Below are 112,420 nucleotides of genomic sequence, written 5' to 3'. Positions count from 1 at the left end.
TGGGCAACAGAGCAAGACTCCATCTCAAAACAAAACAAAAACACCCAAAGTGGCTGCAACACCATTTTATATTCCCAACAGTAGTGTCTAAGGGATCCAATTTTTCCACATCTTATTAACACTTTCCTTCCTTCTTTCCTTCCTTCCTTTCCTCCTTCCTTCCTTCCCTCCTTCCCTCCTTCTTTCCTTCCATCCTTCCCTCCTTCCCTCCTTTCTTCCTTTCTTTCCTTCTTTCTTCTTTTCTTTATTTCATTCTTTGTCTTTCTTTCTCTCTCTCTCTCTCTTTTTCTTTCTTTTTTATTTCTTTGAGACAGAGCCTCCCTCTGTTGCCCAGGCTGGAGTGCAGTGACATGACCTCGACTCACTGCAACCTCCACCTCCCAAGTTCAAACAATTCTTCTCTGGAGTAGTTGGGACTACAGGCGCCTGCCACTACACCAGGCTAATTTTTGTATTTCTAGTAGAGATGGGGTTTCACCATGTTGGCTAGGCTGCTCTTGAACTCCTGACCTCAGGTGATCTGCCCACCTCAGCCTCCCAAAGTGCTGGGATTACAGGCATGAGCCGCACCCAGCCCTTACTCTCTCTTTTTCTTTCTTTTCTCTCTCTCTATCTTTCTTTTTTCAGAGACGGGGGTCTCACTGTGTTTCCCAGGCTGGCCTCAAACTCCTGTGTCCAAGTGATTCTCCTGCCTCAGTCTCTCAAGTAGCTGGGATTACAGGTGCAAACCTCCACACCCGGCTCAATATCTGACCTTCTGATTTTAGTCAAAACATGGGTGGGGGCCAGGCGCAGTGGCTCACACCTGTGATTTCCAGCACTTTGGGTGGCCGAGGCAGGTGAATTGCTTGAGGCCAGGAGTTCGAGACCAGCCTGTCCAACATAGTGAAATCCCGTCTCTACTAAAAATACAAAAATTAGTTGGGCGTGGTGGCTGGCATGTGCCTCTAATCCCAGTTTCTTGGGAGGCTTAGGCATGAGAATTGCTTGAACCCAGGAGGCAGAGGTTGCAGGGAGCCAAGATCACGGCATTGCATTCCTGCCTGGGCAACAGCGCAAGACTCTGTCTCAAAAAAAAAAAAAAAAGTGTGGGCCAGGCACGGTGGCTCACACCTGTAATCCCAGCGGTTTGGGAGGCCAAGGCGGGCAGGTCACCTGAGGTCGGGAGTTCGAGACCAGCCTGACCAACATGGAGAAACACTATCTCTACTGAAAACACGAAATATTTCAGCCAGGCATGGTGGCACATGCCTGTAATTCCAACTACTTGGGAGGCTGAGGCGGGAGAATCACTTGTACCCAGGAGGTGGAGGTTGCAGTGAGCCGAGATCGTGTCATTGCACTCCAGCCTGGGCAATAAGAGCGAAATTCCGTCTCAAAACAAAAAAAAAATTGATGTAATCAAATTTATCTATTTTTTTGTTGTTACTCAGGCCTGCTAAATTGGCAAACCTTTAAATAGCTGTACATATCAACTTGGGCAAGAATGAGAAGCAATAGGAACTAAATTTACTGCTAGCAAGAGTTTAATATTGTATCACTACTTTGTTATTATTATTATCATTATTTTACCTTTCCCAATTCTCTTTATGTATCATTACTTTAGAAAGCAGTTTGGGCTGGGACAGGTGTGGTGGCTCACGCCTCTAATTCCAGCACTTTGGGAGGCCGAGGCGGGTGCGTCACCTGAGGTCAGGAGTTTGAGACCAGCCTAGCCAACATGTTGAAACCCCATATCTGCTAAAAATACAAAATTAGCCGGGCATGGTGGCACATGTCTGTAGTTCCAGCTACTCGGGAGGCTGAGGCAGGAGAATCGCTTGAACCCAGGAGGCGGAGGCTGCAGTGAGCCGAGATCGCGCCATTGCACTCCAGCCTCGGTGATAGAGGGAAACTCCGTCTCAAAAAAAGAAAGCAGTTTGGGCTGGGCACAGTAGCTCATGCCTATAATCCCAGCACTTTGGGAGGCCAAGGCAGGAGAATCACTTGAGCCCAGGAGTTTGAGACCAGCGCTGGCAACAGAGTGGGACCCATGTCTCTACAAATTTTTTATTTTTTTTAGTTAGCTGGGCATGGTGATGTGTGCCTGTAATGCCAGCTATTCAGGAGGCTGAGGGCAGGATCCCTTGAGTTATGATTGAGGTACTACTGCACTGCAGCCTGAGTGACAGAGCAAGATCCTATCTCAAAAAAAAAAAATATGAAAGCAATGTGGCTTTATCCAGGAAAGTTGAATGTATGTGTGGCTCCAATTCTTTACCTCCTCATCCCATCCCCAATTCCATGCTTTTTGCTAAGTGGTCTTTGCAGTTCCTTCTACTAAAGGAGAGGTATAAGTTTCACTTTAACTTTTTTTTTTTTTTTGAGATGGAGTTTCGCTCTTGTTGCCCAGGCTGGAGTGCAATGGTGTGATCTTGGCTCACTGCAACCTCCGCCTCCCAGGTTCAAGCGATTCTCCTGCCTCAGCCTCCCAAGTAGCTGGGATTACAGGCATGCACCACTACGCCGGCTAATTTTTGCATTATTAGTAGAGACGGGGTTTCTCTACGTTGCTTAGGCTGGTCTCAAACTCTTGACCTCAGATGATCCGCCCACCTCGGCCTCCCAAAGTGCTGGGATTACAGGCGTGAGCCACTGCACCTGGCCAACGTTTTTTTTTTTTTTTTTTTTGAGATGGAGTCTCACTCTGTCACCCAGGCTGGAGTGCAGTGGGCTCAATCTTGGCTCACTGCAACCTCCACCTCCTGGGCTCAAGTGATTCTCCAGCCTCAGCCTCCTGAGTAGCTGGGATTACAGGTATGCACCACTACACCTGGCTAATTTTTGTATTTTTTTTTTTTTTTTGAGATGGAGTCTCGCTCTGTCGCCGAGGCTGGAGTGCAGTGGTGCGATCTCGGCTCACTGCAACCTCTGCCTCCCAGGTTCATGCCATTCTCCTGCCTCAGCCTCCCGAGTAGCTAGGACTACAGGCGCCTGCCACCACGCCTGGCTAATTTTTTGTATTTTTAGTAGAGACAGGGTTTCACCGTGTTAGCCAGCATGGTCTCGATCTCCTGACCTCGTGATCCGCCCGCCTCGGCCTCCCAAAATGCTGGGATTACAGGCATGAGCCACTGAGCCTGGCTGTCAATTTTTGTATTTTTAGTTGAGGCGGGGTTTTACCATGTTGAACAGGCTGGTCTCGAACTCCTGACCTCAGGTAATTGTCCTAGCTTGGCCTCCCAAAGTGCTGGGATTACAGGCATGAGCCACCGTGCCCAGCCCATGCTAACTTTAGGTTCAGTCATCTGACTTGAATTGGCCAACAGAATAAGGAATATCAGCTCTGAGCCTCGGTCTTAAGAGCACTTGTCTGTTGTCACTTGCCCTCTAGTATATCTGCTTTTGCTAGGTAAGAGCTTTTTCTGGGTAACTGTTGTAATCCTGGCCTGGCCTCCAAAGTAGACAGGCAGCGATATCTTAGTACAAACCTCAGGGAGAAGCCTAGCTCAGCTAGATCTGTAACTTGAAACAGAACCAAACCCAGCCTGGACCTACTGACCCCCAGCCCATTCACAGGTATGTCCAATCAATATGGGCAGAAGGATAAATGTATATGCCTTCTGTTTTACCATACTAGGTAGGGGAAGCATTCCCCATTCAGACACAGTATCCATCCCCATAATACATTCGGGTAAAGGGGACACAGCTGTTTCACATAAAATCTTTTCAAACATACCAATTTCCATCCAAATTTTCACCTTAGTCTTACGAGTCTTTCGCACTCTTATATCCTCCTAACTTTACTGTAGTCCCCTTAGACCTTCATCAACAGGTCTTGGAACGACAGTGCATGGGGCTCCTGTGTCAAGGAGTCCCAGAAATATCACTTCTCTACCTCTGACTATTTTACTCACTCGTGCATATGTCTTTGAGTCCTCTACTGGAGGTCAGGCCGAGAGACCCAAACCCTCTCATCAGTTCTTCTTTTGATTAAATTGCAGGACCATCATCCCAGATGATTAGAGGTCAGGTTTGATTGTTTTTCTTTTTTCTTTTTCTTTTTATTTTATTTTTTTTTTTTGTGAGACAGAGTCTCGCTCTGTCACCCAGGCTGGAGTGCAGTGGCGCAATCTCCACTCACTGCAAGCTCCGCCTCCCGGGTTCATGCCATTCTCCTGCCTCAGCCTCCAGAGTAGATGGGACTACAGGCGCCCGCCACCACGCCCGGTTAATTTTTTGTATTTTTGGTAGAGACGGGGTTTCACCGTGTTAGCCAGGATGGTCTCGATCTCCTGACCTCGTGATCTGCCCGCCTTGGCCTCCCAAAGTGCTGAGATTACAGTTGTGAGCCACCGCGCCCGGCCTGGTCAAGTTTCTTGAATTCCTAATAACTAGGGTAAACACCTCAGGTTTGTTTAAGGCCCTTCAATGCTGAGTGACTAGTAGGAGTCTCATCAGTACAGCAACTTCTGAGAGTGCTGCATTAAGGCCTCTGGTTTTGGCCCCATCAGTGTCTGCTTTATTGGTCCAATTTCTTGGGGGTTTTTTTGTTTTATTTTCTTTTGTTTTGTGTTTGTAGAGACAGGGTCTTGCTCTGTCACCCAGGCTGGAATGCACTGGTACAACCACAGCTCACTATATCCTCAAACTACTGGGCTCAATTGATCCTCCCACCTCAGCCTGGTGAGTAGCCGGGACTACAGGTGCTCACCACACGTGGCTAAGTTTTTAATTCTTATTTTTTGTAGAGATGAGGTCTCACTGGGTTGCCAGGCTGGTCTCAAACTCCTGGGCTCAAGTGATCCTCCTGCCTCGGCCCTGCAAAGTGCTGGGATTACAGGAGTGAGTCACTGTGACCAGCCTATTCATCCCATTTCTTTCTTTCTTTCTTTTTTTTTTTTTTTTTTTTTGAGAAGGCGTCTCGCTCTGTCACCCAGGCTGGAGTACAGTGGCGCGATCTCGCCTCATTGCAACCTCTGCCTCGTGGGCTCAAGTGATCTTCTTGCCTTGGCTCTGCAAAGTGCTGGGATTACAGGAGTGCGTCACTGTGACCAGCCTGTTTATCCCGTTTCTTTTCTTCTTTTCTTTTTTTTTTTTGAGGAGTCTCACTCTGTCAGCTAGACTGAAGTGCAGTGGCGTGATCTCACCTCATTGCAATCTCTGCCTGCCGGGTTCAAGTGATTCTCCCGCCTCAGCCTCCTGAGGAGCTGGGATCACAGGCGTGCGCCGCCACGCCCAGCTAAATTTTGTATTTTTAGTAAACACGTGGCTTTGCCATGTTGGCCAGGCTGGTCTTGAACTCCTGACCTCAGATAATCCACCCGCCTTGGCCTCCCAAAGTGCTAGGATTACAGGCATGAGCCATTGTGCCCGGCTACTCATCCCATTTCTTAATAACAGTTTGGGAATTAATGTACTGATGGGATGAGTATTTCCATACTCTTCCCATTTTCTTTCCCCTTTGTTTTACCCATGCTCATACAAATCGTTCCAACCTTCTTTGCTATTTTTTGTTTTTGCATAATTTTTTCCTTTTTTTTTTTTTTTTTTTGAGACGGAGTCTTGCTCTGTCACCAGGCTGGAGTGCAGTGGCTCAATCTCGGCTCACTGCAACCTCCGCCTCCCGGGTTCAAGCGATTCTCCTACCTCAGCCTCCTGAGTAGCTGGGACTACAGGCGCGCACCACCACGCCCAGCTAATTTTTGTATTTTTAGTAGAGACAGAGTTTCACCTTGTTGGCGAGGATGGTCTTGATCTCTTGACCTCGTGATCCACCTGCCTCGGCCTCCCAAAGTGCTGGGATTACAGGCATGAGGAACTGCACCAGGCCAATTTTTCCCTTTGGAAGCAATTCTGGCTACCAGCTGTAACTCAGGCTGACTGGAATCCCAGTTTGGCTTAGTGACAAGATTTGTCCCAGTGTGTTCCTTTGGTAGGGCCCCTGAGGCTAGAGGCTAGAGTTCCCCTGGGCCAAGATTCAAGCTTGGCTCACTGTCAGGATTCACCACAACAATTTCTTTTCACTTTAACTTTTACCTGTTGGAGACTGGCCTGACCAACATGGTGAAATCCCATCTCTACTAAAAATACAAAAAACTAGCTGGGTGTAGTGGTGCACGCCTGTAACCCCAGTACTTGGGAGGCTGAGGCAGGAGAATCGCTTGAACCTGGGAGGCAGAGGTTGCAGTGAGCCAAGATCGTGGCACTGTACTCTAGCCTGGGCAACAGAGCAAGGTTCTGTCTGAAATACATAAATAAATAAATAAATAAATGAATAAATAAATAAATAAATTTTTATTTTTTTTTATTATTATTATTTATTTTTTGAGTCTCACTCTGTCGCCCAGGCTGGAGTACAGTGGCATGATCTCAGCTCACTGCAACTTCCACCTCCCAGGTTCAAGTGAGTTTTCTGCCTCAGCCTCCCAAGTAGCTGGAATTACAGGCGTGTGACACCACGCCCAGCTAATTTTTGTATTTTTAGTAGAGACAGGGTTTCACCATGTTGGCCAGGCTGGTCTCAAACTCCTGACATCAAGTGATCTGCCCGCCTTGGCCTCCTAAAGTGCTGGTATTACAGGTGTGAGCCATCTCACCCAGCCATTTTTATTTTTATTTTTTTTCGAGATCACCCAGGCTGGGGTGCAGTGTCATGATCTTGGCTCACAGCAACCTCCGCCTCCAGATTCAAGCGACACTCCTGCCTCAGCCTCCCGAGTAGCTGGGGTTACAAGTGTGCACCACCACGCTGGGCTAATTTTTGTATTTTCAGTAGAGATGAGGTTTCACCATGTTGGTGAGGCTGGTCTTGAACTCCTGACCTCAGGTGATCCACCTGGCTCAGCCTCTCAAAGTGCTGGGATTACAGGTGTGAGCCACCGTACCCAGCCTGACTAGTCTTAAAAAAAAAAACAAAAAACTTACAGAGCTTTACAGTCTCAACACACAAATGGTAGTTAACCTCAGAGTATAGCTTACAGTTCAAGTGAAGTACAGTTTATAAATATTTTCTCATGTAATTGAGTGCTGTGTAAATCTAAAGTACTCTGAAAGGTATTTACCTCCAAACTGGAACTCACTTTAGTTTTCACTACTCTTTTTTTCTTTTTTTCAGAGACAGGGTCTTACTCTTGTTGCCCAGGCTGGAGTGCAGTGGCAGGATCTTGGCTCATTGCAACCTCTGCCTCCCAGGTTCAAATGATTCTCCTGCCTCAGCCTCCAGAGTAGTTGGAATTACAGGCACGTGCCACCACGCCCAGCTAATGTTTGTATTTTTTTTTTTTTTAATTTTTTTTTTAAAAAGAGTTTCACTGTTACACAGATTGGAGTACAGTGGCGCCATCTTGGGGCACCGCAACCTCTGCTTCCCAGGTTCAAGTGATTCTCCTCCTGCCTCAGCCTCCCAAATAGCTGAGATTACAGTCACGTGCCACCAGGCCCAGGTAATGTTTGTATTTTTAGTAGAGGTAGGGTTTCTCCATGTTGGCCAGGCCGGTCTCAAACACTTGACCTCAAGTGATCTGCCTGCCTTGGCTTCCCAAAGAGCTGGGATTACAGGTGTAAGCCAATGCACCTGGCCTATTTTTCACTGTTCTTTTGGAAGATGTAAGTGACATAAGAGGCAGAGTAGGACTGCTGAGGTGGCTCACGCCTGTAATCTCAGCACTTTGGGAGGCCGAGGCAGGCGGATCACCTGAGGTCAGGAGTTGGAGAGCAGCCTGGCCAACATGGCCAAACGCCGTCTCTACTAAAGATACAAAAATTAGCTGGGCGTGGTGGCAGGCACATGTAATTCCAGCTACTCGGAAAGCTGAGGAAGAAGAAGAATCGCTTGAACCCGGGAGGCAGAGGTTGCAGTGAGCTGAGATCATGCCACTGCACTCCAGCCTGGGAGACAGAGCAAGACTCCGTCTCAAAAAAAATAAAAAGAGGCAGAGTATTCTGACCTATAGAACTGTAAGAAAAAAAAAGGAAAAAACATGTTTTTTAAAAAAGGCATAATAAAAATACATCGCTAAGAGTTAAGAATAATGATCATCTCTCTTATCCTGACAAAGACTGATGTGGCCGGGAGTGGTGGCTCACGCCTGTAATCCCAGCACTTTGGGAGGCCGAGGCAGGCGGATCACAAGGTCAGGAGTCTGAGACCAGCCTGACCAACATAGTGAAACCCCATTTCAACTAAAAATACAAAAATTAGCTGGGCATGGTGGGCGCGCACCTGTAATCCCAGCTACTCAGGAGACTGAGGCAAGACAACTGCTTGAACCCGGGAGGCGGAGGTTGCAGTGAGCTGAGATCCTGCCACTGCACTCTAGGCTGGGAGACAGAGGGAGACTCCAACTCAAAAAAAAAAAGAAAAGACTGATGTGGCAGATACTTAAAACATGGTCTTTCTGCCCCCCCACCCGCCCCACCACCGATAGAGGGCAACAACTCTGAGTAAATAAAAGGAGTCACTTTTATTGACATAATGAGATAAGAATTGACCAGGAGCTGTGTGTGATAGTTGTGTGGACCGCACTGAAAGAACCTACAGAGCCTTACATAGCTTGAGGGCTAAGTATGATTGCAGGCCTGGTGGGGCTCACACCTGCAATTCCAGCACTTTTGCAGGCCAAGAGGGGAGGATCCCTTGAGTCCAGGAGTTCGAGACCAACCTAGGCAACATAGTGAGAGCCTGTCCCTACAAAAAATAGAAAAAAAAAAAATTAGCCTGTGATCCCAGCTACTAGGGAGGCTGAGATGGGAGGATCTATTAGACCCAAAAGGTTGAGATAGCAGTGAGCCATGATCGTGCCACTACACTCCAGCCTAAACAACATAGCAAAATGTCTCAAAACAAAACAAAAGTATGACTGTAGGACTACTGAAAGGCTGAGGAAGGACAAGACTTAAGAAATGAGATCTGGGGCCAGGCGTGGTGGCTCACACCTATAAATGCAGCACTTTGAGAGGCAGAGGCAGGCAGATCATGAAGTCAGGAGTTCGAGACCAGCATGGCCAATATGATGAAACCCTGTCTCTACTAAAAATAGAAAAATTAGCCAGGTGTGGTGGTATGCACCTGTAGTCCCAGCTACTCGGGAGGCTGAGGGAGAAGAATGGCTTGAACCCAGAAGGCGGAGGTTGCAGTGGACCGAGATCACACCACTGCATTCCAGCCTGGGCGACAGAGCAAGATTCCATCTCAAAAAAAAAAAAAAAAAAAAAAATGCTGCTCAATGAGCCAAGGAGAACTACTTTTGTGGCCAGGAATACTTACCCCTTTGTCTCTGATAAGAGCACATTCACACCCGTGTTCCAAGTACATCTGTTCTGCAGATCCCTGGCCCTAATTGAATCTCAAATTCTCACCCTTGGTTCTTTGTCCTTAGCTCTTGTGACTACACCAGCGTATCAGAGGATATATAAACACCCTTTCTACTCCCTTTCTACTCCACATCCACCTTATCCTAAATGGATTAATATATCCCATCTTTTTTTTACTGTGCTTTGTGCCATGTATTTAAGTGATTTAATATGATTCTAGTATCTTAATTTGATCTGTGAGCTTTTCTGTTTCTTAATAGTTTGCTTGGTGGTATCATTGGAGGTAGTGCTACCATTGCATTGAAGTAATTTCCCACGTGCTTAACCCTTTAAAATTCTCAAGGACACCTTATTCGAGGACCACAGAGTTTACACCAACTACCCACAAGCCAGGAATAGCTTAAGGAGAGACTCACCACCAGCAGCTTCTTTTCAATCAAGTTTCACTTCAACCTCACACCCAGGAACCATTCAAATTCCTACATTTCAGTATCCTTAGTCGAACTAACTTCCTGTGCCGGAAGCTTTTGTCTGTCCCAGTGACTTCTTTCTTTAACAAATTCCCTTCATCTCCTTCTTGAGTCAAAGCCCATGGGGGCCCCAGGAGGCATGCAATATTTACCAAGGGTCCTCCCCCGTTTTCCTGCCTCTGTCTGGCAGTTGTTTGCCTTTACTTTTAGGTTTGTAGTCACAGCCTGTTTTTTCTTCCTTAGACACACCAGGTTTTCTGAATGGTAGGTAGGATTATTTAGAGTAGAATTAACCTTGTCCTTTACCCCAAGAACTGAGCTTGAAATTCACTAATCAAGGCCTGTATTCCTCCCACTTCTGAGCTTTGAATTTATATTATGAAATTCAGAAAACCCAGGCCAATTCAATCCATGCTTCTCTCCTTCAGGTACAAACTGAAATGGAAATGGAAGCTGAAAAATCAAGAAAATGAATTTTAAAAACTAAAATATGGTAAAGTTACTAAAATATAATGTTGGAAGTAACACACACTTCCTTTTGGGAAAAGAACAAAGAAAGCAAAATTTTCTAGGGGAAAGGAAGAGATGAAAAAAGGAGAGCCTGACTCGTGAATTTATAATTTCCTTTTTGCTTAATCTCCTATTATTATATTTGTTTATATTTTTGGTGATCCGGTGACCTAAAAACGATAAGCTGAAAAGCCTTAAATTAGGTTGGCACATCTCCAAGTTCTTATTGGCAACTTTTCAAGCTTCTTCTTAAGGTGGCTTATGTATAGTGAATTTTGCTTTAATGTTTATTTGCTGATCTTTCACCTTCTTAGGCATTAAGTTTTTGGACCATAAAGACAACACAGAGCTTACATTTTTTAACTTTTAATCACTTGGCTAATAGTAGTCAGTGATTAGTTCTCATTTAGCCATGAGGTGAGCAGGAACATAAAGAATGGCATTTTTTAATTTTTAAAAACATATCGGCCGGGCGCGGTGGCTCACGCCTATAATCCCAGCACTTTGGGAGGCCAAGGAGGGTGGATCATGAGGTCAGGAGTTCAAGACCAGCCTGGCCAAGATGGCGAAACCCTGTCTCTACTAAAAAATACAGAAAATTAGCCGGACATGGTGGCAGGTGCCTGTAATCCCAGCTACTTGGGAGTCTGAGGCAGGAGAATTGCTTGAACCCAGGAGGCGCAGGTTGCAGTGAGCCCAGATGGCACTACTGCACTCCAGCCTGGGCGACAGAGCGAGACTCTATCTAAAAAAAAAAAAAAATAGCTATTGGCCGCGCGTGGTGGCTCATGCCAGTAATCCCAGCACTTTGGCAGGCCGATGCGGGCAGATCACCTGACGTCAGGAGTTCACGACCAGCTTGACCAACATGGAGAAACCCCATTTCTACTAAAAATACAAAGTTAGCCAGGCATGATGGTGCATGCCTGTAATCCCAGCTACTTGGGAGGCTGAGGCAGGAGAATCACTTGAAACCGGGAGGCAGAGGTTGCAGTGAGCCGAGAATGCGCCATTACACTCCAGCCTGGGCAACAACAGCAAAATTCCGTTTCAAAAAAAAAAAAAACTCTACACCTTAACATTTATTTAAATTAATGTCAAGATGTTAATAGCAGGCCGGGTGCGGTGGCTCAGGCCTGTAATCTGAGCACTTTGAGAGGCCGAGGCAGGTGGATCACCTGAGGTCGGGAGTTCAAGACCAGCCTGGTCAACATGGTGCAACCCCATCTCTACCAAAAAATACAAAAATAAGCCGGGCATGGTGGTGGGCGCCTGTAATCCCAGCTACTTGGGAGGCCGAGCCAGGAGAATCACTTGAACCTGCGAGGCGGAGGTGGCAGTGAGCTGAGATCGCGCCACTGCACTCCAGCCTGGGTGACAGAGCAAGACTCCGTCTCAAAAAAATTAAGAAAAAAATTTTTTTTAAATGTTAATAGTTATATATAGTGCTCAAAAATCAAAACAAAAATAAAAACAACTAAAATTGTGATACATCTGTAATATTTATTACATAATAATTAAAATGAATGAGCCAGATCCAATTTTAGTGTGTAGAAAGTTATCTATGATAGGCCGGGCACGGTGGCTCATGCCTGTAATCTCAGCTCTTTGGGAGGCTGAGGCAGGTGCATCACTTGAGGGGAGTTCAAGACCAGCCTGTCCAAAATGGTGAAACCCCAACTCTACTAAAAATACAAAAATTAGCCAGGTGTGGTGCCTGTAATCCTAGCCACTTGGGAGGCTGAGGCAGGAGAATCGCTTGAGCCCAGGAGGCGGAGGTTGCAGTGAGTGGAGATCGTGCCACTGCACTCCAGCCTGGGCGACATCTCAAAAAAAAAAAAAATAATAATACAAATGTTTGTTGGGCGTAGTGGTTTGCACCTGTAGTCTGAGCTATTTGGGAGGCTGAGGCAGGAGAATTCCTTGAATCCGGGAAGTCAAGGCTGCAATGAGCTGAGATGGCACCACTGAACCCCAGTTTGGGCAGCAGAGCCAGACCTTGTCTTTTTTTTTTTTTTTTTTTTTTTTTGAGACAGAGTTTGCTCTTGTTGCTTAAACTGGAGTACAACGGTGCAATCTTGGCTCACTGCAATCTCTGCCTCCCAGGTTCAAGCGATTCTTCTGCCTCAGCCTCCCGAGTAGCTGGGATTACAGGCGCCCACCACTACACCAGGCTAATTTCTTGTACTTTTAGTAGACACGGGGTTTCACCATGTTGGCCAGGTTGGTCTCGAACTCCTGACCTCAGGTGATCCACCAGCCTTGGCCTCCCAAAGTGCTGGGATTACAGGCATGAGCCACCCTGCCTGGCCAAGACCCTGTCTTTAAAAAAAAAAAAAGAAACCCGGGCACAGTGGTGCATGCCTGTAATCCCAACACTTTGGGACGCCGAGGGATCACCTGAGGTCAGAAGTTCAAGACCAGCCTGGCCAACATGGTGAAACCTTGTGTCTACTAAAAATACAAAAATTAGCCGGACGTGGTGGCATGCACCTGTAATCCCAGCTACTCAGGAGGCTGAGGCAGGAGAATTGGCTTGAACTGGGGATGCGAAGGTTACGGTAAGATGAGATCGCACGCTGCATTCCAGCCACCTGGGTGACAGGGGAAAACTTCGTCTCAAAAAAAAAAAGGACGGGCATGGTGGTTCACGCCTGTTAATCCCAGCACTTTGGGAGGCCGAGGCAGGCAGATCACCTGAGGTCGGGAGTTTGAGACCAACCCGACCAACATGGAGAAACCCCGTGTCTACTAAAAATACAATATTATCTGGGTGTGGTGATGCATGCCTATAATCCCAGCTTTCCAGAGGCTGAGTCAGGAGAATCGCTTGAACGTGGGAGGCGGAGGTTGGAGTGAGCCAAGATTGCGACATTGCACTGGGCAACAAACTCCGTCTCAAAAAAAAACCCAGAAAATATAATAGTGTTATAATTTACAAAACCACCTATTAACATCTACATTATATGTACTAAAATATCTTTGGCTGAAAATCTGTAAGAATATATGCTGAATTATTTAGTGTTTATATCTGAATAGGTGTAATTACTAGATCAACTTCATTATGTATTTTTCTATTGCTTAAATAATTTGCTTTTAAGAGGAAATTTATTTTAAACTTGCAACCAAAAGCCATGATTCTTTAAAAAAAGGAAAACTGGGGCCGGGAGCAGTGGCTCACGCCTGTAATCCCAGCACTTTGGGAGGCCGAGGTGGGCAGATCACCAGGTCAAGAGATAGAGTCCATCCTGGCCAACATGGTGAAACCCTGCCTCTACTAAAAATACAAAAATTAGCTGGGCATGGTGGCACGTGCCTGTAGTCTCAGCTACTTGGGAGGCTGAGGCAGGAGAATCGCTGGAACTCGGGAGGCAGAGGTTGCAGTGAGCCAAGATCGTGCCACTGTACTCTAGCCTGGTGACAGAGCGAGACTCATCTCAAAAAAAAAAAAAAGAAAAGAAAAGAAAAGAAATCAGGCCGGGTGCAGTGGCTCACGCCTGTAATGCCAACACTTTGGGAGGCCGAGGCTGGAGGATCACAAGGTCAGGAGTTCAAGACCAGCCTAACCAACATGGTGAAACCCTGTCGCTACTAAAAATACAAAAATTAGCCAGGCATGGTGGCACACATCTGTAATCCCAGCTACTCCAAAGGCTGAAGCAGGAGAATCACTTGAACCTGGGAGGCAGAGGTTGCAGTGAGCCAAGATCATGCCACTGCACTCCAGCCTGGGTGACAGAGTGAGACTGTGTCTCAGGAAAAGAAAAAAGAAGAAAAGAAGAAAATTTTCTTTTTTCTTCTTCTTCTTTTTTTTTTTTTTCCTGAGCTGAAGTCTCATTGTCCACCAGGCTGGAGTGCGGTGGTGCAATTTCAGCTCACTGCCATTTCCACTTCCAGAGTTTATGTGATTCTCCTGCCTCTGCCTCCTAAGTAGCTGAGATTACAGGTGTGAGCTACCATAACCGGCTAATTTTTATATTTTTAGCAGAGATGGCGTTTCACCATATTTGGCCAGGATGGTCTTGAACTCCTGACCTCAAGTGATCCGCCTGCCTCAGTCTCCCAAAGTGCTGGGATTGCAGGTGTGAGCCACTGCGCACAGCCTTTCTTTGGTTTCTTGGTGACTGTGGGTTTTACTACCTTCTGCCCTAGGTCTTCAACTCAGCTTGAATATTGACCTATTGGATGTAGGAAACAAGTCGTATTTCCATTAATGGTTAATTTCCAAAAGCAAATTAAACAGTGAAAACCAGACACCAATCTCCTTTTTTTCTCTCATCTCTTACTTCCTTTCTTCAGTCCCCAGCTTGATGCTTTCAACATAAGAGATGCTTCAAGCCTATGTGCATCTCAAAATCTTCCCTCTCGCAGATCCCAGACCTCAAGTCAGGCATCTTTCCTCAGCCTCTCAGTAATCCTGCAGTCATACTTAACATCCCCCAAACGGGGGGAGGCCCTGTAGATTCCATCAGTGCTGCCCACACAGCCATCACACACGTGTTAACTCCCACCAAGTCCCTGAACAATTCCTATGCTCATTAGGTAAGTAAAACTGGTTCCATTATCTACTCAAGATTATCCTTTTGGCAGGTGGAGGGTGGTATCTACCACATCAGATTTCTCATCAGGATAACAGAAATATAAACTATCCCCATGCTTTGTAGCTGAACTTAATCCGAAGCAAAGAGAAGCCAGATATTTTTTCCAAAATTTCTAGGCTCTGAATTACTATTTAATATTTCCTCAAATTTATTGGAGCTTCATTATCTGCCCTTTGTAAGAACCAATAATTTTATTAAAATGTTAGTGACACACCATCTTAAAAAAAAAAAAAGGCCAAGCGCAGTGACTCACACCTGTAATCCCAGCACTTTGAGAGGCAGAGGCAGGCAGATCACTTGACGTCAGGAATCTCACTCTGTTGCCCAGGCTGGAGTGCAGTGGTGCGATCTTAGCTCACTGCAACCTCCTGCAACAAATTTTTTTATTTTTAGTAGAGATGGTGTTTCGCCATGTTAGCCACGCTGGTCTCGAACTCCTGACCTCTCATGATCCACCCAGTTCAGCCTCCCAAAGTGCTGGGATTATAGGCCTGAGCCACCTCGCCCAGCCACTTACTCAATTCTATCAATGTTTTGAGGCAGGGGACTCACTGTTGCCCAGGCTGGAGTGAGCCCTCCAGGGCTCAAGCAATCTTCCTGCTTCAGCCTCCCAAGTAGCTGGGACTACAGGCATGAGCCACCACATTCAGCTTTTTCTATCTATTTCTAAGATAGCAGTGTTCTCAGCTAATTTACTCCCCCACCCCAACCAAAAACGTAACAAAGATTTATGTTTAAGCTGTATTTTTACTGATTGAAACACTAGGAGAAATCAGGCCAAAGTCAACTGAAGGAAAAATGGTCGTTTTATTCATTAGTACTTAAATCAGCCGAAGTAGTACTGATGCCATTATAATGCAGTAAACACAAGACCTCTTTCCACAAATATTAGCCATAACCAACAAAATACGAGCTATAGTAAAACAGAGCCAAAAAGGGCTGAGGAAATCAATGAAGTATGTAACAGCTTAACCCTTCACCCTTCACCTCAATAGAGTTTTTATTTTATTTTGACATGGAGTCTGGCTCTGTCATCCAGGCTGGATTGCTGTGGCACCATCTTGGCTCAGCCTCCCATGTAGCTGGGATTACAGGTGCCTGCCACCATGCCCAGCTAATTTTTGTATTTTAGTAGAGACGGGGTTTCACCATGTTGGCCAGACTGGTCTTGAATTCCTAACCTGAGGTGATCTGCCTACCTTGGCCTCCCAAAGTGCTGCGATTACAGGTGTGAGCCACCACACCCGGCCTCAATAGAGTTTTTAAAAAAATAAACAAAGCCTCCCAATCCCAAACAATAGGAATATATCTCCATCACATCAACTTCTTATTCTTTTTTTTTTTTTTTTTTTTTTTTTTGAGACAGAGTCTTGCTCTGTTGCCCAGACTGGAGTGCAGTGGCAAGATCTCAGCTCACTGCAAGCTCCGCCTCCCGAGTTCACACCATTCTCCTGCCTCAGTCTCCCGAGTAGCTGGGACTACAGGCACCCGCCACCATGCCCAGCTAATTTTTTTGTATTTTTTAGTAGAGACGGGGTTTCACCGTGTTAGCCAGGATGGTCTTGATCTCCTGACCTTGTGATCTGCCCGCCTTGGCCTCCCAAAGTGCTGGGATTACAGGCGTGAGCCACCATGCCCAGCTTATTTCTCATTCTTGAGGTTAGATTCTAAACCCTAAAGATACCCAAACTAGTATTACATCTACTTATCTATAGCCAGAGACAGCTTCTATCAAGTTGTCTTTAGCAGCCAAGGTTATTAAAATATCTTTTCTCAGGGAAGATCCAGTAGGAAAAAAGAAAGAAACCTCTCTGATTAGGCTCCAACCATACTCCACCCTCCATGAGACTGACTGGATAGGCATAATGGAAACCAGAACACGTGGTTTCCAAACAAGAAAAATCCTATGAGGGATGGGAGGAGGGGAGAGGAAGGATTCAGCCAGTGTCCAGACTGAAATTGAGTAATATCAATTTCATTCATCTTCACACGTCTTCAGGTTGCATGTTCATGGAGTAGTTTAGGAATAAATCCACGGTTTGTGGAGTACTAAAATACCTAGCGGTCTGCTGTATTACATTAAGGCCTTCCCCAGCAGCTTCCAAGGCAGCCTCCAAGTCACTGGCAGGAGAATTTGGCTGGAACTGCATGCAGGACTGCAGAGATTCCTCTCCACAGTTATAGAAGGGACTGTTCCAGGCCTGATTGTTCCAGGATTGGGTGCACCAGGTCTGAGTGTTCCAGGAGTGGTTGCTCCAGGACTGGATGTTCTGGGTCTGGTTGCTCCAGGATGAATTGCTCCAGGTCTGGTTGCTCCACATTGGAAGGTTCCCAGTCAGGTTCACCAGGCATCCCTGTTGGTAGGAAGAGTAGAGGCTGGGGTAGGTAGGTGCTGAGGCTTTCTGAAAGAGAAGGAGGGATTAACAGAAAGGGTACAAGGACCACCAGAACTGTCTGTGACTGGAGTTGTGTGTTTCAGGGATGGACAAGATTGAAAGATCACTGAAAGGAAAGAACAGAATGAAGTTTCCTGTTACCTGAGTCACACCATTGCTATTCTTCCGCCAGTTGTTTTTCTGCCACCTCTTAGATTTCATTCTCTGGTTCTGGAACCAGGTCTTCACCTGCAGGAAAAAATGACAGAAATTGTAAAATATTAGTAATACAGAGGTACTTTGAATCAAAGAATATTACTAACTTTTATTCCTGGCCAGGCGCCATGTCTCACGCCTGTAATCCCAACACTTCGGGAAGCCAAGGTGGGTGAACTGCTTAAGCCCGGGAGTTCGCACCAGCCTCGCCAAAATGGTGAAACCCTGTCTTTACAAAAATTAAAAAAATTAGCCAGGCATACGCAGTGGCTCACGCCTGTAATCCTAGCACTTTGGGAGGCCGAGGCGGGCGGATCATGAGGTCAGGAGATCAAGACCATCCTGGCTAACATGGTGAAACTCCGTCTCTACTAAAGATACAAAAAAAAAAAAAAAAAAAAAAATTAGCTGGGCGTGGCGGCACGCGCCTGTAGTCCCAGCTACTCGGGAGGCTGAGGCAGGAGAATCTCTTGAACCCGGGAGGCGGAGCTTGCAGTGAGCCGAGATTGTGCCACTGCACTCCAGCCTGGGCGACAGAGCGAGACTCCATCTCAAAAAAATAAAATAAAGTAAAAAATTAGCCCGGCATAATGGTATGTGCCTATGGTCCCAGTTACTCAGGCGTGGAGATGGAAGGATCACTTGCACCTGGGAGGTGGAGGTTGCAGTGAGCCAAGATTGCACAATTGCATTCCAGCCTGGGCAACAGAGAAAGACTGTTTTAAAAAAAAGAAAAAGAAAAAAGAGAAATGAACATTTTCCATAGAAAATAAGGGCTAAAAACAAAAGAAGCTGGAGGCTGCTGGCAGAAAGAAAAAAAGGAAAAAGAAGAGATAGTTTTTATTTTAATGAGAACCAGTGTAAGTTAGGAATTCTCCTAACCTGGAAAGTGGAGTTATGTAATTCTTTTTTTCTTTTTTTTTTGAGATGGAGTCTTGCCCTTTCGCCCAGGCTGGAGTGCAGTGGCAAGATCTCGGCTCACTGCAACCTCCACCTCATGGGTTCAAGCAATTCTCCTGCCTTAGCCTCCCAAGTAGCTTGGATTACAGGCAACCACCACCACGCCCAGCAATTTTTTGTATTTTTAGTAGAGACGGGGGTTTCACCATGTTGGCGAGGCTGGTCTTAAACTCCTGACCTCAGGTGATCTGCCTGCCTTGGCCTCCCAAAGTGCTGGGATTACAGGTGTGAGCCACTGCGTGTGGCCCATAATTCTTTTTGATTAAGGAAACATTGGAAAGATTTTCACAATATTGGTCTATGCAAGGAAAGAAAGTGGTTAAATTATCACATTCACGTAATAGATATTTAATGAAAGAAAGAGGTGAAGAACCTTCCAATGTGGAGCAACCAGACCTGGAGCAATTCATCCTGGAGCAACCAGACCCAGAACATCCAGTCCTGGAGCAACCATTCCTGGAACACTCAGACCTGGAACACTCAAACACCCAATCCTGGAACAATCAGGCCTAGAACAGTCCCTTCTATAACTGTGGAGAGGAATCTCTGCAGTCCTGCATGCAGTTCCAGCCAAATTCTCCTGCCAGTGACTCGGAGGCTGCCTTGGAAGCTGCTGGGGAAGACCTTAATGTAATACAGCAGACTGCTAGGTATTTTAGTACTCCGCAACAATGGATTTATTCCTAAACTACTCCACGAACACGCAACCTGAAGACGTGTGAAGATGAGTAAAATTGATATCATTCAGTTTCAGTCTGGACACTGGCTGAATCCTTCCTCTCCCCTCCTCCCATCCCTCATAGGATTTTTCTTGTATGGAAACTACGTGTTCTGGTTTCCATTATGCCTATCCAGTCAATTTGACGGAGGGTGGGGTATGGCTGGAGCCTAATTAGAGAGATTTCTTTCTTTTTTCCTATTGGATCTTCCCTGAGAAAAGACATTTTAATAACCTTGGCTGCTAAGGACAACATTGATAGAAGCTATCTCTGGCTATAGATAAGTAGATCTAATACTAGTTTGGATATCCTTAGGGTTTAGAATCTAACCCAAGTATAAGAAATAAAGTACAAATTGGTGTGATGAAGACATATTCCTATTGTTTGGAATTGGGAGGCTTTGTTTATTTTTTTAAAAACTCTATTGAGGCCGGGCACGGTGGCTCACGCCTGTCATCCCAGCACTTTGGTAGGCCAAGGTAGGCAGATCACCTCAGGTTAGGAGTTCAAGACCAGTCTGGCCAACATGGTGAAACCCCGTCTCTACTGAAATACAAAAATTAGCTGGGCGTGGTGGCAGGCACCTGTAATCCCAGCTACTCGGGAGGCTGAGGCAGTGAGCCGAGATTGAGTCACAGTGAATCCAGCCTGGATGACAGAGCCAGACTCTGTCTCAAAATAAAATAAAATAAAAACTCTATTGAGGTGAAGGGTGAAGGGTTAAGCCGTAACATACCTCATCTTCATACTTAAATTATTTGCAAGAGGGAGTGTACTGACACATACCACACACATCTATGTGCATCCATAGAGATCTTAGCTATGCAAATTAGTCCAATTTTTGTTCACCTTATTGCAACAACAAAACAAGCCTACCTGTTTGTAGCTGAGGTTCAGGATGTTGGAGAGTTCTTGCGTCTGCTGGAGGCTGAGATATTTCTGTCTCTGAAATCTATCATTGAGTACACACAGCTGGGTGGAAGAGAACACAGTTCTAGTCTTCTGTTTCTTGACCAGGACCTTGTCTTCCTTTTTTGTGGCACTCTTCTCTGCAGCAGTGGGTTGTTTGCCTTTGGGACTGGTGGAAGAATCAGGGCTGTCCTGAATAAGCAGATCCATGGAGGAAGGAAGAGGAGAGACTGTTGGGAACAAATAAAAGGATGCTTTTCTTTAAAACTTTTTTCAAATATTAAAATATCCTGTTAAAAAAATTGTTTTCAAAGTACTTTGATAATCCCCACAACCCCAGATCTAAGTAATAAGCACCTTCTTATTTATTTATTTATTTAGAGACAGAGTCTTGCTCTGACGCCCAGGCTGGAGTGCAGTAGGGTGATCTCCGCTCACGGCAACCTCCGCTTCCCACATTCAAGGATTCTCGGCGGGGGCGGTGCCTCACGCCTGTAATCCCAGCACTTTGGGAGGCCAAGGCAGGTGGATCACCTGAAGTCAGGAGTTCGAGATCAGCCTGACCAACATGGAGAAACCCCGTCTCTACTAAAAATACAAAATTAGCTGGGCGTGGTGACACATGCCTGTAGTCCCAGCTACTTGGGAGGCTGAGGCACGAGAATCACTTGAACCTGGGAGGTGGAGGTTGCGGAGAGCCAAGTTCACACCATTGCACTACAGCCTGGGCAACAACAGCAAAACTGTCTCAGAAAAAAAAAAAAAAGATTCTTGTGCCTCAGCTTCCTGAGTAGGTGTGATTACAGGCACCTGTTACCATGCCTGGCTAATTTTTTGTATTTTTAGTAGAGACAGTGTTTCACCATGTTGGGTAGGCTGGTCCTGAACTCCTGACCTCAAGTGATCTAGCCGCCTTGGCGTCCAAAAGTGCTGGGATTACAGGCGTGAGACACTGCGCCCCGGCCATAAGCACCTTCTTTTTTTTTTTTTTTGAGACAAAGTCTCACTCTGTTGCCCAAGCTGGAGTGCAGTGGCACAATCTCAGCTGGTGGCCACCTCCACCTCCCGGGTTCAAGCGATTCTCCTGCCTCAGCCTCCCAAGTAGCTGGGACTACAGGCTCACGCCACCATGTCCGGCTGATTTGCTTGTATTTTTAGTAAAGACAGGGTTTCACTATGTTGGCCTGGCTAGTCTTGAACTCCTGACCTCGTGATCTGCCCGCCTAGGCCTCCCGAAGTGCTGGGATTACAGGCGTGAGCCACTGCGCTCGGCCCATGATAAGCATCTTCTTTTTTTTTTTTTTTTTTTGAAACAGAGTCTTGCTCTGTCGCCCAGACTGGAGTGCAGTGGTGCAAGCTCAGCTCACTGCAACCTCCGCCTCCCAGGTTCAAGCAATTCTTCTGCCTCAGCCTCCCAAGTAGCTGGGAGTATAGGCGCACGCCACCACGCCTGGCTACTTTTTGTGTTTTAGTAGAGATGGGGGTTTCACTGTGTTGCCCAGGCTGGTCTCGAACTCCTGAACTCTGGCAATCCGCTTGCCTCAGCCTCCCAAAGTGCTAGGATTACAAGTGTTAGCCACCACACCCAGCCAATAAGCACCTTCTTAACCGACCCTGGACACTTCGGCAAGCTTTGTACCGTATTAATCCAAGAAGTCTTATCAGTATTTTGCACATAATGGAACAAGTTGGGAGAGATCTGTAACGGTGGGGCCAATATCATTGCTAAGCGGGGATACCACTTTTTACTTCAAATTGATGCTCAGAAGCCCACACACTGGCTATTAATAAGTCAGAACAGAGATCCACCAATTCCCCCCTATTGCATCTCACCCTAAATCACTTTCTGTTTATGATCTTCATCGCCACCTAAGTGATTTTTTAAATGACATGAATCTGGGGACCCTATATAATCAGCATCTCAGCTGGGCATGGTGGCTCACACCTGTAATCCCAGCACTTTGGAGGGCGGAAGCGGGCAGATCACTTGAGGTCAGGAGTTCAAGACCAGTGTGGCCAACATGGTGAATTCCCATCTCTACTACAAATTACAAAAATTAGCTGGGAGTGGTGGTATGAGCCTGTAATCCCAGCTACTAGGAAGGCTGAGGCAGGTGAATCAATTGAACCAGGGAGACGAGGGTTGCAGTGAGCCGATGTCGCACCACTGTACTCCAGCCTGGGCAGCAGAATGAGACTGTGTCTTTTTTTTTTGAGACAGAGTTTCCCTCTGTCCCCCAGGCTGGAGTGCAATGGCGCAATCCTAGCTCACTGCAACCACCGCCTCCTGGGTTCAAGTGATTCTCCTGCCTCAGCCTCCCGAGTAGCTGGGATTACAGGCACCCACCACCATGCCCAGCTAACTTTTTTGTATTTTTAATAGAGACGGGTTTTTACCAGGTTACCCAGGCTGGTCTCGAACTCCTGACCTCAGGTGATCCACCCGCCTCGGCCTCCCAAAGTGCTGGGATTACAGGCGTGAGCCACCACGCCCGGACCGAGACTGTGTCTTAAAATATAAAAAATAAAGCCAGCAACTCACTGCCCAGCTCTCAATGCTAGAACCAGCAGGATATGTGAATTTTGATAGGCTTCTGTTTCAATCCAGGATTTCCCTTTACTAGCTCTCTGACCTCATCTCCAAAATTATTCCTTCATTTATTAAAATGAGGTAACCAATTAAAATGGTCTAGCATAGGGCCTGGCATATACTGATTTTGTAACTAAAGTTGGTTCATTTTTAAATTTTTGAAAACTAATGAAAAATTGATTTTCTAAAGAGTGGTAGTGGCTTTATGAGTATCCTGAGTATCCCCCACCCCTTGCAGCTACCAGTCAGAAGCATGAGTACTAGCACAGGTTTTGAAGCCAAACTGGACTTCTAGCTACGTTCTGTTTGACTGTCAGTAGATTAAACTTTCTGGAATTATCTTTACCATAAAGTTGGGTCAACACTTCCCAGGACTGATGAGAAGTAAACATACAAGGTGCTCCCAAACTCAGAGCTGCCCACTAACATCCAGAAACCCAGAGAATGGAGAAGAGACAGCCATTACTGACATAGAAAGAAGGTAATTACATAAATTATATATTAATTACAGAAATCTCACCATGATTTGCCATGCCATTTTTGGCAAAACAAAAAAAATCATGCTTATCCCTGAGCTATGATGTTAGGTCTTCTTGTTAATTAGCAATAAATCTGCTACAGCTGTGTGTCCAGTGCTATGTGAAGATGTACGCATCACCTTCATTTAACTATAATGATACATTTTTTTTTTTGAGATGGAGTCTCGCTCTGTCACCCAGGCTGGAGTGCAGTGGCGCAATCTCGGCTCATTGCAAGCTCCGCCTCCCAGGTTCACACACCATTCTCCTGCCTCAGCCTCCAGAGTAGCTGGGACTACAGGTGCCCTCCACCACGCCCGGCTAATTTTTTGTATTTTTAGTACAGACGGGGTTTCACCGTGTTAGCCAAGAAGGTCTCGATCTCCTGACCTCGTGATCCGCCCGCCTTGGCCTCCCAAAGTGCTGGGATTACAGGCGTGAGCCACCGCGCCTGGCCAATGATACATTTTTGTTTCCACCATGCCTAAGCCCATAGGTTCTCAAATTTACTGCATACTGTTCAACTGCCGAATTCTGTGTCCTTCAACTCAGTGCACACTCCTGAGACCTGGGACATAGTTCAAAGGGCAGGTGCCACCAAGTTACAATTGAAAGGTGGGTTTTTTCAGAGGATTAGTTGATATTAGCACTTGCTTATAGTAATGGGGTATTATTGCTCAAGAGTGAAATGATCCCTTAACCCTCTCTCCTTCCCTTTTCTCTTAAGGAACTTGGCCTTTCTTTCAAGGATAAATTTCTTTCTTACCAGTCTCTGTGTGAGGTATCTCAGCAGAAGACATTTGTAAGGATGGATGGTTTTCTTCAGGCCCACAAACCACAGGTATAGGTGACCAGTCTTTACAGTCAGATGCTTCGGGGGCAAGGCAGGCTTTATGGACAAGCTGGATACACACTCATGTCATTCTTGGGGAAGAGTGGGAAAAATTTAAGAGCTGGACTGGAAAAAAGGCTAAGATGGCTTTAAGACTTTTTTCTGGAAGATCTTAGAGAAATATGACCTCCAGAAGCGAAAGTATCAAGAAGTTGTGATGAAATGAGTCGCCTCCACAATAACAGGAGGAAACTAGCTCAGTCCAGAAAAACGCTAAAGTCCTGGAGTCTCTAGATTTATAATGAAGGCTCTATCACCCTTAGACCCACCTCTCCTGGGGGGGACACCCCCACCCTTGTGAATTCTCAGTTAATCCCATCTGCCACCTTCTGCCAGTCTCACCAAGGCCATTGTAATGCAAAAGTAGCTGCAGAGTAACCCAGACTAGGTGGGGAACTAGAAAACCAGGCAACAGAACCTGAAGACAAACCCAGCAATAAATACTTCGAGGTTCACCACGTTTCCAACTTTTAAATCAGGAATGGTGATACTGTCATGTCTTTCAACATTACCCCATGCCCATCTTGTGTGTTTGGGTTTGTTTGTTTGTTTTTTGAGGTGAGAGGGAGGTATGTTTTCCAAAGGAATAAAGTTTTTAGAGTTGGGTTCCAGCACTAACATTTACGGACACAAATAGTCTAAAGTGGCCGGGTGCTGTGGTTCATGCCTGTAATCCCAGCACTTTGGGAGGCTAAGGCGGGCGGATCACGAGGTCAGGAGATGGAGACCATCCTGTCTAACACGATGAAACCCCGTCTCTACTAAAAATACAAAAAATTAGCTGGGTGTGGTAGCACGGACCTGTAGTCCCAGCTACTAAGGAGGTTGAGGCAGGAAAATCACTTGAACCCGGGAGGCAGAGGTTGCAGTGAGCTGAGATCGCGCCACTGCACTCTAGTCTGTGCGACGGAGTGAAACTCCATCTCAAAAAAAAATAAAAAAAATCTAAAGTTTTCCATTTTCCTTTCTATTCCCAAACCTAACATTCAAGAAACCTGGCCAGGTGCAAAGGTTCACGCCTGTAATCCCAGCACTTTGGGAGGCCGAGGTGAGCGAATAACTCTGAGATCAGGAGTTCGAGATCAGCCTGGCCAACATGGTGAAACCCCGTCTCTACTAAAACATACAAAAAAATTAACCGGGCTGCAGTGGCACACGCCTGTAATCCCAGCTACTCGGGGGGTGGGGGGGCGGTCGAGGCAGGAAAGTCGCTTGAACCCAGGAGGCAGAGGTTGCAGTGAGCCGAGATTGTGCCACTGCACTCCAGTCTGGGTGACAGTAAGACTCTGTCTCGAAAAATAAATAAATAAATAAACGTAAGATTTATTTCTCTTTTCCAGTTTCCCAAACAGAAAAGTAAACTCTTAGCAAATCCCGATTACGTAATTTTTGAAGACACAACTCTGACTCATCCTCCTCTGCACTCTGCTCCTGGGTCTGCATCGGGAGCAGCTGGCTTTGCTCCCACACAAGCTGACTTTTGTTCACAATGCAAAGACTCCAACTGTTGAGAGTAGAAGTATTGCTGGGTGTGAAGCAAGGAGATGAAATGCGGCATATCTTTTTTCTTCTCAGACCTCCATTCTGGAGAAGAGTCAGAATGGGGGCGTCGGGGAGGAGGTAAGTGGAACTAGATACATCATGCTTCAGGCAGGTAGTCCATGTCTAGGATGATTTTTTTAAAAAAGGGAAAAACTGGCCCTCCTGTCTTTCTTAATCAGCACAGTTTGTTAAGTGGGGGCTGTCAAGGCCACCAAGACTCACCAAGGCTGAGCTTGCCCGCAGCTGTCCAAAGGGCAGGTACCAGAAGCTTTGTTCTTTTCTGAAGGGGAATTTGCATAAAAGTCTGAGCTGAATTCCCCCATCGCCCGCTCCCTGTCCCATTGTGTCTTGTGTCTAGGGTAAGAGCCTCCGGAGTGAAAGACCAAAGGGAAGGGGGTTGGTGGCTGGAAGGCCAACTTACTATGTTCTTTGCCAAGGAAAGCAATTTGAATAAAGTTGAGGTTTAGGAAGCTGTCTGACTTCAGATTTGTTGGAACAGGCTGGCATAAGGATGTGTTAAAATGAGCTAACAGTTTAGTAGAGTAGATCAAAATAGACCAAAAAAAATTATAATGTTGTGTGATAAGTACTGAAAAAAGTGCACTGGATGCTAAGAGAGTACAAATAATGGAGGATGGAGTCGGGAAGGGATGGACAGGGAAGACTGGACGATCTTCAGTGATCTAAGAAGGAAAAATGTGGAGAGAAGGGAATTCCAGAAAATTAACAGTTTGGGTAAAGGCATGAGAGAAAATGATGGGTTCCAATACTGTTGTCTAACAGGACTCAAAGGCAGGGGTGCAACAGGAGAGAGTTGTGGGAGACAACACGGCAACTAACACTTAGTGAGCAGATTACTATCAGAGCCGTGTGAACCAGAACGACTCCATCTTAAATAGGAGCTGGGTAAAATGAGGCTGAAACCTACTGGGCTGCATTCCCAGATGGTTAAGGTGTTCTAAGTCATAGGATGAGACAGGAGGTCAGCACAAAATACAGGTCATAAAGACCTTGCTGATAAAACAGGTTGCAGTAAAGGAGCCAGCCAAAACCTACCAAAACCAAAATGGCGGCGAAAGTGACCTGTGGTCATCCTCATTACTACACTCCCATCAGCGCCATGACAGTTTAGGAATGCCAAGGCAACCTGGGGAAGTTACCCTATATGGTCCGAAAAGGGGAGGAATGAATAATCCACCCATTGTTTAGCATATCATCAAGTAATAACCATAAAAATGGGCAACCAGGCGACCAGGCTCATGCCTGTAATCCCAGCACTTGGGGAGGCCAAGGCCGGTGGATCACCTGAGGTCAGGAGTTCGAGACCAGCCTGACCAATATAATGGAACCCTGTCTCTACTAAAAATAGAAAAATTAGTCGGGCGTGGTGGCGTACACTTGTAATCCCACCTACTTGGGAGGCTGAAGCACGAGAATCGCTTGAACGTGGGAGGCAGAGGTTGCAGTCAGCCGAGATCGCACCCCTGCACTCCAGCCTGGGCAACAAGAGCAAAACTCCATCTCAAAAAAAAAAAAAGAGGAACCAGGTCAGGCACGGTGGCCCATGCCTGTAATCCCAGCACTTTGGGAGGCCGAGGTGGTGTATCACCTGAGGTCAGGAGTTCAAGACCAGCCTGACCAACATGGAGAAAACTGTCTCTACTAAAAATACAAAATTAGCCAGGCACGGTGGTGCATGCTTGTAATCCCAACTACTTGGGAGGCTGAAGCAGGAGAATTGCTTGAACCCGGGAGGCAGAGGTTGGAGTGAGCCGAGATCACACCATTGCACCCCAGCCTAGGCAACAAGAGTGAAACTCAGTCTTAAAAAAAAAAAAAAAAAAAAGGGCAACCAGCAGCCCTCTGGGCTGCTCTGTCTATGGAGTAGACTTTCTTTTATTCCTTTACTTTCTTAATAAAGTTGCTTTCACTTTGCCTTGCGGACTTGCCCTGAATTTTTTCTTGTACTCAAGAACCCTTCTGGGGTCTGGATCGGGACCCTTTTCCTGTAACATTAATATGCATGAGGCACTGTCTTGTCCATATTGTAGCCATCTTAATTATATCTAGCCCAAGGCCTGATACCTGTGTATGTATATATTCGATCATCTTGGTTTATATAGAGATGGAGTATCAAATCGGTCATTGGAAATTAGAGTCCAGAGACCTGAGAAGTAAGTAGGTGACCACAGGTAGAAAAGGACTGTAAGCTTTAAATTAAATCTCTTCTAATTAGTCTATATTCTCCTGATATTTCTTTTTTCTTTTTTTTTTTTTTGAGACGGAGACTTGCTCTGTTGCCCAGGCTAGAGTGCAGTGGCACGATCTCAGCTTACTGCAACCTCCACCTCCCAGGTTCAAGTGATTCTCCTGCCTCAGCCTCCAGAGCAGCTGGGACTATAGGCACGCACCACCACGCCCGGCTAATTTTTGTATTTTTAGTAGAGACGGGGTTTCACCATATTGGCCAGGATGGTCTTGATCTCTTGACCTTGTGATCCGCCAGCCTCGGCCTCCCAAAATGCTAGGATTACAGGCATGAGCCACTGCATCCAGCCAGTCCAAAATCTTGAAGCCATCTTTGTCAACTATGCCTTCAAAATATGTCTAGAATTCAATGGCATCTTTCTTGTAATTTTATTTCTTTCATATGCTTCTGTTTTCCACCGTTGAGTGAGTTTTTGATCATCACATGAACAAGGGCTTGGTGAACCAGCAGAATGTCAAAAAATGATTATACTTTTTAAAAACGTGCATTTCTTTATTTCTTTCATTACTGCTTGTGTCACAGGACTGCTGGGGTGGAGATTACCTGTTTCTCTTGCCAAAAGGGTAGGTTCACATTTGGCATGTGTGCCCACTGAAGCTGCAGTTGACCTTCCCTAAGTGCTATAATGAAGAATCAAGTGGAGGATAGGGAGGGGGACACTGCATTAAGGAGGTCATATTAGAGCTAGGTAGATTTCTGGAGGAAGAACCAGAGAGACAACATTGGTGGCAAAAGCCCTGATTCTGGAGATTTCCTGCCTTCTTCCTGGATCAATGAAGGGCCAACTTCATGGTGCTGTGGGAGAACCCAAGGAGGCAAAGACAGAGTGTAAAGTACAGGGCCAGAGGAAGGATTCTATGATTCAGCAGTTTGACTTGTGACTCTGAATGAGAGAAAGCCAAAGGAAGATTTTGAGCTAAGGAGTATCTTGATACGACCGTCTTTAAAAAACAACAAAAAAATCATTCTGATCAATACATTGGGACTAGGTTATAGGAAGGCATGGGTGCCAACAGAGATGACAGTTGGGAGACTTCTTGAATAATTCAAGTGATAGGATTTGGATAGGGCAATAGGTAGCCTTGGAGATGATTAGAAAAGGTCAAGTGCAGCTTGGATTGACATACATGCCAAATGTGAACCTACCCTTTGGCCAGGCAACACAGGTAAGTAATATACATTCTATCTATCTATCTATCTATCTATCTATCTATCTGATTTATCTACCTGCTATCACTAGAATATAAGCTCTGTGAGGGCAATTACTTTCATTTTTCGCCTGTTTAATTTATTGTCTTGTCTGCAACCCTAGAAGAGTATGAATGGTTCATTCACCAGCATCCTCAGCACCACCTGGGAGCTTGTTAGAGATGCTGATTGATGGGCTTCACCACTGAATAGGAATCTTTGGTGGTTGGGATCAGGAATCTGTTTTAAAGTTCTCCCTGTGATTTTTTTTTCATGACAGCCTACCATTGAAACCAGGTGATTTTTCTGAATGCTATTGTTTAAGAACTACTCTTCGAGAGAGAATCAGGCAAAAAGTAGGAAACCATTATTTGGCCGGGTGCGGTGGCTCAGGCCTGTAATCCCAGCACTTTGGGAGGCCGAGGTTGGCAGATCACCAGAGGTCAGGAGTTGGAGACGAGCCTGGCCAACATGGTGAAACCCCGTCTCTACTAAAAATACAAAAATTAGCCGGGTGTGGTGGCGGGTGCCTGTAATCCCAGATACTCAGGAGGCTGAAGCAGGAGAATTGCTTGAACATGGGAGGCGGAGGTTGCAGTGAGCCGAGATCGCACCATTGCACTCCAGCCTGGGCTACAGAGCAAGACTCAGTCTCAAAAAAAAAAAAAAAAAGAAAATCATTATTTGTTGATGAAGGAATGGGCATAAATGAGAACCAGGGTTTTGTAAACAAATAGAGGGTAGGAGTCATTTCCTTACATTTAAATATTGAACTGCACATCAATGTGATATACAAAATAACTCTTAAAAATAACAGTGGTCATTGCCTCAGGTCCCCTACACTGACAATTCAATGAGCCTTGAACAATGAGTCTTTAATTTACAACTAACAGTCTTCCTTCCTCTGGGAGGTAGAGTTACTCTCCGATTACCAATGATGGAAAGATGGACACCACAACTACTGAAACTACTTAGTTTAGTTAGAGATTACAAATGGAATTATACAGCATATTCTTCACTATTTTGCCTATTTTACCTATAAAAACACAAAAAGAACCTTTTTATTATGAAAAATTTTAGCTAGCTGCGGTACTTCACGCACTCCCAGCATTTTGGGAGACTAAAGCAAGAGGACTGCTTTGAGCCCAGGCATTTGAGACCAGTCTGGGCAACAAATAAAAACTCTGTCTCAAAATAAATAAATAATTAATTAATTAAATTTAAAAAACTTAATTAGCTGGGTGAGGTGGCACATGCCTGTGGTCCCAGCTACTTGGGAGGCTGAGGTGGGAGGATCCTTTGAGCCCAGAAGGTCAAGGCTTCAGTGAGCCCTGATTGCATCACTGCACTCTGATTGCATCACTGCACTCTGATTGCATCACTGCACTCCAGCTTCAGGGACAGCCTGACCTTGTCTCAAAAAAAAGAAAAAAAATAAGGCTGTTCGGGCGTGGTGGTACATGCCTGTAATCCCAGCTACTCGGGAGGCTGAGGCAGAGAACTGCTTGAACCTGGGAGGTGGGGGTTGCAGTGAGCTGAGATCACACCACTGCACTCCAGCCTGAGTGACAGTGAGACTCCATCTCAAAAAAAAAGAAAGAAAGAAAAGAAAAATTTCAAACTTACATAGTGAACAATACAATAAATCTTCACATATGTATCTATGATCCCGTTTAATTAACTTGCTCATGGCTGTTTCATCAATGACCTTACCATGAGAAGAAATTTTGAAGTGGAATAAAAGATTCAACTAACAGAAAATTATGTGAGGCACCATTGACTCCTTTTTCCACGATGAGCGTCACTTATTGGGCTGGGCATCACCCGAGATCCACTGAATAAGAATCTTGTAGGTGGGCCCAGAAATCTGTCCTTTACGAATCTCTGCTTTTTGTTTGTTTGTTTGTATGTTTACTCTTCTTTTTTCCCTCCCCATGATATAGAGCTTGAAAGAATCTCTGATTTTTGTATATACTAAATTAGAAAAGCATTGCTCAAACTATGGTGCTTGGCAGCCTGAAAAAAAAATTACCAATTTAACAAATTAATGAATCATTTCCAATAGCTAAAACATTAACATTCAGAAAATTGGAGAGTTACAAGAACTTTTTTTTTTTTTGAGACGAAGTTTCGTTCTTGTTGCCCAGGCTGGAGTGCCATGGCATGATCTCGGATCACTGCAACCTCCCTCTCCTGGATTCAAGCGATTCTCCTGCCTCAGCGTCCTGAGTAGCTGGGACTACTGGCGCCTGCCACAACCCCCGGTTAATTTTTGTATTTTTAGTAGTGATGGGGTTTTGCCACGTTGGCCAGGCTGGTTTCAAATGCCTGACCTTGTGATCCGCCCGCCTCAGCCTCCCGAAATGCTGTACAGGCGTGAGCCACCGCACCTGGCTCTTTTTAATTATTATTTTTTCTTTCCTATGGTGCTGGAAAAAAAAATTTCTGACTCATAGTTCAGCTTTGGATTTCTCAGATTGTACTCTAACTAAAGGCTTTTAATATTCAAGGACTGGATTACTACGTATACCAAATTCTAAGGTCTACTGGAGAGTTCAAAAGACTAAACCATCAAACCGCATTGTCAAAAATAGTCCTGACCGTTTTTTGGTTCCTGAAAAATATGAGGAAAAAAAAATAGTCCTGACCTTGAACAATATTGTTGCCAGGGTATTTATGACTTCCTCTTTCCTACCCTACCCTCGGGATCTTCGACCCAATGTAAAAAGGGATTTCTTTTTAACTCCTAGTAAGTCTAGCCTGCAGGGAGAGGAGAAATACCTAAGAATGCCTTCCAAAGTTTAACAAACAAAAATAGAACCTTGCTCTGGAATAGTATAATATTATTGGCCCAGAAGAGAATCGCCTTCTCAATTTCTCAGTAGGTGTTAGAGAAGGAGGAAGAACATGTGGGCAGAGTTGAGGAAGGTGAAGTGATGATGATGTTGGGGAGAGAGAAGTCCAGCACCTATGACAATTCTCTTATCTTGATCTTAGCTGTTGCTCCAGTTAGCTGACGTGGGATAAAATAAAGCTGTTGACCCTAATAATACAGCAACCAAATAGTGAATTATCTACGTAGTGAATTATCCCAATTGATTGTTCAGGGTCGGTTACAGATCAAACTCCTTGTTCTACTCTTCCCCACCCCCCCCACTATGGCACTTCACTAGTATTAAAAGCTTTTTACAAAAATAAATAAATATTATACTTAAAATTTTGCAGGACATCAGAGTATTTCAGTTATTGCAAAGGGGTTGGAGGAAGAAGGAGCAAGAGGTCCCAGCCTCCAGGAGTAAATAAGTTTAATTATGTGAAAGAAAGAGTTCAAACTTATGGCACATAGTGTGATGTTGAAAAGGAAATTCAGGCTGGGTACGGTGGCTCATGCCTGTAATCCCAGCACTTTGGGAGGCTGAGGCTGGTGGATCACGAGGTCAGGAGATCAAGACCATCCTGGCTAATATGGTGAAACCCCGTTTCTACTAAAAATACAAAAAAATTAGCCAGTTGTGGTGGCAGGCGCCTGTAGTCCCAGCTACTTGGGAGGCTGAGGCAGGAGAATGGCGCGAACCCGGGAGGCAGAGCTTGCAGTGAGCCGAGATTGCGCCACTGCACTCCAGCCTGGGCAACAGAGCAAGACTCCATCTCAAAAAAAAAAAAAAAAGAAAAAGAAAAAGCATTTGTGGTTTCTTTTGTTTGTTTGGTTTTGGGTTTTTTTGTTTTTTGAGACTGAGACTTGCTTTTGTCACCCAGGCTGGAGTGCAATGGCATGATCTTGGCTGACTGCAACCTCCGACTCCCGGGTTCCAGAGATTCTCCCCACTCAGCCTATCGAGTAGCTGGGATTACAGGCGCCCACCACCATGTCCAGCTAATTTTTTTTATTTTCAGTAGAGACAGGGTTTCACCATGTTGGCCAGGATGGTCTTGAACTCGACTTGTGATCCGCCCACCTTGGCCTCCCAAAGTGCCAGGATTACAGGCATGAGCCACCGCGCCTAGCCAAAAGAGCATTTAAGGGTACTAGTTTTTTTTTCCTTTTTTCGAGTTGAGAAACAACTTCCATATGGTGAACAAGTCTCAAGTAAATATATATATTTTTGAGACAGCCTCACTCATCCCAGGCTCCAGTACAGTGGCCGGATCTCGGCTCACTGCAGCCTCTGCCTCCTGCGTTTCAAGTGATTCTCCATCCTCAGACTCCCAAGTAGCTGGGATTACAGGCGTGCGCCAATACGCTGGGCTAATTTTAGTAGAGATGGGGTTTAGCCACGTGGGCGAGGCTGGTCTTGAACCTCTTATCTCTAGTGATCCGCCTGCCTCAGCCTCACAAAGTGCTGAGGCCACAAGTGAGCCACTGCCCACGCTGGCCTCAAGTAAACATCTTTTTTTTAATTTTTCTTTGAGAGGGAGTCTGGCTCCGTTGCTCAGGCTGGAGTGCAGTGGCGCTGTGTCCGGAATTGGTGGATTCTTTGTCTCACTGACTTCAAGAATGAGGCCGCGGACCCTCCCAGTGAGTGTTACAACTCTTAAGGCGGCGCCATCTGGAGTTTGTTCCTTCTGACGTTCGGATGTGTTTGGAGTTTCTTCCTTCTGGTTGGTTCGTGGTCTCGCTGGCTCAGGAGTGAAGCTGCAGACCTTCGCGGTGAGTGTTACAGCGCATAACAGCAGCGTGGACCCAAAAACTGAGCAGCAGTAAGATTTATTACAAAGAGACAAAGAAAAAAGCCCCCACACTGTGGAGACGGACCCAAGCCCGTTGCCACTGCTGCCTCGGGCAGCCTGCTTTTATTCTCTTATCTGGCCCCACCCACATCCTGCTGATTGTGTGGCCCAGTGGTCTGTTTTGACAGAGCGCTGATTGGTGCCTTTACCATCCCTGAGCTAGACACAAAGGTTCTCCATGTCCCCACCACAGTAGCTAGATACAGAGTGTCGATTGGTGCATTCACAAACCCTGAGCTAGACACAGGGTGCTGATTGGTGTATTTACAAACCTTGAGCTAGATACAGAGTGCCGATTGGTGTATTTACAATCCCTGAGCTAGACATAAAGGTTCTCCAAGGCCCCACCAGAGTAGCTAGATTCAGAGTGTGGATTGGTGCATTCACAAACCCTGAGCTGGACACAGGGTGCTGATTGGTGTGTTTACAAACCTTGAGCTAGATACAGAGTGCCGATTGGTGTATTTACAATCCTTTAGCTAGACATAAAGGTTCTCCAAGTTCCAACTAGACTCAGGAGCCCAGCCGGCTTCACACAGTGGATCTCCCACTGGGGCTGCAGGTGGAGCTGCCTGCCAGTCCCGCGCCATGCACCCACACTCCTCAGCCCTTGGGTGGTGGATGGGACTGGGCGCCGCGGAGCAGGGGGCGGCGCTTGTCGGGGAGGCTGGGGCTGCACAGGAGCCCACGGAGACGGAGCAGGGAGGCTCAGGCATGGCGGGCTGCAGGTCCCTGCCCCACGGGAAGGCAGCTAAGGCCTTGTGAGAAATCGAGCCCAGCCCCGGTGGGCCGGCACTGCTGAGGGAGCCAGCACACCTTCCGCAGCCGCGGACCCAGGTGCTAAGCCCCTTATTGGCAGGGGCGGCCGACCAGCCGCTCCGAGTGCGGGGCCCGCCGAGCCCACACCCACCCCGAACTCGTGTTGGCCCGCAAGCACCGCGCGCAGCCGGTTCCCGCCCGCGCCTCTCCCTCCACACCTCCCGCATGCTGAGGGAGCCGGCTCCGGCCTCGGCCAGCCCAGGAAGGGGCCCCCACAGTGCAGCGGCGGGCTCAAGGGCTCCTCAAGTGCCGCCAGAGTGGGAGCCCAGGCAGAGGAAGTACCGAGACTGAGCAAGGGCTGTGAGGACTGCCAGCACGCTGTCACCTCTCAGCGCGATCTCTGCTTACTGCAACTTCCGCCTCCCGGGTTCACGCCATTCTCCTGTCTCAGCCTTCTGAGTAGCTGGAACTACAGGCGCCTGCCACCACGCCAGTTAATTTTTTGTATTTTTATTAGAGACGAGTTTCACCTTGTTTGTCTGGCTGGTCTCAAACTCCTGACCTCAGATGATCCACCCTCCTCAGCCTGGCAAAGTGCTGGGATTACAGGCGTGAGCTACCGCGCCTGGCCAATTTTTGTATTTTTAGTAGAGACAGGGTTTCAGTGTGTTGGCCAGGCTGGTCTTGAACTCCTGACCTTGTGATCCACCCGCCTCAGCCTCTCAAAGTGCAGGGATTACAAGCATGAGCCACTGCGCCCGGCCAATTTCTCTCTTTTTTTTTTTTTGAGACCCAGCTAATGTTTGTATTTGTAGTAGAGACGGGGTTTCTCCATGTTGGCCAGGATGGTCTCGATCTCCTGACCTCGTGATCCATTGGCCTCAGCCTCCTAAAGTGCTGAGATTACAGGCATGGGCCACCACACCCGGCCTCAGTAGTAATCTTGATGGAATTCTGTTATCAATATTGATTAATATTGATTAATCAGTTTTTTTTTTTTTTTTTTTTTGAGACAGAGTCTTGCTTTGTTGCCTAAGCTGGAGTGCAGTGGTGTGAACTTGGCTCACTGCAACCTCCGCTTCCTGGGTTCAAGCGATTCTCCTGCCTCAGCCTTGATTTTTTGTGTGTGTTTTTGTTGTTGTTGTTTCTTTTTAAAATATTTATTTATTTATTTTTGAGAGAGAGTTTTGCTCTTGTTGCCCAGGCTAGGGTGCAGTGGCGCGATCTCGGCTCACTGCAACCTCCGCCTCCAGGTTCAAGCTATTCTCCTGCCTTAGCCTCCCAAGTAGCTGGGATTACAGGCATGCGCCACCACGCCTGGCTAATTTTGTATTTTTAGTAGAGATGGGGTTTCTCCTTGTTGGTCAGGCTGGCTTGAACTCCCAACCTCAGGTGATCCACCCTCCTCGGCCTCCCAAAGTGCTGGGATTATAGGTGTGAGCCACGATGCCCAGCCTGTTGTTTCTTTTTTTTTTGGAGATGTCACTCTGAGGCCCAGGCTGGAGTGCAGTGGTGCCATTTCGGGTCACTGCAACCTCCACCTTCCAAGTTCAAATGATTCTTCTGTCTCTGCCTCCCTAGTAGCTGGGATTACAGGCACGAACCACAATGTCTGGCTAATTTTTTGTATTTTTAGTAGAGATGGGGTTTCACCATGTTGGCCAGGCTGATCTTGAACTCTTGGGCTCAAGTGTTCCTCCTGCTTTGCCCTCCCAAAGTGTTGGGATTACAGGCATGAGCCACTGTGCCTGGCCTAAAAACTTGTTCTTATATTTTTATTATTTATTTTTTGAGACGGAGTTTCACTCTTGTTGCCCAGGCTGGAGTGCAGTGACGTGATCTTGGCTCACTGCAACCTCCACCTCCAGGGTTCAAGTGATTCTCCTGCCTTAGCCTCCCAAGTAGCTGGGATTACAGGCACCCGCCAGCATGCCTGGCTAATTTTTTTGTATTTTTAGTAGAGATGTAGTTTCCCTATGTTTGGCAGGCTGGCCTTGAACTCCTGACCTCAGTTGATCCGCCCCCCCCTTGGCCTCCCAAAGTGCTGAGATTACAGGCATAAACCACAGCACCCGGCCTCTTTTTTTTGTTTTTGAGAAAGGGCCTTGCTCTGTCATCCAGGCTGGGGTGCAACTTTTTTTTTTTTTTTTTTTTTTTTTTTTTTTGCGGAGTTGAGGTCTTGCTAGGTTTTCCAGGCTGGTCTGGAACTCCTGGCTTCAAGCTGAGGCAGACGTTAAAATAATAATAATAATAAGTACTGCATTTATTCACTCCAAGAAAAGTAAGAGCTAAGGCCCGGAATGTGGTAAGGCAAGGGTTAAAAAGAAAAGAAGAACAAGTTTTCCTATGTAAGCAACTCACTTCAAGGACAGTTATAAGATAATGCTGTCTGAAAAGCCAAGGCCAAAGGAATGGGCTTCAGACACCCCTACCTTCTAGAGTAAGGTTGAGGAAAAAAAAGAAAGACAAATTCTTTTTTTTTTTTTTTTTTTGAGACAGAGTCTTGCTGTGTTGCCCAGGCTGGAGTGCAGTGGCAGGATCTCAGCTTACTGCAACCTCCGACTCCCTGGTTCAAGTGATTCTTCTGCCTCAGCCTCCTGAGTAGCTGGGATTACAGGCAGGTGCCACCATGCCCAGCTAATTTTTGTATTTTTATTAGCAACAGGGTTTCACCATGTTGGCCAGGATGGTCTCAGTCTCCTGACCTCGTGATCCGCCCACCTTGGCCTCTGAAAGTGCTGGGATTATCGCCCTGAGCCACCCAGCCTGGCCCAATTTCCATATTAATACACTCATTTTACTTGAGAAAGATATTTCACTATGTTTTTATTTTTTTCTGGTAAAATGTTAGCAAGAGTACAAATATACACCCACAGTATATACTTTAACCATCTAAAAATATTTAAAACTGGCTGGGCAGGGTGGCTCATGCCTGTAATCCCAGCAGTTTGGGAGGCCTAGGTGGGTAGATCTCTTGACATTAGGAGTTGAAGACCAGCCTGGCCAACATGGTGAAACCCTGTCTCTACTAAAAATACAAAAATTCACTAGGCATGATGGTGGGTGCCTGTAGTCCTAACTACTCAGGAGACTGAGGCAGGAGAATTGCTTGAACCCAGGGCTGGGCACAGTGGCTGACACCTGTGATCTCAGCACTTTGGGAGGCTGAGGTGGGCAGATTACCTGAGGTCCGGAGTTTGACACCAGCCTGGCCAACATGGTGAAACCCTGTCTGTACTAAAAATACAAAACTTAGCCAGGCATGGTGGCTGCTACCTGTAGTCCCAGCAACCTGGGAGGCTGAAGCAAGAGGATTCCTTGAACCCAGGAGGCAGAGGTTGCTGTGAGCCAAGATCACACCATTGCACTCCAGCCTGGGCAACAAGAGCGAAACTCTGTCTCAAAACAAAAAACAAAAAACAAAAAAACAATAAGGCCGGGTGCGGTGGCTCAAGCCTGTAATCCCAGCACTTTTGGAGGCCAAGGCAGGCAGATCACGAGCTCAGGAGTTCAAGACCAGCCTGACCAACATAGTGAAGCCCCTTCTCTACCAAAAATACAAAAATTAGCTGGGCATGATGGCATGTGCTTGTAATCTCAGCTACTCGGGAGGCTGGTGCAAGAGAATTGCTTGAACCCAGGAGCTGGAGGTTATAGTGAGCTGAGATGGCGCCACTGCACTCCAGCTTGGCCAACTAAGTGAGACTTCATCTCTAAATAAATAAATAGAATTTAAAACAAAAATGTAAAACAGTTTTTTTGCTGGATGTGGTGACTCACACTTGTAATCTCACCACTTTGGGAGGCTGAGGCGGGTGGATCACCTGAGGTCAGGAATTTCAGACCAGACTGGCCAACATGGTGAAACTCCACCTCTACTAAAAATACAAAAATTAGCTGGACGTGATGCCCCACACCTGTATTCCCAGCAACTCCAGAGGCTGAGACGTGATAATCTCTTGAACTTGGGAGGTGGAGGTTGCAGTGAGCCAGGATCGCACCATTGCACTCTAGCCTGGGCAACAAGAGCGAAACTCCATCTCAAAAAAAAAAAAAATTGTACTCTCTCTCCTAAGCCCAGGAGGTTGAGGCTGCAGTGACCTGTGATCATGCTGTTGCACTCCAACCTAGGTAACAGAGCAAGACCTTGTGTCAACAAAATTTAAAAATATTGTTCAGCTTTGGCCAGACATGGTGGCTCACGCCTGTAGTCCTAGCACTTTGGGAGGCTGAGGCGGGTGGATCACCTGAGGTCAGGAGTTCAAGACCAGCCTGGCCAACATTGTGAAACCCTGTCTCTACTAAAAATACAAAAATTAGCCGAGTGGCATGTGCCTGTAATCCCAGCTCTTGGGAGGCTGAGGCTGGAGAATCACTTGAATCCGGGAGGCGGATGTTGCAGTGAGCCGAGATTGCGCCACTGCACTACAGCCTGGGTGACAGAGCGAGACTCCATATCAAAAAGAAAAAAAATTATTCAGCTTTAAAAAACAAGATCTTGCCATTCACAGCAATATGGAGGATATCATGCTAATTGAAATAAGCCAGACAGAAAAAAAATATTACATGAACTCTCTTATATATGGGATATAGGAACAGTCAAATACATACATTAGCCTCCTGAGTAGCTGGGACTACAGGTGTATGCCACCATACTCGCCTAATTTTTTTTTCTTTGTACCCAGAACTTTCTTGGCATCAGTGAGTTTTAAAATTTTTGACAGAGCTTAGGTCTCATTAAGTCGGCCAGGCTACTATTCATCTCTTCACAGACGTTTAGATTGTTTCCATATCTTGGCTATTGTGAATAATGCTGCAATGAATATGGGATGCAGTTATTTTTACAAGGTGCTGGTTTCATTTCCTTTGGATATATACCCAGAAGTGGAATTGCTGGATCATGGGGTAGTTCTGTTTTAATTTTTTGAGGAATCTCCATACTGCTTTCCATAATGGCTGCACCAATTTACATTTCCACCAGTGTAAACACTTTCTCTTTTCTCCACTTCAGCACCAACACTTGATTTGGGTGGCTGGGAAGTCCAAGATCAAGGCCCCAGCAAATGCACTGTCTGGGGAGGGCATGCTTCCTGGTTCACAGGTATCTGTATTCTTGCTGCGTCCTCACAAGGAAAAATCCAGGAGAGAGCTGCCTGTTGTCTCTCTTTTTTTTTTTTTTTTTTTTTTTTTGAGATGGAGTTTTGCTATGTCACCCAGGCTGGAGTGCAATGGCGCAATCTCGACTCACTGCAACCTCCGCCTCCCAGGTTCAAGCCATTCTCCTTCCTCAGCCTCCCAGGTAATTGGGACTACAGGCATGTGCCAGCATGCCTGGCTAATTTTTTTGTATTTTTAGTAGAGATGGGTTTCACAATGCTGGCCAGGCAGGTCTCAAATTCCTGACCTCAAGTGATCTGCCCGCCTCGGCCTCCCAAAGTGCTAGGATTACAGACATGAGCCACTGCACCCAGCTTGGTGTCTCTTTTTTTTTTCTGAGACAAAGTCTTGCTCTGTAGCCCAGGCTGGAGCACAGTGGCACGATCTCAGCTCACTGCAACCTCCGCCTCCTGGGTTCAAGAGAATCTCCTGCCTCAGCCTCCAGAGTACCTGGGATTACAGGCATGTGGCACTGCACCCGGCTAATTTTTTGTATTTTTAGTAGAAACGGGGTCTTTCACCATGTTGGCCAGGCTGGTCTTGAACTCCTGACCTCAGGTAATCCGCCTGCTTTGGCCTCTCAAAGTGTTAGGATTACAGGCTTGAGCCACTGAGCCTGGCCCTGGTGTCTCTTTTATAAGTACACTAATCTTATTTATGAGACACCACTCTTATTACCTAATCACATTCCAAAGGCTCTATATCCTAGTACCAGCACATTGGGGTTTAGAATTTCAACATATTAATATTGAGGGAGTAGAAGCATTCAATTCATAACAATAATTTTTTTTTAATTTTGTTTTTTTTTTTGAAAGGGAGTCTCGCTCTATCACACAGGCTGGAGTGCAGTGGTATAATCTTGGCTGACTGCAACCTCTGCCTCCCGGATTCATGCAATTTTCAGGCCTCATTCTCCCAAGTAGCTGGAATTACAGGCATGCATCACCATGCCCCTCTAATTTTTGTATTTTTAGTAGAGGTGGGGTTTTGCCATGTTGGGCAGGCTGGCCTTGAACTCCTAGCCTCAAGTAATCTGCCTGCCTTGGTCTCCCAAAGAAACTATATATATATATTTATATAATATATTTATATATTTTAAAATATATATTTATATAATATATATTTATATATTTTTTAAATATATATTTATATATATTTTTGAGATGGAATCTTGCTCTCTGGCCCAGGCTGGAGTGCAGTGGCACGATCTCGGCTCACTGCAACCTCCACCTCCCGGGTTCAAGCAATTCTCCTGCCTCAGCCTCCGGAGTAGCTGGAATTACAGGCTCATGCCACCATGCCCGGCTAGTTTTTGTCTTTTCAGTAGAGACGGGGTTTCACCATGTTGGCCAGGCTGGTCTCGAACTCCTGACCTCATGATCCACCCGCCTCAGCCTCCCGAAGTGCTGGGATTACAGGCATGAGCCACTGTGCCCAGCCCACAGTAACAATATTCTTAATGCAGTATTTGAGGAAGAGGGGCCATGGACTGCATAATATTGCAAATTAAGAGAAATTTTCAGCCTGGGACCATGGTCCACGCCTGTAATCCCAGCACTTTTGGGACGGTGAGGTGGGTGGATCATTTCAGATCAGGAGATTGAGACCAGCCTGGCCAACATGGTGAAACCCTGCCTCTACTAAAAATACAAACATTAGCCAGGTTTGGTGGCAGATGCTTGTAGCCTCAGCTACACGGGAGGCTGAGGCAGAATAGCTTAAACCCAGGAGGTAGAGGTTGCAGTGATCCAGGATCGCACCACTGCACTCCAGACCAGGGGACAAGGTGAGACTGTCTCAAAAAAAAAAGAAAGAAATTTTCTTAGCAGGCTATGTAAAAGGAAACCATCCTGTGAAGAAAATATTTTCTTTTTTTTTTTTGAGACGGAGTCTCGCTCTGTCACCCAGGCTCTGGAGTGCAGTGGCACAAACTCGGCTCACTGCAAGCTCCGCTTCCTGGGTTCACACCATTCTCCTGCCTCAGCCTCCCGAGTAGCTGGGACTACAGGTGCCCGCCACCACGCCCGGCTAATTTTTTTGAATTTTTAGTAGAGACGGGGTTTCATTGTGTTAGCCAGGATAGTCTCGATCTCCTGACCTCGTGATCCACCTGCCTCGGCCTCCCAAAGTGCTGGGATTACAGGTGTGAGCCACCGTGCTCGGCCTTTTTTTTTTAGACAGAGTTTTGCTCTTGTTGCCCAGGCTGGAATGCAATGGCGTGATCTCTGCTCACCGCAACCTCTGCCTCCCAGGTTTAAGCGATTCTCCTACCTCAGCCTCCTGAGTAGCTGGGATTACAGGCATGCACCACCACGCCCGGCTGATTTTGTATTTTTAGCAGAGACGGGGTTTCTTCATGTTGGTCAGGCTGGTCTGGAACTCCTGACCTCAGGTGATCAGCCCGCCTCGGCCTCCCAAAGTGCTGGGATTACAGGCGTGAGCCACCGCCCCCAGCCTTCGAAAATATTTTCATGACATAGAATGCTGTCACCTAGTCATTCAAAAGAAACTAGACATTAGGCTGGGCTTGGTGGGTCACACCTGTAATCCCGGCACTTTGGGAGGCAGGTGGATCACGAGGTCAGGAATTCAAGACCAGCCTGATCTAGAGGGAGAAACCCTGTCTGTACTAAAAATACAAATATTAGCCAGGCGTGGTGGCAGGGGCCTGTAATCCCAGCTACTCGGGAGGCTTAGGCAGAAGAATCGCTTGAACCTGGGGAGCAGAGGTTTCAGTGTGCCGAAATCACGCCACTGCACTCCAGCCTGGGAGACAGAGTGAGACTCCATCTCAGAAAAAAACAAACAAACAAAAAAACAAAAAAAAACTTAGATTCCCCACAAAATAATGAAATGTTCAAACGCTATTGAATCATACACTTTAAATGGGTGACCTGTATGTATTTGAAATTATATCTCAATAAAGCTCTTTTTAAAAGTTAGATTTCAGGCAGGGTGTGGTGGCTCATGCCTATAAACCCAGCACTTTGGGAGGCCAAGTCGAAAGGATTGCTTGAGCCCGGGAGTTCAAGATCAGCCTAGGCAACATGGTGAGAATTTGTCTCTATGAAAAAAAAAAAAAAAAATTAACCCGGCATAGTGGCTTGTGCCCATGGTACCAGCTACTGAGGAGGCTGAGGTGGGAGGATCGCTTTAGTCCAGGAATTTGAGGCTGGAGTGAGCTGTGTTTGTGCCACTGCACTCCAGTCTGGACAACAGAGCAAGACTTTGTCTTAAAAACAAACAAATAAAAACAAACGAAAAGGCTGGGTGCAGGGGCTCATGCCTGTAATCCCAGCACTTTGGGAGATCGAGGAGGGCGGAACACCTGAGGTCAGCAGTTCGAGACCAGCCTGGCCAACATGGTGAAGCCCCATCTCTACTAAAAATACAAAATTAGCCGGGCATGGTGGAAGGCGCCTGTAATCCCAGCTACTTGGGAGGCTGAGGCAGGAGAATTGCTTGAACCTGGGAGGCGGAGGATGCAGTGAGCCGAGATCGCACCATTGCACTCCAGTCTAGGCAACAAGAGCAAAACTCCATCTCAGAAAAAAAAAAACAAAACAAAAAACTAATTTTTAGGTAAAAAGTAAAGTGCAAAGGAATGAGATCTAACATTCATATACATTTTAAAGCATGCAATACAGTATCATATATTGCTTTAGGATGCATGCAGGCATGGTAAAATATTAAGTGTGTGGAAATGCGAAATGCAAAATGCAAGATAATTTTATTCTCATGGGAAGAGGGATGTTGTCAGGGAAGTACAAATAGAAGGCTTCGGCCAGGGGTGGTGGCTCTCACTTGTAATCCCAGCACTTTGGGAGGCCAAGGCAGGCAGATCACCTGAGGTTAGGAGTTCAAGACCAACCTGGCCAACATGGCAAACCCCATTTCTACTAAAAATGCAAAACTTAGCTGAGCATGGTGCCGGGTGCCTGTAATCCCAGCTACTCAGAGGCTGAGGCAGGGAGAATTGCTTGCACCCGGGAGTTAGAGGTTGTGGTGAGCTGAGATTGCACCATTGCACTGCAGCCTGAGTGACAGAGCAAGACTGTCTCAAAAAAAAAAAAAAAGAGGCTTCAACTATTTTAGCAATAATAATTCCTGTCTCCAAAAAAAAAATCACCTTTCCAGGAGCATAATCAGGTTTGTTGAGAAATGCCATGTTTGGAGGGGATGTTTATTTTATTTTATTGATTTATTTTGATAAAGTTTCTTTCTTGTTGTTCACGCTGGAGTGCAATGGCATGATTTCAACTCACTGCAACCTCCGCCTCCCAGGTTCAAGCAATTCTCCTGCCTCAGACTCCCAAGTAGCTGGGATTACAAGTATGCGCTACCACACCCAGCTAATTTTGTATTTTTAGTAGAGATGGGGCTTCACCATGTTGGTCAGGATGGTCTCGAACCCCTGACCTCAAGTTATCTTCCTGCCTCAGCCTCTCAAAATGATGGGATTACAGGCGTGAGCCACCGCGCCAGGCCTGGAAGGGATGTTTAGAGATATATTGACAAGTTGTAGAATGCTCTGAACTCAGTAGCTTCTACAGTGGATTTCCCTTTCAGTCTCACGACATTTCGAGAGGTTGGTAATTTATTTATTGACTTTTTTCTGAAATAAAATCAATGTCCATTATAAAAACTTTAAAACCACAGTAGTGTAAAAATAGGATATATAGGAACTTCTTTGTGCTCCTTCATTTAGTTCTACTCCATGGAATTAATGATTGTTAATATTTTCTTGTTTATCCTTTCAGAACTCCATTTATTGGTGAGAATGGTGTCATATAAAATGTCTCAGCCAGAGTCAGGAAGCTGAGGCAGGAGAATTGCTTGTACTCGGGAGGTGGCAGTTGCAGTAAGTTGAGATCTAGCCACTGTACTCCAGCCTGTGCAGCACAGTGAGACTCTGTTTCAAAAAAGAAAAAAGAAAAAACATCTTAGGCACAATGGCTCATGCGAGGAATCACAGCACTTCTGGAGGCCACGGTGGGAGGATCCTTTGAGGACAGGAGTTCGAGACCAGCCTTGGCAACTCATAGAGCTTCCATCTGTAAAAAAAAGGTAAAGAAAAGCTTCACAACATGGTCTATATATTTAATATACATCAAAATATGTTAAATCTGGAAAACAATTTTTATTGAAGGACAAAGTAATCTTTCTAAAATACATTTTAACATTTCGTAGGGGTAAGAAAGTTGTGGAGGCAGAAATGGTGCAGGAACATTAGAAACACCATCACATCAGCTGGGCATGGTAATGTACACTTGCAATCCCAGCTACTCGGGAGGCTGAGGTAGGAGGATCCCTGTAACCCGGGAGTTTTGAGATCAGTGTAGGCAGCACAGTGAGACCCCTGTCTAAAACAAACAAAAAACAGCCGGGCGTCGTGGCTCATGCCTGTAATCCCAGCACTTTGGGAGGCCGAGGCGGGCGGATCATCTGAGGTTAGGAGTTAGAGAGCAGCCTGACCAACATGATGAAACCCTGTCTCTACTAAAAATACAAAATTGGCTGGGCGCGGTGGCTCATGCCTGTAATCCCAGCACTTTGGGAGGCTGAGGCGGGCCAATCATGAAGTCAGGAAATTGAGACCATCCTGGCTAACATGGTGAAACCCTGTCTCTATTAAAAATACAAAAAAAAAAAAAAAAAAAAAAAATTAGCCAGGCGTGGTGGCAGGTGCCTATAGTCCCAGCTACTCGGAAACTGAGGCAGGAGAATTGCTTCAACCCTGGAGGCGGAAGTTGCAGTGAGCCGAGATTGCACCATTGCACACTAGCCTGGGCGACAGAGCGAAACTCTGTCTCAAACAACAACAAAAACCAAAAAACTATCACAGTGGAATTTTAACAGAGGACACTAAGAGCATCCAAACACTACTTATGAAACAAATTGATAGAGCCTAGACTATGTCTCAAGTTATAACTGAAAATACATAGCTTATGAAACTAAGACATGAGAGTACAAATTCAGGCTCAGACAGCCAAGAACTGTTATTTATTGATGAAATCACGTGTTTTCCTAGCAATTCAGCTTCCTTATTTATAATTTAGAGTAATAATTGCGGGAAGTGCAGTCTCATGCACGTAGTCTTTCAATTCTGACTTGGCCTTATAAGAATAGACCGTGGGCCTGGAATACCTCTTTACCAAGAGATAAAAGACCCCGGCCGGGTGCAGTGGCTCACATCTGTAATCCCAACACTTTGTGGGCCAGGCAGATCACTTGAGGCCAGGAGTACAGACCAGTCTGGCCAACATAGTAAAACATCATCTACACTAAAAATACAAAAATTAGCCTGATGGAGTGGTACACATCTGTAGTCCCAGCTACTCAGGAGGCTGAGGCACGAGAATTGCTTGAACCTGGGAGATGGAGGTTGTAGTGAGCCGAGATTGCACCACTGTACTCCAGCGTGGGTGACAGAGCAAGACCCTGTCTCAAATTTAAAAAAAAAAGAGGCCGGGTGCAGTGGCTCATGCCTCTAATCCCAGCACTTTGGGAGGCCCAGCCAGGCAGATCGCCTGAGATCAGGGTTTAAGACCAGCCTGGTCAGCGTGGTGAAACCCCGTCTCTACTAAAAGTACAAAAATTAGCTGGGCATGGTGGCAGGTGCTTGTAATCCCAGATACTCAGGAAGCTGAGGCAGGAGAATCACTTGAACCTGGGAGATGGAGGTTGCAGTGAGCTGAGATTGTGCCATTTCACTCCAGTTGGGCAACAGAGCAAGACTCTATCTCAAAAAAAAAAAGAGAAAAGAAAAAAGAGCCCATGTAACCTGTGCTGGCTTATTGTCTTCTGTGAGACTGTCTTTCGCTGTGGCAAGCCCAGTGCGCCAGAGGGGTAAGCATAGCCAATTTCCCTGCACTGGCTGCCAGGAAGCTGATCTTGCTCTGTAAGTAAAGCATTGCTCCACCCATGGCTTGACTGCATTGTTTTGCACAACTCTGATACCGAGGTGCATTGAGCGGAGACATTTGGAGTTCTATTCTTGTTGGTTGGCACAGTGATGATCTTTGCAATCCTCCATGTGGTGGGAGTCATTCCCTCGGTGTTGGTAACCAGTGTTCAGTGTTCTGCTCTCCTGGGACTGATAACTGAGTGCACCATATTTTGCTTAATGATCAAGTGAGGCCAGGCGTGGTGGCTCACACCTGGAATCCCAGCACTTTGGGAGGCCGAGGCAGGCGGATCATCTGAGATTAGGAGTTTGAGACCAACCTGGCCAACATGGTGAAATCCGGTTTTTACTAAAAATACAAAAATTAGCTGGGCATAGTGGTGCGTGCCTGTAACCCCAGCTACTTGGGAGGCTGAGGCAGGAGAATCGCTTGAACCCAGGAGGTAGAGGTTGCAGTGAGCAGAGATCACGCCATTGCACTCCAGCCTGGGTGACAGAGTGAGACTCTGTCTCAAAAAACAAAAAACAATGATCAAGTGAGATAATATTTAAACATTTCTACATAAATATAGATAAATAATATATTAAAATTCTGTATACAGTCCAGTGATGTTAAAAATGTTGATATTGGGCTGGGTGCAGAGGCTCACACCTGTAATTCCAGCACTTTGGGAGGCTGAGGCAGGTGGATCACCTGAGGCAGGGAGTTCTTGACCTGCCTGACCAACACGGAGAAACCCTGTCTCTACTAAAAACACAGAATTAGCCGGGTGTGGTGGCGCATGCCTGTAATCCCAGCTACTAGGGAGGCTGAGGCAGGAGAATCGCTTGAACCCTGGAGGCAGAGGTTGCATTGAGCTGAGATCTGTCATTGCACTGCAGCCTGGGGCATCAAGGACGAAACTCTGTCTCAAAAAAAAAAAAAAGAAAGAAAGAAAAACAACAACAACAAAAAACAAACAAAAAAACTTGATATTGTCCTTAATTCCTTCCAAAAATCACATGAGCTTCTGCCAATAACTAGAGAGGAAAGACAATCATCAGATATATTTAGCATCGAAGGAACAAATAGGACAAAATTATCAATTGTGTACTGCAATCAATAAAAAGCTAATGTCTGTATTTGTACATTTGGTAATATGATTACATGTTAGATGGTGGCATGTATATGTGAGTGTGTGCCTGTGTGTGTTTTGAGTAGAGTGAAAAATAAGACAGTAAGTGGTTTTTCTCCCACTGGCTGGAACAAGAAAAAGTTTATAGGCATACCCAGCAACAATGGAAACACAAACCAACTCCGGAAGTCAATATATTCCTTCTACTTCCTTTTATTTTACAAGAAACACTTTCTTACTTAGTTTGTTTTTCCTTATGCTTTCTCTTGGACATTTCTTTATTATATTTCTTCCTTTTTTTTTTTTCTTTTTTTTGAGATGGAGTTTTGCTCTTGTTGCCCAGGCTGGAGTGCAATGGCGCGATCTTGGCTCACTGCAACCTCCGCCTCCCAGGTTCAAGCAATTCTCCTGCCTCAGCCTCCCAAGGAGCTGGGATTACAGGCATGCACCACCACGCCCGGCTAATTTTGTATTTTTAGTAGAGATGGGGTTTCTCCATGTTGAGGCTGGTCTCAGACTCCTGACCTCAGGTGACCCGCCCGCCTCAGCCTCCCAAAGTGCTGGGATTACAGGCGTGAGCCACCGCGCCCGGCCATTTCTTCCTCTTTTTACAAAACCATTGACTTATCTGCAAAAAATGAGTTGTGGGAGGTGATTAATACAGGAATAAGGATATTGGTCTATATGAGTAACAGTACTATACAAGTGACTTTGTCTATCAATGAAGAAATGTCTATTAATGTCATACCTGTTTATGTGTCATGCCAAATTCAAATGAGAGTAATAGACTCTCTTGTATTGTGGGGCACCTGTTTAACTTAAACTTTGCCCAGAAAGCGTCCATGAGGGATTTACTGACTAATCTTCCCTTGGGACATTGTTTCTTTTCTCTTTTCCCTTTTTTTTCCTGTTCATCTTCCAGCTCCTTTTCATTTTCCTCTTCTTTTTCTCGCTCTCTCTTTCCACCTGCTTCTCCTCCTCCTTCTCTCCATTTCTGCTTTCCCTTTTGTTCATTTTCACTGTAATTTCCATTTGATTGTTCTGGATTTTGATCCCAAGGCATAGCTGGTTGTTTCTGTATAAAAAGATCTGTGGAATAAGATCAAGCTGCAGCTAAATTTGACTTTCAGATCATAGTCAAAAATCTTTCATGTGAGAATATATTTGATTTTCCTAAGTTAGCAATGTTGTATATTGGTGGAAAACATAGAGCAAAGAAAAAGTAAACTTACTAAAACTTAGTGAAGATTTTCATAAAAAGAACAGAAAATTAAAAACAATTTCCCAGGCCAGGCATGGTGGCTCATGCAAGTAATCCCAGCACTTTGGGAGGCCGAGGTGGATGGATTGCCTGAGGTCAGGAGTTCAAGACCAGCCTGGCCATGATGGTGAAACCCCATCTCTACTAAAAAGACAAAATTAGCCAGGTGTGGTGGTGGGCACCTGTAATTCCAGCTACTTGGGAGGCTGAGGCAGAGAATGGCTTAAACCCGGGAGGCAGAGGTTGCAGAGCCGATATCACACCATTGCACTCCAGCCTAGGTGACAGAGCGAGACTCCATCTCAAAAATAAATAAATAAAAATAAAAATACAAAAATTAGTCAGGTGTGGTGGTGAGTGCCTGTAATCCCAGCTATTCGGGGGGCTGAGGCAGGAGAATCGCTTGAACCTGGGAGGAAGAGGTTGCAGTGAGCTGACATTGTGCCATTGCACTCCAGCCTGGGCAACAGGAGCAAAACTCTGTCTCAAAAAATAAATACATAAATAAATAATAATAATAATAGTTTCCCTCTGGGCACAGTGGCTCCTGCCTGTAATCCAAGCACTTTAGAGGCCAAGGCAGGTGGATTGCTTGAGTTCAGGAGTTTGAGACCAACCTTGGTAATATAGCAAGACCTCATCTCTACTAAAATAAAAAAATTAGCTGGGTGTTGTGGCATTCACTTGTGGTCCCAGCTACATGGAACCACATGAGATGGGAGGTTTTTATGAGCTCAGGAGGTTGAGGTTGCAGTGAGCTATGATCACACCACTGCACTCCAGTCTGGGTGCCCGAGTGAGACCATATCTCCAAAAAGGAAAGAAAGAAAAAGGAAAGAAAGATAAAGAAAAGGAAGGAAAAGAGCTATCTGTTGAAATTAATAAATTTCCTTGTGATGTTAGTCAAAAATACATGACATTGGAATCAATAAATCATGAGATGCAACAAATTTTGTTGCGGGAAGTCAGGGACCCCGTATGGAAGGACTGGCTGGAACCACAGAAGAGGAACATAAATTGTGAAGATTTCATGGACATTTATCAGTTCCCAAATAATATTCTTATAATTTCTTACACCTATCTTACTTTAATCTCTAATCCTGTTATCTTTGTAAGCTGAGGATGTATGTCACCTCAGGACCACTATTGTGTTAACTGTACAAATTGATTGTAAAACGTGTGTTTGAACAATATGAAATCAGTGCACCTTGAAAAAGAACAGAATAACAGCGATTTTCAGGGAACAAGGGAAGAAAATCATAAGGTCTGACTGCCTGTGGGGTCTGGCAAAATAGAGCCATATTTTTCTTCTTGCAGAGAGCCTATAAACAGACATGCAAGTAGGGAAGATATCACTAAATTCTTTTCCTAGCAAGGAATATTAATAATACCCCGGGGAAGGAATGCATTCCTTGGGGGAGGTCTATAAACGGCCGCTCTGGGAGTGTCTGTCTTATGCGGCTGAAATAAGGACTGAAATAAGGACTGAAATACAGCCTGGTCTCCTGCAGTACCCTCAGGCTTACTAGGATTGGGAAACTCCACCCTGGTAAATTTGTGGTCAGACTGGTTCTCTGCTCTCGAACCCTGTTTTCCTTCATTTAAGATGTTTATTAAGACAATACGTGCACAGCTGAACATAGACCCTTATCAGTAGTTCCAATTTTGCCCTTGTCCTATTTCCTCAAAAGCACGTAATCTTTGTTCTGCCTTTTGCCCTTTGAAGCGTGTGATCTTTGTGACCTACTCCCTGTTCGTACGCCCCCTCCCTTTTTGAAATCCTTAATAAAAACTTGCTGGTTTTGCGACTCAGGTGGGCGTCACGGTCCTACCCATATGTGATGTCACCCCCGGAGGCCCAGCTGTAAAATTCCTCTCTTTGTACTCTTTCTCTTTATTTCTCAGCTGGCTGACACTTATGGAAAATAGAAGGAACCTACGTTGAAATACTGGGGGCTGGTTCCCCCAATAAAATTTACAACAAACTCCATAGTAAAATGATAAGCAACAAAGCCAAAAGTTGGTTCTTTGATGAGATTAATAAAATCATCTGAAAAGACTGACCAAGTAAAAAGAATGCACATGTAAATAATATTACCATGAAGGAAATATAAGTTTATTGTACTTTAATGGACATATTTCTTTTTCTTTTTTTGAGATGGAGTCTCGCTCTGTTGCTCAGGCTGGAGTGCAGTGGCACAATCTCGGCTCACTGAAATCTCCCCCTCCTGGGTTCAAGTGATTCTCCTGCCTCAGCCTCCTGAGTCGCTGGGATTACAGGCATGTGCCACCATGCCTACCTAATTTTTGTATTTTCAGTAGAGACAGAGTTTCACCATGTTGGCCAGGCTGGTCTTGAACTCCTGACTTCATGATCCACCTGCCTTGGGCTCCCAAAGTGCTGGGATTACAGGCATGAGCCACCGCATCCTGCCTAAATATACTTTTAAAATACTCAACACAAAGGCCAGGCTGAGATGAACATTTTAGTACCTACTTTTTGGTGAACATATGTGTGCATTTCTGTTGAGTATATACCTAGGAGTGGAATTCTTGGATCATGGGGTAGGCATATGTTCTAATAAATATTGCCAAACAATTTATCGATTTGTACCCCATTAACAAATGTGTGAGAGTTCTGAATGTTCCACATTCCCCAGGTTTGGCATTCACTTCCTTTTTTCTCCATACCCCAACTCCCATCTTTGTTTTAGTCATTCTAGTGGGCACAAACTGGTATCTCATGTAGTTTTAATGTGAAGTTCCCTGATCAACAATTCAGTTGCACACCTTTTGACATGTTTATTGTTGACTGAGATATCTTCATTTGAGAAATGCAGTATAGACCCTTTTAATGGCCCTTGTTTGCTATTGACTTGTCAATACTGTACTGAAGGCCATGCTGTCGTGGTAAGGCTCCAGGTAATTCCAAGGTAAGCCTTATGCTTGGGCTGGGGGAGAACAATCTCTCCAAAACACGTTTGTGCTGTCTGCAGGGGCCTTACCCCGGATGGCACCAATGGGGCAGCCGGGGATGATCTTTATTACTCCAAAGCCGAAAACCCTAGAGAGTCTTTTCCAGGAGGTGGAGAGAACGACCGCGGGGCTTTTCATCCAAAAAGATCTCCTGAGTCCGAAATAACCTTTTTTTTTTTTTTTTTTTTTGAGACGGATTCTTGATCTGTTACCCAGGCTGGAGTGCAATGGCGGAGTTCGGCTCACTGTAACCTCCGCCTCCTGGATTCAAGCGATTCTCCTGTCTCAGCCTCCCAAGTAGTTGGGACTATAGGAGCCCACCACCAAGCCCGCTAATTTTGGTATTTTTAGTAAAGACTGGGTTTCGCCATATTGGCCAACTCGAACTCCTGACCTCAAGTTATCCGCCCTCCTCGGCCTCCAAAAGTGCTAGGATTACAGGTGTGAGCCACCGTGCGCGGCCCGAAATAACTCTTTACAGGATCTCGCCCTGGGCCTTCCCAGCCCTGCCGGCCCGCCCGCGGGGATAGCCCGGGCACTACCTTCCTGCTGCAGGCGGTGACGGGCTCGGGTATCTTTGAAAATAGATACGTTCACACCCTCCTAACGGCGGCGCCAAGGGTGGTGGGGCCCCAAACTGTTTCCCCGTAAAGAGCTCCCCCGCCCGGTGGCAGGAAGACGCCTGAGGGGGCGCTCGGAGGGATCCCCAGCAGCCGCCAGGGCTGGACCGTGCGGTGCGCAGGTGAGAAGCCGGGAGGGGCCGGACAACCCCGACCGCGAGCGGGACCCCTGCTCGGACCCCAGGTGGGTGCTTGTCTTGCTTACAGGGAGCGCCCGATGAACCGAGTCACGTTTTGCGACCACATTAACGGACCATTCAAAGTCGAATCCCAGGCTTTTTGAGGCAGTTAGTGGGTCCCAACGGCTGCGGGCGGGGCCGGCGGGAGCGCAGCGGCGCGGTCGCTGTCACTGTCACTGCCGGGCACGGCGGCGGCCTGGGGCCAGCGCAGAGGCGCAGCGGCCCGGGAGGTGCGCGGTTGAGCGAAGCCGCGGGGCCCAACCGCAGTCGCGGGGTCTGGGAGGTGGGTGCGCCGCGCCGTCCCTGCGGCCGGGGGTGCGGGAATGAGGACCCGAGCTGGGGTAGAGGTGGCCGAGCTGGAGTAGAGGTGGGCCGGGCTAAGAAAGAAGAGAGCTGCGGCTCTGGGAAACTAGCCTTGGAGCCTTGGAGAAGAGATTTGTGATTTACTGAGCACCTACTATGTCCTGGGCTCCGCTCTAGGTGCCGGGATCCCACAGCAAACGAAGCCACCCCAGCCCTTGCCCTCCTGGACTGTATATTCTAGGGAAGAGACAGACAAGAAGATGTATAGATATGTAACAAAATGCCGTAAATCTTCATGAATAAAAATGTAGTAGGGCTAGGGGAGTGGACTGTAAAGTTGGGAGTGGGGAAGGGGTCGGTCTGAGAGGCCTTTGTGAGGAAGTGTCTTTTGGCAGGAGACCTGAATGAAATGAGGGAGCCTTGGGAGCATGATCCAGGCGGAGGGAACTGGATTCGGGAGGAGGAACTGCCTTGGCCTTGAAAGATACCTACCAGGAGTTCAAGTGCTGTGCGGGTGCATCAGCTTTGTAGATTTGTGCAAGATGAAAATTGGAATTGTCTTAGGAAATTATGGATCATTCATTTATTCAGTGCTGGATTCATTCAGTGATTTATGTCTGAAGTGTGAGAGAATGGGAGTAAGGCCAAGTGCCCTTGGCAAAATACTGTTATTAGTTTTGTCCCAGTTTAATACACAGACTAAATTTAGAATTTCCATTGATTTTTAAGAAGAATTAATCTGAGTTAATTTTACAGATAAGTAAATAGTGCCTCACTTTTTTTTTCTTTTTTTTTTTTTTTTTCCGTGCTCAGCCCTCTATTGGAGATTCTGCCTCCCCTGGGACAGATGTCTTCTTGAGCACACTCCCAAGGTGGGTGGCTGCTCTGGGTGGGTGTGCGCTGGTGGCTCGACAGGGTGTAGGAGAGGGGTCTAGTGTCCTGTCCTCTGAGAGGGGACTTTGGTGAACTTGCGTTTGGGTGGGGATGCACGTGAATTGGTATTGGATCTCAGGACTAAGGGTCCCTTCCTCCTGGGGGCACACAGGTTGCCTTCCTCCTTGGGGAGCAGCCCAGAAATGGCTGTCTTGGGGGCCTTCCCTCAGTGCCTCCAGGTCCTGGAGGCCCATCTCTTCAGAAGGTGGTCTTTCCTTGGAGGGGTCAGAGACTCCAGCCCAGGGCTCTAGGGTCACGGTGGGAACACCTGCCTCAGTCCTGCACTGCACTTCTCTTGGCCTGATTTCTCCACTGGGAGCTGGGACCCGAAGCCCTCAAACGGACGATCCCCTGAGAGAAGGTCGTGGTCAGAGAGCTGGTACAGACCAGTGTGTGCGGGGGGTGGGGGGGGTGACTGGCGGGGGGGCCAGGATGTCGCGAAGGCTGGGGTGGCCTAGTCATCTTTGCCCTTGGCGCCATGTTTGGGACGCAGGTGAACTCCACCTAGTTGAACTTGCCTTTTTTATCAATGGGCGCCTCCCAGTACATCTCATCCACTTCCTCATCTGTGAAGCTGTCACCCATGGTGGTGAGCAGCTCCTGGAGGTGGTCCTCATGAATGAAACCTGAGGATTCCTCACTGAAGCAGGTGAAGGCGTTTTGGATCACATCCTGGGGGTCTGTTCCATTCAGCTTCTCCCCAAACATGGTGAGGGAAGTGGTGAAGTTGATGGGCCCTGGGGCCTCGCTCATCATGCCCTGCAGGTATTCATCCTTGGGGTTCTTCTGCAGTGAAGCCAGCTTGTCGTGCTGTCCCCCTTGTCAGTGAAGCCATCATGGTTCTGGTCAATCATGTTGAAAGCCTCCTTAAACTCCTGGATATGGAACTGGTCGAACATCACGAAGACATTGGATGTGGCCCCCTGTGCTGTGGTCGCTTCTTGGTGGTCTTGGCTTTGGTCCATTTGCTGGACATTTTGGCTTCAGGTGGGTGGGGGCTTCACTGGGTTCTTGGAGCTGGGCTGACCATACTACTTTACTTTTTTTGAAAAGTATATTTATTTGAGTTAAAAGAGTTCTGAGGTTTTTTTTTGGTTTGACTTTATTTGTTTTGTCCAAGTGTGAATGACCTAGAAGATAAGAACTAGCTGATACAGGAACAAAAACAGTGAGGCGCGGGGTGGGGAAGGTAGCAGAGAGAAATGAAAATGAAATAAGGAGGATGTGGAATAGTGGGAGGGACAGTCTGTCCTAATTCTCTTCCTCCTCCTGATAGACTCAGGAAATAATACAGGTGTTCAACATAACGTATCTCAGCAGACCTTCAGAACTATCAATCCAAGTCAGGAGAGCTGGTAGAGGAGGAAACAGACTCGCATTTGGTAACTGGTTAAGCAGAATCATGATTTCCAGCTTCACTGTGGCTCACTGAAGCAGTTTAGGCTGAGGTGATGCTATGAGGAGAGGTGGCTTGTTCTAAGTGTTTTACATTTTATATGGCAAGGTAAACCACTTTAAATCACAGAATTCTATGACAGCAACATCACCTAATCCAATCCCTGCTCATGTCGCAGATTGGGAAACTGCTAGTTGGTGACAGAGAAACGACTCAAAATATAGGAGAGACATTTTTACCTTACCTTCATCTGTCTCTCCCCAGAACCTTTATTTGAAGAAATGCTTCTCAATGGCTACTGAATTAGTAGAATAAGCTTTGTTGAGGATCCCAGAATTGAGTTAATCTAAAACATCATTAGAATTATATAAATTTTCACTTTTCTTCCAGAAGTATTTATTGGAGTGCCCATTGGCGAGGGGGCTAAATCACAGCCTCTTCCCTCAAGGAGCTTAAGTAGATGGAGTAAATGAATAACTAGACAATTACAATTTACAGGAAGCAGTACCTTGAAGAGAAGTTGGAGAGGGAGTCAATTCCTAGGATAGCAGAGAGATGGACAACAGACAGAATGTGAGTATTAAAACTGATGTCAGATATCAAATTGGTTTGTCAGGGTTATGTTGATAATCACAATACCTATCATCTTCCTAAACTTTTCATGTCTTGATAATGTGTAATATAAGTAAGTGGTGGTGGGAGAGACTGTTCCAGCCAATGGACTTGGTACATTCCCAAAATCTTTTTATTCATAAGTAATTACTCTTTGCCATTTGCAGCCTTTTGTGCTTTAATATTATCAAGAACAAGACGAATGATAAAATATTTATGATCAGCATTGTAATTGCAAACAGGCCTCCGTAATAATCATATGCAACTTGTTTTGAGGGAATTTCCTTGGAAAGAACCATGGCTATATAAGCGTGAAGAGTAACAGAGAGTAATATATGAATGTACACAATAATAATAACTTTTTCTAGAGCAGACTATAGAGTGTAACTGAGTCATTGTACTTGCATACTGTGAAAAGATCAAGAAAATGTATTCAGTAACATATGAGCTTTTGGACTGGGCTGGAGGGTAGGATAGGCGGCATCTGGTGGTTAAATTACATAATGCCTAATTTGCCACATGTGCTCACCTCTGGAAAGGCTTTCACTAAGCTTATTTTCTGGGAACTCACCTGCATCTTGAATGCCTTGCATCTCCGACTCCCAGATTTTTTCTGAATATTTTAATGTCACACTTAGAGAAGCAGAGCACACTTAGTCAACACTTTTTTTTTTTTTTTTTTGAGATGGAGTTTCATTCTTGTTGCCCAGGCTAGAGTGCAATGGTGTGATCTCGGCTCACCGCAACCTCCACCTCCTGGGTTCAAACGATTCTTCTGCTTCAGCCTCCTGAGTAGCTGGGATTACAGGCATGAACCACCATGCCTGGCTAATTTTGTATTTTTAGTAGAGATGGGGTTTCTCCATGTTGGTCAGGCTGGTCTCGAACTCCCGACCTCAAGTGATCTGCCTGCCTCAGCCTCCCGAAGTGCTGGGATTACAGGCTTGAGCCAACGAGCCTGGCATAATTTTTTTGAATTTTTGTAGAGACAGGGTTTCGCCACGTTGGCCAGACTGGTCTTGAACTCCTGATCTCTGGTGATCCACCTGCCTCGGCCTCCCAAAATGCTGGGATTACAGGCATGAGCCACTGTGCCTGACCAGACATATTCTTTTATTTAAGTATTTTTTCTCTAACAAAACAATTTACAGGCTAATATGTAGCATTTTTCTGGGAAGATGTAGTAGTTCTTTATGACTCATTTATTCACTGAAATATTTCTCGAGTAGCTATTATACTACAGGCACTGTTGGTGCCTAGGACTGCCCTGATAGAGAAGGAAGTGATAAATTCTAAGAAGAAAAATAAAGCAAGAGAAGGGGATAGAAAATGGTGGAATGGACGGGGAGGATTTTGATTATTCTAAATACAGGGATACCTCAGAGATAGTGTAGGTTTGGTTCCAGACTACTGAGAGAAAGCTAATATCCAATAAAGCGAGTCACAGAAATATTTTGGCTTCCCAGTGCATATAAAAGTTATGTTTACACTATACTGTTGTGTATTTCCTGTACAATAGCATTGTGTCTAAACAAAATGTATATACCTTAATTTAAAAATGCCTTCTTGCTAAAAAATGCTAACAATCATCTGAGCCTTCAGCATGTCATAATCTTTTTGCCTCTGGAGGGTCTTGCCTCAGCATTGATGGCTGCTGACTGATCAGGGTTGTGGTTACTAAAGGCTGGGGTGGCTGTAGCAATTTATTTAAGTAAGACAACAATGAAGTTTGCTGCATCTATTATAGACTCTTATTTTCACGAAGGAGTTCTCTGTAGCATGTGATGCTGTTTGACAGCATTTTACCCACAGTAGAACTTCTTTCATAATTCAAGTCAGTTCTCTCACACCTTGTTACTGCTTTATTAACTAAATTTACGTAATATTCGAAATCCTTTGCCGTCATTTCAACAATATTCACAACACGTTTACTAGGAGTAGGTTCCATGTCAAGAACCACTTCCTTTTTTTTTTTTTTTTTTTTCTGAGACAGAGTCTCACTCTGTCGCCCAGGCTGGAGTGCAGTGGAACGATCTCGGCTCACTGCAACCTCCACCTCCCAGGTTCAAGCAATTCTTCTGCTTCAGCCTCTCGAGTAGCTGGGACTACAGGCACCTGCCACCACACCTGGCTAATTTTTGTATTTTTGGTAGAGATGGAGTTTCACCATATTGGTCAGGTTGGTCTCAAACTCCTGACCTTGTGATCCGCCTGCCTCAGCCTCCCAAAGTGCTGGGATTACAGGTGTGAGCCACTGCACCCAGCCAAGAACCACTTTCTTTGCTTATCCATAAGCAGCAACTCCTCATCCATTCAAGTTTTCTCATGAGATTGCAACAATTCAGTCACATCTTCAGGTTCTACTTCTAATTCTAGTTCTCTTGCTATTTCTACCACATCTGCAGTTACTTCCTCCACTCAAGTCTTGAACCCATCAAAGTCATCCATAAGGGTTGGAATCAGCTTCTTCCAAAGTTCTGTTAATGTTGACATTTTGAGCTCCTCCCATGAATCACGAATGTTCTTTTTTTTTTTTTGAGACAGAGTCTCGCTCTGTCGCCCAGGCTGGAGTGCAGTGGCACGAGATCTCGGCTCACTGCAAGCTCCGCTGCCTGGGTTCACGCCATTCTCCTGCCTCAGCCTCCAGAGTAGCTGGGACTACAGGCGCCCACCACCACGCCCGGCTAATTTTTTGTGTTTTTAGTAGAGATGGGGTTTCACCGTGTTACCCAGGATGGTCTTAATCTCCTGACCTTGTGATCCGCCTGCCTCAGCCTCCCAAGTGCTGGGATTACAGGCGTGAGCCACTGCGCCCGGCACGAATTTTTTTTTTAATTTAGAGATAGGAAATTATTTTTATTTATTTATTGTTGAGACAGAGTCTCACTCCCATCACCCAGGCTGGAGTGCAGTGGCACGATCACAGATTACTGCAACCTCAACTTTCCAGGCTCAGGTGATCCTCCCACCTCAGTCTCCCAAGTAGTTGGGATTACAGGCACCAGCCACTGTGTCCCACCCCTCCCCTGACCTAATTTTTTCTATTTTTAGTAGAGACAGGGTTTCATCATGTTGCCCAGGCTGATCTCAAATTCCTGGGCTTAAGTCCAGCTTGGACTCAAGGAAGCAATCCACCTGCCTCTGCCTCCCAGTGTTGGGATTACAGGCATGAGCCACCATGCCCTGCCATGAACGTTCTTAATGGCATCTAGAATGGTGAATCCTTTCCAGAAGATTTTCAATTTATTTTTCCCAGATCCATCCAAGAAGTCACTATATACGGTGGTTATAAGCCATATGAAAAATATTTCTTAAATAATAAGACTTGAAAGTCAGAATTACTCCTTGATCTGTGGGCTGCCACATGGATGCAGTGTTAACAGGTACGAAAACAAAACATCAGTCTCGTATGTCTCCATCAAAGCTCCTGGGTGAGTACAGGTGTTGCCAACAAGCAGTAATATTTTGAAAAAAAACCTTTTTCTCTGAACAGTAAGTCTCAACATTAGTCTTAAAAAATATTCCGTAGGACTGGGCGTGGTGGCTCACATCTGTAATCCCAGCGCTTTGGGAGGCTGAGGCAGGTGGATCACCTGAGGTCAGGAGTTTGAGACCAGCCTGACAAACATGGTGAAACTCTGTCTCTACTAAAAATACAAAAAAATTAGCTGGGCGTGGTGGTGGGCATCTGTAATCCCAGCTACTCAGCAGGCTGAGGCAGGAGAATCACTTGAACCTGGCAGGTAGAGGTTGCAGTGAGCCGCAATCCTGCCGTTGCACTCCAGCCTGGGTGACAGAGCGAGAGTCCGTCTCAAAAAAAATAAAAAACAATGAGCCAGGCGCGATAGCTCGCGCCTGTAATCCCAGCACTTTGGGTGGCCGAGGCGGGCACATCATCACAAGGTCAGGAGTTCAAGACCAGCCTGGACAATATGGTGAAACCTTGTCTCTACTAAAAAATACAAAAATTAGCTGAGTGTGGTGGCACGTGCCTGTAGTCCCAGCTACTCAGGAGGCTGAGGCAGGAGAATCGCTTGAACCCAGGAGGCAGAGGTTGCAGTGAGCCGAGATCTCACCACTGCATTCCAGCCTGGTTGACAGAGTGAGACTCTGTCTCAAAAAAAAAAAAAAAAAAACAGTAAATTCCCACTTAAAAATGGCAAAGGATCTAAATAGACATTCTCAGAGAAGGCATACAAATAACAAACAGGTATATGAAAAGGTGTTCCACATCACTGATCATCAGAGAAATGCAAATCAAAACTATAATGAGATACCATCTCACTGCGGTTAAAATGGCTTTTATCCAAAAAACAGGTAATAACAAATGGTGTCAAGGATATGAAGGAGGGGGAACCCTCGTATACTCTTGGTGGGAATGTAGATTAATACAGCCACTACAACTATCATATGATCCAGCAATCCCACTTCTAGGTATGTACCCAAAAGAAGGAAAATCAGTATATTGAAGAGATATCAGGACTCCCATTTTTATTGCAGCACTATTCACAACAGTCAAGATTTGGAATCAACCTAAGTGTCCATCAACAGTTGAATGGGTAAGGAAAATGTGGTACATATACACAATGGAATACTATTCAACCATAAAAAAGAATGAGATCCTATCATTGGCAACAATGTGGATGAAACTGGAGGCCATTGTGTTAAGTGAAATAAGCCAGGCACAGAAAGACAAACTTTACATGTTCTTATGCATTTGTGGGAGCTAAACATTAAAACAATTGAACTTATGGAGATAAGAGTATATAATGATTTTTTGTTTTGTTTTATTTGTTTTTTTGAGAAGGTCTCGCTGTGTCACCCAGGCTGGAGTACAATGGCGCCATCTCAGCTCACTGCAACTTCCACCTCCCGTGTTCAAGCGATTCTCCTGACTCAGCCTCCCGAGTAGCTGGGATTACAGGTGCCCGCCACCATGCCCAGCTAATTTTTGTATTTTTAGTAGAGACAGGGTTTCACCATGTTGGTCAGGCTGGTTTCGAACTCCTGACCTCAGGTGATCCACCCGCCTTGGCCTCCCAAAGTGCTAAGATTATAGGTGTGAGCCACCGTGCCCAGCCTATGATGATTACTAAAGTCTGAGATGAGTAATGGAGGTGGGAGGAGTGGGGATGGCTCATGGGTACAAAAATACAGTTAAGCCTGGCCAACATGGTGAAATCCCGTCTCTACTAAAAATACAAAAATTAGCCAGGCTTGGTGGGGACGCCTGTAGTCCCATCTAGTAGGAATGTTGAGGCATGAGAATTGCTTGAACCTGGGAGGTGGAGGTTGCAGTGAGCCAAGGTTGCATCACGCGCTCCAGCCTAGGCGACAGAGTGAGACTCTGTCTCAAATATACATATATATGTATATAGGCTGGGCATGGTGGCTTACACCTGTAATCTCAGTACTTTGGGAGGCTAAGGCGGGCAGATCACCTATATATAGAATATAGTTAAGTAGAGTGAATAAGAGCTATCATTTGATTGCACAACCGGGTGACTACAGTCAACAGTTTATTGTACATTTAAAAATAATTTGGCCAGGCATGGTGGCTCCTGCCTGTAATCCCAGCACTTTGGGAGGCCAAGACGGGCAAATTACCTGAGGTCAGAAGTTTGAGACCAGCCTGACCAACATGGTGAAACTCCATCTCTACTAAAAATACAAAATTAGCTGGGCATGGTGGCGCATCCCTGTAATCCTAGCTACTTGGGAGGCTGAGGCAGGAGAATCGCTTGAAGCCAGGAGACAGAGGTTGCCGTGAGCCCAGATCGCGCCATTGCACTCCAGCCTGGGTAACAAGAGGGAAAGTCTGTCTCAAAAAAAAAAATAGAAAATTGAAAAGTATAATTGGAAAATTTGTAACACAAAGAAATCATAAATGCTTGATGTGATAGATACCCCATTTACCCTCATGTGATTATTACACATTGTACACTGGTATCAAAATATTTCTTGTGTCCTGTAAATATATACACCTAGTATATACCCATAACAATTTTTTTTTTTTTTGAGAGACGGAATTTCGCTCTTGTCGCCTAGGCTGGATGGAGTGCAGTGGCCCAATCTTGGCTCAATGCCACCTCCGCCTCCCAGGTTCGAGCGATTTTTCTGCCTCAGCTTCCTGAGTAGCTGGGATTACAGGCACCCGCCACCACGCCCAGGTAATTTTTTTGTATTTTTAGTAAAGACTGGGTTTTGCCATGTTGGGCAGGCTGGTATCCAACTCCTGACCTCAGTAGATCCTCCCGCCCCCGCCTCCCAAAGTGCTGGCATTACAGGTGTGAGCCACCACGCCCAGTCAAAAATTAATTTTTTTAATAGATGGGGTCTTGCTCCATTGCCCAGGCTGGTATTGAACTCCTGGGCTCGAGCAGTCCTCCCACCTCAGCCTCACAAAGTGTTGGGATTACAGGTATATGCCACGATGCCCAGCCAAAAAGTTAAAAATTAAAAAAAAAAAAAATTCAGTAAACCATGCTATAAAGAGATATGCTGTCATCCAGGCTAAGTTCTTCCATTTATAGGGCGTAAGCACAGCAGATTTACATAATGAAGCTAATACCCCTGAAAAGAGAGTCAGCCTGTCTTTTGAAGCTTTGAAACCAGTCATTGACTTCTCCTCTCTGGCATAGGCCAGGCACGATTGCTCACGCTTGTAATCCCAGCACTTTGGGAGGCCGAGGTGGGTGGATCACAAGGTGAGGAGTTTGAGACCAGCCTGGCCAACATTGTCAAACCCCGTCTCTGCTAAAAATTCAAAAATTAGCCTGGCTTGGTGTTGCATGCCTGTAGTCCCAGCTACTGGGAGGCTGAGGCAGGAGAATCGCTTGAGCCCGGGAGGCAGAGGTTGCAGTGAGCCAAGATCGCGCAATTGCACTCCAGCATGGGTGGCAAAAGTGAAACTCTGTCTCAAAAAAAAAAAAAAAAAAAAAACCACAGAAGTCCTAGATGGCATCTTCTTCCAATATAAGGCTGTTTCATCTACACTGAAAATCTGTTGTATAGTGTTGCCACTTTTATCAATTATCTTAGCTAGATCTGGATAACTAGTTTTAGCTTCTATATCAGCACTTGCTGCTTCACCTACCTTGTACTTTTAGGTTATAGGGACAGCTTATTTCCTTAAACCTCATGAACCAACTTCTGCTACCTCTAACTTTTCTTCTACAGCTTCCTCACCTTTCTCAGCCTTCATAAAATGAAAGAAAGTTGGCTGGGCCCAGTAGCTTATGCCTGTAATCCCAGCACTTTGGGAGGCTGAGGCGGGTGGATCACCTGAGGCCAGGAGTTCTAGATCAGCCTGGCCAACATAGTGAAACCCTGTCTCCACTAAAAAATATAAAAATTAGCTGGGCGTGGTGGCAGGCGCCTGTAGTTCCAGCTACTTGGGAGGCTGAGGCAGGAGAATAGCTTGAACCCAGGAGGCGGAGGTTGCAGTGAGCCGAGATCATGCCACTGCACTCACTCCAGCCTAGGCGACAGAGCAAGACCCCATCTCAAAGAAAAAAGAAAAAAATTAAAGAAAGTTAGGGCCTTGCTCTGGATTAGGCTTTGGCTTAAGAAAATGTTTAGTGGTCTATCTAGACCACTAAAACTTTCTCCATATCAGCAATACATCTGTTTCACTTTCTTTTCTTTTTTTTTTTTTTTTCAAGACAGAGTCTTGGTCTGTCGCCCAGGCTGGAGTGCAGTGGTGCAATCTTGGCTCACTGCAGCCTCTGCCCACTGGGTTCCAGCGATTCTCCTGCCTCAGCCTTCTGGGTAGCTGGGATTAGCTGGGTACAGGTGCACGCCACCATGCCTGGCTAATTTTTGTAATTTTGGTAGAGACGGGGTCGCCATGTTGGCCAGGCTGGTCTCGAACTCCTGACCTCAGATGATCCACCCACCTCGGCCTCCCAAAGTGTTGGGATTACAGGCTTGAGCTACCATGCTCGGCCCCTGTTTCACTTTCTTATCATTTGTGTGTTCACTGGAGTAGCACTTTTAATTTTCCTCAAGAACTTTTCCTTTGTATTTACAGCTTGGCTAACTCTTTGGTGCAACGGGCCTTGCTTTTGCCTTCTCTTGGCTTTTGACATGCCTTTATTACTAAACTTAATCATTTCTAGCTTTTGATTTAAAGTGAGATATGTTTGACTCTTTCACTTGAATTCTTAGATGCCATTTAGGGTTTTTAATTGGCCTAATTTTCAATATTATTGTCTCAGGAAATAGGGAGGCCTGAGAAGAGAGACAAGGAGAGAGAAACGGGGAATGGCCAGTTAGTGGAGCAGTCAGAATGCATACAATATTTATTGATTAGATTTATTGTCTTTTTTTTTTTTTTCATTTTTTTTTTTGAGACAGAGTCTCACTCTGCCGCCCAGGCTGGAGTGCAGTGGCACGACCTCGGCTCGCTGTAACCTCTGCCTCCCAGGTTCAAGAGATTCTCCTGCTTCAGCCTCCCGAATAGCTAGGACTACAGGCATGTGCCACCATGCCCGGCTAATATTTTGTATTTTTAGTAGAGATGGGGTTCCACCATGTTAGCCAGGATGGTCTCGATCTCCTGACCTCGTGATCCGCCTGCCTCGGCCTCCCAAAGTGCTGGGATTACAGGTGGGAGCCACCGTGCCCGGCCCACATTCACTGTCTTATATAGGTATGGTTCATGCCAAAACAATGACAATAGTAATATCAAAGATCACTGATCACAGATCACCATAACATATAATAATAACGAAATGTTTGAAATATTTCAAGAATTACCAGAATGTGGCACAGAGACTCAAAGTGAGCTCATGCTGTTGGAAAAATGAGGCCAATAGACTTGTTTAACACAGGATTGCCACAAACCTTCAATTTGTAAAAAAGCGCAATAGGAGCAAAATGCAATGAAGCAAAATGCAATAAAGCGAGATATGCCTGTAGTGTGGTCAGGGAAGGCCTCTTTACGGTAAATTTGAGCAGAAACCAGAATGACATAAAGAGCCGGCCGTGAGGAGATCTGGAGAAAGAGTGTTTCAGATAGAGGAAAAGGCATATGAAAATACCCTAGAGTATGAAGGCTTATCCGATTAGAGCCTGGGTCGGCTGACTCTTTTTGTGCAGATAGAGGCTTTGTGGGCCATAGCGGCTCAGTCACCACTACAGTTACTCAGTTCCAACGTCACAGCATTTAAGCGGCCATGTTCATTACATAAACAAGTGAGCATGTCTGTGTTACAGTAAAAGAGACTTAACAGTAAAAGCTCAGCCGGACGCAGTGGCTCATGCCTATAATCCCAACACTTTGGGAGGCCGAGGCCGGCGGATGATGAGGTCAGGAGATCAAGACCATCCTGGCTAACATGGTGAAACCCCGTCTCTGCTAAAAATACAAAAAATTAGCCAGGCATGGTGGTGTGCACCTATAGTCCCAGCTAGTTGGAAGGCTGAGGCAGGAGAATGGCTTGAATCCGGGAGGCGGAGGTTGCAGTGAGCTGAGATTGCACCACTGCACTCAGCCTGGGCGACAGAGGAAGACTCCATCTCAAAAAAAAAAAAAAAAAAAACAACAAATAGTAAAAGCTCAAGCCACAAGAGGAAAAATTGATAAATTTGGGCTTATCAAAATGAAAAGCTTTTGCTCTGCAAAAGGCCCCATGTATATGGTGAAAATATAGGCTACATTCAGAGAAGATATTTGCAAACCACATATCCCAAAGGATTTGTTTCTAGAGAATGTAAAGCACTCTCAAAATTCAGCAGTAAGCTGTAATCAAAACAATGTGGTGGCCGGGCGCGGTGGCTCACACCTGTAATCCCAGCACTTTGTGAGGCCGAGGCATGCAGATCACGAGGTTAGGAGATCAAGACCATCCTGGTTACCACAGTGAAACCCTGTCCCTACTAAAAAACACAAAAAATTAGCCAGGCATGGTGGCACATGCCTGTAGTGCCAGCTACTTGGGAGGCTGAGGCAGGAGAATCGCTTGAACCCAGGTGGTGGAGGTTGCAGTGAGCTGAGATCGTGCCACTGCACTCCAGCCTGGGCAACAGAATGAGACTCCGTCTCAAAAAAAAAAAAAAAAAAGAAAAAAGAAAAAAAAGGAAGACGGTTGATATAGGGACATATATTAAAGTTTTCATTTGAAATAAAAAAAGGAAGTTAGGCTTTTGGCTTCCCAAGCCAAAAGATGTGGCTCACAGGTTTCTCCATAAACAGCAGGTTTGTCATTTAGTTTATATGTCCATAAATTGAATGAGCTATGTCTGTATTCCAAGGTTTTTGTTTGTTTATTCTTTTTTTCTTTCTTTCTTTTTTTAAATTTTTTTTGAGATGGAGTTGCTCTGTTGCCCAGGCAGGAGTGCAGTGGCGCAATCTCAGCTCACTGCAACCTCCATCTCCTGCATTCATTCTCCTGCCTCAGCCTCCCAGGTCGCTGGGACTACAGGCATGCACCAGCACGCCCAGCTAATTTTTTTGTATTTTTAGTAGAGATGGGGTTTCACAATGGTGGCCAGGCAGGTTTCAAATTCCTGACCTCAAGTGATCCGCCTGTCTCGGCCTTCCAAAGTGCTGGTATTACAGACATGTGCCACTGCACGTGGTTTGGTGTCTTCTTTTTTTTTTTTTTCTGAGACGAAGTCTGGCTCTGTAGCCCAGGCTGGAGTGCAGTGGCGTGATCTCGACTCACTGCAACCTCCACCTCTTGGGTTCAAGCAATTCTGCTGCCTCAGCCACCTGAATAGCTGGGATTACAGGCATGCGCAACCACGCCCAGCTAATTTTTGTATTTTTAGTAGAGACGGGGTTTCACCATGTTGGTCAAGCTGGTCTCAAACTCCTCACCTCGTGATCCACCTGACTTGGCCTCCCAAAGTGCTGGGATTGCAGGCCTGAGTCACCGTACTGGCCTTTGTTTTTGTTTTTTTTTTTGAGATGGGGTCTCGCTCTGTCACCCAGGCTGGAGTGCAGTGGCGTAATCTCAGCTCATTGCAACCTCTGCCTCTCGGGTTCCAGCATTTCTCCTGCCTCAGCCTCCCAAGTAGCTGGGATTACAGGCGTGCGCCAACATACCTGGCTAATTTTTGTATTTTTAGTATAGACGGGGATTCACCATGTTGGCCAGACTGGTCTCGAATTCCTGACCTCAGGAGATCTGCTGCCTCGGCCTCCCAAAGTGCTAGGATTACAGGCATGAGCCTCCACACATGGCCTGTTTTTTCAGTTAAAGTTTACAAAGCTTTTATGTATGGTTTGTATAGTTTTCGGGATAAGTAGAGGGCTGAAACTTAGTTGTGCAGTTTCATGGGGTAAGTAGAGGCTGAAATACAGCCTGCAATCCACTGGCCAGGCTCTCCTCCTCATCCAGAGGAAGGGGCACATTTTTCTTTACACAAGAGTACCGTTCCTAGAAAACCTGCTTTTTCCCAAAAGGGCACCTTTGCCTAATTTGCACAAAAGCAATGGAAAAGCTAGCAGTGGCACTGAAAGCATATATACCAGATAATAAACAGCAGAAATTAATCCCTGGAAGCAACTTAAACATAAAAAAATTTTCTTAGATGTCAACTTAAAAATGTGTAGGGGAAATACATAGTTTTTGAAAATTATTATGGGGGATAAACAAGCCTCCCCCCCCACCCCCAAAAAAAAGACTTGCTCCGAACTCTCTTCCAATGTTGCTCTGGTGCCTTTTCCTCACCTCGCACTACAAATCTTCACATCTCCCCTCTCTCTTTGGTTCTTCCTTTTGGCTGCTTCTTTCTTTAAACAACTGATAATTAATTTATGAAAACTGTTGATGCTGGGCGCAGTGGCTCACGCCTGTAATCCCAGAACTTTGAGAGACCAAGGCGGGTGGATCACTTGTGGTCTGGAGTTCGAGACCAGCCTGACCAACATGGAGAAACCCTGTCTCTACTAAAAATAAAAAATCAGTTGGGCATGGTGTTGCATGCCTCTAATCCTAGCTACTCGGGAGGCTGAGGCAGGAGAATCGCTTGAACCCAGGAGGCGGAGGTTGCAGTGAGCCGAGATTGCGCCATTGCACTTCAGCCTAGGCAACAAGAGTGAAACTCTGTCTCAGAAAAAAAAAAAGTTGGCAAGTAAGTGCAGTGGTGAGCAGCCTCAATTCCTGACTCAATACTGATGGAAGCAATCTGTTTAACAACCTCAGAAGGACTGTGTGAGGCAGTGAGTCATTTGTGGATTCTCATCTGGAAATGATCCCAAATCCCAGAATCCTCACCATAAGGCGTTTTTCTTGCAGTGATTTATGGAGTCTTGGCATTCGAACTGGTCCTTCATGCTGGAATTCTTTTCCTTTGTGCATCTGATCCAATCAGTGCACACCTTCTCCAAGGATTTCATGCTGTGGCTGGTTGGGGTAATCCGCATTCAGTGAATTGTCACCTCTGGTTCCAAGAGTGTATTTCCGGAGTTTTGTAAAGCCTAGGGCGGCGTGGCTATCCCAACTAGTTCCTCAAGGAATGGCCAGGAGGACATGGCTGTCCCTCCAAGAGCCCTCTACTACTTTTTAGACCTCATTATACTCTCGCCCTGAGGCAATTTCCTTACCTTTTATCTTCTCCCTGATCTTTTCCCTAAATGTTCCCAAATTTATCCTCTTCTCTGAGGGCTTTGCTTCTTCAGGCCTAACTAAATACACAATCCACAAGCCGCTGATCTCACCTCAGCTGTACCTGTGCTAATTCTCACTTCCAGTTTTTCTCCGGAGCCGGTACTGGGAGGGATGACGCAAAGATATACACTGCCACCTGGTGGCCAACTGCTAACCAGCTCTGGTAATACCAAGGATGCTGTTAGCACCACAGCAACGGGCTCTGGAGGCGGATTTGCAAAAGCACCAGGCGTGGGCGGAGCAGTGTCAGCTCTTTGGTTGGTAATAGCGTCTCTCTGCCTGGAATTATCTTTCCAAATCTATTTCTCTCAAAATTCTTTTCATCTTTCAAAGTCTATATAAATGCCGCTTTTCCCATGATCCCCTTCCTGATCTTTCAAGTTAGAGGATCTCACTTCTCTGAAAGTACTACAGGGTAGGTTCAGCATTTCGTTTGTAACTCTTATCAAGCTGCTCTTTGCCTACTTCAAACTGTTGCTAACCCCTAAAAACTCAGCTCCTTTTCAGTGCATGCCATCAGGATATTGTAATAATCTGCTGATCTCCTGGGTCACTTCCCCCCCATTCTCTGAAAATTTAGAAGCCTGATTCATTCTCTTGGTTTACACCATTCCTACTGTCATCGGTCCTGGCTATTCCATGATGCATGGAGACAACTGGTCCTCAGTTTCTTGTCCACTCATTTCCGATCATCTTGTTTTCCAGTCCACCTCAGTCATTTATTCCCATGGTTAATACCCTAGCCCTGGTCATTTATAATAAATGGGCTCCTTGCAAAACCTGTATATTTTGCACCTCACATTGACTATCACTTCCTTTCCAAAATTTTTTTTCTTTTCTTTTTTTTTTTTTTGAGATGGTGGAGTCTTGCTGTGTCATCCAGGCTGGAGTGTAGTGTCATGATCTTGGCTCATCGCAACCACTGCCTCCTGGGTTCAGGTGATTCTCCTGCTTCAGCCTCCCGAGTAGCTGGGATTACAGGCGTGCGCCACTACACCTGGCTAACTTTTTGTGTTTTTAGTAGAGATGGGGTTTCACCATATTGGGCAGGCTGATCTCCAACTCCTGACCTCAGGTGATCCACCCTCCTCGCCTTTCAAAGTGCTGGAATTACAGGCACCAGCCATCATGCCCAGACTGTTCAACTGATTTTTGACAAGGGTGCCAAGATTATTCAATGGGGGAAAGAATAGTCTTTTCAACAAATGGTGAAGGGACAAGAGGATAACTGTATGCCAAAAAATGCAATTGGACCTTTATCTCATACTCTATACAAAAATTAACTCAGAATGGATGAAAGTGCTACAACCATAAAACTCTTAGAAGAAAACATAAATGTTAATGTTTGTGATCTTGGATTGGGTAATGATTTCTTAGCTATGACAACAAAAGCATGAGCAAATGAAAAATTGGATATATTCAAAATTTAAAATTTTGGGCTGGGCAGGTTGGTTCACGCCTGTAATCCCAGCACTTTGGGAGGCTGAGGCAGGCAGATCACCTGAGGTTGGGAGTTTGAGATCAGCCCGACCAACATGGAGAAACTCCATCTCTAGTAAAAATACAAAATTAACAGGGTGTGGTGGCACATGCCTGGAATTCCAGCTACTCGGGAGGCTGAGGCAGGAGAATCGCTTGAACCCGGGAGGCGGAAGTTGTGGTGAGCTGAGATCATGCTATTGCACTCCAGCCTTGGCAACAGGAGAGAAACTCCATCTCAAAAAAAAAAAAAAAAAAAAAGAAAAGAAAAGAAAATTAAAATTTTTGTGTTTCAAAGGATACCCAAGAAAGTGAAAAGACAACCCACAGAATGGGAGACAATTATAGCAAATCATGTGTATGATAAGGGGCTTGTATCTAGAATATGTAAAGTCCTTTTACAACTCAGTAATAAAATACAACCCATTTATTTGAACAAGGAGAGAATGATAGGTTTTGTCAGATGTTGAGTGGTTGAGTAAGAAGGCTCGAGAATTGACCATTGGATTTCATAAGATAGTGTTTGTTGATGACTGACAGGAATGGTTCAAATAGAGAAATGGGGCAAATGCCTTACTGGTATAGGTTCAATAGGGAATTATTTAAGGAAATGGAGAAATTTTGTTTTTGTTTTTTTTCAGACAAGAGTCTTGCTCTGTCACCCAGGCTGGAGTGCAGTGGCACGATCTCGGCTCATTCCAGCCTCCAATTCCTGGGCTCAAACAATTCTTATGCCTCAGCCTCCCAAGTGGTGGGATTAAAGGTGCAAGCCACCACACCAGGCTAATTTTAATTTTTTGTTGTTTTTAGTAAAGACGGGGTTTCACCATGTTGGTCAGGTTGGTCTCAACCTCCTGGCCTCAAGTGATCTTCCTGCCTTGGCCTCCCAAAGTGTTCACGCCACCATGCCTGGCCTGGAATTTTGCTTTAAAAAGGACCATGTGGGCCAGGCCCAGCAGCACCTGCCTGTAATCCCAGCTACTTGGGAAGCTGAGGCAGGAGAATTGCTTGAGCCCAGGAGTTCAAGACCAGCCTGGGCAACAGAGGGAGACTCTCTGTCAAAAATAAATAAAAGGGAGCACACATATAGGGTACTCTTCTATCCTCTCAAGCTGAAGGTAAGATCAAGAGAACTATTTAATTTTTAGAAAGGAATATATGTGTTTGTTTTGTTTTGTTTCGAGATGGAGTTTCACTCTTGTTGCCCAGGCTGGAGTGCAATGGCGCGATCTTGGCTCACTGCAACCTCCACCTCCCAGGTTCAAGTGATTCTCCTACCTCAGCCTCCCAGGTAGCTGGGATTACAGGTGTGCACCACTGTGCTCGGGTAATTTTGTATTTTTGATAGAGATGGGGTTTCACCATTTTGGTCAGGCCAGTCTCAAACTCCTGACCTCAAGTCATCCACCCACCTTGGCCTCCCGAAGTACTGGGATTACAGGCATGAGCCACCGTGCCTGGCCTATATGTGTTTTACGAATGGTTTTTGTTTATGGTTTTTTTTTTTTTTTTGAGACGGATTCTTGCTCTGTCGCCCAGGCTGGAGTATAGTAGCAAGATTTTGGCTCACTACAACCTCTACCTCCTGGGTTCAAGCGATTCTCCTGCCTCAGCCTCCCAAGTAGCTGGAACTACAGGCACGTGCCACCACACCCAGCTAATTTTTGCATTTTTAGTAGAGATGGGGTTTCACCATGTTGGCCAAGGTGGTCTCGATCTCTTGACCTCGTGATCCGCCCGCCTTGGCCTCCCAAAGTGCTGGGATTACAGGCATGAGCCACCGTGCCTGGCCCAACCATCTTCTTAATCCTAAAACAAATATACTCTGGAACTTTACTAGGGTTTGTTTACCAATTGATCCTTCTAAAACTTTGCATTCCAACCTGAGCGACAGGGCGAGACCCTGTCTCAAAAAAAAAAAAAAAAAAAAAAAATTTAGCATTCATTAATACCCACTTCAAAGGCTTGTTAATACAGATTTCCTGATCCCACTCTGCTGAAATTCTGACTCAGCAGGCCTGGGGTGGAGCTGAGAATTTGTATGTCTAACAGACTCCCTGAAGATACTGATGTTATTCATCCATGGATAATCACACTTGGATAAAGTAGGGTGGTGCTCCATTTAATAATTTCCATTGATGCTCTTCCTCAAGGAGCATCCAATAGTGCTCTTCCTCAGCAGCTGTGCACTCTTAAATCACGCATCTTGCACCACAGTAAAAGTTTAACATGGGTTAGAGATAGCTTTTCTTTTGCAAAGTAGAAGAAAGTAGTGAGAAGTAGAAAAGAAAAATGAGCAAACCACACACATTAGTTTTTGAGACAGGGTCTTGCTATGTTGTTCTGGCTGGAGTGCAATAACTGGCTATTCACAGGCGCCATCCCACTGCGGATCAGCACGGGACTTACATGGGCCATGCTCTGTGGAGAAGCTAGTTCACTTCTCCTTAGGTAACCTTGTGGCTCCCCGCTCGTGAGAGATTATCATACTGATGCCAAACTTAGTGTTGACACCTGATGTGCAAAGTGCACTTCAGCCCAGAACTGCTGGCCTCAAGTGATCCTCCCGCCTAAGCCTCCCAACTACCTGGGGTTATAGGCACGCACCACTTACGGCTGGACAGGCACATTCTTAAGAAAACCAGTTTTAGGAAACAAAACCCAAGAAAGCTGAAGTTTTGGAAAATGACTTTGTTAAATACGTGTAACCAAATTAGTCAGAATTTTACATGTCTGGTTTTGCATTAAAAATATAAAAATTTTTACAATATGGTATGGCTAATTATAATTATAAAATGATTTTTTAAAAGTCTACTTCATGTTGTGAGGCTGGTGCATTGAGAGGGAGCTTTTGTAAGCCAGACGCGGTGGCTCACACTTGTAATCCCAGCACTTCGAGAGGCTCAGGCGGGTCACTTGAGGTCAGGATTTCAAGACCAGCCTGGCCAACATGGCAAAATCCCATCTCTACTAAAAATACAAAAATTAGCCGGGCTGGTGGAGTGAGCCTGTAATCCCAGCTACTCAGGAGGCTGAGACAGGAGAATCGTTTCAACCTGGGAGGCGGAGGTTGCAGTGAGCTGAAATCATGCAACTGCACTCCAGCCTGGGCGTCAGAGTGAGACCCTGTCTCAACAAAAACAAAGAAAAAGAAAAAAAAGGAGCATTTGTGGAAGAAGCAGTGGTAAATGTGTAAACGTTTAGGGTAAGGGGGGCATCACACTGGTTGAGGAGAATAGGCAGCTGCAGGGGTAGTAATGGCCTGTTTAGATTTCTTCTTAAGCTCCCAACTTTGCTGATACAGCCATTTGGGGAACAAGGGGGTGGTCATCAAAAAACAAACAAAGAGTTGGAAGCAGTGGCTCATGCTTGTAATCCCAGCATTTTTGGAGGCTGAGGCAGGAAAATGGCTTGAGCTCAGGAGTTTGAGACCAGTCTATGGGCAACATAGGGAGACCCCATCTCCAAGAAATAAAAATGAAAACAAATAGAGGAAGCATGCTTTTGTTTTACCTGCCCTCCCTGAAAAGAAATTGAAATTGACTTAACTGTCTTAAGAGGATGTAGATGGAATGCCTAATGCCCAGAGTGGGAATCAAGGGGTTTACTCTGGGAAGTGATGAAGACATCTTACTGGGCAGATGATGCTCATTGATTTCCCAAGCTATATATAAAGTTAGATACCTGGCTGGACGCGGTGGCTCATGCCTGTAATCCCAGCCCTTTGGGAGGCCGAGGTGGGTGGATCACGAGGTCAGGAGTTCAAGACCAGCCTCGCCAACATGGTGAAACCCTGTTTCTACTAAAAATACAAAAATTAGCCGGTCGTGGTGGCAGGCACCCGTAATCCCAGCTACTCGGGAGGCTGAGGCAGAGAATTGCTTGAACACGGGAGGCGGAGGTTGCATTGAGCTGAGATTGTGCCACTACACTCCAGCGTGGGCGACAGAGCAAGACTCCATCTCAAAAAATAAAAAATAAAATAATAAAGTGAGATGCCTGTAATCCCAGAATTTCGGGAGGTCGAGGTGGGCAGATCAGCTGAGGCCAGGAGTTTGAGACCAGCCTGACCAACATGGAGAAACCCCATCTTTACTAAAAATACAAAATTAGCCAGGTGTGGTGGTACATGCCTGTAATCCCAGCTACACGGGAGGCTGAGGCAGGAGAATTGCTTGAACCCGGGAGGCGGAGGTTGCCATGAGCCGAGATCGCACTCTATTGTGAGCCATTGCACTCGTGGGCCATTGCACTCCAGCCTGGGCAACCAGAGTGAAACTCCATCTCAAAAAACAAACAAACAAACAAAAAACAAGAGAGAGGAATCAGTGAGACTGATTAGGAGACTACTTCAGTAGATCAAGGGACAGTTTATAATGGCTTTGACAAGTATGGCGTAGCAGACGTGCAAGTGGAAGGAATCTAAGAGTATTTTGGAGATAAAGGTAACAGTTTTTGTTGGTGGATTAGATATGCAAGGTGTGGGAAAGAGAAAAATCCTGAATAACTCCTAGCTTTTGCAGTTTGGTGAATAGTGATAAAATATTTACTGAGATGTAAAAGACTAGAGAAGGAAAATATTTGGGAGTTTGAAAGATAAACAGGACTTCTCCTTTGGCTATGATTAATTTGAGAGGCTTTTTGACCACCCAGATACAAATAAGACAGGCTATAGATATATATATATGACTCTGATCACTTCTCAGCCTTTTGGCCAAAATCAAGTGATATTGACTCTGGAAGTCAGGGAGAAAACCATCAGTGAAAAACTTAACTAACCCATTATATTTTGGATAGCTCCAGTTATCAGAAAGTTCTTGCAGTTGCACCAAGGTGACTATAAATGTTATATAAATTTGATGCCCATTTCCATTCGGGGTTCCTGAAAAGTACACACTTTTCTAAGCACATTCAATATTGGAAGAAAGTTATCACATTCTCTCCCAACATCTTTTATTTTCTGAGCTAAACAATCAATTCTAGTTTCTCCAGCTGTTCTTCATGACCTGTTTTTAGACATGTCATCATCCTGCTTGGTCATATGCCATATAAGGTAGGATGCCAAGGACTAACGTGACCAGAATAATCATATACAAAATGTAGGACTGTCATCCCTCGGATTTGCCATTCTTTCAGAAATATGTTTGCCTTTTATAATTCATCTGTTTTCTTTTCTTTTTCTTTTCTTTTTTTGAGACAGCATCTTGCTCTGTCACCCAGGCTGCAGTGTAGTGGTGAGATCTTGGCTCACTGCAACCTCCGTCTCCTGGGTTCAAGAGATTCTCCTGCCTCAGCCTCCCAAGTAGCTGGGACTACAGGCGCGCCACCATGCCTGGCTAATTTTTTTTTTTTTTTGAAATGGAGTCTCTCTCTGTTGCTCTGGCTGGACTGCAATGGCATGATCTGCAACCTCCACCTCCTGGGTTCAAGCGATTCTCCTGCCTCAGCCTCCTGAGTAGCTGGGATTACAGGCGCGCGCCACCATGCCCAGCTAATTTTTGTAATTTTAGTAGAGACGAGGTTTCACCATCTTGGTCAGGCTGCTCTCGAACTCCTGACCTCATGATCCACCCACCTCAGCCTCCCAAAGTGCTGGGATTACAGGCATGAGCCACCATGCCCAGCCGTGTTTTCTTTCTTATTGTCATTAGTGTGTCAGTGTTCCTACCTGTGGCATACAATGTCTCTTCTTATTTTCATCTAATCCATTGTTGGATTTGGAAATCAAATAACCAATTGAAGCTATCAGATATTAACATTTTGCTTTGTATGTTTGGGATATTTTGCAATAATTTAAAAGAAGAGACAGAGTATGTGCTTCCTGAGAGAGACCAAAGCCTTTCTATGAGTTGTGCTTTGAATTTTAGTGAGAAAACCTTTCTTTTTTCTTTGTTTCCTCTACACTAAATACAAAATAAATGAGTTTCCCAAACAGTTGAGTGTCAGATGGGTGAGTTATTTCAGCCTTTTGCACAGGATCTCATTGGAGATTTTCTGAGATGTCTTGCTGAAATCAAGGTGCATGGTGTCTGTCTAAGGCAGTGGTTCTCAAACAGTGGTGATTTGCTCCCAGTGGACATTTGGCACTATCTGGAGATATTTTTGTTGTCATGATTACAGGAAAGGGATTACATGCTTCTAGTGGGGAGAGGCCAGGGATTCTGCTAACCATTCCGTAATGCATGGGACAAGCCTCTGTAACAAATAATTGTCTGGCCCCAAATGTCAGTAATATCCATATTTAGGACTATGGTATTTCTCTGATTTTATTAACTTTATGGGAAAAAGTTAGATAAATTTTAAACTTAATGAAATAATTCTACTTCCAACTAATCACTGCTCTCTTCTTTTATTACATACAAATCATCTGTGAATAATCTTTCTAGACTTTAGTGGGGAAAAAATGAAGCACTGCTTTTTTCCACTTTTGTAAAATGGAAAAGTTTACATTTTTCTGTCACCATTCTCAATCTCCATAATGTTTAAAATATTTACAGTGCCCAGTGATTAAATTTGGGCACAATGTTCATATACTGTTATTTAAAGAAAAATTATACTTTCACCATATCTCATTTTCCTTTCTGGCCTTTTGTCTCTTCCCCACGTTTATTCATTTGTTACAGTTGTAAGGTTTTTCTTGAGGAGGTAAGTAATCCCGCTTTTCTTCTGTCATCTCTAAAAACTAAGTAAATACAATACAACTTAAACTAGAAGCTTGTTCTTATCTTTTAGGACCCCTAGTGAGACATGTAGCTATTTTGGAATGAGGCTATACTAATCATGTTGACCAGCTACTTATTAGTGAGAGAGATGGGGGCAGAAGTCACTGTCCTATCACCAGGTAGGTAAGAATGTGGGAGACAAAGAATGATGCTGTCTCTGCACGTCCTCCACCTGGGGACATTGGAATCTTTTCCTGGGGCTGTGGCATTTCTTTTGTGTTGACTGCAGCTGTCAGGATCAAAGAAGAACTAATGAGACAAAAGTAAATAGCTTCATTCTCAGGCTACCTGAGAGGAGCAATGTCTGATGGAGATTAAAAGATGAAAGGGGAGAAAAATTCTTTCTCAGCCATACCCAGATACAACTAAGTCACTCTTTTCACATGCTTCTGATTCTTCAAATTCTGTGTTAACCACTTAGAATCTAGTGGCGAAAATAATCTTTTCCTAATGCTTTTTTCCTTATTACATTTTCATTATTTTTAAGATAGAGAACAGTGATGTTTCCTGATCTCAGTGCTTTTATATTTAGAGCTAGAGGTTTATTCAGTCAGCCAGTCATTTATTCAATTATATATTCACTATGTCTGTATGTTCCAGACCCAAACATGAACCAAGGAAAGGCTCCAAACACTTGGCAGTTTCAAGTATATATTTGAAAGAGGACTGATAAGTGAATACCTGATTTGTAGTTGAAATATTTATATAATTTTTCACCTTTCTTCCGGGGTGATGACTACTTCAGATGCATGGATCAGGAAGTACTTGTTTGGGCAGTGTATTTGTAGAACGCTTGAGACTGCACAGAATAAAATAGCTAGTATCCTTCTTCAGCCATAAGACCACCTTCTAGAATTAGAGAACTGAGACACAGGTTTAATGACTTAAGTTTTCAGCACAGTCTGTAGCATAGTCTGTACCACAGTCTGTGCTGATACTTACGTTTTCTAACTTCCAACCTTGTCTTTGTTCTAAAAACACAGGTGAGGGAAGACTGCTTGCAGAAAATGCTTTCCGCTGTTGTACCAAGTGTGTTTCTCTCGAGAAAGCCTCTGAAGCAGCCAAATTGGGATTCAGGGTTGAGGTCGAGGAAAACAATGGAAAAGCAAAAGTGAAAAAAGCACAGACCAAGAAAAAACATTTTAATTGGGGCAAAGCATCTAGGATAAAAGAGACACATTTGATATATCTGGAATACAAGTAGTATGTAGGTGCTGTGACAGAGAAAAAAATGCCCTAAGATTTTACTTCATAGCTGGTCTGAATGCAGTGGTCCTTACAACTAGTTGATCACAACCAGTAACAATTTTCTTTGTTCTTTCTCCACTCTCACAGCTTCACTTGACTAGCCTTAAAAATAAATAAATAATAAATAAATGGCCTGGCCTGGTGGCTCATGCCTGTAATCCCAGCACTTTGGGAGGCCGAGGTGGGTGGATCACGAGGTCAAAAGATCGAGACCATCCTGGCCAACATGGTGAAACCCCGTCTCTACTAAAAATACAAACATTAGCCAGGTGTGGTGGTGCATGCCTGTAATCCCAGCTACGTGGGAGGCTGAGGCAGGAGAATGGCTTGAACCCAGGAGATGGATGTTGCAGTGAGCTGAGATCACGCCACTGCACTCCAAGCCTGGCGACAGAGCAAGACTCCGTCTCAAAAAAATAATAATAATAAATAAATAAATAAATAAATTAGTTCATTCCTCACCTGAGGGCTTACACTTGAAGTAGCACCAGTGGTATTCAAAGACTGCTGCAGCATCCCCGAACTTGCTTTTCCAGCATTATCTCTTACTAGACTTCTGTAAGTGCCTTATTCCTCAGCTAAACTGGACTAAGCACCATTCCCCAGCCTTCCCACAAACTGCCTACCACCAGACATGTGCCCAGGCCATTCCACCTTACTGAAATGGTCTTTTCTAATCTTTATCTCTTATCTCTTAGGCTACCAATCTTCCAAGATCCCTTCCAAATACCAACTTCAAGAAGCCTTTCTGGGTGTTTCCACGTGAATAAAATCTCATGATTCTTGGCTCTTTTTTTTTTTTTCAGCACTTTCTTGTCTTGTCCCCTCCAGCACCAGATTGTAACTTGAGGTCAGGGACTTTGGGTTCCCTGCATTGTACTGCAGAGTGTTGTGCATTTTGTAGACTTTTTCCTTTTTTTTTTGAGATGGAGTCTCGCTCTGTCACCCAGGCTGGAGTGCAGTGGCCTGATCTCGGCTCACTGAAACCTCCACCTCCCAGGTTCAAGCGATTCTCCTGCCTCAAGGCCTCCGGAGTAGCTGGGACTACAGGTGCCCGCCACCACACCCGGCTAATTTTTTTTTGTATTTTTAGTAGAGACGGGGTTTTACCAGGTTGGCCAGGCTGGTCTCCATTTCCCTACCTCATGATCCGCCAGCCTCGGCCTCCCAAATTGCTGGGATTACAGGTGTGAGCCACTGCACCCAGCTCAGACTTTTTCAATATATATCCATATACATTTTAATTTTTTTCATCACCTTTAAAAAAAAGCTCATTCAATTCTTTCTGGGTTTAGAAAGCTGTTATTTCTTGATTTACTTATGTGTGTAACAGTCTTGCTATCTTGCCCAGGCTAGAGTATAGTGGCATGATCATGGCTCACTGCAACCTCAACCTCCAGAGCTTGAAGGATCCTCCCACTTCAGCCTCCCAAGTAGCTAGGACCACAGGTGGGCACCACCACACCTGGCTAATTATTTGTATTGTTTGTAGAGATGAAGTTTTGCCATGTTGCCCAGGATGGTCTTGAACTCCTGGACTCAAGCAATCCTCCCACCTCTACCTTCCAAAGTGCTGGGATTACAGGCATGAGCCACCAACGTATGGATGTTTTTATCAAGGTGTTATCTTGTCCGAAGATTGAGAGGTCCAAATAAGAACTCAGTTAAAGCGGGAGCAGTGTCTCAGACCAGTAATCCCAGCACTTTGGGAGATGGAGGTGGGCTGACTACCCTGAGGTCAGGAGTGCCAGACCAGCCTGGCCAACATGGCAAAACCCTGTCTCTACTAAAAATACAAAAATTAGCCGGGCAAGGTGGCAGATTCCTGTAATCCCAGCTACTTGGAGGCTGAGTCAGGAGAATCACTTGAACCCGGGAAGCGGAGTTCAGTGAGCCCAGATCGCGCCACTGCACTCCAGCCTGGAGAACAGAGCAAGACTCTGTCTCAAAAAAAGAAAAAAAAAGAGGCTGGGCGCGGTGGCTCATGCTTGTAATCCCAGCACTTTTGGAGATCGAGGTGGGTGGATCACCTGAGGTCAGGAGTTCGAGACCATCCTGGCCAACATGGTGAAACCCCATCTCTACTAAAAATACTAAAATTAGCCGGGCATGGTGGCGGGCACGGTGGCGGGCACCTGTAATCCCAGCTACTTCGGAGGCTGAGGCATGAGAATTGCTTGAACCCAGGAGGTGGAGGTTGCAGTGAGCTGAGACTGAGCCATTGCACTCCAGCCTGGGCAACAAGAGCAAAAACTCTGTGTCAAAAAAAAAAAAAAAATGGAATTGGAAAAAGCAAAATTTTTGGCTAGGATGGGCGGGGACAAGGATGACTAGGTAATAGAGACTGGAAAAGAGAATGGAATAGACATAAGGAGCATTAAGTTGGTGGCTACCTGGGGCAAATGGAAAAAGAAAAAAAAAGAACAAGAAAGGAAATTGTAAAAAAATAATAATAAAAAAAGACAAACTGAGATACAAATATTGAAGAGATGGCAGGAGAACAGTCAAGACATAAGAGTTGTGTCTCAGGGACATGTTCCTGTCTTTTGGTTGTCCTAGGGAGATTCCTTTCTGTGCATGTCAGAAGATGACAGGCAAGAAAACAAAGTGGAAAACAATAGGGAAGTGAAGGTAACCCCTTTATAACCTCCCACTGGTTCACTCCTTGGAAACATAAATGACTCAGGGAGGCAGATGAGGATAAATAAACGCTGCCTTGAAACAGCCTCTATGCTTAGCTAGATTCTGTCTGCAGCTGCTTTCTGCAGAATCCTGCAAATTGGGTTTGTCATCTGACCATGTCTCTTTCCTCCTGTGTCTCTACATCTATTTCAGGTCCCTGGGTTTGCTCATGTCTGTTGCCTTGGTTCCTCTGCTGTGTTCCTCTAACTGTGGGCAATGCCTCCATCCATTTCTAGAAGTAAATGTGTTGATGGCATTTTATCACCTGTGTAGTTTCTCTTTTGACCGTCTCAATTCTCACCTATGTCTGTGCCTATTGTTTTTACCTTTGTCTTTTATTTTTCTTTCTGCACCCTTTTGTTTCTGCTTCTGTCACTGCTTCTCTCTACCAGCTGGCTTTCTATGATGATGCCATCCCCATAGCAACCTCTCTCTGGGGAAGAATGAGGGGAAGGAAAAGAGAGAGCTAGAATAGATGGGCTAAGAGAAGCCAGATTGGAGTTGGAAGGTGACCTTTTGGATTGAGTCCTAGAACAGAGTACAGAGAAACTATGAAGACTGATACCAGCCAAGTTACACAAAACCCTAAGAAAACACAAATTGGGAGCCCAAATCCAGTCCCTGCTGGCGAAACTCATTCAGCAAATCCTTTCTGTTGTAAATTAACCTGTCATCTGTTTTCCCTTCCTTGTGATTCAGATGAACTATTCTTTCTTTCTTTGTTTCTAGGTCTTGTGATTCTTAAACATGTGTAGTTCTTTTTTTCTTCTTAAAGCTAGTCAAGTGAAGCAGTGTGAGTGGAAAAGGAACAAAGAAATTCATAATTGGTTGAGATCAGTTAGTTGTAAACACCACTGTACTCAGATCAGCCACACATATATTTTCTTTTCACAAGAGTGAAACTCTGTCTCAAAAAAAAAAAAAAAAAACAAAACGCTGAGTAATCTATAAACAGTAGAAATGTATTTCTCACAGTTCTGAATGCTGGGAAGTTCAAGGTACCAGCAGGTTTGATGTTTGGTGAGGGCAGCTCTCTGCTTCTAAGATGGCGACTGTTGCTCCATCCTCATTAGGGGGACGAGTGCTGTGTCCTCACATGGTGGAGGGCAGAAGGGCAAAAAAAAAAAAGGAGCAAACTCTCGGAAGCCCCCCCAACCCCACTTTTTTTTTTTTTTTTGAGACAGGGTCTGGCTCTATCTCCCAGGCTGGAGTTCAGTGGCGCAATCACAGCTTACTGCAGGCTTGACCTCCCTGGCTCAAGTGATCCTCCCACCTCAGCCACCCGAGTAGCTGGGACTACAAGTGCAAACCACCATGCCCCACTAATTTTTTGGTTTTTTTTGTTTGTTTTTTTTTTTGTTTTGTTTTGTAGAGACAGGGTCTCCTTGTGTCGCCCAGGCTGGTCCAAAAGGGGGAAATAAGAACTCCTGGACTCAAGCGATCCTCCCGCCTTGACCTCCAAAAGTGCTGCGATTACAGGCATGAGCCATCGAGCCTGGCCTCCGAAGCCCCTTCTGTATGGGTATTAATACCTCCATGGAGGCAGAGCCCTCATGACTCAGTCACTTCCCCAAAGGTCCTGCCTCTTAATATCACCACAATTAGGATTAAGTTTCTGCATGAATTTTGGAGGGAACACACATTTAAACCACAGCACCCTCCTTCAGCATCTTCTCCATTCAACAGCACATACTTTTTTAAAAACACGAATCAACTCAAGTCATGCTTCTGCTCAAAAAACTAAAATGGCTTCGTAGCTTCCTGGCTGTCTGTCACATTTGGAATATAAACCAGAATGTTCATGACTGCTTACAGCGTCCTGCATGAGCAGACTCCTAGCTGTCTTCAACATCATTTCTCCTGCCACTCTGCCCCTGCTTCACTCCACTCCTGCCAAATCCGCCTTTTGACACCCTGCCAAGCACGAGTCCTCCTTTTGGTGTCTGCGTTTGAAATGCCTTCTGTTTGAAATGCCGTTTTCAGATACTCCCAAGGTTGACTTCCTTGTGTGATTCAGGTTTCTGTTCAAGTATCATCTCCACTGAGAGAGGAACCCTAACCACTCTATCTTAATCTTCCCCAGCCCCAACCCTTTATCGCCTTACCTTGATATTTTATTCTTCACAATGCTCCCTTATTACTTGACATTATATATTTGCTGTCTGCTAAGGCTGCCATAACAAAATACCACAAACAGGTGGCTTAAACAACAGGAATTTGTTTTCTCAAAGTTCTAGATGCTGGACATCCAAGATCAAGGTGCCAGCAGGGTTAGTTTCTCCTGAGACCTCTCCCTTCAGTAGCAGATGGCTGTCTTCTCAGTGTCCTCACGTGGCCTTTTCTCTATTCACAGGCCTAATGCCTCTTCCTCTTCTCATAAGGACACCTGTCCTATTGGACTAGAGCCCCACCTTAGTGACCTCCTGTAACCTTAATTACCTCCTTAAAGGCCCCATCTCCAAATACAGTTCCATTCTAAGTTACTACGGGTTAGGGCTACAACATATAAATTTTAGGACGCAATTTAGTCCATGACACTTTTTCCTCTGGCCCCCCAAAATTTATGTCCTCATGTGCAAAATACATTCATCTCTATCCCAGGAGGCCCTAAAGTCTTAACCCATTCCAGCATGAGTTCCAAATCCAAAATTTCATCTGAATATCATCTAAATTTGGTATGGGTGAGACAAGAGGTATGATTAATCCCGAGGCAAATTTTTTTCCAAACTGAGCCTGGGAAACCTGACAAGTTATGTGCTTCCATAATATAATGGTGGGACAAGCATAGGCTAGACATTCCCATTGCAAAAAGGGGAAATGGGGGAAATATGAAAGAAGAAAGGGGTACCTGGTCTTCCAAGTTCAAAATTCTACTAAGGCAAATTCCATTTTTTTTAAAAAATTGTGGGCCGGGCATGGTGGCTCACACCTGTAATCCCAGCACTTTGGGAGGCCGAAGCAGGTGGATCACAAGGTCAGGAGTTCAAGACCAGCCTGGCCAATCTGGTGAAACCCTGTCTCTACTAAAAATACAGAAATTAGCCAGGTATGGTGGCGGGCACCTGTAGTCCCAGCTACTCTGGAGGCTGAGGCAGGAGAATCGCTTGAACCCAGGAGGTGGAGGTTGCAGTAAGCCGAGATCTCACCACTGCACTCCTGCATGGGCAACAGAGTGAGATTCTGTCTCAAAAAAAAAAAAAAAATTGTGGCAAAAACACATAACAACAACAACGAAAAAGGTAGGCTGGGCGTGGTGGCTCACACCTGTAATCCCAGCACTTTGGGAGGCCGAGGTGGGTGGATCATCTGAGGTCAGGAATTCAAGACCAGACTGACCAATATGGTAAAACCCTGCCTCTACTAAAAACACAAAAATTAACTGGGCGTGGTGGCGTGCACCTGTAGTCCCAGCTATTTGGGAGGCTGAGACAGAATTGCTTGAATGCAGGAGGCAGAGGTTGCAGTGAGCCAAGATTGCGCTACTGCACTCTAGCCTGGACAACAGAGTGAGACTCCGTCCCAAAAAAAATAAAAATAAAAAATTAGCCAGTCGTGGTGGTGTATGCCAGTAATCCTAGCCAGAGTGAGACTTCATCTCGAAAAAAAAAAGAAGAAAAACGGTTACCGTGTGAACTGTCTTTTTTTTTTGAGACAAAGTTTCGTTCTTGTAGCCCAAGCTGGAGTACAGTGGTGCAATCTCGGCTCACCGCAACCTCTGCCCCTGGGTTCAAGCAATTCTCTTGCCTCAGTCTCCCAAGTAGCTGGGATTACAGGCTTGCACCACTATGGCTGGCTAGTTTTGTATTTTTAGTAGAGACGTTGTTTCTCTATGTTGGTCAGGCTGGTCTTGAACTCCCAACTTCAGGTGATCCTCCTGCCTCGGCCTCCCAAAGATTACAAGTGTGAGCCACTACGCCTGGCCCATGTTAACTATCTTTTAATACTTTATCTTACATTTATTTTATTACAGTTTTTAAAATCTTTTCTGCTTTACTGAAGTATAATTGACAAAATTGTATACATTTAAAGTATGTGCATCTGATGTTTTGATATACATGTATATTGTGAAATTATAATCACAAGTTAGTTAACACATTGACTTTTTTTTTTGAGATGGAGTCTCACTCTGTCACCCAGGATGGAATACAGTGGCGCGATCTTGGCTCACTGCAACCTCTGCCTCCCAGGTTCAAGCGATTCTCTTGCCTCAGCCTCCTGAATAGCTGGGACTACAGGCACGTGCCACCATGCTCGGATAATTTTTGTATTTTTAGTAGAGATGGGGTTTCACTATATTGGCCCGGCTGGTCTCGAACTCCTGATCTTGTGATCTACCTGCCTCGGCCTCCCAAAGTGCTGGGATTACAGGCGTGAGCCACCACGCCTGACCAATATGTTTCTTTTTATTTTTTTAATGTGGCTACTGAAATTTTCTTTTTTTTTTGGAAGACAAAGTCTCACTTGGTCACCCAGGCTGGTGTGCAGTGGCACGATCTAGGCTCACTGTAATGTCCGCCTCCCGGGTTCAAGTGATTCTCATGCCTCAGCCTCCCAAATAGCTGGGATTACAGGTGTGTGCCACCATGCCTGGCTAATTTTTTTGTGTCTTTAGTAGAGATGGGGTTTGGTGATATTGGCCAGGCTGGTATTGAATTCCTGAACTGAAGTGATCCGCCCTCCTCAGCCTCCCAAAGTGCTGGGCTTACAGGTGTGAGCCACCATACCCAGCAGAAAAATTTTAAATTACATCTGTGGTTGGGCCGGGCACAGTGGCTCATGCCTGTAATCCCAGCAGTTTGGGAGGCCGAGACAGGCGGATCACGAGGTCAGGAGTTCGAGACCAGCTTGGCCAACATGATGAAACCTCGTCTCTACTAAAAATACAAAAAATTAGCCGGGCATGGTGGCACATGCCTGTAGTCCCAGCTACTCAGGAGGCTGAGGCAGGAGAATCACTTGAACTCGGGAGGCAGAGGTTGCAGTGAGCCGAGATCGTGCCACTGCACTCCAGCCTGGGTGACCAAATGAGACTGCGTCTCAAAAAAAAAAAATTACATCTGTGGCTCACATTATATTTGTATTGGACAGTACTGGCCTAGGCTTTATTTGATAATCATTGAAGATATTTCAGTAGGACATTGACACGATTCAAATTTTGATTTAGGATAATTCACCTAGCCCTGATGTGGAATGGATTCATTTTTGAAGAAGGGAGAGGGAGGAGGAAAGAAGATCTTCCTGAAAGTGGGACGGGCCTGAGAGCTGAGATTAGGCCCTTCAGGATCAACGGGAGTGATGGATGGATGATTTAAACCCAGTTTAGACAGGAAAATCAACATTTCTCAAATGTTTTCTTTCTTAATCCTGAGGACTTATTTTCTACAGTGTTTTCAAATTCAAAGTGAACTCTGCCTACACTAACCTAATAAAGGAAGATTAAAAAGTTGCTTTAACAAAAGTTGTTCTTTATGAGGACTATTACAGATGCAAGCAAAGTTTTAGAGCAGTTACTAGCTTTTTAGTGTGTCTTGAAATGTCACTTACATTGTTTTATGAAAGAGACAGTTTTCCCTGTCTTTACCTCAATGTGTTTAAAGCCTTGTGTTCCCTGACTTTAGATTTTATGTTTGTTTTCCACTTGGTTATCATACTAGCAAACATCCATCCCACAAAGCTGCATGAAACTAGGATTGAGATTTACATTCTGCAAATAACTGCATTTGGAACTAAGAGACCTCAGACAATTATTCTATTCATTCCTTTTTTTCTAGGCAGACCTACATTAAAGTATTAGGTGTAAATTTTGATTGTTTGTTTGTTTGAGACAGTCTCACTGGCACCCAGGCTGGAGTGCAGTGACGCAATCTCGGCTGACTGCAACCTCTGCCTCCCAGTTTCAAGCAATTCTCCTGTCTCAGCCTCCTGAGTAGCTGGGACTACAGGCGCACACCATCACAGCCGGCTAATTTTTGTATTTTTAGTAGAGACGGGCTTTCACCATATTGGTCAGGCTGTAGGTGTAAATTTTATAACATTCTCACTAACTTACTCTGTTTTGAAATTTACCCATCGCACATCACATTTCCTCTTTTTTTTTTTTTTAAATAAAGATACAGAACGATTTCAAAAGGAATCAAATAACACAGCATAGGTGTTTGAGGGCATCTAGCTTCACTGGCCCATTCTGACATACTTAATCCCTCATGCCTCATCACCAGAGCTGTGACTGTGACTGAGCCAGGCTCCTCCCAATGTACACTGAAGACCCAGCTCAACCAACCAATCTCTCGAAGCACATCAGCAAACAGTTATATTGAGCAACTCTTCTCTAGTGGCCAGAGTGAAGGATTATCTAGCTTGGACATCTCTGTTGCTTTGGGGGCCAGCCCAGTCCAGAACTGGTTTTTGAGCATCAGGTTCCTCCTAGGTCCCACTTGCTCAAGAAACACTTGTCTCAATATTCTCAACACACTTTTTTTTTTTTTTTTTTGAGGCAGGGTCTCACTCTGTTACCCAGGCTGTAGTGCAATGACACGATCATAGCTCACTGCAGCTTCTATCTCCTGGGCTCAAGTGATCCTCCCACCCCAGCCTCCCAAGTAGCTGGGTCTATAGGCACCTGCCATTACCAGACCCAGCTAATTTTTTTTTTTTTTTTTGATAGAGAAGGGGTCTCAAAAAAAAAAAAAAAAGAGAGGGAGAGAAGAGGTCTCACTGTGTTGTCCAGGCTGGTCTCAAACTGCTAGGCTCAAGTGATCCTTCTGCCTCGACCTCCCAAAGGGCTGGGATTATAGATGTGAGCCACTGTGCCCAGGTCAACACATTTTTTAGATTCTCGAGACTCAGTTTAATTCGAATTGTAACCTTTAAAAATAATCCCAGCATTTGGGAGGCTGAGGCAGGAGGATCACTTGAGGCTGGGAGTTTGAGACCAGCCTTGGGCAATACACTGAGATCCCATCTCTACAAAAAAGAAAGAAAGAAAATGAAGGAAAATAAGAGAAGGGATGGATTCTTATGAGACTAATGAAAAAAAAGGCTCTTAAAGATAGTGAATGATGAGAGGAGAAAGAAGGGACTTTTACTAAAAGGAAAAAGATTTAACAGAGAGCATTGTACTGGCAGGGCCCTCCAGGATATCGATGCTTAGTTGTGACTGAGACATCTGGGAGGCTGCAGGCAAGGTCAGTTCTCCTACTGAAACTCCCAGCCTGTTATCTACCCTGTCTGACCTGAAAGGAAAGGAATTTAAGATAGGAAAGGTTGAAGGGATTGGTAGGGGTGTGGGAAAGGACATAGAAGATGGCTTCAGGTATAAAAATTGAGCTGCCCCAAGGTGGAAATCTAAAATAATATCCACTTGCCCAGCTGAATTATTCCAGGCAAGGTGAAGATGACTGGTTCTCCCCACTAAGGAATGTCTCTCTCTCTCTCTTTTTTTTTTTTTTTTTTTTTTTTTGAGACAGAGTCTTGCTCTGTTGCCCAGGTTGGAGTGCAGTGGCATGGTCTCGGCTCACTGCAACCTCTGCCTCCCAGGGTCAAGCGATCCTCCTGCTTCAGCCCCTCCTAGCAGCTGGGATTACAGGCACACCCCACCATGCCTGGCTAATTTTTGTATTTTTAGTAGAGATGGGGTTTCACCATGTTGGCCAGGCTGGTCTCGAACTCCTGACCTCAGGTGATCCACCTGCCTTGGCCCACCTGCCTCGGCCTCCCAAAGTGCTGGGATGACAGGCATGAGCCACCGTGCCCGGCCAGAAATGTCTTATTTGTTAGGTTTGTAGTGAGCCGAGTGTTCTTTCTTCCCCCACCCAGGGGTTAGGTTAGGGATAGCAGAACAGTGTTTAATAAACCAGAAGACTCAAATGGGTCCAGGATGCAGTAAGTAGATCCAGTAGGTTACATGGTCCTGAGAGAAAAGAGACTCAAACAGCCACCCAGCAGTGAAGACACAAACTACTACCACCTCCCCCTACCACCACCACTGGGCTTCCGTGGAGTCCGGGGTACAGATCAGACTGCACTGTATTTGTTTCCAAAATGATCAATTCTTAGTAATCCTACCCAAGGCTGTGTTGTCCTCTGCCCTCCCAGTTCTTGAGTGGAATTCTATGCCTACATTTGCCTGATGCAAGTTTTTAAATATTTCCAAACTGACCAGCCCAGTTTCTCTTAACTTCTTCCTTCCCCAATTTTCTTTTCCACTTTTACCAAGATAGCTTCACATTCTTATCTCCAGATAAGTTCTTTAGTATAATCTATTCCTTTGTCTTCCCCATTAATTATCTAAATCTCATTTGATGTTTGTCCTTTTCATACCACTCATAGGTCAGATTCTCCTAATACAGCTCCATAATTAATAAGAAACAGTCATCAATCACAAGTTTTAAGGACTATTCTCTCCTCCCTGTCCTCTATCTCTCCAGGTCACCCCAGCTCTGATCTTTGCCATCACAGTTGCTACAATCGGCTCTTTCCAATTTGGCTACAACACTGGGGTCATCAATGCTCCTGAGACGGTGAGTGCCAGGCCACAAGAATTAGAATCTGGAATAGGGAAGTTATTCCTTTAAGTAGGGTTTCAAGAATTCAGAATTTAAGGCCAGGCATGGTGGCACCTGCCTGGAGTCCCAGCTACTCCTGAGGCTGAGGCTTAAAGATCACTTGAGCCCAGGAGTTAAACACCATCCTGAGCAACAGTTAGTGAGGGTCCCTCCCCCAACTAGGGGAATTAAACTTTGTATCTATCCTGTCCAAGACTGAAGATGGAGACAATATTGGTGGGGAAAATTAGTGGGGTCATTTAATCAAAGGAAAAAGCTCATTTACTCCTTGTACCCTGGGCGGTGCTGTTCTTCCTCCCACTCTTTCACCCTATAGTAATACACTTCCTGTATTATCCCTTAGGGATTAGTTAGTTACCAAGCTGGCCAGGTTCGCTTAGCAGAGAGCTGGGGTGAACATCAGTGCTGCCCCCTACTGGGATATTCAGGACAAATGAAAAATTACTATTCCAGAGAGAGTTAACATTAATTCCAATATGTTATCTGCCTCTTCCATTCCCGTCTATTCATTCCCTTGATTCTCGAGGGAGGAAATGATCCCTAATATTTGTTTTGTTTTGTTTGTTTGTTTGTTTTGAGATGTAGTCTCGCTCTGTCACCCAGGCCGGAGTGCAATGGCGCTATCTCGGCTCATCGCAAACTCCGCCCCACGGGTTCAAGCGAGTCTCCTACGTCAGCCTCCCGAGTAGCTGGGACTACAGGCACGCGCCACCACAACGGGCTAATTTTGTATTTTTAGTAGAGACGGGGTTTCACCATGTTGGTCAGGTTGGTCTGCAACTCCTGACCTCAGGTGATTCACCTGCCTCGGCCTTCCAAAGTGCTGGGATTACAGGCGTGAGCCACTGCACCCAGCATATTTGTATCTTTTGTTCTCATCCAACTGTAATAGTCTGTCCTCCCACCTTTTATTTTGCAGATCATAAAGGAATTTATCGATAAAAGTTTGACGGACAAGACAAATGCCCCTCCCTCTGAGGTGCTGCTCACGTCTCTTTGGTCCTGGTCTGTGGCCATATTCTCCATCGGGGGTATGATAGGCTCCTTTTCCGTCGGACTGTTTGTCAACCGCTTTGGCAGGTATTGATTAGAAACTGGGCAAGGAAGTGGGCTCTACCAGCCGCATTGAGGACAAGTGTGGAGAGTTAGGGCAGGGAGGTGATGATGCCTTTGAATAAGAACACCTTGAATTCTAATCAAGGGAAACCTAGTCTAACTGGCCCCGAATATGACTGCCCTTGCTTGGAGCTCCACTACCCTGGCTAGCTCCCACCCAGCTGTGCAAGAGATGAACTGTGTGAGTGATGGGCCTTTGCAGTCCAGCTAGGGATAGTTCAGAATTATTCCCTAGTAAACTCAGCTATGGGGTTTCCAGAAACATACTTAATTTACAAGGTCCAAAGTTGATTACTCTTCTAAAAAAAAAAAAAACTGGGGTCTCATATAAATGTTTTTGTTATCTTACACAGGATTGGTAGGAATTATCTTTAGTCTATGGCAAATGTGGATAATGGCCAAAAAAAGAAAACTGAATCGTCTTTTTTTTTTTTTTTGAGATGGAGTCTCACTCTTGTCACCGAGGCTGGAGTGCAATGGTGCAATCTCGGCTCACTGCAACCTCTGCCTCCCGGGTTCAAGTAATTATCCTGCCTCAGCCTCCCGAGTAGCCGGGATTACAGGCACCCGCCACCACGCTCGGCTAATTTTTGTATTTTTAGTAGAGATGGGGTTTCACCATATTGGCCATGCGAGTTGCAAACTCCTGACCTCAGGTGATCCGTCCACCTCAGCCTCCCAAAGTGCTAAGCTTACAGGCATGAGCCACCGCGCCTGGCTGAAAACTGAATCTTCTTATTTTATACTAGCTTAGTAATCTATTTTAGAAGGTAGAATGTATTTTCAGTTATGACTTACAAAGGAACTCTTTTAATTTGCCAATTAGGTATTCTAGAAATGCAAGAGTGTAATTCACATTTAAAAATTGATAAGGCAACCTATTTTACTTGCTAATGTTCTTCCCCCTCTGTCCTCCCTCTGCCCAAGAAGCAGGGTCTTGCTCTGTCACCCAGGCTGGAGTGCAGTGGCCCAATCATAGCTCACTATAGCCTTGACCTCCCAGTCTCAAGCAATCCTCCCACCTCAGCTCCCTGAGTAGCTGGGACTACCGGTGGGCACCATCATGCCTGGCTCCCAACTAGAAATGTTCTGATCATAGAAAGTGAAAAAGGGCTGGGTGTGGTGGCTCACACCTGCAATCCCAACACTTTGGGAGGCCGAGGTGGGTGCATCATGAGGTCAGGAGTTAAAGACCAGCCTGGCCAAGATGGTGAAACCCCATCTCTACTAAAATACAAAAAAATTAGCCAGGCGTGGTGGCAGGTGCCTGCTATCCCAGCTACTCAGGAGTGTGAGGCAGAGAATTGCTTAAACCTGGGAGTCAGAGGTTGCAGTGAGCCAAGATGACGCCACTGCACTCCAGCCTGGGCAACAGAGCGAGACTCTGTCTCAAAAAAAAAAAAAAAAAGAAAAGAAAAGAAAGTGAAAAAGAAAAGTTAGACCAAAAAAGGAGTTGATATGAGCCTGGAGAAGAGCAGAAATTTAATGAGTACAGAAGAGGAGAGGTTAGGAGCCTCTCACTTTTCTAATTCACTTTGTCTTTGATTAACCTTACAGGCGCAATTCAATGCTGATCGTCAACTTGTTGGCTGTCACTGGCGGCTGCCTTATGGGACTGTGTAAAATAGCTAAGTCGGTTGAAATGCTGATCCTGGGCCGCTTGGTTATTGGCCTTTTCTGCGGACTCTGCACAGGTTTTGTGCCCATGTACATTGGAGAGATCTCGCCTACTGCCCTGAGGGGTGCCTTTGGCACTCTCAACCAGCTGGGCATAGTTATTGGAATTCTGGTGGCCCAGGTACTCTAGAACTTCTCATACTTAATGAGTGTTAGTTTCATGGGTCATTAAAAAAGTTATCATAGGTAAAGCACTGAAGAATATCTGGCACATGTTCAATTACATATGGAAGTTTTAGATAATAGATAGTAGCTGAAGAAGCAGGTTGAGTAGAGAAAGGAAAAGGAGCACAATTTCTTTTTTCCTTTTTTTTTTTTGAGAGGGAGTCTCACTCTGTTGCCCAGGCTGGAGTGCAGTGGCATGATCTTGGCTCAACCTCTGCCTCCCAGGTTAAAGTGATTCTCATGCCTCAGCCTCCCGAGTAGCTGGGATTACAGGTGCACACCACCACATCCGGCTAATTTTTGTATTTTTAGTAGAGACAGGATTTCACCATGTTGACCAGGCTGTTCTCAAACTCCTGACCTCAGGTGATCTGCCCGCCTCGGCCTCCCAAAATGCTGGGTTATAGGTGTGAGCCTCTGTGCCCAGCAATTTTTTTATTTTTTTCAATGGTAAAATAATGTATGATTTTCTGAACTCTTGTTTTGTTTTATTTTTGAGACGGAGTCTCACTCTGTTGCCCAGTCTGGAGGGCAGTGGTGTGATCTCGGCTCACTGCAAACTCCGCCTCCTGAGTTCAAGCAATTCTCTGCCTCAGCCTCCTGAGTAGCTGGGATTACAGGTGCCCACCATCACGCCTGGCTAATTTTTGTATTTTTAGTAGAGCCAGGGTTTCACCGTCTTGGCCAGGCTGGTCTTCAACTCCTGATCCACCTGCCTCAGCCTTCCAAAGTGCTGGAATTACAGGCGTAAGCTACTGCGCCCAGCCAACTTTTTGTGTTTTAATGAACTTGTGGCCTATGAAGTATGGGGTTTATAGCATTATCTTTGTGTGGTTTCTAGATCTTTGGTCTGGAATTCATCCTTGGGTCTGAAGAGCTATGGCCGGTGCTATTAGGCTTTACCATCCTTCCAGCTATCCTGCAAAGTGCAGCCCTTCCATGTTGCCCTGAAAGTCCCAGATTTTTGCTCATTAACAGAAAAGAAGAGGAGAATGCTAAGCGGAGTGAGTATCTTTCACTCTTTAGTATACGAAGTATATGGTTGTGGTTTGTTTTAAGGGTGAGGGTACTGGACCCATTTTCTGTCGTACCATTTCCCTGCCTGTCAGAATCCAAGTGAAGACGGTTCTGATTACTCTTCTTTGTTTTTTCTTTTTTTGAGACAGAATCTCGTGCTGTTGCCCAGGCTAGAGTGCAGTGGTGCGATCTCGGCTCACTGCAACCTCCGCCTCCTGGGTTCTAAGCGATTCTCCTGCATCAGCCTCCGGAGTAGGTGGGATTAGAGGCGTGTGCCACCACCACCACGCCCAGCTAATTTTGTACTTTTTTTTTTTTTGAGACAGAGTCTTGCTCTGTTGCCCAGGCTGTAGTGCAGTGGCGCAATCTCGGCTCACTGCAACCTCTGCCTCACAGATTCAAGTGATTCTCCTGCCTTAGCCTCCCGAGTAGCTGGGACTACAGGTGCGCGCGCCACCACGCCAGCTAATTTTTTTTTTTTTTTGTATTTTTATTAGAGATGGGGTTTCACCATGTGGACCAGGCTGGTCTCGAACTCCTGACCTTGTGATTCGCCTGCCTCGGCCTCCCAAAGTGATGGGATTACAGGTGTGAGCCACCGTGCCTGGCCCATCTAATTTGTATTTTTTTTTTAAGTGAAAACAAGTTTATTAAGAAAGTAAAGGAATAAAAGAATGGCTACTCCATAGACAAAACAGCGACTAATTTGTATTTTTATTAGAGATGGGGTTTCACCATGTTGGCCAGGCTGGTCACGAACTCCTGACCTCAGATGATCCATAAGCCTCGGCCTCCCAAAGTGCTGGGATTACGGGCAAGAGCTACCACACTGGGCTCTGATTACTCTTGAGTAAAATTTTCAGCCCCTAAAGAATGAGGTGAGAGGGCAGTTCAGGAATGGATGCTATCCATCACCTCATCTCGTGCGGCCCTTTCCTGGCTGCCTTATAGGAAGAATGAATTTGGGGCAGCACGTTGTCTTTATCCTTTCCTCTTTCTTCTTTTCACCAGTCCTCCAGCGGTTGTGGGGCACCCAGGATGTATCCCAAGACATCCAGGAGATGAAAGATGAGAGTGCAAGGATGTCACAAGAAAAGCAAGTCACCGTGCTGGAGCTCTTTAGAGTGTCCAGCTACCGACAGCCCATCATCATTTCCATTGTGCTGCAGCTCTCTCAGCAGCTCTCTGGGATCAATGCTGTGAGTATGATACTTTAGGGTCAAACGTGTCTTAAAATATTTCACTTAAAATGCCAGGCATGGTGGCAGTGTGCCTCTGTAGTCTCAGCTACTCAGGAGGCTGAGGCCGGAGAATCGCTTGGACCCAGGAGGCGGAGGTTGCAGTGAGTGGAGATTGCGCCATTGCACTCCAGCCGGAGCAACCAGAGCAGAACTCCTTCTAGAAAGAAAGAAAAAGAGAGAGAGAGAGAGGAAGAAAGAGAGAAAGAGAGAAAGGAGAGAAAGAGAGAGAGAAAGAAGGAGAGAAAGAAAGGAAAGAAAGAAAGAGAGAGAGAGAGAAAGCAAGCAAGCAAGCAAGCGAGCCTGGAAGGACACTGGCAACTTCAGACTGAGCTGACTTTGCCAGTCTCTATGTTTTTTACAACTAGAATAGGGAGCATGATTGTTTAAAGAGTGTGGCAAAACAGAGGCTAGCATTTGGCAGGTAGCCCTTGTATTCCATGCTAATATCAGCTTCCTGCTATTGAGTGTGGATTGTGGGAAGAGAGTACTCCTGCGCCTTCTAGTCAACTGTGGATAAAATATGGATATGAAGAGCACCCTTGTACTTCATCCCCTGAGGGTTTTCCATTAGTCTTTGATCAATGGGATTAAATCATTTTGTAACAAAGCATTTTGCAAAACTTAGTATTTTGAGCATCAAATACTCAAAAATTTGAGCATCAAAATGCTCAAAATACTAAGTTGGTTCTTGGCCTTTTCTCCTACCTAACACACCAGGATATTTGTATTTGAAGTGGCAGTGCTTCTTGTGAGGGGTTAGAAGCTGTTTTATCAGAATGTACAAGGAGCCAGGTGTGGTGGTTGCTCATGCCTGTAGTCCCAGCTACTACTCAGAGGCTGAGGTGGGAATATCACTTAAGCCAAGGAGCCAAGCCTGGGCAATATAGCATGACCCTGTCTTAAAAAAAAAAAAAAAAAAAAAAAAAAAAAAAAACCAACTTGGGAGGAAATACAAAGTAGTTAGAAAAAGCCTCCTAGGTGATTTTGATGAATCCCAGTCTCAAATTTCCTCATTTGGAAATGATAATGTAGGCCACACGTATTACTGGAGAAAAATGTGCTCCCGAGACTTTCCAGAGCAGCAGAGCTGGGACTAGGCAGGTGAGGCAGCTATGTGCAAGTGTAGCCCTGAGAATGAGCACCTCTTTAAAGAATGTACCTTGCGTTAGTTCTGTGCCTGTTTAAAAAAAAAAAAGAAAGAATAAAAGAATGCACCTGAGGCAACTCCCTAGCTGCCTCACCACAGTCCGGGCCCTGCAAAACAGGGTTAGAAAAAAAAATCACCTGTGGGAAATTACAGATGATCCATGAGCACTCTGAGGAACAGACTCCTCCCACCACTTCAGAGTATGGTATGTGCATTCTTTCTTTCTTTACTTTTTTTTTTTTTTTTTTTGTGAGACGGAGGAGTCCCGCTCTGTCACCCAGGCTGGAGTGCAGTGGTGCAATCTCGGCTCACTGCAACCTCTGCCTCCGGGTTCAAGCGATTCTCCTGCCTCAGCCTCCCAAGTAGCTGGGACTACAGGCACGTGCCACCACGCCCAGCTAATTTTTTGTATTTTTAGTAGAGATGGGGTTTCACTATGTTAGCCAAGATGGTCTCAATCTCCTGACTTTGTGATCTGCCTGCCTTGGCCTCCCAAAGTGGTGGGATTACAGGCGTGAGCCACCGCGCCTGGCTCTTTCTTTCTTTTTTTTTTTTGAGAGGCAGTCTTGCTCTGTTGCCCAGGCTAGAATGCAGTAGCGCAATCTCAGCTCATAGCAACCTCTACCTCCCAGGTTCAAGTGATTCTCCTGCCTCAGCTTCCCAAGTAGCTGGAATTACAGGCGGCCGATACCACACACAGGTAATTTTGTATTTTTAGTAGAGATGGGGTTTCACCATGTTGACCAGTCTGGTCTTGAACTCCTGGCTTCAAGTGATCCACCCGCCTCGGCCTCCCAATATGCTAGGATTACAGGCATGAGCCACCATGCCCGGCCTGTACATTAATTATTGTTGTACTAAGGTGGCTCCCAATTTAGTCAATGAGCGGATTTTGCTCCACATATAATCATCACCCAAAGTTAGCTGCACCAGAATTATGGGGGATGGGATTCCTGAGTCGGCTGAATCGAGAGTCTCCATGTAAGAGGGCTGGAAATTGCCTGTAAAAAAATAAATCTGGGCCGGGGGCGGTGGCTCATGCCTCTAATCCCAGCACTTTGGGAGGCTGAGGCGGGCAGATCACCTGAGATCAGGAGTTTGAGACCAGCCTGACCAACATGGCAAAAGCCTGTCTCTACTAAAAATATAAAAATTAGCTGGGCGTGGTGGTACGTACCATCTAAAAATCAATCAATCAATCAATCAGTCTGATGCATAGCAGGCTTGGAAATCACTTTTCCAACCTACTTTTGTGCAAACGATGTATTTTTTTTGTTTTTTTTGTTTTTTTTTTTTTTTGAGACGGAGTCTCACTCTGTCACCCAGGCTGGAGTGTAGTGGCGTGATCTTGGCTCACTGCCACCTCCACCTCCTGGGTTCAAGCGATTCTCCTGCCTCAGCCTTCTGAGTAGCTGGGATTACAGGCGTGCACCACCTCGCCTGGCTAATTTTGTGTTTTTAGTAGAGACAGCGTTTTTCCAGGTTAGTCAGGCTGGTCTGGAACTCCTGACCTCAAGTGATCTGCCCGCCTACACCTCCCAGAGTGCTGGGATTACAGGTGTGAGCCACCTCGCCTGGCCCAAGAAGTTTGATTGAGATGTGTACATGTACATTGGGTTTTTGATGTGTAGACATTATGATAAGGAAGATAATTGTGATAACTATTTATTGCTTGTTTAAACTGCTCAAGTAATTACTTTTGTACCAACCTAATATCTTTCCCCACAAGCTGGACATCATCATATAATATGTTGAGATTTTGTTTTGTTTTGTTTTGAGACAGAGTCTTACTCTGTTGCCCAGGCTGGAGTGCAGTGGCTCGATCTCGGCTCACTGCAACCTCTGCCTCCCAGGTTCAAGCAATTCTCCTGTCTCAACCTCCCGAGTAGCTGGTACTACAGGCACCTGCCACCACACCTGACTGATTTTTGTATTTTTAGTAGAGACAGGGTTTCACCTTGTTGGTCAGGCTGGCCTTGAACTCCTGACCTCAGATGATCCACTTGCCTCAGCCTTCCAATGTGCGGGGATTACAGTCGTGAGCAACTGCGCCTGGCCAATTATAATCTTATTTTAGAAAATATAAATATACATAGTTTACATCTTACATCTTAGGGATTTAAATAGTTATTTCTTGAGAAGGTAAATCCCAATGTAGAGGTCCATATTATCAAAAAGACTAATAAATATTGCTATGGAGGCAAATACTCTGGGTGAAATAAACTGAGGTAAACCTGGGTAACCTAGATAATGTTCCCTTGTTAACTTGAGGTCTGAGTCCAATATTTTAATATTTCTTTTCTTTTTTTTTGAGACGGAGTTTCACTCACTGCCCAGGCTGGGGTACACTGGTGCGATCTTGGCTCACCACAACCTCCACCTCCTGGGTTCAATTGATTCTCCTGCCTCAGCTTCCCGAGTGGCTGGGATTACAGGCTTGCGCCACCATGCCCTACTAATTTTATGTTTTTAGTAGAGACGGGGTTTCTGCATGTTGTCAGGGTGGTCTTGAACTCCCAACCTAAGGTGATCTGCCCGCCTTGGCCTCCCAAAGTGCTGGGATTAGAGGCGTGAGCCACTGCACATGGCCAATTTCTCATAGCTATGGTAGTTGTAGCAACCTTACTTTTTTTTTTTCTTTTTTTTTTTTTTGATACGGAGTCTTGCTCTGTTGCCCAGGCTAGAGGGCAGTGGCACAATCTCAGTTCACTGCAACCTCCACCTGCCAGGCTCAAGTGGTTCTCCTGCCTCAGCCTCCCAAGCAGGTGGGATTATAGGTACCCACCACCACACCCAGCTAATTTTTTAATTTTTATTACAGACAGGGTTTCACCATGTTGGCTAGGCTGGTCTCGAACTCCTGACCTCAGGTTATCCACCAGCCTCGGGCTCCCAAAGTGCTGGGATTACAGGAATGAACCACTGTGCTCGGCCAGCAACCTTACATTTTAGCGCAGTGCCTAGTAAATAACAAACATAGTAATTTATTTAATATATATTAAATTACAATAGTAGCTAGTATTATTTCATAAAACACTTCAAAAGGGCCTAGGCCTAGGAAATACAGCCCAACCTCTGCTTATTCAATGAGCAGGATAAGGTTATTCAATTAGTTCACTATCAAATTGAGACATCGATGTGCCTTTCAGTGTCTTGAGGGTTTGGGGAAGAGTCAATTAAAAAAGCATTTAGCTGGGCCTGATGGCACATTCCTATAATCCCAGCAACTTGGGAGGCTGAGAGGCAGGAGGATCACTTGGAAACCAAGAGTTTAGGACCACACACAGTGAGTTGCTGTCTCAACTTATAAAATTACACCTTCTTTTGTTTATTTTTGTTTTTTTTTAGTTAGTAGGAATTACACCTTCTTCTGTTTATTTTTGGTTTTTTTTTTTGAGACGGAGTCTTGCTCTGTCACCCAGGCTGGAGTGCAGTGGTGCCATCTCGGCTCACTGCAAGCTCCGTCTCCTGGGTTCACGCCATTCTCCTGCCTCAGCCTCCCCAGTAGCTGGGACTACAGGCGCCCACCACCACACCTGGCTAATTTTTTTTTGTATTTTTAGTAGAGACAGGGTTTCACGACATTAGCCAGGATGGTCTCGATCTCCTGACCTCGTGATCTGCCTGCCTCGGCCTCCCAAAGTGCTGGGATTACAGGCGTGAGCTACTGCGCCCGGCCTACACCTTCATATAAGTTGGTGAAGCAAGAGGAAATGGAACAGTGGGAATAAGCATAGTTAGAAGCAACAATGGAAATTAGTAGCTAAAATTGAGAACATTTAAAAAGAGAAAGGAGGGTGAGGTGCAGTGGCTCACGCCTGTAATCCTAGCGCTTTGGGAGGCTGAGGTGGGCGGATCACAAGGTCAGGAGTTCAAGACCAACCTGGCCAACATGGCAAAACCCTGTCTCTACTAAAAAAATACAAAAATTGGCTGGGCGCAGTGGCTCACGCCTGTAATCCCAGCACTTTGGGAGGCCGAGGCGGGCGGATCACGAGGTCAGGAGATCAAGAACATCCTGGCTAACATGGTGAAACCCTGCCTCTACTAAAAATACAAAAAATTAGCCAGGCCTGGTGGCACATGCCTGTAATCCGAGCTACTTGGGAGGCTGAGGCAGGAGAATCGCTTGAACCCGGGAGGTAGAGGTTGCAGTGAGCCGAGATCGCACCACTGCATTCCAGCCTGGGCAACAGAGAGAGACTCTGTCTCCAAAAAAAAAAAAAAAGAAATACAAAAATTAGCTGGGCGTGGTGGCAGGAGCCTGTAATCTTGCCACTGCACTCCAGCCTGGGTGACAGATTGAGACTCCGTCAAAAAAGAAAAAGAGAAAGGAGATAAGATTCAGAAGATAATTCATTTGCAGAAGGGATATTAGGATTGAACAAAAATCGTAGTAAAAGGACTTCTTACCTCCTGGGACTTTTAAGTGTTTTTTAAATTTTATTTTGTGGTGGCAGAGTCTTGTTCTGTCTGGCCTCCCAAGTAGCCGGGACTACAGGTGTGCGCCACCACGCCTGGGTAATTTTTGTATTTTTAGTAGAAACAGGGTTTCACCATATTGGCCAGGCTGGTCTCGAACTCCTAACCTCAGGCAATCTGCTTGCCTTGGCCTCCCAAAGTGCTGGGATTACAGGCCTGCGCAACCACGCTCAGCCTTAAGTATTTTTTGAGGGTTCTGTGTAACTGGTGTGCAGAATTGTATCAAAGTTGCATGTTTTCTTTTCTCCTAGGTGTTCTATTACTCAACAGGAATCTTCAAGGATGCAGGTGTTCAAGAGCCCATCTATGCCACCATCGGCGCGGGTGTGGTTAATACTGTCTTCACTGTAGTTTCTGTAAGTTGGATGGTTTGGTAATTTTAGGGGGAGAAAAGAATCCTTGCTACAGATGTTCAAAGATGGATTGCATGGCTCCACCACTATTTAGTTACACCTTTTTTGTTATTTTTATTTTTTTAAATTTTTTGAGACAGAGTCTTGCTCTGTTGCCCAGGCTGGAGTGCAGTGGTGCAATCTCGGCTCACTGCAACCTCGGGCTCCTGGGTTCAAGTGATTCTCCTGCCTCAGCCTCCCCAAGTAGCTCAGATACATGCGTGCACCACCACGCCCAACTCATTTTTGTAATTTTAGTAGAGACAGGGTTTCGCCATGTTGGCCAGGCTGGTCTTGAACTCCTGACCTCTGGTGATCCGCCTGCCTAGGCCTCCCAAAGTGCTGGGATTACAGGTGTGAGCCAGCGTGCCCGGACTGTTGTTTAATTTTCCTTTGGAAAAAAGAGATACATTCAATGCTGAGTGTAGTCTTCACTCTTCAAGCAAATATGGGATGGATGGGAAAAGAGGAAGTACAGGAGGGACTATACAGTATGCTTTGAACTTGGAATTGGAGGAGAGGTGTTTGGAAAAACTTTCAAACTGTTATTCCTCTGTTTTTACACTAAAACAACAATAATAACAGAAGATTTCTGTGACCCCCAAAATATATAAGGATTTGTCCCCATCAAGTAAGCAATCAGTTCTGTAGTGGACACCATCTAGGTGTCCTGTAATTTAATTATGACACTGTCTACCTGGAGATAGCATCAGATCTCACAGGTTGGTGGCCCAGTTCCCAAGACTGCCCCCCACTCCTGATGCCAATCACAAGCTCCAGGTTGTTTTACCTGTGCTTCTGACCCACCAGCTGTAGATCAGGATTCCCACGACACCCTCTTTGGGTTTGATTAATTTGCTACAGTGGCTCACAGAACTCAGGAAAATTGTTTCCTAGTTTGATTTAAAGGATATTTGAAAGCACAGAAATAACCAGTTGAAGAGAGATTCACGGGGCGAGGTCTGGAGGGATCCTGAGCATGGGCGCTTCTGTCTCTGTGGGGTTGGGGTGCACTCCTAGCACATAGATGATTTGTTGCTGACCTTCCTGTCAGCTTCCACGGGTTCAGATATCTGGAAGCTCCCCACACCCTGCCTTTTGGACCTTTTATGCAGACTTCATTGGTTCTCCGTGATTGAAGCATGGACAACTGTTCTGAAATGTGATTGGATAAAAAGGGAATGATCTGAACCCAGCTGGGCCTGTCTGCTTAGAGTATTTGTTGGCCTCTCTGTAGCATTTCTTCCTCTAGGGTGTGGGGCAGGACCCTCTCTGAAATGAGGGTTTTATGACCCACAGTCAGATTAGCGTCCTGCCAAGTGGGAGGACAGGAGAAAGTCAGAGAAGAATTCTATTTTCTGAGGCCTGCTCCTGAGGCCTAAAGCATCCCATCATTATACCAAAAGACTCTACCAAGGGCTATGGGGATTTTGAGCCAGGACCTGTGAATGGAACACAATATGTATGTATATAAAATGATAAATCACAGGAGGTGTATCCATAACAAGTGTCCTGCTGTTGGTAAGGCAGATTTCAAGTAACTCAGACGCTGTTTTCATGGAAAGGAAAACTGAAGTTTCATGTCATATTCTTCTTCCAGCTATTTCTGGTGGAAAAGGCAGGAAGAAGGACTTTGCATATGATAGGCCTTGGAGGGATGGCTTTTTGTTCCACGCTCATGACTGTTTCTTTGTTATTAAAGGTGAGTGCTCTTTGAGTGAAGAAAAGCGAGGGAGGGGGAAAGGAAGAGAGGTTACAGTTGACTTCTGTGACACAAGGGGTGGGTTGTTAACGTTGCAGTTTGTCAATAAAGTCAGAGGAGAGAAGCAGGATGCCCAGAGTTTAAGAAACATGGGTCATCAGAGAACTGGAGGTAAACTGTTAGAATCCTTACATTTATAGAACATTATTATGGTTTATAAAATAAATTATCTAATTTAATTCTTTTTTTGTTTGTTTGAGACGGAGTTTTGCTCTTGTTGCCCGGGCTGGAGTGCAGTGGTGCAATCTTGGCTCACCACAACCTCTACCTCCTGGGTTCAAGTGATTCTCCTGCATCAGCCTCCCGAGTAGCTGTGATTACAGGCATGCGCCGCCACGCCCAGCTAATTTTTTATTTTTAGTAGAGACAGGGTTTCTCCATGTTGGTCAGACTAGTCTCGAACTCCCGACCTCAGGTGATCCACCTGCCTCAGCCTCCCAAAGTGCTGGGATTACAGGCATGAGCCACTGTGCCCTGCCTAATTTAATTCTTAAAATAATATCAAGGTAATCACATTTTATGGATGATGACGGGGTCTCAGTACAAAGTGACATATATGAGATCACATAGATGGGATTCAAAAATCCAAGCCGGGCTGGGCGCAGTGCTTCATTCCTGTCATCTCAACACTTCGGGAGGCCAAGGTGAGAGGATTGCTTGAGCCCAGAAGTTCAAGACCAGCCTAGGCAACATGGCAAGAAACTGTCTCTAAAAAAAAAAAGTATTTTTTTGTTTTTGTTTTTTGTTTTTTGAGACAGGGTCTTGCTCTGTCACCCAGGCTGGAGTGCAATGTTGCCATCTCGGCTCACTGCAATCTCTGCCTCCCAGGCTTCATTGATTCTCCTGCCTCAGCCTCCCTGGTAGCTGGGATTACAGGCATGCGCCACCACACCCAGCTAATTTTTGTGTTTTTTAGCTAATTTTTGTGTTTTTTTAGTTTCACCATGTTGTCCAGGCTGGTCTCCAACTCCTGACCTCAAATAATCCACTCACTTCACCCTCCCAAAGTGCTGGGACTATAGGCTTGATACACAGTGCCCAGCCAAAAAAACAACAACAAAAATTTTTTTAATTAGCCAGGTGTGGTGGCACATGCCTCAAGTCCCAGCGATTTGAGAGGCTGAGGTGGGAGGATTGCTTAAGCCCAGGAGATCGATGATGCAGTGAGCTGTTTTAGCACCACTGCACTCTAGCTTGGGCAATAGAATAAGACCCTGTCTCAAAAAATAAAAATAAAAATAAAAATAAATCCAAGCCTTTTGATTCCACAGCCACTCCACAGCCACTCTTTGTATTGTACATCAGGACAGGAGGAGCTTCCCATTAGTTGCCTCTGGGAACCTAGATCTTGGGTTACACTGTCTTTAAATTTAATCTTCTGTGTTCCCTCCTCTTACAGGATCACTATAATGGGATGAGCTTTGTCTGTATTGGGGCTATCTTGGTCTTTGTGGCCTTTTTTGAAATTGGACCAGGCCCCATTCCCTGGTTTATTGTGGCCGAGCTCTTCAGTCAGGGCCCCCGCCCAGCTGCGATGGCAGTGGCCGGCTGCTCCAACTGGACCTCCAACTTCCTAGTCGGATTGCTCTTCCCCTCTGCTGCTGTAAGTAAACTCACCTTATCTATGTATGTATGTATGTATGTATATATGTATGTATGTATGTATCTATCTATCTATATATATATATATTTTTTTTTTTTGAGACTGAGTCTCGCCCTGGTGTGCAGTTGCCCGATCTCAGCTCACTGACAAGCGATTCCCCTGCCTCAGTCTCCCGAGTAGCTGGGACTACAGGCACCCGCCACCGCGCCCAGCTAATTTTTGTATGTTTAGTAGAGATAGGGTTTCCCCATGTTGGCCAGGATGGTCACGATCTCTTGACCTGGTGATCTGCCCGCCTTGGCCTCCCAAAGTGCTGGGATTACAGGCGTGAGCCACCGTGCCCGGCCAACTCACCTTATCTTAAAACCAGCCTACGTAGGCTGATATATTGAAGATACGCCTTAATAATACAGTAGTCAGGCTGGGCGAGGTGGCTTACTCCTGTAATCCCAGTACTTTGGGCGGTTGAGGTGGGCAGATAACCTGAGGTTGGGAGGTAGAGACCACCCTGACCAATATGGAGAAATCTCGTCTCTACTAAAAATACAAAATTAGCCGGGCATGGTGGCGCATGCCTGTAATCCAAGCTACTCGGGAGGCTGAGGCAGGAGAATCACTTGAGCCTGGGAGGCGGAGGTTGCGGTGAGCCGAGATCAAGCCATTGCACTCCAGCCTGGGCAACAAGACAGAAACTCCATCTCAAAAAATATATATAATAATAATAATAATACAGCAGTCCCTCCTCATCTGCAGTTTCAGTTACCTGCAGTCTAAAAATATTAAATGGAAAATTCCAGAAATAAACAATTCATAAGTTTTAAATTGTGCCCAGGAGCAGTGGCTCAAAGCCGGTAATCCCAGGACTTTGGGAGGTGGAGGCGGGCGGATCACTTGAGGTCAAGAGTTCGAGATCAGCCTGACCATCATGGTGAAACACCATCTCTACTAAAAATACAAAAATTAGCCAGGCGTGGTGGCACAAACCTGTAGTCCTAGCTACTCGGGAGGCTGAGGCAGGAGAATCGCTTGTACCCAGGAGGTGGAGTTCGTGGTGAGCCAAGATCTTGCCATGACACTCCAGCCTGGGTGACAGAGCTAGACTCCATCTCAAAAACAAAACAAAAAAATTTACGAATAGAGACAGGGGCTTGCTATGTTGGCCAGGCTGGTCTCAAACTCCTGGGTTCCAGTGATCCTCCCACCTCAGCCTCCCAAAGTGCTGGGATTACAGGCATGCACCACTGTGCCCAGTTTAAGAAAATATCTTTTGTCCATAAAATTGTGAAGAAGAAAATAGAGGATGGGTGAGGTGGCTCACGCCTGTAATCCCAGCACTTTGGGAGGCTGAGGTGGGAGGATCACGAGGTCAGGAGTTCGAGACCAGCCTGGCCAATATCGAGACACCCCGTCTCTACTAAAAATTCAAGAAATTAGCTGGGTGTGGTGGCAGGCGCCTGTAATCTCAGATACTTGGGAGGCTGAGGCAGGAGAATTGCTTGAACATGGGAGGTAGAGGTTGCGGTGAGCCGAGGTTGCACCATTGCACTCAAGCCTGGGCAACAAGAGCGAAACTCCATCTCAAAAACAAAAACAAAAACAAAACTGGCTAGGCACGGTGGCTCACACCTGGAATCTCAGCACTTTGGGACACCAAGGCGAGAGGATCACCTGAGGATGGGAGTGCGAGACCAGCCTGACCAACATGGAAAATCCCCATCTCTATTAAAAATACAAAATTTGCCAGGTTTGGTGGTGCATGCCTGTAATCCCAGCTACTCAGGAGGCTGAGGCAGGAGAATTGCTTGAACCTGGGAGGCGGAGGATGCGGTGAGCGGAGCTCATGCCATTGCACTCCAGCCTGGGCAACAAGAGCGAAACTCTGTCTCAAAAAAAAACAAACAAACAAACAAAAAAACTGGATAACTGGGGACTACTGTAATTACTGATGCTATGAAAGATTAGACATCAAGGGCTATAAACCAGATTTTCAATAATACATAGAAAAAAATGATGGCAGAAAAGATTGAAATGGGATGCCAAAACTGGGAATCATTCATTTTTTATTATTTGAGACGGAGTCTCACTCTGTTGCCCACGGCGGAATGCGGTGGCTCTCGGCTCACTGCAACCTCCGCCTCCTGGGATCAAGTGGTTCTCTTGCCTCAGCCTCCTGAGTAGCTGGGATTACAGGCATGTGCCACCACTCCCAGCAATTTTTTTTTTTTAAATATTTTTAGTAGAGATGGGATTTTGCCATGTTGGCCAGGCTGGTCTCAAACTCCTGGCCTCAAGTGATCCACCCACCTCAGCCTCTAAAAGTGCTGGGATTACAGGCATGAGCCACCACACCCAGCTCAGCAACACAGATTTTAAAAATAATACTCAAGGCCGGGTGCAGCGGCTCACACCTGTAATCCCAGCACTTTGGGAGGCCAAGGCGGGCGGATCACAAGGTCAGGAGTTTGAGACCAGCCTGACCAATATGGTGAAACCCCATCTCTGCTAAAAATACAAAAATTAGCCAGGCGTGGTGGTGGGCGCCTATAGTCCCAGCTACTCAGGAGGCTGAGGCATGAGAATCGCTTGAACTCAAGAGGAGGAGGTTGCAGTGAGCCGTGATCCTGCCATTGCACTCCAGCCTGGGTGACAGAGCGAGACTCCGTCTCCAAATAATAATAATAATACTCAAAAGTCCAAAAATACTCAGTAGACATTTGGAAGCATCTAACTTTAATGAAAAAGAATGACAAAAAGAAAAATATAGAGAAATATAATAAGTTAGCAATAGAATCTTAAGTGAATCTCTGAAGAAACCTGTTTTTATTAAATATGGAAGGGTTATAGCTTGAAGCCTATTGGAAACATGAATGTGAAGGAAATTGAGTTTGTCAATGACCAGATTTTTATATTAACCTTCCTTTTTTCTGTCCTTTCACTAGTACTATTTAGGAGCCTACGTTTTTATTATCTTCACCGGCTTCCTCATTACCTTCTTGGCCTTTACCTTCTTCAAAGTCCCTGAGACCCGTGGCAGGACTTTTGAGGATATCACACGGGCCTTTGAAGGGCAGGCACACGGTGCAGATAGATCTGGGAAAGACGGTGTCATGGAGATGAACAGCATGGAGCCTGCTAAGGAGACCACCACCAATGTCTAAGTCATGCCTCCTTCCACCTCCCTCCCAGCATGGGAAAGCCACCTCTCCCTGAGCAAGGGAGAGACCTCACCAGGATGAACCCAGGACTGCTTCTGAATGCTGCTACTTGATTCCTTTCTCATCGCACGCACTCCATGAGCACCCCAAGGCTGGGGTTTGTTGGATCTTCAATGGCTTTTTAAATATTTTATTTCCTGGACATTCTCTTCTGCTTAGAAGAGACCAAGTGAACTACCTTCATTTCAGGAGGGGTTGGCCGCTTGGCATATGACAACTTTGCCAGCTTTTCCTCCCTTGGGTTCTGATATTGCCGCACTAGGGGATATAGGAGAGGAAAAGTAAGGTGCAGTTCCCCCAACCTCAGACTTATCAGGAAGCAGATACATATGAGTGTGGAAGGCAGAGGGGGACAGCTCTACCCGGCAAATTAACTTGAGTTTTATTTATCTTATCCTCTGGTTTAATTACATAAATATTTATTTTTTAAGTGTAATTTTGCCAAATAATAGAAACAGAAGGAAATTGAGATTAGAGGGAGGTGTTTAAAGAGAGGTTATAGAGTAGAAGATTTGATGCTGGAGAGGTTAAGGTGCAATAAGAATTCAGGGAGAAATGTTGTTCATTTTTGGAGGGCAAATGATGTGGTGCCTGAGGTCTGTACGTTACTCTTAACAATTTCTGTCCTTCAGATGGAAACTCTTTGATTTCTCAGAAAAGTCGTATGCCTATTTAATAAAGCTACTCATTTCCTTTGGAACTTTATCTTTAAGATAATAGTTTACATGTAGTAGTACTTGAAATCTAGGATTATTAACTAATATGGGCATTGTAGTTAATGGCAGTTGATGGGTTCTAATTTTGGATGGAGTCGAGGGAAGGGAAAGTGATTTCTAGAAAGCCTGTTCCCCTCACTGGACGAAATAACTCCTTCTTCTTGTAGTAGTCTCATTACTTTTGAAGTAATCCCGCCACCTATCTTGTGGGAGAGCCATCCAAATGAGAAACCTAAAATAATTGGTTCTTGGTAGAGATCCATTATTTCTCCACTTTGTTCTTTAGGAGATTTTAAATGTTGATTTTCTGTTTTATTTAAACTCATACCTTTAAAGGAATTCCCCAAAGAATGTTTATAGCAAACTTGGAATTTGTAACCTCAGCTCTGGGAGAGGATTTTTTTCTGATCGATTATTATCTAAAGTGTGTTGTTGCTTTAGGCTCTCGGCACGCTTGCGTATGTCTGTTACCATGTCACTGTAGTCCTATGCCGAGTGCCCTCAGGGGACTTGAATCTTTCCAATAAACCACGTTTAGACAGTATGAGTCAATGTGCAGTGTAGCCCACACTTGAGAGGATGAATGTATGTGCACTGTCACTTTGCTCTGGGTGGAAGTACATTATTGTTGACTTATTTTCTCTGTGTTTGTTCCTACAGCCCCCTTTTCATATGTTGCTCAATCTCTCTTCCCTTCTTGGTGCTTACACATCTCAGACCCTTTAGCCAAACCCTTGCCAATGACAGTATTTTCGTTCTCAGTTCTCACTGTTCCCTCTGGTCATGGAGACTTTGAATAAAAATGCACATAGCTATGGAGTGGGGTTTAGCTGGAAAGGTGACCTTCCAACTTCACGTTAACTTCTGGCTCCTCAAACAGGTTGGCAGTAAGGCAGGGAAGTTGTTTTCCTATTTCTCACTGAGAAGACTGTGAATATTTCCATATGGATTTTCCATTATTGTTAGTTTGATTCTTTGTTTTAAAATAAAAATTCTGAATGTACACGACAACAAGAGTACATTATTTATTTATTTTTTGCCGTTCCTGTAACAACAAAATCAGCTTTAAATCCTGAGTTGGCTACTCAGTACCTGTTGTGACCTTGAGACTTGTATGAGACTCTGTTCTTAGAGTCTCATACATAAGAGAATAGCAATATTTGGCCGGGCCCGGTGGCTCACGCCTGTAATCCCAGAACTTTGGGAGGCCAAGGCGGGTGGATCACCTGAGATCAGGAGTTTGGGACCAGCCTGGCCAACATGGTAAAACCCTGTCTCTACTAAAAATACAAAAATTAGCCGGGTATGGTGGCGGGCGCCTGTAGTCCCAGCTACTCAGGAGGCTGAGGCAGAATCGCTTGAACCCAGGAGGCAGAGGGTGCAGTGAGCTGAGATTGCACCATTGCACTCCAGCCTGGGGGACGAGAGCAAGACTTTGTTTCAAAAAAAGAAAAAGAGAGAGAGAGAACAGCAATATGTGTTTATTATGAAGATTAAGTGAAAAAGCCTTCGTGCCTTACTTTTCATACTTGATGAATTATGTTGCCTTCTTTCCCCAGTGAGAACTAGTTTTTTTTTTTCTGTTTTTGTCTTGTGTTCCTTTCCACTTCCTTCCTCCTCCAGTCTTTGCTCTCTACAATTCATCCCACACTGCTGTCAGGGCATCCATGTGACATACAGTACTCCCTTGCTGTCTCCAGGGGACTGGTTCCCAGACCCCTTCTTAGATACCAAAATTCAGAGATACTCAAGTCCCTTATATAAAATGCATATAGTCTGGGCGCGGTGGCTCATGCCTGTAATCCCAGCACTTTGTGAGGCCAAGGTGGGTGGATCACGAGGTCAAGAGATCCAGACCATCTTGCCCAACATGGTGAAACCCCGTCTCTACTAAAAATACAAAACTTAGCTGGGCGTGGTGGCGCACACCTGTAGTCCCAGCTACTCGGGAGGCTGAGGCAAAAGAATCCTTTGAACCTGGGAGGCGGAGTTTGCAGTGAGCTGAGATCATGCCACTGCACTCCAGCCTGGTGACAGAGGAAGACTTGGTCTCAAAAAAAAACGCATAAAATTATTATTGTGATGATTTAAATGCAAATAATCTATGCACATCATCTCATGCACTTTAAATCATCTCTAGATTACTTTTAATACCTAATACAATGTAAATAATTGTTAAACTGTATTGTTTTTTATTATTGTATTGTCTTTTTTTCCAAATATTTTCCATCTGTAGTTCTTTGCATCTGCAGATACAGGAGTCGGACTGTGTATCACTATCCTACTTAAAATCCTTTGGCCGGGCACGGTGACGCACACCTGTAGTCCCAGCAATTTGGGAGGCCGAGGTGGGCGGATCACGAGGTCAGGAGATCGAGACCATCCTGGCTAACACGGTGAAACCCCGTCTCTACTAAATATACAAAAAAAAAAAAAAAATTAGTGGGGTGTGGCGGCGGGCGCCTGTAGTCCCAGCTACTCAGGAGGCTGAGGCAGGAGAACGGCGTGAACCCGGGAGGCAGAGCTTGCAGTGAGCCGAGATCGCGCCACTGCACTCCAGCCTGGGCGACAGAGCGAGACTCCATCTCAAAAAAAAAAAAAAAGAGATTCTTCAATAGCTTCCAGTTAACTACAGAAAAAACTTAACCCACCAGTGGATCATGTAACCCCTCTAAGACAAGATCCCTGCTACCTCTTCAGTTTGACTTACCATTTATTTCTTAGCTCCTATTTATATAAAACATCTTCCCCATTACCATATTCATTCACACCTCCATGCCTTCATTTATAAGTTCTGATATTCCACATAGTGAAAATATTTGAGGAGCCACCTTTTCTATTTCTATTTACCCCAGTCATGTGCTCCATAAAGCCTTCCATTTTCCCAAAATGTTCCTTACACTGTGAAATTGTGCATATTAGAAAGAATGAAAAGATGAAATACCCTGACTGTCCCAAAAGTGCCTGGTGAGTACACAATTATTATTAATTTTTTTTGGGGCAAGGTCTCATTCTATCACCAAGGCTGGAATGCAGTGGCATGATCACAGCTCACTGGCAACCTTGACCTCCTGGGCTCAAGGGATCCTTCTACCTCAGCTTCCCCAGTAGCTGGCACTATAGAGGAGTGCCACCACACCCACGACCAGCTAATTTAATTTTTAGTAGAGATGAGGTCTTGCTATGCTGCCCAGGCTGGTCTCCAACCGCCTGAGCTCAAATGATCCTCCCACCTTTGGCCTCCCAAAGTGCTGGGATTATAGGCGTGAGCCACTGCACCCACCTCTCCATAATTGTCATAGCTCCCTCTTTTCCACCTTTGCTTTCTTATGATTTATTCTCTGTATAACCGGAGTAATTTTTTTTTTTGAGATGATGTCTCGCTGTGTTGCCTAGGCTGGAGTGCAGTGGCACGATCTCAGCTCACTGCAACCTCCACCTCCAGTGGAGGGTTCCAGTGATTCTCCTGCCTCAGCCTCCCGAGTAGCTGGGATTACAGGCACACGCCAACACACCCGGCTAATTTTTTTTTTTTGAGACATGAGTTTCGCTCTTGTTGTCCAGGCTAGAGTGCAATGGTGAGATCTCGGCTCACTGCAACCTCTGCCTCCTGGGTTCAAGCGATTCTTCTGCCTCAGCCTCCTGAGTAGCTGGGATTACAGGCATGTGCCACCACGCCCGGCTAATTTTTTTGTATTTTTAGTAGAGACTGGGTTTCTCCATGTTGGTCAGGCTGGTCTCGAACTCCTGACCTCAGGTGATCCGCCCACCTCGGCCTCCCAAAGTGCTGGGATTACAAGTGTGAGCCACCATGCCCGGCCACGTCCAGCTAATTTTTGTATTTTTAGTAGAGACAGGGTTTCGCCATATTGGCCAGGCTGGTCTGGAACTCCTTACCTCAAGTGATCTGCCTGCCTCAGCCTCCCAAATTGCTGGGATTTCAGGCGTGAGCCACCACGCCCAGCCCAAAGTGATCTTTTAGAATTGAATCATGTCACTCTGCTGCTTAAAGCCTTCCAATTACACCTTACCACTTAAAATAAGATCCAGACTCCTTCACCATGACTAACAAATCTAGTGACCTTAGGTCCCAGTTTAAATTGCCTTGATTCATTTTCTTTTTTTTTCTGAAACAGAGTTTCACTCTTATTCGCTAGGCTGGAGTGCAATGGCGCGATCTCAGCTCAGTGCAACCTCTGCCTCCTGAGTTCAAGTAATTCTCTTGCCTCAGCCTCCTGAGTAGCTGGGATTACAAGCATGTGCCACCACGGCCAGCTAATTTTTGTATTTTTAGTAGACCAGGTTTTGCCATGTTGGCCAGGCTGGTCTCCAACTCCTGACCTCAGGTGATCCGCCCGCCTCGGCCTCCCAAAATGCTGGGATTACAGGGGTGAGCCACCACGCTCAGCCTGCCTTGATTCATTTTCAAAACTTCCCAATTACAGTTACCCTACCTAAAAGGCTTGCCTTTTCAATTTCATCTCGTTGTCCTTCTTGCGTACTGAAGTCAAGCCCCATTTGTCTTTCCAGTTGTCATAGACATCAAATTCATTATCACTTAGGTTATTTTTGC

General features: G+C 45.4%; 3 protein-coding genes and 1 pseudogene across 14 annotated transcripts; 1 reads left to right on the top strand and 3 right to left on the bottom strand.

Annotated features, from left to right (window-relative positions):
- Positions 1-16,348: 16,348 nt before the first annotated feature.
- Positions 16,349-24,077, bottom strand: LOC100453954 (homeobox protein NANOG-like). Its single transcript, XM_009236146.4, has 4 exons — positions 23,929-24,077; positions 20,022-20,284; positions 17,413-17,499; positions 16,349-17,277 (listed from the first exon to the last, which is right to left on the bottom strand). Exons 1-4 carry the CDS (start codon positions 23,960-23,962, stop codon positions 16,861-16,863), a joined length of 801 nt encoding a protein of 266 aa, XP_009234421.3. The 5' UTR covers positions 23,963-24,077; the 3' UTR covers positions 16,349-16,860.
- Positions 24,078-43,890: 19,813 nt separating this feature from the next.
- LOC129049039 (NANOG neighbor homeobox-like) lies at positions 43,891-53,074 on the bottom strand. 10 transcript variants are annotated; one of them, XR_008511805.2, is made up of 4 exons: positions 52,499-52,800; positions 48,468-48,794; positions 47,959-48,347; positions 43,950-44,751 (listed from the first exon to the last, which is right to left on the bottom strand). XR_008511805.2 is itself a non-coding variant. In XM_054526764.2 (3 exons), the coding sequence occupies exons 1-3, from the start codon at positions 52,092-52,094 to the stop codon at positions 44,571-44,573; spliced, it is 489 nt and encodes a 162-aa protein (XP_054382739.1). In that variant the 5' UTR covers positions 52,095-52,775; the 3' UTR covers positions 43,913-44,570. The 10 variants fall into 10 exon arrangements, 2 of the variants coding, with proteins under 2 accessions (XP_054382739.1, XP_054382740.1); XR_008511800.2 differs by having other exon boundaries at positions 43,951-44,751; positions 48,468-48,808; positions 52,782-53,026; XR_008511798.2 differs by having other exon boundaries at positions 43,953-44,751; positions 48,468-48,808; positions 52,499-53,023.
- LOC112135750 (solute carrier family 2, facilitated glucose transporter member 3) lies at positions 52,671-108,391 on the top strand. Of its 3 annotated transcripts, none has more exons than XM_024256563.3 (11): positions 52,671-52,760; positions 55,886-55,960; positions 89,177-89,269; positions 90,234-90,394; positions 91,988-92,228; positions 93,114-93,276; positions 94,301-94,488; positions 100,411-100,515; positions 102,152-102,253; positions 103,713-103,916; positions 106,856-108,391. In XM_024256563.3, the coding sequence occupies exons 2-11, from the start codon at positions 55,943-55,945 to the stop codon at positions 107,072-107,074; spliced, it is 1,494 nt and encodes a 497-aa protein (XP_024112331.2). In that variant the 5' UTR covers positions 52,671-52,760; positions 55,886-55,942; the 3' UTR covers positions 107,075-108,391. The 3 variants fall into 3 exon arrangements, with proteins under 3 accessions (XP_024112331.2, XP_054382736.1, XP_054382737.1); XM_054526761.1 differs by lacking the exon at positions 52,671-52,760 and adding an exon at positions 52,892-53,038; XM_054526762.2 differs by lacking the exon at positions 52,671-52,760 and adding an exon at positions 53,872-53,930.
- Positions 54,446-54,967, bottom strand: LOC100453585 (myosin regulatory light polypeptide 9-like; annotated as a pseudogene).
- Positions 108,392-112,420: the final 4,029 nt, after the last annotated feature.

This window comes from Pongo abelii, chromosome 10, assembly GCF_028885655.2.
Source record: "Pongo abelii isolate AG06213 chromosome 10, NHGRI_mPonAbe1-v2.0_pri, whole genome shotgun sequence".
NCBI lineage: Eukaryota > Metazoa > Chordata > Mammalia > Primates > Hominidae > Pongo > Pongo abelii.
Note: the sequence above shows the minus strand (reverse complement) of the source record. Positions and strands in the feature narration are given on the sequence as shown.

What these genes read in the sequence shown, in the direction of transcription:
- LOC100453954 (XM_009236146.4), bottom strand. Translation starts at nt 23,962, where the DNA reads ATGTCTTCTGCTGAGATACCTCACACAGAGACTG. An exon ending in TGAACCTCAGCTACAAACAG is followed by an intron (nt 17,500 to 20,021) that starts GTAGGCTTGTTT and finishes TTTTTCCTGCAG; the next exon opens with GTGAAGACCTGGTTCCAGAA. An exon ending in ATAGCAATGGTGTGACTCAG is followed by an intron (nt 17,278 to 17,412) that starts GTAACAGGAAAC and finishes CTTCTCTTTCAG; the next exon opens with AAAGCCTCAGCACCTACCTA.
- LOC129049039 (XM_054526764.2), bottom strand. Translation starts at nt 52,094, where the DNA reads ATGAAAAGCCCCGCGGTCGTTCTCTCCACCTCCTGGAAAAGACTCTCT. An exon ending in CCCCATTGGTGCCATCCGGG is followed by an intron (nt 48,809 to 51,985) that starts GTAAGGCCCCTG and finishes CTTATTCCACAG; the next exon opens with ATCTTTTTATACAGAAACAA. An exon ending in TTGGCATGACACATAAACAG is followed by an intron (nt 44,610 to 48,467) that starts GTATGACATTAA and finishes TTTTTGAAACAG; the next exon opens with AGTCTCACTGTGCTGCACAG.
- LOC112135750 (XM_024256563.3), top strand. An exon ending in TTGGAATTCTGGTGGCCCAG is followed by an intron (nt 92,229 to 93,113) that starts GTACTCTAGAAC and finishes TGTGGTTTCTAG; the next exon opens with ATCTTTGGTCTGGAATTCAT. An exon ending in CTGTCTTCACTGTAGTTTCT is followed by an intron (nt 100,516 to 102,151) that starts GTAAGTTGGATG and finishes TTCTTCTTCCAG; the next exon opens with CTATTTCTGGTGGAAAAGGC.